The sequence below is a fragment of the Myzus persicae genome, unplaced genomic scaffold, assembly GCF_001856785.1.
Source record: "Myzus persicae strain clone G006 unplaced genomic scaffold, MPER_G0061.0, whole genome shotgun sequence".
In the NCBI taxonomy this organism is placed as follows: Eukaryota; Metazoa; Arthropoda; class Insecta; order Hemiptera; family Aphididae; genus Myzus; species Myzus persicae.
The window spans coordinates 382562-526740 of NW_019101147.1; the positions used below are offsets into that span (position 1 = coordinate 382562).

The window sequence follows — 144179 nt, forward strand, 5'->3', positions numbered from 1 at the left end:
TGTAAGCTAGTTCGCCGATCTTTTGCAAAATGTATTGTTGGTGTGTTTTAATATATTGAACGCGTGCGATTTTCCGACAATAGTTTCGTGCGAGGTGTTTGGAAGTCCGATTATTGTTCTAGTTTTTCTTTTCTATAGAGGGTGGCGAACTGTGTTTTCACGTTATCTCACTTAACTTTAATACAAGAAAAAAGGAAAATAAAGTAGGCTAACCTGTTAGATACCAGTCCATATCCCATATTACAATTTTTAATAATAATGTTATACTTATTTTTTTCTTTTTACAATTTTTTTTTTTAAATATATTACTAAATTAGTTCATATAAATCTAATTTTTTTTTAACAATTTATTATTTTGTTGTTCATTTTTGCTTGTTCTAGTATATTGTTTTCTCTTCCGGAGTTTTCATATTATATTATACTTAGCTTTATTATATAATTCGATAAGTGTGTAAATATCGAATTTACTCTCCTAAAAAATGATGTGTTTTACTATAGGTACATGAATATTTTAACTTTTAAGTACTTACTTATTATTTATAGGTACTTACATTATATTTTATATTACGTTACATATTGAATTTTTTACCTTCTATGTTTATCTAAGTATTTCATTAGGTATACAATGTTATAAACAGAAAACCTCGTTTCGTGTTCTGAAAGATTTAATATACATACATTGCATGGTAACTGAACAAATATTATATTATTAATAGCTCAAATAGAATAACAACTATTCAATCACTGCACTATAAATCTACTAAATTATATCATACTATTTAATACTTAGAAAATAAAGCAAATTTAAAGTTCAATAGCTTAAGACCGTCTGTGCATTAGAATAACTAACATCAAATGTTGAAAATACTATTCAACTACAATACACAACATTTAAATTATCAGTCAACATTCAGAAAAATATAAAACTTACAATACTATGGTACTGACAAAGATGATTTTTTTTAATTATGCTTAATGCTGCAGTGTTGTGAACCCGACCTACTTTAAATTATATTCGTTGTGATTTTTTTTAGCAGTGAAAAGAATCTTTATTTTTTTTATTATTATTTTGAAAAGAATCAACATATTATACTTACAATATACCTATTACCTACTGATATTTTTCAAGCATTTTTACATAATTGTTTATTGCACTCAACTGTCGGGACTCAACTATGCCTACTACAACCCATATTAAAGTTTTCCATTTAAATGTTTACATTTTATGGTGTTATTGGTTCGTCAATCAAATCGACGTTTACGTATATAAAACGTTAACGGAACCGAGATGAGCGTTTAAAAGGAAAATTAAAAAAAAAAAAAATTATAAATTATTGATTTTTGAAAAACCGTCTGAATTCATAAAAAAAAATGTGCCTTAGCACCAAATACCCAAACGCAGTTTTTATGTTTTTGTTTTATATTTTTGCCGACTCCAGGGCTGCTCGGTGGACACGAACGCCGTGACCAGGACGGCGGCGACGGGTGGTGCCAAGAGCGGAGCGGCCATCGTACTGGCCAGCAGCGTGCTGTCCGACAACGGGTCGTCCAAGCAGACCAACAACACGAACCCGCTGCTGAACCTTGGTTACGCACTGATCGCCGCTGCAGCCATGCTCGTAGTAGCGGTCACGTAAATCTCGAGAAGCGGCGGTGTGCTCGGCCCTCGGTCTCGGTGACTTCTCACTCGTAATACTTATATGCATATATATATATATGTATATTATATATGTATATTATATACGTATACAATAATACTATATTATATCGTTATTATTTTTTTATTATTTTCATCATAAAAAATGGCATGAACGATGACGTCGTCATATTCGGTGACGTGTGTATAAATAATCGATGGTTTTGTATTATTTTTTTTTCTGTTATCGGAGACACTAGTGATTGTGTGTGTGTGTATGTATATGTGTGTGTGTGTTTGTGTTTGTGTGTTTGTGGGTGGGTGGTGGTAGAGGGGTGAGTAAACGCAGGCCGAAGGGCGGGGAATGGGAACGACAGGAGCAGCGTAGGCACCTAAATAATAATATATAAATCGCTGTTTTGAGATAACATCCTGCATACGCGGTATGCGCTAAGACACACACGTGCTTGCGTGGTATTTAAATTACATACCTCCGGTACACGCGCTGAGAGTATAATAATGTACGTTTTATAAAGTAATGTGTGTACGTAATAATATTTTCTTTCAATCGGTTTTTTTTTCATGCGTAGGCACCACCACCGGTGCGATTAAAATGTAAATCTCATAATGACAAAGGGTTCTGAATATTTGAAATAATAAATAAATGTAATATTTGTACATTACACATTATATATAATAGGTATATACATAGAAAGTTATACCACGCAAGGAAAAGTGTTTAATTTTCGAAAAAGGTGTTCCAACTCTCACGATAGATATTTATGTGCATATTGTACACTTAGATAATATTATGTTTGTAATCAAGTTACCACATGACAAGTCATAGATACGCGTACATAGGAAAACAATATTATATTATAAAAACCCCGACGAAGAGCAATTCCAACAAATTTTATCCTCAAAAATTGTACCATATGGCACCTGCTGACTTCGGTGCCAACTACACATAACGAACGCACAAAATAAGAACAACGTTTTTCGATTCATGAACAGGGGTCAAACGTTTAAATTCACTGCGAAGTGATGAACCCCGGCAACGCAATTAACCGACATTACCAGACAAATTCGAAAACAAATGGCAACATTTTAATGCCTTATTTCACTAGCCTCCTTACAGCTTACAAAATGATACCTAACTAACACTTGTATAAATCTTGATTTTGATTTTAGTCGATTGTTTAATGCGGATCACAATCGGTTTATTTTATCAAAAAACACACAAGAATCATCGAATCACAACGTTTCTAAAAATGTCAAGATCGAGACTCAATTTTATCATGATTTGTAGTTTTCTGACTTTGCGCCATGGAACAAAAAAAAAGTTATTACTTCTCTTATTCTTGAAATCGTATTGATAAAATATGAATTCCCGCACAACGGGCATTTTATATTCGATGCTTTGTTGACGACAATAATTCACGTAATTCATTAAGAACAGCAGATGTTTTGATTCGTCATTTTTTGCACTTTTTGCATTTTTATTGGTATTTTTTATCATAAAATAAAATATCGAATCTCCAATAAATCTGTTTTTGAATTGTTAACAAATTTTAATCGATTGCAAATAATTTTCTGTATAAGCTATTTGAATGTACATGGTGCTCAAATATTTATGCTAAAAATTATGTTACACTTGAAATATCAAACAGAAATTCAACAAACAATCTAGCCTATTATATTATTTAAAACCTAAAATGAATTGAAAACTAGTAATTTGACATTTTTCATCATTGTCAACTGTTACCTAAATTTATTTTTTAGTTACGACATATACAAATTAAGTGTATTTAGGTATGGCTTTTTATGTGTAATCCGATTGGTTAAAAACAAATTATTTAGTAAAAAAAAAACGTTAAATAATCAGTTCCATAGAAGACGAACTAAATTTAATGTATAAATTATAAATAGTCTTAATCTTAAACGTGTTTAACAGAAGCTTAATGATATACGAAATTGCCCACACTTGGATAAGCCCCGAAGGAATTAAAGTTGACGCCCCTCCCCCACTTTTAATCGACGTGAATTACTAGTCATATCCGTTCGTACATAATATTATACAACCCATTAATCCAAATTATCGTTAAATAGTAAAAAAGGACCATTGAATTGCATTAATTTAATATAATATGCCTAAAGTCTTCAAGTAAGTATCAAAATTATTACAATCCAAATATTTCACTGGGGAGGCGTACATTTCTTATGACCATAGCTGTTTGAATAAAATCATATTTGAGATGCTCGGCTGGGTTATAACTTATAACTCAAATAGTTTTGTAAAATTAATTGAGTATGAATTTAATTCTATCACAAGACAAGAACAGAGCATAATATAAATAAATAAAAAAATTTTCTGAAATTTACTTGACATTCAACAGATACATTAACTTTTTTTAGATATCAAAGTCATAAGATCACTTTAAAACCAAATACGAGAGTGTTTAATAAACGTAGGTACATCATATAATATGACATGAGAATCCAGAACTACGATTTTCAAGGTCACGTCACAGCTGATCTATAACAGATTTTGGTTCTCGACTAACGCGTCCCAGGTCCACTTCCGCCAGCCGAAAACTGTTTCATCCTACGGCATGTTTCAAAACACTTCAAGAAATAGAGATCACTGTATGGAAAAGCACAAAAATAATACCCCGTCTAAAAAAAAAACTTATTACAAATTTGAAAATGGGATTTTAGAACTCAACTTTACTTTCAAATTATATTCTCTAGTAATTATACTGTATGTTAGTGAAATGAAATTGGCTAGTCTGGAAAAATCTTAGCGTTGGTACATAAAGTTTTTAACACAATTTATGTAGTAAAACATTTCTCCGTGATTTTACAGTGGAATTGTTTTTATGTAATTTCGAACTCGATTAGTTTTAAATTTACTATTGTTTTAAAAATAAAATGTAATTAATAAAGTTAAGGAAAGAAATCGATTTTTATTTCTTTTAAATCGAATACTAAATCTTTTTACACCAATGTTTAAACAAAACTCTCTAGACCACCTTTTTCGTATTTCCTTGTTTTTGTGTCCTGATTCCAAAATGTACATGGTTATATATCTGAACCCACACTATATATTTCTTGTTTAAAGAATTAAGATAAAAATGTACTTATGCATAGTCTACAATAAAATAATTTGGTTTGTATTGCAGTAATTACTAAACAATACGGGTTTAAACGTGTTTTAATTTTTTTTTAATTACATCAGTTTTATCAAAATTATAAAAAAAATATTAAACATTCGACTTCTCCAAAATATAACTAACGGTTGTTTTTAATTATTTTGAAATTTGACATACCAGAAAATATTTTCTGGAAATGTATCACATTTTCAATATGTTTTAATATTATGTTTGAATGTTTTTTATATATTGATATGCTATGTGGAAATGATCAAATAATATTAATTTAATTTTTAATTGAAAATGTTGTCCAATGTAAATAAACTAAAATATGTACTTATGAATTGCAGCTTCATATTATATTGGAAATATACTACTTGTTAATTTGTTTATTAATTATTTGTTTGTTTGTTTGTTACTAAAACAATCCTCACGTGGTTTTTATAATTTTACAGTAATTTAGTCTTGACATCAACAAATGAATTCCTTAATATGTTGATTACAATAGTTCTTTGTTGCAATAATATAACATTTATGTTTATTTTATTTAATTGCCATTTCAACAATGTTATCACTAAAAACTAATTTTGTCATTTGACATTTTATTTAAGAATATAACAACAACTAAAATATTAAATTACAAAATACTTTTTTTTAACAGTAAATATTTTCTTTTGTTATCTATTACCAGGTTATTATTATTTTAAGTTAGGTTCGCAATCATGGGCGGGTTGGTATGTCCTGCGTGTGTGCAGGTAGATAGTTTAAGAATAAATCCGTTATTGTTCAAAAACCGCTTTGCACCCCCGTTCTAATATATCATATTCTATATTTCACTATTGGCTACCACGCAGGTATTGTGGCATATTTAAATCCATACATACATTGCCAGAAAAAGTCATCAAGTCCTGTGCACTTCCAATGCAAGAGCTCAAATCGATAAATCGATTTAATTGATATGCAATAACAAAATATTAATGGATTCCGCTTCATTTTAAATTATCAAGACCATCTTACGAAATTCGTGTTACTTAGAGCTTTATCGAGTAAACGTTTGGAAGAGATCGCACATAATTTGTTGGATATTTACATTTTTTATTGGTATTAATGTATTTATATTTGTATTATGTACCCAAAATGATTTTCTTAAACACAAGTATACGAGATCTCAACTTGTGCCATGCAAAGAAATTTGGCTTGATCTCAAAACCCTGCTTGAACTATCTAAAGTAAAAGAGATAACACTTCAAGAAGCAGCAGGATGTAGTAGTCTTATAAGTACATAAGACTATCAAAGATGTCACGGTGAGATGAAGTGTAAAACAAATAAATTCACCTATCGAGTAGTTAGGAAATTATGCAATTCGAAATGTCATAGTTTGCATTATCATCGGAAAATAAATAATAATATAACAATATTTAAATACAAATAACATGATTAACTAATATTATTTGAAATTAACGTAAATCCTTAGTAATTAACATTATAAACCTTGTAAAATATTCATTATTATCTATTAGCGTTAATTGCTAGTTAATAACGTTAATATAAATTTAACATATTTTACTGTAACGTTGATATACCTATCAGTTATATAACTGGTATAGCACGCTATTCGTGGGTAAAATAAATAAAGTATTCATACTCATACAAATATTACTATATGAGTTCTAGTATTAACAACAAGTTACAACAACCCGTTGTTTATTGTACACCAACATAAATATTACCCAACTACAATTAACTATTTTGATAAGTAGCCGAAATGTTGTTCAGAGTAATTATTGTTTTGATATTATATTATTATAAGCGAATTTGGAAGTTTGGAACAATATGTTAATTTTAGCATTCGCATTCGTTTGTGTGAAAAATAATTTAAAAACCTACTAACACATTTTGATCACAGATATAGAAGAAACCACTACATCGATTTGCCAAATAAGTGAGTACCTAAACATACTTAGTATAATACATTTTTTTTCTATCCATCACTTTGAGTAAGTAACATTATATTTTACATTAGGTAAATCAAACAATTCTATTAACCGATTATTTATAATATAGGCCTATGTAATTATATGTGTTATTGAACTATGATTTGTAAAGGATGCGTGCGCATTATAAGACTTACGTAATAGAATGTATTCATATGTATATTATGGTCTTCTAAAGTGGTTTTTTGTTGAGTGGTATATGAGTGATACAACTATATAGGTTTGAAGTTGTTTCGGTCTAAAAAATATAGTATTTAATTTCGGCAATAAATTATGATTATCAATTTATCATAATCAACTAATATTTTTGTTAATAACCCGTTCGACCGTTATAGTTTTCAACTTAACATTTTGTATGGTATAGTACAATTAATACTAAATTTACATATAAAAGCAAGAGATAGTAAAATACATTATCCTATTTTTATTAACATAGATACTAAGAATGTTTGATAAAATGTATAAAAAGATTTTTAAGTCATCATAAACTGGTTTGGTAACCCAAATTCTAGAACATAACTGGTTCTCAGTATTCTTAGTAATATCTGGTATTTCGTGTTTTCATTCAGACCCTATGTATTCATCTGTTAATTATATTTTACAATAGCAATGTTATTTATTAATTTATTATACATGAAAGCAAAAAAAACATGTAATGTTTAAAATGTCTTATACTTATACAATCACTACGATAGTCACTAGTCAATGATCACAATAAAACATAAAATTAAAAAGCAGGAAAGTGGATTTCGATATGCTGTACAGTAGATTCCAAGTGGGTCACTGTAATGAATGGTGTTAAATTTGAATTCAATGATCCCAAATGATTGTATACGAAAAACGATTCTGAGCGAAAACGGTCTGTCAGCCTATAATATTACTTAGTACCTATATTAATTAATGATGTATTATGATTAGAGTAATTTATTTTACTATTAGACATTTAAGCACTAGTACTACAGTAGGTTAAATTTATTTTTGGCGATAAAATCGCATTTTAAAAGTCATTGTGTGATGGTATAAAATATAATAATATAGCCTTGAAGTTTTAAGTATCCACGAATAATATTTTTAAATAACAACAAAATTAATTAAATCATTATTCTTGGTTATTTAATATGTGATTTCGTCCAAATTCGAACATAAAATAAATATAAAGAAACTTTGTTTGTTTATTTTTAGGTTTTTTTGTTACAGAACAACCACTAACCACTAATCCACTAACGTGGAACCTTGTTTTACATGTTCAAACCTTACCTATAAAAGTTGAACATTTTATACATTTTTAACAACCTGCAAAATAATTTGTGAATTTTCATTTTGATAAATGTTGTCAAAATGTTTACTTAAAATTCCTATAAAAAAAAAATTGTACACATGTATTTTGAATGATTTTCGACTGATGTCATAAAAATATATCAGGAACCTTGTATTAAATTTTCAATATTTTTGACTCAACAAATACATTTTATTGACATTTATAGAAAAAACTAAAATAATTGGAAACTGAAAATGTCTGTAAACAGCTCAAAACAAGTCAACAATTTTGTAACGACATTCATTTGTATCCAAAATTTCATAAGCCAATAACTAGATAATATAATAGTCAAAATATTTTTAAAATTATATTGTATACAGAAAATACTACAATTAACATTAAATGAACTTTTCATGTATATGTATATATTTTTACGGTCATTTAGTTTAGAGTTACACCAAAAATCAAAATCGATTTTGTCGAAAACCGGTTTCGCGCAAAAATTCCCGCTTTTCCTAATTTGGAAAACAACTGGGAATTTTAAATTTTGATCTCCCCTATGCACCAACTAGATTCACTTTCCCGCCAAACAAAATACTGAAGTTGAAAATCGAAACATTATTTCGACTACTTACACAGACACAAAAAATAGAAATAATAAAACACACATCATTGTAAAATCAATACATTCATCGCTTCGCTCAGAATCTAAAATCACTCTTCATCGTTATGACGTTATGTTATTAAATTAATACAAAAAATATTATATTTTAGAAATATTACTTACTCGTAAAACCATCATTTATTAAAACATCTGTTGCAAATTGAATAAAATCATACAAATATCGTTGACAAAAATGAATAATGGTGATATTATAGTGAAAAATGATATGAACTTTGAAAATATGATTATACACTGAGTCAATGTTTTTAATACTTTTAAATTTAACTACAAATCTACAGTATAATTCTTAAATAAATTATTTTATTATTATTATTCACTTAATTAGGCCTTAACAACTAAAATCATTAGCCTAAAAGTTTAACAAATATAATCACATTATTTTACAATCCTTACAATAATTTTAATTCTATGGAGAGTACATTATGTTGAACATTATTAAGGAATTGATAATAACAATTGTGTGAAATTAATTTTGATGATAGACCGATGTCGGTGAAAAACTAAAGTTAGTTCCTGGGTTATCCTTCTCTAGTGCTTGTTTCATAGTGAATAGGTTCCCATGAATTTGTCTGGAGCTGTTGAACTTAGGAAATCTAATATGATATGTTTCATAGGTTTCATTGTCACAGAGTTTGCAGATAGTCATCTTTTGTTGTGAGGATCAAGCGTATTAAACAGGAGTGTCCAATCCTAGTCCTTGTGATAACTACTTTTTCATGTCTAGATGAGGGAGAGGAGGATTTCCAAGTGGCGATTGATGTTTTGATTTCTTTAGGTTTATTTATGTTTTGAGTCTCCTCCCACACGTCTTGCTAGTGTAATGACTTTTAGTTAAAGTCTTTTAGACTGTTGATTTTTATGAGTACCTACATCCTGAAATTTTATTTTGTTTGTTCTTACCAAGCTAGGTGGTACTACTGCTTCCTTTTGCTGCCTTACCAGCTAGTTCGTTACCAATGTGCCAGAGTGCGAGGAAGACCCATAAAAATTCAATTTTTTTTCTCGAGTGTGATAATATTTCTTGAATGGCTTGGTTTTTAAGAGCAAAGAGTGCACTGAGAGTCACTAATGATGAGTATTTCTTCGGACACTAAAGTATATTATTATGTAGGTACAATAAAGTTATAACACAATATGTTCGACGCCACGTATCATGGCATACTACTAAAGGTAATATAAAAATTTTGTTTTTTAATTGTATCCCCTAGATGAAAACTGCTATAAATAAAAAATAATGTTCTTAAAAAAGAGCAATAAAAACTCTGAAATAAAAAAATATCATTGTTGTACTCTGAAATAAGTAAAAAAAAACACTGTTGAAACAACATTTGTAACTTTTTACGAAAAGAATGATTTTGCCAAGTGGATATGCTACGTTATATTAGGTATTATGTATTTTACATTTCCGACTAAAATCATTCTCTACATTTAACTTTTGACTATTTTTTGCTTTCAATGATAGTATCTCAAAAATAAAATCAATGATCGTTTCTTTTGTCTAGTTGAAAGCTACATCATTATGCGATTAAGTATAATATTTACGTACACAATGTACATTGAATCATAGGTATGCTAATTAAACAACGAAATAGATCAGGAAATGTATAAAATATATACGTAGTAATAAAACATGTTTAACGTAATATTTTTTAAATACAAATTATAATATAATAACTATACTCGATAGCAGAGGTGGTTCTACGATTATTTTATAGTGGGTACTATTTTGACAATAATGCTCTTTAATTACTTATCACGAACAACTTCGAAGTAAAAAACTAATGTAATCTATTCTTTGGTATTATACGGTCTACAATGAATACGTTTAGTTCTAAGTGATAAGTAATGATAACTGATCTCTAAGTATAAGTTCTATATGTGGAATGGTGTGGGCTTCAGTTCCAAAGCAACCCTACCCCCCTCCATAGGCTCACCACTGCTCAACAGTTATAAATTGGTACTCGGCTTTTATTGCCTCAAGCTTTTTTGAATACTTAATTAATTTAATTTAATCTTGTGACCGTTTCTATATTGTTTAGAAAATATGATTATCGAATTAAAACTGTTTTGATAAAAATAGTTTGATACAAAATGTATACATTTTGAAAATAAAGTTATGTATAAAAAAAATGTAAAGAAAATATAGTTTATTCTATTAAACATTTTTTTTGCTTTTAAATCTGTGGAGGATTTAATAAATTATAAATATTACGTAATAATGTATATTGCTTATACAAAAAAACTGCTGTATATAAATCTAAAATATTAATAATATACAATCAATTTTAATACAGTTATATTATTCTTAGCACATGTCATGAATACCCATCCGGTAAATTTAATGTTATAAGTCATGTTTCGAATAACAGTTATTCATGGTACATACGGACATAATATTATATTATACGTTCGAGTAGACGCGTTTCGGCGATTCGATAATACTAATAACAGCGCTGTCTGTAGTAGCCCGAAGGGTATTATATTATTATCACATGTGTAAAAGACTACAACTATCGGGGAAGCCGTGTTATTAAAAATCAAACGACCTCCACCAAAAGAATTAACGGGCATCTAATATTAATATTGACCTATTAAAAAAAAAAGAAATTAATTAAATCCCGAAAACATTATGCCATGCTTGCTATAATGTTCTCTGTGAGCGCGTTTATAGCTGCTGATCAATAACTTTCCGATCTATAAATCGATACTCTAAAAAGGTGCCTACTAGATATCATCGGCATTATAGGATGCCATTCAGCTTGTTGCACAATTAAAACACCGAACGATACAGAAACCCGACGGTTTATGATTATACAACGTTACCGATAGTGTTTTCGTCATGAAATCGATAACGGGTCAATTAACTCTGATATTGACCCAGAGTGGCTCCAACAAGTGTTGGTGTTGCGGAAGCACGCGTCACGTTTGTACGCTGCAGACAGAGAGATAATAATATAACGCCGTGTGACGCTCGAGGACGTCACATCGATTTGTCATAATAATAATAGTAATAATAGTATTATATATTATAGTCGTCTGTCTGTCGTGAGCACGAAACATCGAAGCAAATTAACTTTTCTTGAGATTAGCCGCACCATGCTGCGGGCTCTCCGTAGGTCGACGTTAGCCGAGTTAATTGACGTATTTTAAAATTTGACAACCGGGTCATTGTCCGTGATTTGGAGACGAGTTTCATTATTATTTTTTTTTTTAATCTGACAGCGATGGGTACTTACAGTTATGTGATAGATGTATCAAAAAAACTGATAACTTAGAGCCATATAAGTTTATTATAGGCATCGAAAAATATGTTAATCAACGCCAAAATAAAACATTCCTTATTGTTAATACCTATATAATAATTATATTATTATTATCATCATTATTATACAATATATACCTACACAATATACTTTAATTTTAACATTTTGGTTAGTCATTTATACAATCATTTATAATGAAATAATAATTATATCGACTAAAACATGAATCATAATGAGACAATCCAACGGGATCTTAAATATTGTTATCACCTTTCATCTAATCTAATTAAAAAACATCTGTAAACATTAAAACATATACGGCCTAAAAATATAAAAATAATATAGTAACAACTCTGGAAGGCCAATAATGCCTCCTTGTTTGTCTGTTTAGTTTACATAACATAGATGAGGGTTTACGTGTATATTTAGTGTTTATGCAACTTGCGATAACAATGTGTAGTGTTTTCATTTGATAGACGTTTTTTTTCGGAATGCTGGTTTAGATTCTTTGGCCCGTGTTTATTTTGACAACGCAAGCTACAATGATAAATAAAAATAATAAAACGTGCATAAGAAAATAATTATCATTTAATATGACATTAATTGACAAAGAATAAAAAGTATTAATTTGAGAACAATATTCAAACATATGAAATGTGTATATTAATTTCGTTATTAAAATATTCAACTTTTATTTTAATACCTACCATAATAAGTCAAATCTGGGTTGCTGCGTTTTATAGCAGACATTATTTTGTAAATTGCTTATAACTTAAACCACAACACGCAGAACTCAAATTATAAAGTGCACAATAGTATCTATATTGGATTATAGTTATACTGGAATGATTCTAATAATTATAATTAGAAATTTATTTCAAAATTAGATTTAAGTATTAATGAAAATATTTCGTGGGTGCTGAAATCTTATTTTTTCAATTAGTCATATTAGTTATTATAGTCGTTACACAATAAGTAGCATCGCTTCCCCTCACCCTCATCTCCAATGCCATCATTCAATTAACACATGTTAATTTATATGTAAATATAAATATTTATTTATAAACATAAAATTAGATGTAATTATTTATCATAAATAGCTTAAATTACAAAGGTACTGATTTCTAAATTAGTGAAACTAACTGTTCTAAGTGAACTCAAGCAATCTCTACAAAAAAAAAATACGAAATATCATAATTCAAGTAAAATTATTGATTAGTAATAAATGACAAATTATTTTGAAGAGTTGTAAAATAATATTATTTTTTTTTGATAGGTGTACTGATATGTGTACCTCTGTATAAAAGTAAGCGTATACCTACTACCTAATTGGCAATTATTTTATAAACACAGTTATCTTCAAAACTGTACCTAACATTTATTTTATTTTATTATCAGTCAGAACCAAGAAATATAATGAGTAATGACCTAGCATTGACGCATTACTCTCGCAGTAAGTTGTTGAAGTATAAAGAGAAAGAAAACAATTTCGAGTGAAAGAGCACTACATTATCCAACAGTCAAAAAGTTAGGTATAAAACTATGAAAAATATTTCTTTGAATTTTTTTTTAAATTTCTTTCTATCATCACTAGGCAGACAATTGTAATAACATTAATGATAACACTATTACATTAAAACATAACTTAGTTGTATCTCATCTATTAATTCTGTAATAATGATACGATAATAATATTTATATTAACTATTGAGGTGTTATATTTTGTGATAAAATGTAAAAAAATACACCAGAGATGGTACAGGTAAATATTCCTATTATCAATATTCATATTGATTTGAACATTTTTAAATAGGTGTCAGATAAAAATACCCATGACTGATAGTGATCAGTAAGGTTTTCAACATAATGTTTATTACCTAATATTGCAAGCGTATACGAGTATACAAGTAAGTTTTATAGGTACCTATATTTTCACTTAACTTGATACTAATTACTAATTATAATGTAATATGTTATAAATCAGTTATTATTTGTTAAGTCTTAAAATTTTCTATTTTTTAGGTATAATACATTAATACCTACCTATATTATTTTGTGCATGACGCCATGGTATGTTTACTGGTATGAAGTAAAATTAAATAAAAATGTGTATGTGTTGTTCATAGGTACATTATTAAGAAATGAACAAAACAAATTCTTAAGTAATTAATACATCAATATAGTGGTTGAATTGCTTTTAAATTATAAGTAGGTACCTATAAATGTATTAACTAATATAATGCTAATTTCAAATTTATGTTAATGGACAATTATCAAAGATAAATGTAAATAAAAAGTAATCTATGTTTAGATTTATATTTGTACCACTTAAGTAAAATATTATACAAAAAAAAAAATGAAGCTTATAAAAATAATAATTTGTGAGGTAATATTAAATTAATTTTAGGTTCCAAATTATAATTGTGAACCAAGGGTCGACCAAATTTAGCCACATAGGAATAATCACGGAAGTCTACCTGTAATACTGTAATAGTTTACCGTACAGTTCTATACCTATTGACTATTAAGCTATATACCCACAGCGTTTGTTATATTGTGGTAAGTCTCGTTAATTTGTTTATGGCAGAGGTATTTTAGCAATTGCATATTTGTTTTACGCAATCGTAATAAAGGCCAACTAGATACAAATTTGTTTCATGTTACGACAAATCAAAATCTGTAATTTTATGTTGCATGTATGGGTGTTTTTGTTTTTTGAGGATTCTTTCTTTATTTTTATTTTTTGATAATGTTTATCATCAAAACGACAGTCCATTACCTATTATATAATTTTAAAGGCACCCACACACTTCCACGTGTGCACAAGTAACACCACGTATATACAGAAAAAGAAATGACAAATTAATTAACAAATCAATCAAGTTTATCAATCAATCATTGTAATTGACTATTTCCTTATCAATAAAAATAAAAGTTACTTTCATTTAGACAAAAAAAAAGTTTTTATTTGTTAAGCAATAGTATGGACTATATTATTTAAATTAAGTAATTGTATTTTCTTATTAATTTAAATGCTATTTATTTTATTAATATTTATTAATTAAACATTAAAAAAAATATATATATATACTTATAAGCAGTGATGGTAAAGCGGATGTATGGGAGAGGAGCCATCCCCATGACCTTTTTTCAATATTTATAATAACTTAGATGTAGATGTAAAACGGCAACCAAAAATTAAATTGTTTAATGATCATGTACCTATGTTAAAAATTAACCATATTCTTTCTCTTTCTCCTCCTCCTCCTCCTCCTTCTCCTTCTCCCAATTACAATATAATTTGATCACCACTGAATTTAGGTGCATATTTTAGGGTTTATGAGCAGTGCACACATGCGCTATTGCATATCTAGTGTTATTTTTTGTCCCTTTCCCTGCATATAGAACATAATAATAAACATCATTTCGATGATGAATGCATAATAATATTAATATAATAGTTACCTGCCTATCATAATTAGTGCATATGCGAGTTTGCCTGCGGAATGCAGACCGGATAGTTGTAACCGAAACCGTTCCAAAAACAAAACCGTTCTCGTCGTGCACAGAACGCGAACCGCGATGGCGTGTACACGAAATAATATTATGTTTATACTAAATGTACCTGAACGCGAGTTGTGTTTACACGTCGCATGACCTCAACGTCCTTAACAATGATCCGCCGCGACCGTCCAGGGAAAAATAAGTAGGTCTCTGTCGGCGGCCATCGCAGACGGAACCGCTTTTCTCGTTAAGTGGGGCATCGCACACAATAACTCGACCGTCGACCGGTCGGCGGTCACCGTCGTATAATATTATTAAATTATTATTGTTGCCGAGCCTCTCGTCGCGTACGAGTGTGACGTTAATATTATGTATTGATGATACATCCGACTACCCGAAACGCCGCCGCGCGAACGCCCACCCGAATGCAAGATATTATATTCTTCAATATTATATATATAACCGGTAATCGGTACGATACGGTACCGCGGTATACAATCGAAAAAGTAACACGGTCGTTATACCGTCTCCGGGCTGCGTTTTCCTCAGCTCCGAATAATTATAACAGTCTATCGACTCGAGAGATCGTAATTCTTTCCCGTCGTCCAATTCCTCGTTTATGTTACTCGTATTATACACACCTTAAACGGCCAGTACACGATCAATCAAAACCCGTCAGCAAAATGTATCAAAATGGTTTTGATATTTCCAATATAACAAATACACGGTCAATATTTATTTAGCGATTGTGTATGTTTATCTTTATAGGTAATATTACACACCGTATTTCCCCGCAGGCTCCTCAAACCGACCGCGTGTCTGCGTTAGCATGCATATAGGTTGGGTACTTGGGTGGGTTCTGTATACAGGGTGGGATTGCAACAGGCGGTTTGATCAAGTTCGTTGTTTTCTATCGTTCATAAAATATCACAAGTTCAAATAACGGCGGTTATAATTGTCACGCTGGTTTCGTAGTTTTTAATGGCTGCTGTGCATGCGGTCATCGTCGATATCTGAACTGAAAGAATCCGCGAGTTCCGGGACGTATATAATATTATAACAACATCTCAGTTGAACATCGTTAATTTTTTCGCCCCCAGAGTGCGTCTGATCTGGTTGACAATTATTAACAACAATAATAATAATATTATGCGTTCGTAGTTTTTTGTGTGTGGGAAAAAAAAATTCCAGACCGATTACATTACTCATTACTTCTGCAGAGCGCTTGTACGTCGAAACTATACTGTTCCCGACAATTAGATTTTATTCCGGACCGCAGTATTATAATAATAGTATATTTCTATTATTATTATTATTATTATTATTATTATTATCATTACAATCGTATTCGTCGTGCATATACACCGCGGTCGCTTGGGGAGAGGGGTCGGATATTGTGTGTCAGTACGACAGTACGTACATAACGGTCCGTACCATTTCCAACGACCAAGTTCAAGTGTGAGCACCGAACACCGCCAGAGGCTGATAACGTGTAAAAAAAAGCATACACCTCTTCCGACCAACTCACCCATCGTTGCCGTCCGGTTAGCACTATATCGATCAATTTGACTACCAGCGCGGTAGTCTCTCACCTGCAGCGACGAGGGCTGTGTCCGGCGGTTTTGTTGGTTTTCCCCGAGTGATGATTAATCTTAACACGCGTATTTAAGTTCGATTTATTTTTTGGAACACCGTCAAGCATCGACACTCGTGGACAATTTCGGCACACAGTAAGAGTGATTTTATTATAATAATTATTCTGGCTATAACATTAATTGATACAGTGTTGTTGAAACCATTGTTTCGGGTGTTTTATTAGTACTTTAAAGACAGTTAAACAAATCCATTTCGCGATTTAATACGTATAAGTCAAAGGTCAATATTCAATTTTTTCGCTTCTTAAGATTCTTGATATGTTTTAATTTAACACAAGTTATTCAAGAACTTAAATATTTAATTTTATATTCTTAAATTAATATAGTTAATATTTGGCATTCATTTTTATGAAATAATTTAGTATTGTCTTATTTTTGTCACTGTGATATTATAAAAGAAATTGTAAGCACAATAAATAATAATGTAAAAATATAATATTTTAAAATTATTCTCCTTTAATGAATTTAAACAAAAAGTTATTACTTTAGTACTACAAATGTATTTTACAATAATTAAAACAAATTGTATCAATTAAATGTTATTTAGATATTAATTATCTATTTAAAGTCTTTTTAAATTTATGTTTTAGTATTATCAAATAGCATATACTTATTAGGTAGTGAAAAGGGGCATTGGATAAATATTTATTTAAATATATTTAATATGATAAAATAGAATTATAAAAAAGTGTAACAGTAATTTAAATCAAGGTTCATAACCTCGTTCCACCTCTAAGGACAAGGTTTTTATCGAAAATTAATTGGTTTTCTATTAGACGATCATGCGTGTAAGCAGATAGTTTTGATATTATAAATAAAGTGACTGTAAACCACGTATGTGTTATGTTTTTATTCCGGATGCATTACTATTCTAGGCCTAGTGGGTTCTTTGAACTTCAATCCATTCGGATCAAATGATATGACTCATTGAGGACAAGAGAAAATATTTGAAACGGTAAAATCGTTAGTACGAAGTGCACCGATATAACTTTCTCGAGGGGAAAATGTAAAAATCTAGTACTTAGCTTAACTCCAAGAAAAAATGACACACAACTGTTAAACTCAGTTATTTTTCGTTATGTTATTGATGACACACAATAATTGCATTTAGCTGCAGACGAGAATTACGATAGGCATTACACACGAATCGCTTTAAGAGAGAGAGAGAGAGAGAGAGATAGTTTGATAAGTATCCAAAAGTAATCCGTTGCCATTAGTCGCAACCGACCTACAATTAATCGATTAAACCTGTGGGATAGAGTTTCTTAGCCTCTATCTGGTTTAGCCCTTTGTTGTAAAAGATATAGTAGCAAATAACTTTTGCGTTTAATGTCAGTCCATTCGTTTCGGGTAAAACGCACTTTTTACAGCTCCGCCTTCCGCCCGGAGAGATTTGCACGCTCTTCACATATAAAGACATAGAGTTATCGAGTTATTTATATCCAGATGGGTGGGTATAACTACATATAGGTGCACAGGACGATTATTTAAGTGCACAGGTACCTATCATTAAAACACTTACGTGCATGCTTTCTACGTTTGTATATTTATTTCATTTATTATTATTTTTATTCGACGCGTGCCTGCTTTTTATTGTGAGAATAGTTCGGATTTTTTTTAATATGACCGGGGTATAATAACAATACTATTGTTGAACCGTATATTTCCTACCACTATGATATTATGTGTAGGTATGTAAGTTATACAAGACGTGTTATGAGCAAAGTTTGTCAATTCCGTTGAAATATGAACACACAACACCGCCACTGCCATTTGAAGTTTTATTATTAATAAGCAGCAACGCTCATAATATTGTTGTGTCGACATGTGAGAACGTAGCCATATTAAAACACAGACATGCTTAGGTACCAACAACATATACGATTTACTAGAGTCTAGAATACAATATTATTTTGAAATTGATTTCTTTTTAGTATAAGTACATAACTTTTCGGTATACTTGTCCAGTAGTCCATATATCAAAAAAAACATATTGTACTCGGCAAAAATCGAATCGAAAGTTTTAAAAACGATTTCTATAATGTGTGCAGCACAATTTTATTTTTAGCTATAAAGTAAATACCAAATCCATAGTTTATGCAACACACTTAAAACCAAACAGAAATTAATAAAAAGTATCTTCACATGAATTTACATCCATCTAATAAAGGTTATAATAAATACATTGTAATAATTACATTACATGTAGGTATTGAGAATAACTATAAAATTATTATCGGCTATAAGAGCCTGCATGAGTATAATATAATAGAATATTTAAACTTATAAACTATGACATTGTGTAAACAAAACTCTGAATATGTACAAAGCATCATATTGTAAAGTAAGTAATACATTTTTAAACTCAGTGATTATTCTCTTTATTTATTCACTCTTGAACAATTGAAAGGTTCCTTATTTCTAAGATGTCTACATATAATCTAATAGAAATCATCTCTACTTATATATTCTAGAAAACTTTTCTCGGTAATAATGCTTACTTCGTGTTGACTCTCATTATACCTAAACTAATTTTTAAAGTTGAACTTATTCTAAACCCAAAGAGAACTTTTATTGAATTTTAAAATTAACATATTCATAAATGTAACTAGGTATATTATTCTAGCAAAGCCCTTAAAAATACTAAATATTTTTTAACTATTTTTTTTAAGTTTTATCATCTGTAGATTGCATGTTATTTCATTTAAATAATATTTTTACTAATATAATATAATTTTATATGAATCATTATAAATTGTATAATGATTTAATATTGTATTGTTTTAATAAAACGATATACATTACTAAAATAAACTAAACTTTCAAAAATGTTTTTCATTTTAATACATAAAATTAATTTTAAAAAGTTGGTGAATGAATTCTTGAATAATATGCCTGCACCGTAAACAATTAAGTTGTATTATATTCTCATGTTTATACTTTATATATTATTTATTTTACCTATTTTTATAGCAAGACTAAACACAGGTTAGGTTAGATCTCTATTATTGAACGTCCTTTATTATAAACTTAAAAATATTCTTACTCATTGTTAAATCATTTGTTTCAATATCTCCTGAGTTACTTTTGTATGAATTAAAACTATTATATTAAGTTATAAGTTATAAATAATAATTTAAACACATTTTGGTATTTATTAAACCCGTATTTTCTAATGTATCCAACATTGGTAGTGATCAATTATTAATAATAATATCGGTAAGTGATTCGCGTATAGTTAAATATAGCCTACAGGGACAGTATTTTTTTATTTTATTTTTCATTTGAATAAACGTTCTTAGGACTTAAGTAGAGCAGAGTAATATAATATTATCTTAAAATTAATACAATACAATTCAATAGATTATTAAAGTAGAAAAAATAACGGTTAAATTAAATACTAGCAAATTAAGTTAAGTCAATTAATAAAATAATGACAGACCTAGACACATATTGCATTCTCATTAAACATTAAAATATATTGAGTATTAGTTGACTAAGAAACAAAGTTTAGAAGGATAGAATTGTTTCAAATTAAACAAATCAAAATTAATCATTGCAATACGCAATTCTCTGACTATTCGATCAATGGGGTTACTGAAACCATAGGATGTAAGATGAAATGGGTCTTCAAATGTGGGACAAAATCGTGATTTATATAGAGAAACATGAAAATCAGGTACTAACGCAGATGGATTAAGTAATATATTATCATTTTTAATTTATATAAATGATTTATTGCATTTGGATAATATAGATTATAGTAATATATATTATCATTTGCAGATGATGCTGTATGACGTTTTTATAATTAAACTAATGTGGACATTTGTTATAACTTAGGGCTATCGTCACTCAAAAATTTACCATAAATAGTGTAGTTAATGATAATAAAAAGTACAAATCGGTATTTATTCCATTTGCCCTATCAAATTCAAACACATCACCAGATAAAATTATAATTTAACAAACATTTAAAATAGGCAACTCACATTAAAATGGTAATAATGAAGATAAAGAGAAGCTTTTATATTTTTAAAGAGTTATGTGATATTTCTAGTCTAAGAATTATTTAGTTTGCATATAATTTCAATCTATGATAATTTTACGGATCTCATAAAAATATAACACCTATAATTTATATCTCCTAACAACGCAATTGCACAAACGTCAACAATACTTTGGCCAAACACAATATTAGGACTAGTTTATTTAAAATTGTTTTCTATAGGGCTTGAATACATTTATATTTTGTTTATTTACTTTTTTTAGTAACGATTATATTTTCCCAAAAATGGCTGAAATACAATCAAACATCCAAGAGTTTTTTAAAAACAAATCCGTCTTCGTCACCGGAGGTACAGGGTTTCTTGGTAAGCTGATCGTCAACAAATTGATTAGATCATGCCCTCAGATCAACCACATCTATCTGCTAGTAAGGGACAAAAAAGGAAAAAATGCGCACGAAAGGCTAGAGGACATGTTCAATATGCCGGTACGTTTTATACTTGTATATGATTATATGTAATATTTTTATTTCATAAATAGTTTTAAACAAATTCAACGCGATATCGATTTACAAAACTTTAGATATTTAAAGACATGGATGTATCAACATTGAAGAAAATCAGTGCACTCAGAGGTGACTGTAGCCAAGCAGATTTGGGACTATCTGCCGAAGACCTAAATACGTTAATCAAAGAAGTAAATGTCATATTTCACAGTGCAGCTACCGTTCGATTTGACGAACGCCTTGACATTGCCATCGGAATAAACGTAATCGGTGCCAGAGAAATCATAAAACTAGCTCACAAAGTCGAAAATCTAGAGGTAATGATTAAATATTTTTAAAAGTGTATTATTTATGTAGTCACTTTTTCTTCGACTATCTATTTACGAATTGCAAAAACAAATAGTCTTATTTTTTTTAGTCGTATTTGCATGTCTCGACGGCCTTCTCCAACTGTCATAATAAACGTATAGAAGAAAAGTTTTATAATCTGCCATATAACTATGAAAAACTCATACATCTTTATAAGACAAAAAGTTCAAATATACTCGAAAAAATGAAACCTTTGTAAGTATTAAAATTCTACCTATACTCTCCACTATTTTGTGTACCTGCTCGATTTTTTTTTTTGTACACACAAATTAAGCATAATTAAATTTGTAGTAGATGAATTATACATTTATTTAATCTTGTTGAATTGTCTAAATTCGTTTAACGTTCATCTACATGTTTCCAAATCAGTTATCAGTATAATAACAACATAATCGTCGTCGGTCAAAAATATGACAATGTTGTAATATCATTAAAGTTTTTTTTTTCACTATAAGAATATTGTCATACAATAATGTTTCTGTTTCTGAACATAATTTAAACCTGTCGAGCACAAAGATACCCTAATACAATATTATTGCCTTCATAAATCTAGCCTGTTGGGACCCATGCCAAATACTTACGTCATGACGAAAGCGGCTGCCGAACAACTGATCAAACGTGAAGCCAAGGGTCTGCCCGTCACGATAGTCCGTCCGGCAATCGGTAGGCACCTACCTATACTTATTTAAAAATGACGAGAAAAAGCGTCATTTTCTTAATATAATATATAATGTTATGTATACGCAATAGGCGATTGTTGTAATTGTTTGTTTTTTTATTTTTCACAACCACAGTGATAGCGACCGCCAACGAACCTCTGCCGGGTTGGATCGACAATTTGTACGGGCCGACGGGCATCGTGACTGGCGTGATGACGGGCATAATAAAATCGCTGCCATGCGACGTAAACGTTGTCACGGATCTGGTGCCTGCCGATTTGACTGTGAACGCGCTAATAGCCGCGTCCTGGGACACACACGTCAGGTACGACACATGAGAGCGGTCCTTTGCGACGACGCTATTACATTACCTATTAAATTCGTATGATAATATAGTCCCTAACCTATGTCTCTCGCCGACGTGTGCGGCTTAAACTAATGGTGGAAAGGCCGAGTGATGTGACACCCTCAATTTGATCGAAATCGAGGTTTTAACAAGGGTGTAGCTAGAAATATTATCGGAGGGGGGGGACCAAGTGTATTTTTAAATTTTTACCACAATTTAAAATTTTGTTAAACATTTATATATTAATTGTTGGCTACGGGCGGGGGAGACAATAACCATCACCCCCCCCCCCTCCAACCTCTTATATACGCAAATGCGTCTTAACTTACAACGATAAAACAAAATATGTAAACACATGTTTTTTCAAATTAACGTAACTTTCTAAACATTTTTTTTTCAATCCAAATTTCATGTTTATTTCATTAAAGAACTACACTATAACCACATGGAGTAGCTACATTATGGTCAAGTGCGATGTAACTATGTAAACCACAATGTAGGTATCCCACAATAACTGTAAACGGTTCCAGTCAACTAATGTAACCATCACTGTAACCCTAAATTGTTTTGTAATGTACAATACCACAGTTAACGTAATTCTAAGAACCTCATAAAGTCATAACTATTAATGCCGAATTATTTAAAATATAAATCCCGATAAAATAACCTTTAACTTTCTTCACGCTTTGAAACATTACCATTAAAAAAAATAATTTCTCACTTTTAATTGCATAATTATTTAATAAAACACTTGTTTAACGATTTACCAATCAAATTTTACCTTCCTTGCATATTTTTTAACAAAACTATTAATATGTCAGTCTCTCCTGTAAAATTTCATTTTTGTGTAAACATCTCTTGCTTCCCGCCATTGAATTATATTACTATATATTTAAGTATAATAAACGAATACAACTATTTTCACGAATAAACAATATTATTATTTCGTTGTGGTTATGTTTTCTACCCATTATTAATTATATTCGTGCTTTTCTCGTAGACACTGCAGTGCCAGGCCGATCGAATCGATGGGCAATCACTACACGGACGACCCTCGCATCTACAATTTCGTGTCGTCGCCCGAAAACCCATTGACTTGGGGAATATTTTCGACAACCCTGATGTACTACATCTTGCATCGGCCCACGGCTAAAGCAATGTGGTATCCGACGTTGATAATGAACTCGTCGACGTTTTTACACAAGCTCACCGTACTGGTATTGCATTATTTGCCAGCGTTCCTGTTGGATTTAGTGTTCATTTGCACGGGAAATAAACTCAGGTTTGTGGGCTTTGGTTTTTCCTTCCTTGAAAGCGGTTAGTAGGGCATGCGCACCTACCTGAAGCAATATAATATCCGAGTTAATCCTAACCGGAAATATAATATAATAAATTATGTATACTATTTTAGATTGGTCGAACAATACAAGAAAATAGGAAAATTCACTGACATATTGGAATACTTTTCCACGAGGGAATGGATATTCTGTAATAAAAACGTACAAGGCTTATGGAACAGCTTAAACAATGACGACAAAACACTGTTTCCGTTCGATATCAAAAAAATGCATTGGGAAGAGTACTTGGATACGTACCACAAAGGGATAATGACATTCTTGCTCAAAGAAGGACCGGACAAGTTACCGGAGGCCAGGAAACGTCTTCATGGGTATAACTTTTCTAATAATCTATAATATAAACTTAGTATGGCTACAATAGAGCATCAGACTGTACTACCCACAGCCTACATTATACAGTCGTACTTATGTAAAAATAAATTGACACCATCTCCAAACTTTTATTCTTTCCGGTATCTAAAGTAGAAAGTGAACTTTGTCGTGTTTTTTTCACGATCGAACTAACACGATTGAACTCTGTAGGAGCTTAATCAATTTAATACATGGTAACCTTTAACTTTTTCTTGCAACGCGAATAGAGAATACAATTCTACGTAAGATAAAATTGATAATATTGACCCTATATCGATAATCGATATCCATCACAATACCTCACTGTGTCCTAACTCGTAGTCTATAATTGTTTTGTAAATAACAATTGACGATTCCAATTAAAATCATTGTTTCATGTTTGTTTTTTAGTTTATATATCTGCCATATGATCTTCAAAGGCGCTGTCTACATTGGACTTATGATGCTGTTATGGGTGATTTTAAAAAGAATTTTTTTGGCTTAGTTGTGACTTACTTGCGTGTATATACTACATGGCTCCATGGAAGCTTAGATTCAATTTTAATCACATTAAACATATAGCTACCATGAAGTACAAGATTCCGTAAATATGTTTTACTATAGTTGTTATCCTTTTTTGACAAATCAAACAAACCATTACCTATTTTATTTTGTGTACCTTAATTAGTTGTATGTTATATTTTTTTTATAGAATTTATTTATAATTTTTTTTTTACTGTAAATTTCATACCTTTCTAAATCGAATTATATTCATAATTTAAGGAGTTCCTGATAATTAATCAAGTGTTTACATTAGATAGTAAATGTACAATATTATGTGTTAAGTAGGTAGTAATGTAAACATTTTATTACATTTAATTTATACATACATATATTTATATTTGATAGCTAAAAATGTATTATTATTTAAGATTATTTCATAGTGAATAATAATTTAATAAGCAAAAATGTAATAGCATACAATATGCTGAAACATTTTCATTTTAATAAATGAAAAAAATTATTTATTGTTTTAAATTATTTTTAAATTAAAAATTGCTTAAAAAGAACAATTATTTTAAGTTTATATGTGTAATATGTATATTAGTATTTTATTAATTAATACCTATATTTAAAAATCGCAAGCAATTTAGTTAAAACAAAAGTAGGTACCTATAGAATTCAAAATAATTAAATGAATGCTAGTTGGCATTATTATTATTTATTGTAATACACATCTGAGTTTAATTTATTACATATAAATGTCTACAATAACTTTCAATATCTCATAATAGATTGTTGTTACTTTTTAGTTCTAAAAATTCATAATTAAATATAGTAGTTATAACATATAGTTTATAAGTTTCTACTAAACACACTTGTATTATTTTTAAAAAAATTAAAAAAATTAAAATAAAATTGAACAATAATCATACAACTATAAAATTATACAAAACAATAAACATCGTATAATATTAGTGTATAATACGGTTTTAAAAATGGTTGTAAAATATTTTTTATATTTTCAATTATATCGTGAATCCCCTAATTTAAGTTTACGCCACCCTGAAGAGAAAAACTTACGTAACCTATAGAAGGTATTATATTTATTTATTCTGTTTCTTGTGGGTAGAGCACTAGAAAGTATTATGTAATATATAAAGTTCCTATGGAAAAAAAAATTATTTATTAACTGTATAACAAACTATAGAGTATGAACAAATGATTATTTTTTGAACACAATAGGCCGCCCAGAGGCTAGACACCTTCACATAAATTAATTTTTTTTGTATACCTACAATATTAATATATTTGTTGAATATGATATATTTTTATTTAACTTAAGCCAAATCTCAAGACTCCCCGAAAGTTGGAAGCAGTTAGTAAATTTATATTTATTGTACAAGTATTTTCTGTCTTTTCTTCTCAAATCAGTAATAACCAAAATTTCATTAACACAACTTTAATAAAAGGCAAGACAAAAGTAAATTAAACGAATCGTTAAATATTGTGCGTTTCATCTATTCTCTTGTATTAAGAAAAACAATTTCAAGAAAACATTTCTTGTTGATTAGATGAAGACAAAAATAGAATAATATTTTTTACAACGGTTCAGAATCGTTTGTGTGAAGCGACATTTTAACCCCAAGATACTAAGTACAAGTGACAAGTCTTGCCCTAATTAATTTTATCAAATGTATACACAATCCGTGGATTTATTGAGAGAAGAGAATAACAAAATATCTATTTTCCTTTAGTATTTAAGTTTTTAGTTTACTAATTTCTATTTTTCTTTTTAACATATTATGAAAATGAATTATTTTAAAAACATAGTGTGCCAGAGATCCAGAGATCCAGATTATAGTGGGTTTTCAATGAATAGATTTTAATAGGTTTTAATAGGTTTTTATTTTAATAGGTTTTCAAGACGATTTCCAATAGTTATTAATATTTACTATAAGAGTGCTTTATTTAAGCAAAAACTATAAAAGTGCACACAATTCGTGTCTCAAAGACTAATTATGGTAAAGTAGTGCTCACAATGCGTGACTAAGTACCCTCTGTGATTTTCCGGGGGTTTTTCGCCTCAATTATATATTACTCACAATCCATATTATATTAGTTACAAATTTATTTCAAATTCCAAATTCAATTTTTGATAATATTCTTAAAGCGAATTTTGAAAATAATTTAATGATTCACTATGTGAACTCTGTAGTTCAATAGGGATTTAAAACGTTATTTATAACGGAAAAAAAATTCAAAAATAAAAATTTAGATGTGTTTTATTTATAAATTTGTTTACTAAAGGGCCGATGATAATAACAAATAATCACACAGCAGTACCTGCAATTATTAGAGTCTGCGTACGCCTATGACCACTATGATATAAATCATTTTGCTGCATTCCGGGCTTCCTTATAAGTGGTTCCTGATCCGTTGTATTGGACCGGCTCGTATGTTTTGCAGGTATCATTTGGGTGTAGACGTCAAAGCAAATTATGACTGCGCGTAACATCCGTAAATGGCAACTTAATTTATGACCATCGAGTACCTTTACTGGGTAAAAATAATACTGAGTATTAATTTGCCACTCTACTATACGCTAGTCGCTGATTAAAAATGTGTTTTCATCATTAAAAACTGAAGGTTTGCTTCTATATTAAAATTAAAAATTGAAAATATATTTTGTAATTCTTAAAAACTTATTTAAATAACGTTTTTTCAATTTTAATTTTTATCTTTATTCATACTGCATAAACCAATTTATAATTTTTACGGGCTAGTTGGAATATTTCCGAGGGTTGGCACGTCTATACTATACTAATACTGTGTACCTAGTACGTATGTGTCAATGGATATAATGAACTGTTTTGTCACCCATTTGTCGAGTTTATTTTTTATTTTTTTTTTATCTTAATATTAAAAAAAAACCGGTCTCCTTAGAAAATACTATTGACCGGAAAAATCAGAGACTTCATACAAATAACAACACATGTGCTGAACAGTTAATTCAAATGTTTTAATATTTTATTGTTGGAATAAACCTAACTTTATAAATTATATGTATACCTACAAGTAGATAATATAAATATTTTTGCTCCAAGAAGTAGTACTTATATATTTTGCTCCTACTTATATATAAATAGAAAGATTAATAAATCACAAATGGGGAGTGTCAAGCAGTTTCTCCAGTCATCAAATTTTAGTAGTATTTATTCTTAGAAAACATTTACCAAAGACAAGATATAAAACAAATGTTTTAATTCTCTTTCGAAAGTGAGGTTTTCGACGAAATATATTGCCTCGCGGTGGCGTTTTAAATCCACCCCAGCGTATGTACACGGCTGTCGGCTACACACATAAACCACGCGGATTACAAATTACCGCTACATAAATGTGTGGATAAATAAAAAACTTCGATCAATGAACTCGCGTGACACATTGGATTTTTAACCTCGTCTTGAACAAGTACGGAACATAATCATATTATCTTAAATTAAAAATAAACATTTACAATAATTGAATACATGTCTATAAAAAATTGTTTATTATAATGATATTATTCTAGTCCCACAATAATCTTATTACAAACACTTGTGAGTCTCAGATTGAATAATGTCCTAATCCAGCCTAGTAACACACTCTATACTCTATAGTACAGTGTCTATACCTAGTCTCTGTGAATTAATCTTCAGAAAATAACACTCATTTACATATTAACCACACACATACACAACAAATATTATGGATGCAAGATTTAAGAACAAATTAAAATCAAACGTTTTTAACCGCTGGGTGTTTGACCCATTGACTATAGTGCCATGTTGTCCATACAGCTTTCATTGATTTATTAATTAATATTGTACTAGTTGTATTAACTCAAAGGATGCGTTCTTTATAGAAAGATATTTATACTGATTTATCCATGTTTGTCAGATATTTACATATCTAACTATATAAGGTGTCAAAAACACGTTGTTGAATTTGAAAAATTCAATACTATGGAAAAAAAAAATTATAACGTGATCTAAAGGGAACAAAAGTTTAGGGCATCTGCAGTCTGCACTAAACAATATTATTCTTTTGCAACCTAACAATCTCAAAGCATTTGAGAGTCTACGTTTTGCATTTCTTTGGAACGTTGTTCGAAACTTTGAACTCTTGGTAGTACCGGTGTAACAGGGGGGGGGGGGAATTACGAATAATAATATTTCATATACCTACAAAACTGAAATTAGGTTCAATAAATAAAATTGTTTTCCTTGCCGCTTGCCACCACGTGAAAGTACTCTAAAGATAATTAAATTTCAGACCTGCTGAGTGTAGTTAATTGTCATACTCATAATTAATATTTCCACTGAAAACTTACATAGGTACTTATACCATATATCTTATACTTATACATGGAAGTATGATGTCAAAAGACTGTCGACAGCGATTAGTTTACCATCTTGTATTACTTTTTATAGCATTTTCGGAAAAGAAATTTCGATCACATTTGTCAAAATGTGCATACACATTACACACTACACTTATGTTTAATAGTAATATGAAGGTAGGTGGAAAATTATCAGCTGAAAATAAAGGACTAATAAGGGATTGAGCTCAGATCGCGCCTCACCATGACACATATTATTATTATTATTATTTATTTATTTATTTATTTATTTATTTATTTATTAATTTACGGAATAAAAATTCCTTATTTAGTACAGCACACAACAATAATTCAGTAATATAAGATAATTAACCTATACAAATAGCGATGGCCTAAAAATACAGCAGAATTACAGGTACAATAAATATAAATTAAAATAATTAATTATTATTTTATTATTATTCAAAATTCAGCATAATAATGTCAGCTTACAATGTCTTGTATTTTCTATTCAAGTATTATAATTACATTAAATTGTATTTTATATATATTCAATACTGTTAAGTGTAATAATTAATAATGAAAAAAATATTGTTAGTAAAATATGAGTCTTGCAATAGTATTTCAGCAGATATTAATTTTTTTTTAGGTATCTATCAGTATACTAATAAATAATACTGTAGCTTATCATGATAAACAGTATAAAATATTGTTAGTTAATATATAATATATAATTGTAGTTTATAAAAAACATTTCATATCAGTTTAAGAAGGTGTAGGTAATTTAGTCTTTTTTTTCTCTATCCCGAAAATGTATTTGCATAATCATTTAGATAAATAATTGTATGGACATGACCGCATTTATTAATTTTTCTACCCCACCATATCTTTTCAATGATACTATCTTATCTAATAATACTTAAAAGGATTTATTTTGTTTCTTCAGAAAAATCAATAATTCTCCACCTGGGGTAATTATCCCTTTTGGACGACTCCCCTAAATTTGGCTTTAATATATTTAATAATTACATTTATACCTGTATTTAATTATCTCCCAACTTTATGAATATTTCAAATTAGATAAATACAAGTACCTATACCGAATTCTATTCCCGAATAAATTATCCCTGAATATCCCTGCCTACTATAATATATGCAGTGACGAAAATTTTTGAATCCCTACAAATAATATTTTTTGAATTACAATAGAATTACTAAAATCTTTATTTTTAATTTGATATCTCGTTTTGTCTAAATTTAAACTTGAAATGTTTATAAAAAAAATTGTAAGAGATTTTTAGGTTCCTAGAAGAAAAACTTACGATAAATCTTGCAGCAGGTATTCAAAACTATAGTTATTCATAATTCAAAATTGTATATTGCACCTTTAACAAGAAAATAATTTGAACGTGATTTTTACAAATGTTGTCAACATATTATTTTGAAGTACAAATACTTGTATAAGAAATTGCAACTAAGTCTTATTAATATGTTTACATTTATCTGTAAGCATATCGTATGTGGGATGTTGAATTAAAAGTTCAAGTTTTTGACAGAGACTTAACATTTTTAAACACTCTAAAAAAATAATAAAATGCAAGTCTATTCAATCATTCATTCTAACTCAAATCATTGTTTTTCATTATGACAACAACAAAAATCGTTTTCGCCAAAATCTGGGTTTGCATAAATATTTCAGTTTTTATTTTTTATTTTTCTCGATCATTTTGACCGAGATATTTTTTTATTGAATTCAGTACACCAAGTGAACGTGTGCCATTTTTTATTGCGTTTATCTGGGCCTAAGAATGAAAAAATGCAACTTAATGTATTATTTATATTATGTTTGTACTGTCTAAACACCGAATACTTGGTTTTGACCGATCTTCGATCTTTGGTCCATCGATCTTTGTCGATTCTCCGTCCATCGATACTAGGCCAGTGTCACAAGTAAGCCTTACGTGTCAAATTATTCTAGGACATGTGGAGAATAATGACATTTTTCTACGGCCTACCGGTGTGGTAAAGACTATACTGTCAAGTGTCAGTTAAAAAGTGCTTGTACACGACTACAAGAGAAAGATTAAAAGATTATATTTAACGAGTACTATATTAAGTTCGATTTCGGCAGTTTTAGGTGTCGGAAAAAGAACATGATTGCCGAAGTGGTGGTCTGGGAGTAGCGGTGATTCACGTTGTGATTTTGTACGTTACACTGTTGCGGAAGCGTTAAATAATAAAATCATGATTACACGGCGCTATGCATAGACAATTTTGCTACATCTCTGGTCATGCGTTCAGTTTATCTATTTCTCACTCGCATGTTTCAATTTATTCATTATGCATTATGTTTCCAGTCAGTCAACCAAGTATGCATATTATAATATTATATAATATTATGTTATAATATTTTATGAATGCAACTAAAATTCGTATTAACTTATCTGAGGAAAAATTCAGTTGAAGTCAACCAATTTAAGGAAACTCGTGTATAATAGTTTATTCGGGCCAACGTGTAATTATTTTCAAAACGTTATAAAAATGTTTACCAAATAATAAATATAAAATAAAATAATATAATGTAAGTACTTGAGTATTTGAATACTTAATAGCTAATTTCAAGATTCAAGAAATATATTATGTAACACAATATTTAGATTTTTAAAAGTGAAAAAAACTAGAACATTATATTCGTTGGTACCAAGTAAAAAAAAAGACGATGTGACTTACAAAAGCATAAAAAAATAAAATACTAGTAATTACTTGAAAGCACAATTGCAAGTAAATTCTAATAATTGCACATCACAACGATTTACTGCTTAAATATGTGCAGTTATTTTTAATGGATAAATATTATACTTTTTATACCTAAATAAATACAACCAAATAATTTATTTTTCAATTACCTACTCATATTTAAATTCTGCTACAGTTTATTATATTTTATTTGTAATTAAAATTTGATAAAATATTTTTAAAACTTTTCCACAACTTTTTCACTTCTAAATTTCAACTATTTTCGAACATTTTTAAAACTTAGCTTCCTCGTGAAATTTGATGGAATAATCTACTGAAAAACTTTGCATTAAAATATCAGTTATATAATGTAAAAAATATGTTACTGTTCAAGTTAAAAAATTATTTTTAGGTAATTTAATGTAGTTGGAGTTTTGTTTTATGATTACTAAGTTTTTTTCTTGTTATTATGTGTAGTAAAATATATGGATATATCTTAACCTTGACTAAATGTCCAGGTCAAGAAAATAAAAATTAAACAATAAAACTTGAACATTTTAAAATATAAAAGTGAATATAACAAAAAGCAAAAACAATTTCTTATCTGCACGTAAGTTCTGTACCGATTAAACTGGTTAATGATATTATTTGAAATATAATAAAAAATAGCTATAATAGATTTTTTTGAAGATATTGATTATTTAATTTGTTTAACGTAACCTACATTTCTTATTAAGCTATAAATCGCGATGATCTAGGAAACCAAGTTCCATTAGACATATTTTGGAGGTGTAGTCTTCAACTGGGGCAATAGTAGAGTTTTTGGTAGTGCTTACCACATACTGGTAACGAATATCAGCCAGGGCATAAACATTAATTATAGCCAACTGCTAACATATTTTTATAATTCAATTGATTTAGTGAGTCGAAAACTTAATAAGCTCATAATCATTATTATGAAAACCTGAACATTACTTACGACATATCTAAGATTAGGTTAGACTCTTAGGCATAGACTCAAATAGGGGGAGGCTTTAGAGTCCAAGCTCCCTCCAAATATGTCGTACATTTTTTTAAGCTTTTCAATATTATTATTGTAAACCATATATTTGCGCTTATGTGAAGAACTCTGACAAATAATTTATCCCTTAATAATCTTAGTCATATTATATACTTATAATATGATCTTATAACAGTGATAGTATAATTTATCACTTATAATATTAATTACTATAGCTGAATTACACGATACAGCATATGTAATCAACAGAAATATTTTTTAAAAAGTTTATTCAGCACTACCCAACAAACTGGATTTCAACAACTCTTTAAGCTTCTCTGGAATCTCAAAAAAAAATATCTGAAATTTTCGTAAACGTCAATTGAGAAGTTCTTGGGTCTATAAGCCACAACCACACACACATCGTCTTTTATATTTATATGTGTGTGCTTATGGCTTAAACAATATTACCAATACTAGCTGAACAATTTGATGCATAAAAATCCAGTTTCAAACAACAAGTAGTTAATTACCCATAAACTATATACATCGCATAAGTATTAAAAGTTTAAATAGAAGTCAAATGGAGTAGCTCTATAATAATTAATATACCAGTTAATATACTAACATACTATATACCTTTAAAATAGACTTCTTATACATTATTAATGTATAGTTTAATTGTAATAAGTTCCCAATGTTTCCTCTAAACCTTAAACCCTGGAGGGTATGATGGCGACCTGTGACGCCCCCCATTTCCAACTTGGAAAACTGTATTGACCCCGTCCCACCATCGTGAAATGCCTGAGAACGCCCTTGTATACGTACGAATAATATTGTTATTCCATTTTATTCTGGTATTGCGTATTACATAACAGTTATCATAATATTGTACAGACATTTTAAACTATTATTGCAGTCGTGGTCCATTTAAATCCGATAATAATAAAAATGAATTCACGTCGAGATCTTTATTTTTATCTACGCGTTTTGTTATCAACGATTTTGATAACAATCTTCTTATCTGAGCCCGTCTGTTATCACAGTTTAGTCGTCCTCGTCGTCGTCTGGTACTCTGGTGTACTCCCTCCCCGCCGACCGATGTAAAAACACACCTTTCCCCCCGCCCGCGACCGATCGACGATCCGCGCAGTAGTTGCAATCGTACGACAGTGAGTCATGTTTTCTTTTCGCGAATCCGCACCGTACGGGGAAAACGTCGTGTACTTCCGGTAGCCCCTGTTGTACCACTCGACGGTAATCGTCGTCATTTCCCGTTAATTTTTTTTCTTCTTGTTTCATCAGTACCTATCTATATAGTACATTTTCTCCGGTTTTCCGGAATATCGTCAAACGATTCAAGCGCAATAATTCTGCTCGTTAACGTTCGTTCGGATTATTTCGCGCATAGTCCTTCTCATCCGTAAACGTGTGTACGCGCCAAAAATGTAAACAGATTTTCTGAAGATTTTTTCGTAAACCGAATTCGTGTCAAATATACCCCCGATTGGGGCGCCGCGTACGATCGCTGCCTACCGTCAAGCTGTGCGTGCTTAAAAATAATATGCTGGGTCGACCGTCGTCGGTGGGCAGATGACTTGTGCGGCTGCCTCTGTGTCGTACGTCACAACGTTTCAACGACAGCAGCAGTTGTCCGTCCGTACGGCGTGGCTGAACACTAGAGAAATGGCCAAGGCCCTGAACACGAGCCAGAGCTAAAAATGGAACACGCCGCCGTCCTGTTGCTGTGGCTGTGTTTGGTTTCGACCTGGATTGATTCGTCAGTGTCGTATCCGATTGGAGGTGATGGCAATGTTTATATTTATTGTATTAATTTCCATATAAATCACTTCCCCTATACATGATAGGTTATTCATTTTTAACGTCTTACAAGCCTTTGTGAAGCGTCTGACTTGGAGCATGACAGTAGAAGTTAACTCCAGTCAATAGAACCCACAATGTTAAGGCGTAACACTTTGTGACACATATAACTACTAATTATGTGTAATACAATTACGCAATTATCTTTCAGTCTATGACTAGTATTATTGCAAAGAATTTTACAATACTGAGATCCTTATCTTTTTCAATCTATTTAATTGTTTTCCACATACCTATTATAATACTATGGTATAATTTTATCTGAGGATCCCTTGGAGTGTCCACTACCTAGGAAGGTAATTTTTCACAAGTTGTCTTCAACACTTTATTCAAAACAGTACTTACTTACTGTGTGATACATAGGCACACATACCTACATTTTGTTTCAATAGTTAAAGCAGTGTTAATACATTTAGTCGGTATAACTAAATCATTTATTTTACAATCTAATTCAAAACAATAGGTATTGATCAATAATTGATTTAGAACTTGTGTAATCTTAGTCTTTTCGCTCTATCTGTAAGCTAGTTTTATTCTAGGGTAATACCTATGTAAGTGTGTTTTAATTAGTTGAATTGAATATTATGAGGATTTATTAGGTAAGTATTTGAAGTAATAACTATATGCTAAAGAAATTTTAATTATCTAAATATCCACTTACCTAATTACTTCTATTACAAGTAGGTACCTATGTTATTGCATTTTAGATATTGGATTAGGTACCTACTTAATTTTAAATGCTTAATTCATTTTTAAATGTAATCTACTGAATTGAACAAATTGTATGACAGTCATAAGTGTTTATACATTTTTAAATAAATATTTCTTATATCATCATAGGTAATTATGATTCTCATATTACTCTAAATATTTCCTGTAGAAAAAAATAGTTTTTAGATAAAATTCTTCATTTAAGATGTCTTGTTGAATTTTTTTTATCTCTGTATGCTATGTTGTGTACATATATTTACTATTCATGAGTAAATGATATGATAAATTTAATTTAAGAATATTAAAAGTTTATAAGTTCCAAAATAAAAAGATAACTAGATGAGGTAGGTACTTCTTCATTACTCACATAAGTAATATGTCTTACATTACTTTTTTTATTCAAACATATTTTAAGTTACTTTTGTAAATAATTTTATATAGCTTCAATGACGTTGGTACTTACTTTTAAGATATTTAAATTTTATATAAAAAAAACTACCTAATTATAATTTACCCATGCTTTTAATTAACATTTTAATATACATTTTGTATCAAAATTTTTTTCCCAAATACCTAGCATTATCACTAACCATAATCTTTTTTGTAGTTTCAAATACCCCTTTTACCCCGCTTTTTACACTATATAGTCTTACAACTGAAGCATTTTAGGGATTTATGTCCTAATCTACTGTTTAATATGAAAAATAGGTAACTTCCAAATTTAATGCCAAAATAAGATTTGATTTTGTTTATAAAAATAGCATTATGTACCTATTTTTGTGAACAAAAGTTTGACTTTAATATTGCTTAAATTTTAACATCTCATATGAGTATGAAATTTATCTTATTCAAAACTCATTTAAATGACTCATTAACTCATGTTAAATGTCAAACATATATAACTGGCTTTGTTCCACAAAAGTTTAAATCTTCTACATGTTTTTTATGACTAATGAAATAAATTGAAATTGATAGTATTTGATGATTTATAAAAACATAACTTAAAACCTTATCAAAAAAATATGTTTAAATTTTAAACAGGTTTTTTTTATTTTTTAACATTTAAATAAAACCATCACAAAAAAAAAGATGATTTACTTAACTAAAATAAAATTTATTTTTTCTATACAAAAATAAAGTGTTTTCTTGTTTTCTAGTTAGTAGTTCTATTGTCACGTACAGAGTTATTCGTTAGGGTGATTTAAAACCAATATTTTGATAGTTTGTACTGAATACTAACTAAAATTATCCTTCTCAACATTTCCCACTTTAAAATAATTGCAGATACTAATGTAACAAAGTACTTAAAATAAGACTCATTTCAGTAATCCCTAGTTGATTTGCAACTGGATAATACTATTACACTATATGACTAAGTACAATATTATTATCCATTTCAAATTAATTATTGAATTGTTATTCAAACTGTATCCAGACTTATATTTATATAATGACTAATGGCCAACACATAGTAATTACTGTCCATTTTTACCTAGTATTTGCTAATATCTCAGCTGAACAAATAAACAGTCAACTCCACTACTCGTGTGTTCTATGAACTAACCTCCTAAATAGATACTCAACTCTTTATTGCTTCATATTTTATACACATACTGTTATGTAAAATAAAAATACCTTCATGGCTACCTATGTCATTATATTTAAACAATTTATTTGTGAATTTATAGTGGTTTTTTAATGAGTTATTGATACTAAGAGTGCATAATTCTCTAGATATTTGAAAAGGAGAAGAATATGGTTAAAAAATTAGGAACCTTTTAAACTCGCCGAAGAATACCTAATTAAATTCTCTAGTTATAATTAGGAACCTACAATAATATTTTTAATTTATATCTAACTATTTATTTAAATTACATTGGTAACATTTTCCTATTAGGTGTATACCTAGACATGCACACTATTAGACAGTGCTTAGAAAAAGAAACCAGCATATGAGACAACCAAGAAAAGAAAAAAACAATACATTTGGACGTTACTATGTTTTTTCACTCACTATCCCATACCTGTGAACTGTAGACTTGGTAGGCTGTCCATTAGTTTATAGGTACATGGGTTTTATGAGTGTTGGGAACCTTTCAAAATATATTTATTTTAAATTGATACCAAAATTGTGTTTTTTAATTTTACACGCCCAATGTATGATACATACCTTATTCTATGTAGTTTCAAGGTCGACAATAGAGTATATTATCTTATCTTCCATATTATGATATGGTTTGGAGATAAGTACATTAACTACCCGATCAACTATTATTATTTATCTATTGTTTTCTTTAATTTGTTATGTTTTTAATAAAAAATAGTTGTATAAGTACTTATTATCTTGCGTAATATTATATTAAACATTTATTCGTTATACTTACCTATCATATTCAATATTCATGTATAAAAAAAAAGTTATTTGTTACATGATCACATAGCATATTTTATAATACTTTTTTTATTTGAATTTAATACCTGATAAAAACCAAAAAATAAAATAATATAACATGATTACTAATTCAAACTGTATTTTTATCCTGTTTTCAGATGTAAATTCTAGTACAGCGTGGAGCAGTTATAATGTTTGGCTAGAAGCATCAATAGTTGCAATCATTTTTACTATATGTGTTGTTGTCTTTCTTGTTGGCTGCTTGGATTGTTGTCGAAATAGTAGATTCAGTTTTAAGGTAAATTGTATTAATTTTAACAATAACAGTAGGTATTGAAAAAAAAATGTAATTGTTTTTGATATCCCTATTTTGTAAGTATAGATTGTGTTATTAGAAAAAGAGATACACATACTACACACATTTTCACATTGACAATAGGAAATTGAAGTAATAGATAACTCATCTAAAGTAGAATGAAATTTAACAAAGGTACTTTTTTGGGATTTGGTAGGTTAGTTGTATAGTTTGAGGACCCTAATTTTTTGTATTATTATTTTGGCTTAAAACAAAATTATTTATATATTGACATGTTATTATTTTGTTGTACATTTTCAAAAGTTGGATTTTATCCTAAAAAAGAACTAAAGTGAAAATAATTAATCTGCCTAAACTGTTATGTATGTGTTACTTCATACTAAATACTTCCATAATTTATAAAATAAATAAATTTGCATCATTTAACAGTCTTAAAATATTTCACTTAATAATTAACATTTGTTTATTTTAGTTTTTAAAGGCTCAAAATAATTGTCTAACTTGTTTTGTTTCATTCATACCTGTAATACTAATAATATTGTACAACCTGTTTAAAAAATACTGATCCAATAAATTACTTATTTGTAGATTTTTTATAAGCAAAAGGATTCAGCTGTTGTTGTTCATAAATAGATAGATTACAATTGTTAAAATAAAATTTTAGTTAGGTTTATTATGATTTATATCTTAACTACTATTGATAGAAATCTCTTATACCTATAGTAAAATGTTCAACTAATTTGTATAGATGAGTTAAAATTAACTAATGTTTATTATATTATCTAAATAACTCAATACACCTAAAAATTAATCTAGTAGATATTGTGTTTTAGTACCTAGACCATTTTGTTGTTGTATCAGAATTACTTTTAAAGTGAATGTAGCTCATGTTATTGAATATCATTGGAAATTGCAATAGAAAAAAAATGTAGTCTAATAGCCATTACAGTTATGTTCACCTCATTTGTATTGGATCAAATGCAAAATCAGATGTGTAAATGTAACATACAGTACCTCCTATTTCATTCACATTAATTATTTTGAATATTTATGTTAGTTTAAAACTATCTTCGGATTGGAAAAATAAATATTTACTATTCCATTTAATTAATTTTGTATATTTTTAAATTTTGTATAGACAAAATTTTTTTTAAATATTAATTGTTTTAACTAAAAAGCTTCACATATTAAAACTTTTTTAAATATAATATTTTGATGATTCTTAAGGTTCAGTTATAATTAATTTATAGTTTTAACTTTTGTAAACAATTTCACAAATTAAACACTTCCACTTACTTACTGTAAGACTTACAGTATAGAGACCTCAATATTCTATTGCAAAACATGTTTGACTATTGAAGTACTACTTTTACCCTTACTTTTACTGTTTGTGTTATAATGTACAACCATAATATGATAGATATTAGACTATTAAAAGAGCCAATAGATAATTTTATAAATTACCGTGTTTTACAATATATTTGATCTTAGGTGTTAGTATTTCAATAAAAAATGTAGGTTTATGGGTGGTTCCCAAAATTATTTATGTTTATACAGTCTTTCAATAGACATCAACTAGTTAAATTGGACATATTAATGTCTAAAATAAATTGTAATAGGAATTGGTTCAGTGTAAGATACGTGTATACATTTAACCTAAATGGCATAGGTATAATGCTTGGTGCACTCATTGTTTGTGGTTAATGCAGTATACATAAATAAAAAAGTTTCTAATACAAATGTATACATCTATATTATTTGTTTTTCATGATACGTGATTAATTTGTCTTCAGTAAAAAAAATTGAAATGAATTATTAAAAAATATATATATATGAGTCATTGAGTTGGTCAATATTGTTATATTATTGTTATATTATTTTTATCTTTTCCTCATTTTTATTTACAATAATTTGTTATTATATTATTAAAAATATATAAACAGTTATCTGTTTTACCAGCACACTCCATCAGAAAAGTGTAAATCCAAAGAGTAAAACTAATTATAAAGCAATACTATATAAGTATTATATTATAATATGAGCAGTAATTTTGTTTATTTCATCTTGCTGAAAAATTTATTTTTATGATTTTAAATTCTGAGCGATGTGATTTTTTAGTATAATATATAGAATTGATTAGTTAAAAAAGAAAATTCTGAAATAATATCGCATATTGTTAACTTCTTTCTAGTTTTCTAAAAAAATGTTCTACAGCTAGGTTCGTAGCAAAATCAATAAAAGTTATTTTATTACAATTTAGTAAATAATAATCCTCATGGAGATTTTCAAATGTCCACGTGTCATATTGGTAGGTACGTGTCAAAAACGGTTAGATAAACATAATTTTTTTCAGAATGGTTTCCGTAGTACAGTTTTAAATGTATACCATTAATGTTATAATTAGCGAATAAAGTAATGTTACCGAGTATGCCGTGTGCATACTGCATAGTTGCAGCTAAAGGGGTGCATCACATTTCAATTTTTGTAAATCTACTATCACATTGATTTTTATTAAAATGGTACTAATATCAGTGTCGTAATTTCTTTTCAACATTTTGAGCAGACCATTTTTTACGAATCCGAGCCAAGTAGTTATCCCGCGCAAGCCGAAATACTATATTATACAACATTTCAATTACGCAAATGCATCGTACCTCGTGAGATCATAATAAGTCCAAAACTGTTTTTAGCTATTAAACATATCACATTTTTACTACCCGAAAAAAGGCTCTCTTTATTTTAATGTGGTCACATTATTTTAGCATCTCATACTACGAACTATTATTATAAATTAATTATATAATCATAAGATTGTATGTTTATGACTGAAACCTTATTTTGATAACTAAATTATTAAATAACATTTATCTATTATAGTGTCTTAAGGATATGATAAATTTTGTACTAGATTATGGTCCGTGGCATAGTTTTGTAGTAAAATACTAAAGTCCATTGTATTATTTGTATTAATACTCAATTCTGAACATGCTAAAATATTGAAAGTTCGTGACATTTTCTAATTAAACACTGATGGAACCATCATATTGGTTATTATTATTATTCTCCGCACCAAATATATTAGTCAATATACATTGTTCATGTTTATTCTAATCAAATTTCTATGCTTTTATTGGGATTCAATACTATTAAGATTTTTTAGTTCATTTTTCGTTGTTGAAAAATTAGTTTACATTATATATGTACCTAATACTAAGTTTTTTCTATGCTATATCTATCTCTTATTTCAATAATAATCGTATTTATAAAATTAATATTTTATATTCATCGTCATTTGTTATTAATGGGTAATGGCGTATCCATTAAATTACGTCATAATTTTTTTTATTTGATCTGATAAAAATTATTTCAGTTCAAATAGTGTAGGTACTAACTAAATATCTTAATTCCGAGTTGCACCTACAAAACAATAACTAAACATTTAATGAATCAATAGTGAACTAATGGTCCTTTAAACATGATTGGTCCATACACTTTTAATAAATCATGAAATAAATCAATTTATTATGCAACGCGTTTTAGTAAGTTTACTAAAATAACACGTTTTATCTGCGAACAAATTTCAGCCACTAAATTGTTAATTCAGTGATATGTTTCAATAATATATATGTTGTAGTCACTATATTTAACACCGTTTAGCCCTTAAACCTCTATTAAAATCTATTTTTATTTACAAAAGTTAATTATAGTTCTATTTAATTATTATTTATTATGAGTTTTAAGTTTATGACTTATGACTATATAATGTCAAGCTTTGGGGCCCCTAATAGTTAAATAGTGAACAAAAACAAATATTCAACTGTCCTATAACTTCTTACCTATCTCAATTGTTTTTTAAAACCACTAACACTGTTTTATTTTTGTTGTCTCTGTGTGGACCCAGCTTTACAGGAGCCTATGTTATGTTTTCCCTCCTTTAAGATGTATTTTTTATTATTATTGTACATTATCGATAACAATTGGATACAATAATTCTAGGAATTAACCTTTGTTTAATAGTTAATGAATCACCATTTTTAATTAATAGGCTCCTACTAAGTGTGTAACCGGTGCACAGATACATTATACAAGTGCCGCAAAATATACTATACGGTATACATGTTTTAACAAGTGTTTTGATTACTGTTCAATGCCTCGTAAGCTCCGTAAAATTTAAATTTGAAGAAGTTAAAATTAAAAATCTCTTCAATGTATACTTTTCAATCTCGTAATATGAAAGGTATTGCTTTGTGACGTGTATCAATATTGAAATATTTTTCCTCATTACTGCTTAAAATCAATTGTTGATTAATTAAAATAAATTAATTCAGAAAATTGCAATTACGGACAGAGTTTGATTTCCCCGCTAATGCGTATTTCCGATTTCAATTAATTATTATATACCTACACCGTGTAATTAAAATGTAATAAGATTTCGCCGAGACGGTTTTGGCATCAGATCCAACGATATTTTCATTGTTTGCGCCTTATGTTGTATGTGTCTCGTATTATATTCTCTGTATAGCCTGAACCATGACCAATGGTACCTAAATGTACAGAGTTTCATTGTCAAACAGAGAACATCGACCTCATATATTATAGTTCTCGGTTGCAGCGCCATAGGATACGATATTTTCATAATAATATGAAAATCTTTACAGCGTGGCGCTACTTTTAAATATAAGATGGTCAATAATAAATAACCAATGGGTAAAATGGGTACATATATTATATAACTAATATTTTCGAAAATTTTCTTTTTTTAATGATTTAAAAAATGATTGTATGTAATAATTATTTACTTATAAACAAACTAGGTAATTATATGTTTATAAATTAAATCATTTTTGTTTTTTTTTGTTTAAATTTGCTATTACGTTAAAGGATTCTACAGTAACACAGGTTTGAAAAATCTAATATTTAAACACCCCACTTTGAAGTTCTAACCTTAAACTTTTTACTGACCATATTTTAAAAATATTTTTTGAAGGAGTTTCAAAATGAAGTACTCTCCACAAGGGATTACAATTCTCCAGGATTGGCATTTGTCAACCCTATTAGCAATCTTCATAGTAACGAATCAAGATCAGATTCTACTGTCATCAACATTGAACAGCTTTCACCATCAATTAAATATCAGTCATTATTTAAAGAATGGATAAGTAAGTAAAATAAAAATATTTAAAAAATGAATGCTGTTTTAAATTATTTTCATAACTTGACTTGACTTTTTATTGTTTTAGATGATTCATTATCCAATTTTCCGAGGTCCCGGTTGCAATTTCAACATGAACTTGGATCTGGATGGTTTGGAAGGGTAATACCAATAATTTATTTCTCTATTGTTTATAAATAAATAAATAAATAAATAAATAAATGTTGCAACACTTTTTAGGTGGTAAGTGGTGAAGTGGTTGGCTTGAACCAAGGTGAAAATAATAAAGTAGTAGTCCGCATCTTAAGAGATGATGCTACTGATTCTGAACGACTAAAATTCTTACAAGAAGCTGCTCCTCATAAAATTAAAGTGAAAAATGGAAATCACTTAGTTTTAGGACTTGTGGCTGCTTGTATCAAGATGGACCCATTATTGTTAATATTTGAGTCTAGTCCATGTGTAAGCAAAACTATTGCAATAATTGTTTGTTCTCAGTATGTTAATAGTATACTTTTGTAGGGTGATTTAAAAATGTGGCTTCGCCAAAATGCAGACACAAATGAATATGAAACCCAATTAGAACGTAAACTCAAAATGTCTGTTCAAGTAGTCAATGGGCTTTTGCAATATTTAAAAAGTGGAGCTGTCCATACGTAAGTAATAAGCATATATATCATATTTATACCTATTAATATACCCGCTAATAATTGTTAATAGTAATACATATTTAATATTTTAATTTATTTTACATAAGTAATAAATTAGTTTAAAAAATATAAATTTTGTATATATTGCATCACTCTCACCCAAACAATGTGAACATAGGTGTGAGATGGGGCAGACACTTTGTAGGGCTTAATATAACAACATTTTATCAACAGCATTACCTACCCTGAACTTAAGTCAAGTCCATGCTATGATTGAGAAATGTCAGTCAAGGTGAATACCCATCCACTTATTATTTTATTATTTCTTAAAACTTTTTCATGGCCTAACACTAAGAACACTATTTTATACAATTTTATAAAAAGACTATGGAGGGATCTTACTTCCCACATCACCCCTTGCATATGTCCCTGGATACATTATATATATATATTTAAATTTTTAAACTAAGTATGGATATTCAATTAACATAAAATAACTAAAATATTTTCATTTTTCTGACTTTTAACCATGACAATTTTAGGGATGTAGCAGCAAGAAACTTTTTAGTATTTCCTGACAATGTAGTAAAAATTGGTGATTATGGTATTAGCACCCAGACTTATAAGGAAGATTATTATTTTACTGAAGAAGGAGTGGCCATTCCTATTAGATGGAGCTCTCCTGAAACCTTAAATGTATCTGAATCTGTCATTGAGACTAAAAAGGTAAATATTAGACATATATCATATTATACTTAATATGTTTATACATTATTTTTAAAATTACAACAAATTTGAATAAGTAGTTAACTTGAAAATATTATGCAATATTTATATTTTATTTTTAGGTTACCGTAGAAGGAAATGTTTGGAGTGCTGCAGTTGTAATATGGGAAATAATGGAAAATGGTGCTCAACCCTATGGTTCTCTTAGCGATTTAGCCGTTCTATCTGCAGTGTTTATTGAACGTACACCACTTTTACTTCCTCCTTCATCTAAACATCACAAACTCTCTCAGCAAATGTAAACTACACTTGTTATTTTTATTAATACATGTATTAACAATATTGTTATAACTATTTGTATTTAGATATCAAGTAATGTTGCGGTGTTGGAATAGTGACCAATCAAAGAGACCAACATTTCCAGAAATTATATCATCCCTGGAAGAAACCTATAGCATGTTGAAAGCTAATTTTGATCCTATTTCCTCAAATTCAAGTCCTATGTTTTCTAGAGATTTCGTCAAAAGTGATAGTGACTCGGGAATAATGAGCTCTGTTAATAGACAAAAATCATGTGAAGTTCAAATATACGCAGATGACATAAGTGATATCAGTTCTCAACCATCTGCGTCTAGTGGTGTTGATGTATTTAATCAATCCAAAAAATCCCCGTCCTTGGAAATATTGCATGGGTCATTTGAGGATCTAACTACGTCAAATGACCCTTGGATAAGAACAGATGATAGTATTCAATTTATGGAAGGCATAAATAATGCTATTAGAGAGTTGGATGAAGCTTTAGCTGGTGAACCTACGTCGTCTGATGCTGAATGCTCACCACCAATCGTTAACTTTAGACTTGGTCCAATAGCTGGTAATAAAATAAGCCGTCCACTGTTTGAAAACTCTTATAATGATAACTCGTATCTAGAAAGACGTTCTGGTAATGAGTCATCTGAGACAGATACAGAAGATGAACATTGGAGATTAAGAATTGAACGAGGTGAATTTTCCGAAAAAGTCAAACAGAAATCCAAAAGTGTTGCAGATTTGATGGTACTGACTCATATTGACGCTAGCGAAAGTAGTGAAGGGGATACTCCATTAAATTCATTATCAAGGCAAAACAGTTTTAAATACAATCGGTTGGCTGTACCGCTCTTAAATAGTCTTACATTTACTAGTGATAGCGACTTAAGAAACGCACAAGATGATCATGATTTTCAAGATACTTTGAAAAAATTCCAAACAGCCTTAAAAAATAGAGATGATGATTCGCTTTCATATTTGTCTTTACAAATTGATAATAGTATGAAAGTAAAAAAGGATATTAAAACAATCAATAATACTAATCCTTTTTTAGAGATTGAAGCCTCGGAAAAAAAAATTAAAAACAACCCATTTATTTTGCCAAACACAGCTCAGTGTTCAACAGCTGCTAATAATTCTTCTGTCCTTCTGGGTCCATGTGAAAATTTCACAATAGATTATTATAAGGGTATTACTTCCTCTCTAACAGAGAAACCAATCAATGAAAAATTAGATAATTCAATATTTGAAAATGTCAGTTTTACATTTAACCCTTACGAGTCAATGAAGTGGGACTCTAATATATTTGACTTTAGTAAACCTATTTTAGAAGAATCTGAAGACCCAAAAGTAGAGTGCAAATTAAAACACCTAGTCTTAGATGAAACAGTCAAAGAATCCACTTATAGCACTTTGGAATCAGACTCTGGCCATACATCAGACTATACAAATTGTGAAGATATTTCAACTAAAGATACTCTGGAAACTAAAAGTTTGAGTACTCCAAATTATACATTTAATGAGTCAAGTGAAGCTTATAACTACTACAACAATATCACTGTGCTAAAGAATGGCTCTGATGACTCAGGTTGTGAAATCGAACAGATAACGAGTGAAGATGGTAGCACAGAATTTCTGAATGATAAATCAGAAGACGAAGACGACAATGAAATTACTGTCATCAAAGTACATGATTTGTATGAAGATAAAATAGACAATGATCCGCCTAAGTTTGAAGGAATATCTGATGATGATAATAAACAATGTGAGGGCAAAGGTCAATATGAAATAGACGATATCATCGAAGGTCTTTCAGAATCTTGGTATTTACATCCTCCGTATCAAAACACGTCTGGTTGGCTACCAGATACTTTAAATCATGATGATGAAACTGATGATAAAGAATTATCATTAGATGAAGAGTATGCAGAAGCTATAAGACAAGAACTTAGAGGTAAAGTTAGTCAAAACGATAATGATTCTAGGAATTTAAACATATCATTGGAAGAAAATGAAAATGTTGTAGAAAACACTGATCATACAGATATGGTCATCCATTACAATGTTTATCCTCCTCCTTTGTCCACAATATTTGAAGAAGACGAAGATGAAGAACCCGAAGTAGTTGATAATTTTTCAGAAAATCCCAGTCCTTCGTGTATTTTAACAGATACTTCTACCGACCATCTAGTCATAAGTAGAGAAAAACTTGTCGATTCTTCATCAGAACTAGACGATAATGCTCAAGATGATGTTTTGATTATTGACACTATAACTAATGAAGCTATTATATTAGACACAGATGTGTCAGAGAAACAAGAAATTAATGTCTTAAACAACACATACACAATTGAAGAAGTTAACTCTGATACAGATGATATATTAGAAAATTTAGAATCTGACAGTGTGGCATCATATTCCCCTGATTCTTTATCACCAGGATCAACTAGTAAAACTGCTGCAGCAGTATCTTATTCGTCGTCCGAGTCAGCAGGAATTTCCGATCAATTTGTTTCTCCAACACTCAGTAATAATGATTTACCTCTGGACAAACAAACCAATGCAATTAAAAGCATTGAAGAATTATTAAGTTCTCCACATCATACCAATTCAAATGAACACTTGGACGATTTCAACAACATGCAGAACGTAAACTGGTTAAAAATGTTTTTGAACTCTGAAACTTTTTGTGAAAATGATCTTGCTCATCACTGTACATCATTACCAAATTCAATAAATTTCGATAGTTACAATTGGCCGACAGTTAATGAATTGACTGCCATAAGCAGCTCAGAGCCAAATTTAACTAAAATTGATGTTGATAAAACTTTAAAAACTCAAGCTGTTTATGAAGCAGATTGTTGGAAAAGCTTAGATTCTAATTCGACAATTACTGAAGAAAAAACTCATAGAGAGTTCAGAGTATCAGTAGTAAACGAAACACCTGAAAAACAAGAATCCGGTAAAGTATTGCCAATTCCATCACCAGATGACAATGTTGTAAATAATTGGAAAACTGTGTTTGGTTCATCGGATGATAAAGGCGATACTACCGATGGTAATGAATCTGCCAAATCGGAAGATGTTAGTGATGATGATGAAGTGGAATTTGTTCCTTCCACGTGGAACTGTAATGCAATACCCAGCAAGACCTCACTACGCAATTCAAGTTGTCAATCTACAGTTAGTATAGAAAAAATTATTTTAGATAACTTTTTTCTTAATATCATGAATTTATGTATAAATTGTTTTTTGTTTAGGGTGCCAAAAAATCTGTATCATTTAAACAACAAAACTATCATTGTGTCTACGAGTATCCACGTGACGATAGTGAAACGTTTGATTCAGATATTGGACCGATTTGGGATCGCACGCCTAATTATTTTGATTTATCATCCTTAAGTGGTATGTGTTTATGTTTAAATATTCTGTTTATTTATAACAGAAGCAATAACTAATAATAAATGTGTTTATTTAAGATTGGGGAGCGGGTCCATCAAAAACTGATTTACTCAGTCCATCGTTTATTGATGATGAATCGTGTAATCCAATTCAAACATTTCCACAAGAAACCAACTTCAATTTTCCCTCAAGTAAGTTCTTAGTTTGAATACACCATATGTATGTCTTAAATATCTTCAATAATTCAAGTATAAAAATATATATTTTCTATTTTGCAGCCACTTTTGATGATGATTTTTATATAAGTAGTTCAAATCAACCATTTGAAATAAACCAAAGTCAATTTTTCCCCGGTCAAAAGTCAAACAATCCTACTGATGACATTTTTGAACCAAATGCGGCTGATTTAACTCCGCTTAAACCCAAGAATATAAGTATGGACTGATGATAAATTCTGCATTTTCTTTTAAGTATCTAATCATTGGTTTCCTAATCGTATGCGTAGTTGCCAAATCAAATGAAGATGTACCAGAACCGGTTTCAATAGTCGGTGCTGTTACTCTGGATGAAGAACTAGCTAAAGCTGAGATGGATAATATGGACATAAAAACATTGGGTAAAATACTATCATTCAAAATGGATGATGTTGTCAACATCAGTGATATTAAAAGGCCCAAAGAGCCACTTTCACCCACTTTGGGAGAACTGTGTCATACCAAACAGCATTTGACTTTGAACTTATGCAAATCTACGTCCATACCACCTTCTAGCACCGAAAAGTTTAACACTTAGATAATTAAGACCATTGGTTGTTTAAAAAAGACCAAATTTAATAAACCTTGGTACCAGAACGTACTTAATGTTATGGACAAGTGCCAAACATTATTTATTATTTACATAATTATCTATTAAAGATATTAGTTTTTATAAGTTTTATACATAGAATCGTGAGTTTTTATGAATTAATACAGAGTTGTGCACCTTGTCGAGATGAATTTTGGGTATGGGTATATGTAATGAGGGCTTTGTTGTATTAACAAAATTAGCTTGTTGATCTGATATGTTCTGTTTGACGTTCCTTGATATCTAAATTAAAAATTATTGATTGGTAAGATGTAATCATAATAAATGATTCTAACCAAAAAATAATTTGTTTTAGTAACTAACATTTGTTTGTTTTTTTTTATATAGTTTTAAAAATTATTTTATTCCAAATGTAAATACTTCATTACGTTTTTATTTAACAATACAAAAATATGGAGAAGGAGTTTTTTTATTCGCCGTCCAAATGATATGATATTTATATCATTACTATTATTATTATTTTTTTTATTATTAACAACAAAATGTTTTCTTCTCTATCATTAATACAATAAGTTTTTCAATTATGGCGTAATGTAACAAGGGTAAAACAAACACATTACACATTGTTATCGTTCAATGTTATAAGTGTAATATTCCTAGATATTTAAAGAGCTCACATAAGTTAATATACAAAAAAATAGTTAAACTAATTTGATCTGTAAATAAACATCCAATATTAGATATTAAGTGATCGCAAACATTTTTTTTTTTATTATTTAATTTGTTTTACCCTCTGTAATTAGTTGCCCGAATACGAATTATGTTCTCATTTGACGCCAATCATGTCACACGCTATTATACCCCTAATTCTAGTGTTATTTTTTTTTTTCATCTTGTCTTTAAGCGTTATATAATATATTAATATATAGCTTAATACCAAGAGGAGCTATACACAATTATAAATCCATAACTGAGTGCTATTGTCAGACTATCAGTATTAAACCTTTTTTTTCTCTCCCTATTGTTATTTCTTATTTATATTTATATATAACCTAATTATTAATTAAGAAAATATAATTTTAAAAATATGTTCATCGTTTTTATTGTATATCGGTAACTCTACGGTAACTACTATATATGTACACAGAAATGTATACTTAACTCATATCTTATACTAGTAGATGGAGTATAACCACAGAATGAATTTATTTTCAATTCAATCTATTCTGTGGTTTAACCTTAGTCAACATTTATATTATGCTGGAGTTAGAAATTATCTATCATAAATATTTAGTTTTATTTTAGTATGGTGTGGCGTATTGACCGAGGTCTAGTTTGACCAGCATTTTAATTTAGAACCCATCAGTTTCGGTCATGCCAGGTTAAGGTTTGGTGTGATGATGGCTTCTTTCCCAATATAGTTTCCGTCCCATAGAAATATACCGCCTATGGTAGGATTCAAATCGGCATCACTCCGTAGCTCCAATCCGCCACAGATTTAGATAGTAATATAGTATGACCTAACATTATATATTTTTCAATGTTTCTCAATGTACTTTCAAAATTATTAAAATGAAAAGAGTAAAATGTTTACTTCTACTGTTGTTAGTTATTGTAGTATAAAAATGTTTATCTTTTACTTAATTATAGAAATAAAAAAGATATGTTGTTTACAACAATATAAACAACTATTTATAGCATATTATATAAAAAAAAATTGTTTTAAATAAAGGTGAAACATAAAATATTAATTTGTGTTTATTTTTTCAAATATATTTTAGTGAAACACTACCAGCGAGAATATATAATATTTGTAAATTTGTTTGAAGGGGCGCCTTTGATTAGGAGAAAAAAAATAAGCTTTAAAGAACTAAATTAAAAATTGTGTGTATGAAAACATTTAGAAAAAAAATATAATTTTAATTTTAAAAACTTAGAAAAAATGATTATTTGTTTAAAAGTTATTGTGACCAATACCATAAATCAATATTCTGTTAAAGATACTACAAAATTACTACTTACAAGTCAGAATCTGAATTAACTGTACCCATAAACCAATTACAATTTATTATAAAATAAATTATATTTTTTAAATATAATACAAAAGAACCACAATTTTTTTATTTGCCGAACGATGAACGAAAGAAAAAACTACCAAATACAAAAGGCAATGTACAACTAATTAATTGAAGAACATGCTAAAATATTAACCAATTGTAATTTATTCTTAAAATAAATAGGCTCATGTTATACAAATTACCCTTATAACAATAAAAATAAAAGGTAATTATTATGATTACAGTTACAATATACAAAACAGACCTATGACTTATATTTTTGTAATCATTGTATATGGTGTTTTTTTTTCAAAATATTACAAATTATGATACTTAAATTTGACAGTTAATCATAATAGTTACATACCATAAAGTTGGACAGTAAGTAAAGGTTTATAGGCTCATTAATTAATGCATAAGAATTGTTATGATATTGTGAAAAAAATGAACTATAAATAATAAAGTGTTACAATATAATGATAAAAATAAAATATTTTAAACCCACATTATGCTTTTAAATAATTATAAAATCATTTTATTCACAAAATAACTTTATTCCCTAAAAATATATGATATAGGAATTGGGAAATCATTATGGGATGTGTAATTAAGTAGCTTAAGTATGTTATTGACTAAATATGTTAACCATTGGAGTGAATAGGAACAAAATTTAAAAAAAAAACTCATTGTAGAGTTTCAAGGTAAAAAAACAAATTAATTTTGGAATAAAACCAAAATGATTGTTCATTGTAAAAAAAAATAATGATGCAGTGGGTGACAAACTTGCTATTACAAGTAAATTTAAAATATCATGTTAAACCTAATTCTTTGACTTATTAATTTAAAGCAATGTTTGAAGAAAAAAGGAAAATAATAAACATGAATTGCAGTTATTTACATTCGTTAATAACATGACTGTTTAATAAATTATTGGAATTATTTGTTTGTTTAAAAACATACTATATAAAATCTGTTTTTTGACTACAAATAAACCATTCAGACATACAAATATTGCTAAAAATATCTTGCATAAATTATGTTTGAAATGACTATTTTAATATTATACATATTATTATTCTAAAAAATATATATTTAATACTTATTTACATGATATAAAATTCATATTTTGTTGTGGCTTTATTAGAAAATACAATCATAAAGTTCTACTACAAAATAAAAATATATTTCAATTCTTACCAAGTAAATGTTAACAGCAGAAATATTATCAACATTTTAACCATTCGTGTTGCAAACACTGAGCAGCTGTAGCTCTAGCATTTTGATCAAACTCCAACATTGGTAGTAGAAAACCAGTGAATGCCTTAGCATCACATTCAGGCCATTTGTACTTTTCTCTTAGTACATCATACAAAAACCATGGTTTCAAACTACTTATGTTGCGCAACTCTCCGCGTTTATTAAAAAACTGAGGTGACTGCTTTCCTCCATCAATAACTTTTTTTGGAATCTTACCCAACAACTCTATAATATGAGCAATATGATCTTCATCTCTAGAATAAGCCTCGCCCGAATGTGGTTCAAACAAATAATCACCAGTTGCCAATTCGAATGCCATACATGCAACACTCCATATATCTGATGAAACACCATATCCGGCTCCAATTAATACTTCTAAAGAGCGATACTGTCTAGTTTGAATATCTTCTGTAAAATGACGATCTACCCAACATGCATTACCAAGGTCGGCTACTTTTACATTAATATCACATATATTAAATGCTGGATCTTCTGAGGGATCATCGCGAGATTTACTTCTATAAGCCCGTTTTTTAGATAGAGGTTTATTGTTTTTACTAGATTCGCCAGTTCCATTTTCATGTATTGTACTAGTTTCATCTGAATTATGATCATTTTCTGTATTAGATTCATAAGGTGGAGAGTTTGCCACATTTGGATTAGTACTGTCACTGCTATAACCATTAGATAGAGATTCACTAGCATTTGGATCTAATGTTATTAATTCATCTGTGGTTTTGACATCATCTGAAAGCATACAATATAAAATTGATAGCAACAACAATACATACACATAAAAAACAATTTTTAAATAATAAGTACCCCCCAAATAAAACATTAAATTTAATTTATAAAAAAAAAAATTAAAATTGTTCTTAAGAGAAGTTATTCAAATATAAACACAAAATATGAGTACAATTAACTATAAAATTAATTTTCAATTATTACATCATATAATAGGTACATTTAATTTTTAAATCCTTTATAAAATAATTTAAGCCCTTCTTAATTTTGTAAGATAAAGCAAACAAATAATAATCAAAAATAAAAAGCACACTTATTAAGAATAAATACATGCCTTTATTATTTTCACCACTACATTCTTCATTTTGTTTGGACTCTAGTTCTTCTAATTGTTGCATATGTACTTTGAGAAGTTCTGATTGTCGTTTAACTTTTTTCTTCATTTTTTTCTTCTGATTTTTTGTCAAATTAGGTTTGTTGAGATTGCTTTTGGGGGCAGTGCTGCTAAATGAAACAGGTAATTTTTGACCAGTTTGATGAATCTCGGCTGCCTCTTTAGCCAAATTTTTTATATATTTTTCATCAACACATATTAATACATTCTCTGGTTTAATGTCAGTGTGTATTATGTTACATTTTGTATGCAAGTAATCTAAGCCCTCAAGTACTTGTTGTATAATACTCTTAACATTTTGTATTGGTATACCTGAGTAATCACTTTTAATAATCAACTTTAACAAATTATGACCAAGTACTTCAAATACCATGCATATGTGATTACCATTAACACCGCTAATTTTAAAATCATTCAATAACATGACTACTCGTTCCCGTTTTTTATCACTAGTGTCAGAATCACGAACACTTTTTAAAAGTTTTATTTCATCTAAAGCAGTTTCAGTAAAATGAGATGCACTTTTTACTACTTTAAGAGCAACATAACGCTTATCTGTAAAATCCCAACATAGCCAAACAGTTGAAAAATGGCCCCATCCAAGTTTTCTTAACACATGATATCTGTAAAAAAAAAGTAAGTAAAAATTATGGTAAATGTTGTTAAAAAGGTAACTTGTAAGAATTAAAAATAATTTTTTTCAATTAATTTTTTTTATAGGTTAGTAGCTAATTTGTATGACGAATTATAAGTATTATTATTATCATCATTGCCTTATTTTATACTAATATTGATAGAATATTCTAGTACAATAATAAGATTTACAAGTGTACTAATAATTAATTACTTTCCAAAATACTAGTTGAAATGAAATGTGAAGATATTTATAATGCTAAATATTATACTAATATTAGGCTAATTATTCATGGTTATCTGCTCTAAATAATGAAAGTGTATTACATACAATTTTTTAAAACATAATTTATATGATTAAATTCTATCACTTTTTATTAGCCAGCATTTACCAGACATTTACCTTGAGGCAGCCTTTAAATTAACAAATATTTGTATAAATTATGATTTTAACCGTTCAAAAAATGCTTATTGCAAGCACAACCAAAATTTGGGTACTGGCATAACTATAGCCCACATATAATAGTAGGTATACACCCCTTATGAGGTCAAAAATATTAGGAGGGGAGAACAAATGATTACTAGGATTTTTTTGTAGGTATAAAATATGCAGTTTTTAAAAACATTGCTCACAATTATTTCTTACTACAGCTATAGCCTCCTCCCCCCCCCACACTTAACACACACAAGAATTAAGACTATAGTGGTGCCATTGGACTTGGGTGCCAAATGTTTAACTCACCTGTTTTGAAATACATCTCCTATTTGGACAGGGTGATAGCCACCTTTGCAATAGTCGCTAGACTCTTCTTGTTCTTCCTCATCAGATGCGTACATCTCGTCCGTGCCCTCGTCAGACTCATTGGAAGAAGAATCGCTGTCCCTCTGATTCGCATGGGATTTGGACTTGTCTGAGCCCTTGTGGCTGGGCGCGGAGGGCAGAGTGGTCTTGCGGTCTTCGTGCGGCTTCTTGGGCAATTTGCGCCGTTTCTTTTTCGCCTGAATCGCCAATATCCGCCTGTTCGTGTCCTTGTTCATCGCCTGCTCTTCCCTGTAACAGACCGTCCAAACGACCGTTTCAAAAGCGCCGTCGAGCAGGGGGAGGGAGCGCCGCCGTCAAGCTAAACACTTACCGTGTGGTCGTCCGAGGGCTACTGGCGACGCGTCGCGCGGACTCGACACAGCGACAGATGCAAAATGATCGTAAAAGCTGCGGGCTACGGCAGCGATCGAGATCAACGAAGAGCGTACAAACGGGCGACGAAAGGTGTACGGGTAAACAAAAAGAGTCAGTAACTCGCAGATTTGGAAAACATTAAAACATAAATAAGTACAAAAAAAAAAGAAAAAACTAAAAAGTGTATATTATATTAGATTGCGCACAGGGGTCCAGGCTGCCGAGCGCGCACGCAAGTATCGTACTATCGTATGTGATAATGAATGACGACAATGACTGTGAAAATAAAATATTATACGAGCCGAGTGAAGTCGGACGGGACAGCGTCAGTGCACGCACTGCAAACGCTATTGATAACGATGACGACGACCATGGCTAAATAACACCGCCACGCTTATCAGTTATCTGCGTTTTTCGCGGACATTAATAATTTATGTTTTTTTTTTTAATAATAATAATAATAATAATAATAATAATACTGTACGTATAAATCGTATAATATAGACGTCTGACGAAAAAATTTCCGAAATTTTCCTCCACGTTTGCACGCACGTTAACGCGCCTTTACGGTATTATGTTTTCTACTCCTCCGGGCGGTTCGGTCGACGTTTACACTGAGTCTGAGACTGGCCCAATTCGACTGCCGCTCACAGTTTTCGCTTCGGGTGCGTTATTCTGACCATCTATCGTGAAATCGCCTTTGCACGGATACACCGACAGCCATCGACGTAACAATAATAATATTATATCGTCTGTTATCTATATAAAAATTTATTTTTCGACGACTGCCTCGTTTTGCATCTGGCAATGACGTCCGCGTGAGAAGACATCAGAGGCGGACGATCATCGAAGGGTCGGTGGCGGCGTTATCAGCATCAGAGTACGTTCTTTCTCGTAATAAACGCGACCACCCCGTGTGGCTACTATACCTATATAATATTTAATATTATATTTGTATAGATAATACTTGTAAATGAATGTGCCCAAGTCATAAAACGTTTGTGACACGTAATGAATCGGCCAAACTTGAAAGATCTGCATATTATTGTTTATTGCCTCTTGGCTGAAAGCGATTTAATATTTTGTTTAAGCAACTTGGCCATGAATACCGCCTACGGAAATAATGTCATCATAAGTAAATCCTCATTACTGTTGGGAGGTGCGATAGTGATGACTTATGTGGCTGATCCTAGATTACGATACGACCTAGCTAAAACAAACATACAATTTCGAATTTTTTTTTGTATATGATAACCGTCCACCCCCTTCCACGATTACCAATTTTTACATATTTTTATGAATACTTCTATATTTTACTAAGTACCACAGAATAAAGTATTATTAGTATGCGTATTCATCACACCTAACGTTTTTTTTTACCACTTGAAAAAATGTATAGGTACCCTATATCGTGAATTAACGTGTACCTACTTATATGACGTAGATACCTATATATCTATCTTAACTCATGCCCAGAATCCAGAAAAAAAACAAAACGTCTCTGTAGATCTGGAGATGTTTATCATTATACTCTATATAACAGTTACGCACTGCAGTGATTCGATAAATATCTATTATTAACTATAAATAAAAATTACAATAAACGGTTGTACAACGATGCGTAGAATATTATTTTAAGATCGTATTATATTTTTACGAGTATTTTTATCTCCGTTTGAGTCGAGAGTGATCCTTCCGTAGTCACAGCTGTAAAGAAAAAAATTAATTGAAATCTCAGGGAAGGCTCTAATAGTTTTAATTAAACATGCGTGTAAGACGTAGCACGGTCATCTATAATTTACAAACCTAATATAATTTAAATTGTTTTAAACAAAATATGTTTATACAGTTAATTAAAGATGTATTTATTTAGGAATCTACATGTATTATATTTTTTATTATAGTAGGTCTCTATAATAAAATATGAAAACAATTGTCGTAAGATTATTGCTCTATTCTTTTCAACAAATGGTCCAATAATGTTGTCATTAACAATACTTTTTGACAACTCTTTCAATTTAATTATATTATGGATTGTTGAAACGATTATGAACCGTTGATGTTCTCAGTCATGTTTTGATACGTCTTGACTGTATATAGTCTTATATTACCAGTTATAAAGCTATTACCCATAATACTGTAAATAATAATAATAGTATTATTAAAATACTCAATAAACCCTATAGGAAAAAAGAACTATTACATAAACAACGAAAATCATTTTGAGGCTAATATAGTATTTGGAATGCTTATCCCCGCCGGGCGTCCTCCCCGTTTTCTCCAGTGGTCACTAGTCACTACTAACTGATTTATTAGAGTAATATTACCTAATAATAAAAATAAATAAGATTGAATTACTTATAAAGTTTTTATATAAATATGTGTGTTATAAAATAATAACTTCATCGACGGATAAGATAAGTAAACCCGATTTATTTCATTTATAATATAATAAGCACCACGAAATTGTGTTTATTTAGTAAGATAAAAGTTAATAAGTCACTATATATACTTATATCTTAATTCGTGATATAGATAGTAATTTTGTATTTTTGTATACTTAAATATTATATTCATAATAATATTTTAATAACTTGGTATTATCTGTGATTGGTAGCTATCATAGGAAAAACTTTTACCAATTGGTTGTGACTATTCTCGAGTTCAATTAAGTCGTTGGGACCGTTTTCAATTAAAGTTATATCATTCGTTAGTGAATAGATTCATTAAAACTCGATGAGGGTTCATACATAAATTTTATTTCGGCTCACGAAAATGGAATATTTATTTGTTTATATATAAGATTGCCATTGGTTACAAACGTACAAACAATAGCAAATTGAAATAGCAACGCAACAGCTGTTTTATATCCCCGAAAAAACCTGAAAATTCTCAAAGACCCAAAGAGTCCGGTATGGACGCTGTGTTCCACCCCCCCCCCCCACCCACACACACACACACAAATCTAAAATACTGTTTGCACCTATGTTACAGTTTTAGGTACAAACAATACACAGTTATTATGATTGGATATAAATATATAATAGTCTGTGTTGTATTATATTTGACATTTAGGCTAATATGCCTATTCGTTATAAATGTAAAATTAAGTTATAAATTGTTTTTATATATTAGGCACCGTGTAAATATGGTTGAGGTTTATACATTAAAGACATGTTCAGCCAATTTTAACCAAAAGCAATCGATATAATATCAACTGAGCAAAACGGAAAAGATAGATATACACAACCACATACTTTTTACAATAGATAGTCGGCTAGCTAATACAGATATTATAAATCAGGTCATTGAGTCAAATCCAAATGACATAAATAAATCCACAGCTTTTAACCAATTGGCACCAAATTTTTCAGACTTCGGTAGTATTCGAAATACCTACTTTTTGAACGTCCAATCACATTTTCTAAATGATCACCCTATTTTCCTGTATAAATCACATTTAGGTAGACTCAAATATTTTATTTTATTCGAATATTATATTATTATGTTGTTTTCTACTATTTGTATACGCTAGTACGCTACACAAATACAATAAGGCATTAATGTTATTTCCAATTTTGTAACGACGACGATAAGATAATATATTAATATGTGAAATAAATTAATAAAATGTATAGGTAATTTAATTATCTAGGTTTATCAAATTAAAAAAAAAAAAAAAAAATATTCAAAAAACAATTAGAACACTTTCTGTGAAGTAGGAGGGTGCTAAATTAGTTTTTGAGAAACTAAACAGGGGGAACTTGTGCTTTTGCTTGGCACTTTGCGAGTACATTTGAAATATTAGAATGTATCTACGTACTTATTCTTCCTATACATAGGACTCGAAAGTCGAAAGTTTTTGGGATTGTATTGATTGCCAAAGACGTATTATTATTTAGTCATAAGATTAATTTTAACTACCTACTACATATACAACTATATCTAAGCATAGTAAAGCAGTGTTTACATTTTGAATTAAAACGGCAAACAGAAAAATACACTAGTATTTAGTATAATCACAAGCAGAATAAATTAAGTTTATTGTGTGGTATAATATAATATGGATTCCGAATTTCGATGTTTTATGAATATAAGTAGCCAGTAGCTAAACAATTATCTTTCACCTCGAGAGAGGATACACCCACCAACATTTTATTGTTCATGTTTCCGAATGATACATAATAAAAATGTATAATGATTTTATTATATAATATGGGTATGACAATATTATTATTGTAAATGTACAATAAGGTACTTCGAATTAATATACGAACGTGCATGCTTTTATGCTTACCTCTCGTTACGGTAAATAAAATATTCAAAGGAAAAACATTTTATTTTATTAAATTATGATAATGCATTCATTTGTAAATTCTATACGAATTTTAATTCCAAAAGTATTAGGTCTATAAAAAGTACGATAAGTGTTCTTTTTCATTTTGATTGTAGGTCAATCGGATCTCATAATAGACTGAAGCCTATATACTATATACCTAAATACTGTTTGGATTTCGAAATTCCGTGTCGGAGACAAGACACCAACAATTGGCATTCATCATTTTCTTAATTCTGCTGTTGTAAGCGTTCTATGATCCTATAGTCCGTAGATTCTTAAGCTTTTCTGAGCCATGGACCCCTTTGAAGTATAAAATATAACCATGGACCCCCCCCCCTCACAAAAAAATATTAATTTAATGATAATACTAAGACTTAATACAATATTAAATTGTTGTGATTAATCACTTTTTATAATATAGTTGAAAACAAGTTTTAATGTGACATTTGCTGTTTTTTGATTGCAATATTGCCTTGACATTTGGGACCGTATTAGACGGAGCAATTCGCATATCGTTCTTATGTCTAATCGATTTCTTGCTTTAGTTTTAAATGTGTCCATTGTAGAAAATCCAGACTCACAGAATTATGTAGTAGCGTCAGTAGCGAATATAATCAGAGCTCGCGGATAAGCCTTCGTCAACAAACACCAAAATTCGATTACCTTTTTTGTTTAAAAACCGGGGTGTGCTATTTCTGTTGATCTCAAATCAATTAATTCATATTTAACAAAGTCTGAATCATTAACATTGCATTTAAGTCTACTAGAAAAGAACTGTGCGTAACCATATTTCTGCTTTCGAGTGTGTACAATCCAAATAATTGCCAAATACATTTTCAAACATTAAGATTTTCACAAATTTGCGTTTTTATAGAACTGGATAAAGCAATATTATTTTTTGAAAGCTTGTATTGGAAAATCCGCTAAATTTTCCAATTTAAGCTTCTTTTCCAAAGGGAAATTTTATTCACAAATGCGTTTATTTTTTCGGACGCTATGGACGCGTGTCACTGCTCGTCCATGAATTGATATATTTACTTATCTTTACTATTACTGTATGTATTATAAATGTACAGTTTCTACTTTAAAGGTTCATCAAATATTATGAATTAATTTCAAACAAATTTATTTTTGGGTTATTTAAAAAAAAACTCACAACCGACTCGTGGACCCCTGAGTAACCATCTACGGGATCCCTGTTAAGAACCTATGCTATAGTCCCAGGACTTTTTACAATTTATTTTTCGAAACGAAAATTCAAACAAATATTGCAGAAGTGTATAGCATTTCAAACATTTTCATGTAGTAAAATGATACAAGTGGTAAATTGTATTCACTGGTCGCCCAAAATAAAAATAAATCACACCAGTACACCAATATATTTTATAAAATGTATAAAAAAAATGGAAACTTTTTAGTTATTTTAAGTAAAAGTTCATTACTCCGGTATAGGAGAATTCATCATTCTGAGAAACATACCTTTTTTTCTCTATTATTCGTCACGTAATTTAGTTATTGTTCTGATGCATGAGAAGCATATTGAGTAATCACAACTTTTAAATTTAAGAAGAAAAAATAATATGCATGTTATACTATGTTAGACAACATGTCTTAGTCGCTCTTTAAGATTCTCGGCTGGAACGACCAAAAGTTAGGGAGTATATTTCTAAGTTTATAAAACAAATACGTATTTATTGAAATTTTTAAACTTTAAAGACGCCTCGATTGCTTGAAATAATTTACTAATACAATTAATAATAAATATATATTTTTGAAACTAAATGATTATAGACACGAAACATTATTCCATTAATTCGATAATTCCTAGTAATAGTGTATAATATCCTATACTAGGACCTATAGTATTATCTGGTAGGTATTATTAATGTGTCTGTTCGATCATAATTTATTAATATACAAAAATAACGCACATAGCCAAAACATAAAATTGCGGATAAATGATTTTTGTACTTGTAGAAGATGCTGCAGTCACAAATGAATGATCACTAATTGAATCGGCTTTTCAAACAATCGTAATCCTATGCAAATAATTAATACGTTGCCAGAATAATGATTATCAACTTGCTGTCAGTGATCGTAATTTGTAGAGTTAAAATATTATACAATTTTATATTTTTAATTTTATATTCTGGTATAATTATAATAATTACCTTGCATAAAGATTTGCGAGATTTATCGTTCGGTGCGAATAATATATTATTATAATATTTAGGTAGTAATGCGTCACAACAATATAATGATTGATGATGCAATCGAAAAGTACGAAATAATAATTTATTTGTAAATCAATTTAGATATTGTTACTTTGCCCTATTTAAGATAATATTAATTTTTATTGAATAATAAATAATTCTAAATGTTGAAATTATATAAGGAATATAATACATACATGCTATATAACTTGTCGAAACAATATAACAATTATTTTTGCCGAGTACAGAATAACACTATATCTGTATGTAGTATTATTTAGATTAATATAAATTAATTTAATTTTAATTAAGTACAATCATATTCATATAAGTATGTTAATGTTCAAAAAATAGATCTTTGAATTTTTGTCTTAAATTTATACTTTTATATATTATTTGAAATAGGGACCTAGGTACAATAAAATATTATTTCCCTAGCCATTTAAATTAAAAATGCAAGTTCACTTATCTTATATTCACTTTTCTATTCAAGTAAGCCAAGTCACATTGCTATAGTAAAATCTAATAAGTACTACAATAGTACCATTCATTATAAATATTTATTTTATGATGTATATTTATGTTTATAGTCAAAGGTACTTCCTATACACTTTATATTGATTTAGTTTTTTATTTATTTTATTGCAATATGAATAAATTACAATATTTAGTTGTACATAATGTAAAACAGAAAAATATTAAATTATTAATTGTTCAATAAATGTTTTTTGTAATATATTTAAAAATAATATTCAAGTATTATTTATTTATTTTTTGTCATAGGTTGGTGTAAACAGCAATTGCAGTTAAAGTGATCAAAATCATGGATTATATTGCTGCTATTGACGTAGGCACAACTAATTTGAAATGCCAAATATTTTCACCAGATTTTCGTGTTGTGGGTTCTTGTATTCAAAAGGTATTTATTTTTATATTTATATTTGTATTTGTTTATTATGACTTATGATAAAACATTTTGAATTTGTATTTCGCTGATTTCTAGACTTAATATATTTTATTTTTGTACTTTTAAGTAGAAATTTAAAATGTATAAATGTTAACAGGGTGATTGTGCATGCTCACCACTCTCTATTTTTTTTCAATAATGCAGTTATTCAAAATCCACCCCCAAGTTTTTTCTGTCATATGTCCTACTTAAAATGTGAATATTCAATTTTTAATTTTTTGTACAGGTTAATATATTAAAACCTTTTCAAGGCTGGGAAGAAATTAATCCAAATGAAATACAAAGTGGTGTAAAACAAGTTTTACAAAATGCATTAAAAGGTTATTACTTATAACTAATAAATACTCGTAATATTGTTATTTTTAGTAATACTAATTTGCTATTTAATACTTGACTTAAGTATATTTTTACTCATCCACCATTGGATTATACATATTATACTAAATTTATTATTTATTACCAATAAAATATTGTAGTAACTTCTAGTATAATTTATCTAGTATATTTATCAGTATAATTGAAAATGTATCAGTAAATGTATGGTTTATTACCAATCAAATATTTTTGTACCTTCTATTATAATTGTATTGGTTGATAATAAATAATAGAAAATTTCCAAAAAAATATATATTCAAACTAAAATACGATAATATGTTTTTTTTTAATTCAAATCCTTAATTTGAAACTTTTTTCTTTTGTTTATTATTAACCAATACAATTATAATAGAAGGTACAAAAATATTTGATTGGTAATAAACCATACATTTAGTTTATTACATGTGCATACTATTATGTATCATATGATACATGTGTAAAAAATATTAAATACGGATGTTTAGTTTAATCTATTTATTTTTTAATAGATGCTGATCTCAAGTGCAACAATATAAAAAGCATAGGTTTGTCTACACAGCGGAACACATTCATAACTTGGAATAAGAAAACTGGTGAACATTATCATAATTTTATTACATGGGGAGATTTACGTTCAAATATAATAGTTAAAGAGTTAAACAAATCAATAACCTTCAAAGTAAGTATTATATTATAAATATTAATTTAAGTTTTTAAAAAAAAATTTAACCATACTATTATTATTAACTCAACTAATATTTTCACAATTTTTAGATAATCAAATATATTTCAAAAATATTATATTTAATATTTGCAACAAAACAACTCAAAGTTATAAAATCATTTACATTTTCAAACATACAAGTATTATTAATTTAATATGTTATTTTATTTATAATGTTTATCATATATTGAATTATCTATGATTATTGGTTACAGATTTTGCCTAAACTTTTATGGTTATTACAAAATAATCGGAAATTCAGACAAGACATAAAAAATAACGAAGTACAATTTGGCACATTAGACACTTGGTTATTATATCAAGCCAGCAATGGTAAACTACATGTGACTGACGTATCGTGTGCTAGTGCTACTGGATTGTTCGACTTGTTCACCATGTCTTGGATGCCTAATCTTATGTTTCAATATTTTGGAATCACGAATACTATACTTCCAAGTATTTGTGATTCAAATGTATTAAAGTACCTAGCTGACAACAATATAACTTGCAAAATCTCCAATATTACAATTGCGTGTTCAGTGAGTTAACTTCTCTGTATAGCTAATCATTAAACCGTTCAATTATAAATTAATATCTCTTAATTATTAATAAGATTCATTATATTATAATAATATAGCTTGCTGACCAATCAGCATCACTGTATGGAACCGGTTCTTTCTCAAAATATACAGCCAAAGTTACAATGGGAACCGGAATGTTTCTAGATATTAATTGTGGTTCATTACCGGAAGTATGTTTAGGTCAGATAGAATATTATATATTTTTCATTATTATTACCATTAGTTTTTATTGTTATTGTAAATATATTTTATGTCGACTTAAAATAAATTATCTGGAAATGTGTAACAATCAATTACTAAGCACTTATTTTGAGTTATCTATTTTAGTAATCTTTAATATGTAACTAATGTCAGAACACATTTTTAACAGGATATTATCCATTGGTGGGTTGGACATTTAACGATGATATTTGCTTTTCATTGGAGGCAGTTGATTACAACAGTGGATCATTAATTCAGCTTGCAAAATCTATTGGTAAAATGTGTATTGGGAGAATTTAAATATAATATGTGAAAATATAATTCTATTTTTTTTCTTTGACATAGGTGGTTTCAATAATCTAAAAGAATTAAATATGTTGAAGCAAGGAAATGAATTTTCAACTAACAATTTATTATTTGTATTACCTGAATCTGAGGTGGTTAAGTGATTCTATGATTTAGTACATAAGTACTGTAATTATATAACAAAAATTATTTTTCAGCCATCTAAGTCAATAAGAAAAGATTACAGTTTTATTGGTGTTACAACGTGTTCTACAAAATCAGATATGGCAGTATCTATTTTGGAGTCTTTTGCATTTAGAATTAAAAAAATACTAGATAATTATCACAATGAAATGCCACAAATGGTGTTAAATACTTTATGGTAATATTTTTTTAACTAATAGCAAAATATTTAATAACCTTGTATTACTCAAAAGCTTTGTTTTTATATAATATGCAATATATATACTGCCATAATACCATTAGTTATTAACTCATTTAAAATTGTACCTATTGTTGTTTAGGGTTGATGGTGGTGTGTCTCGGAATGATTACATTTGTCAAACAATTGCTAATGTGACATCAACTACAGTTGTTAGAATGAAAAACAGTAACAGAACTGAAGTATCTTGTTTAGGTGCAGCTTTTATGGCTGGACTGTCTTCAGGTATGTGCTTAAATGGACTTATTTTTGCTAATCCAAATGTTCACCTAATTTTTTTTATATTAGGTGTATGGACAAATAAAAGAGAATTGATGAACTTCAGAAACAGAACTGATCAAAAATTTGTTCCAGATAATAATGATTATTTTGCAAATGAATATAAATATATAAGATGGTTGTATAACCAAAAGTGTTTGTATTGAAAATACTAACTTTTTTATTTTTTGTATGAAAACTAAACAAAACATGATGTACAATCACAGAAAAAACAAAACCGTTTAATACATAAAAACATTATGACAAAAGCTTACATAACAACCTAGCGAAAACTGTAATACCAACTATAACCTGGATTTTGAGTCTTGAAATAAAGTTTTATTTTCAAATAGTTTGTTGATTTCTATTTGTGTGTATCCAATACTTTCAAGTATTTCTCTTGTATTCTGTCCACAAACTGCAGTTGGTTTATTAGAACTTGAAACACCAGGAGTAACGCTTAATTTTGGAGCTGGAACAGGTACCACAATTTTATCTTTCCTCAAGTATGACTTTCTACTTGCGTTATGTGGATGCTGGTCAACCTCGTCCAGCTCTAACACAGGAGTCACACAAGCATCTTTTGAATCAAAAATCTAAGACCCATAAAATTAATTTTTTTGGTTACTTTATAGTAAAATATCTAAAAATATTATTTTACTTACATTACACCATTCTTCTCGTGTTTTTTCTTTGAATTTGTTTGCAATAATTTCTTTATTTTTCTCAAAATTATCCATCTGTTCAATGTCATTGATGTCCAATCCTAGTCCATTGATGAACTCTTGATAAAATTGTGGTTCTAATGCGCCGACAGCCATCCATTTACCATCTTTGGTTTCGTACGTATCATAGAAGTGCATTCCTCCATCCAGTCTAATTAAAAGTAATGAATACAATAATGATTATAATCATACAATCATTTATTTAATTTCAAAAAGTTTACAAACAAATTCTGTCCTTTTGGTTTTCCCCAAATCATTGAGTCTTGTGAACACATCAACCAACTTCCAACATAAGAAATTCCTTCAGTTATGTTGGCGTCAACCACCTGACCTTTTCCACTTTTGTATCTTTCTATGACTGCCATTAAAATTCCCATTACACATATCATACTACCGCCCGCGAATTCAGAAAAATTTACAGGAGGAATGGGTTTTGAATTCTTTGTACCATACAATGACAACAATCCTTTTAAGTTATAAAATAAGCATGTGGATAACTCAATGTAAAGCATTTGTCATTTTTAAAAAGTAAAACTTAAACCAACCTGACATGGCTAAATAATTTATGTCATGCCCAGCTCTCTGTGCATTTTGTCCATATGAACCATAGCCATTCAATCGTGCATATATTAAACGAGGATTTTTGGCCATCACTACATCGGGGCCTAATCCCAGTTTTTCCATTATACCTTATACATTTAATAATTAATTGTAATGTTTTAATACCAATTGTTTGGCATTATTTCATCCTTTAAGATGAGTAGCTAAGAATAATTACCGGGTCTATAAGGTTCAAGTACAATATCAGCATTAGTGATTAATTTCTGTGTAATTTCAATACCTTCTGGATGTTTTAAATTGATACTTATAGACTTTTTGCCACCATTTAAAAAGCCTGTAAGTTCCATAGCAACACTTTTCTAGAAAACAAATAAAAATATTAAAGTAGGTCCCCAATATCAGCAACTCTTTTTTGGAGATAGTGAAATTACAATAAAATAATACTGCTATAGGTAGTGTACTCACTTTTTGTATAACAGTTACATTTGCTCCAAAATCAGATAATATAGTACCAACAAAAGGCACCGGGGCAAGACCAGAAAATTCTATAACGTTTAATCCTTTTAACGGCATTTTGGTTTGAAAATACAATAATTGGAAAAAATGATCAAATGAATCTCTTTAATTTTTCTACAGATTTAAAAATAAAGTAGGTACAGTACTGTTTTTGATATATCCACTTTCCCAGTAGTCTGCCTATATATAAACAATATAACATGAATTAATTATTTGTTTACTTCCCCAGGTCAAGGGAGACTAACAGAATAATATTCTTATGATTTATTTCATGGTACTTAGTATGGTAATTCTAGTTTCTATGAATTAAAATATAAAAAATATATCATGTTATAATATATTCACTCCTAACAATATTATAATTATTAATTAATTATGTATTATATAATCTATTGCAGTATCGTCAAATAGCAGTTAATAAATGTTTAAATATACCTATAGTGATTGAACTCGATGGTCGAAAGAGTGAAAGCTAATAATTGTAAATTGTAATAAACCTTAGATCACAGATATAGTTGTGCGTATTGTGTATAACGTAATGTGTATTCATGTAAATGCATAGGTTTATAAATATGATGTATTATTAATTATTCATGATCTAACACTTAAGTTAGGCGACCTAACTATCTAAATATTTTAGGAAACGATTCGTATATTAATATTAAGCTAATTGACTAATAAATAATAAGTTAAAAAACGTATACCTACTAACACAGTGATAACAAATGTGAACGTTTCTGATTATAGTCAATTAAGTTGAATACACGATTAAAGATAATAATGTGTGGTTTAATATTATCACTCAACAGGTCTATGACCCGTTTTCAAAATTAAATCCATTGACAAAGTAGGTACTTAAATCATGAAAATATATTTTTATTATGGCAATCATCTATGTCTTTGAATGTAAACTCAATAAATTGATATTACACTTATGAGTTAGGTCCTAATCGATTGCTTGAGGTGCGATAGAATGGCATGGACATGGTCAGAAATAAAAATAAAAATCGCATGCATTCCCTACGTCGTCCAGATTAAATTGGGACATAGCACTATATAAATATAAAGCGTATTACAGATTCAAAAATCTAAATTGTAAACAGCTTCAAGCCACTTAATAATGAGCTGTAGGTTAGGTTAAAGACAACAAAAAATGACAATTCGTAAACCTGCAAACCGAATAAACGCATAATTTTATTATATTCGGATCATGAAGAATGAATTGACTACTATAAACTTATTAGTTAAGCTTAAACCCGCGGCAATAATGGCCATTGGGTGATATTTATAAGGTTTAAAATTACATAATATGTTTAATTGATAGGTGACGATATTCAAATGATAATAAAATATACATAAGTATCAGTGACGGCTCGTGAGGTTCATTGAAAGTGGGACACAAATATTTCCCTCATATTCCACTGTCACATCTTTGAACTTACCACCGATTCCTCGAGATTTTTAAGTAAAATATAATTCATTTTTTTTTATATAAAAACCTTTTAATATACTTCGTCTTGCACAACAAATAATTATGAAAAGAAAATTATGGTTTAAAAATAAATAATAAATGTAATTTTACGGTAGACGATAAGACTGACAAAATCTCGGAAAATCGTAATACAAATAGAATCCAGGTACAATCGGATTGTACCCGGCAACATCGTATTAATTCGTATCGAAAAAATGTATGCCCGCCACCCAATGCCCGTACTATGTCGTATGAATGTATGATATTATAATAGGTATATATGTATTGTAAGCAAGTATTTGATAACATTTTTTTTCCGATAATATTTTTAAGTAATAGGTATACCAAAAATAATGTTATGGAATAAACACCTACCCAATTTTAATTTAATATTTACAATTTTCTTCTGTCTTTCAATTTTGTAGATGAGGCACGTGCCCGTGTGCCCGATAGCACTAGCCGCCACTGATAGGTTTGTTACAGACACGGTCTCACACGATATTCGTAAATATAATGTTAGAATAAACCTTTATCAAATATGCATTTTTCAATAAGAAGAGTACAATTTAGAAAATAAATAATTATAATAAATTATATACCGTAACTACAATGATACTTGACATAATTAAAACAATAAAAAAATCAGTGAATACAATTGTGGGAAAAAAATTAATTTATAGACAATGACACTTGGTGACCCCTGTCCTCTACGCAACCACGACTAAAAATGCCAGAAAAAAAGGTGTTGGAATTTATATACCTGCACAATAATAGAACAGGTTAATAGAAAATAGATTCAAAAAAATATATTGCCTTTAAAATTTAAATGTTTGCATGAAATCAACCAATTTAAAAATAAACATTTATAATACGTAAATATAAGTGGGTGTAAGAATATTTTTTTCCAACTTTTTTAGTTTTTGAATGATATTGATGTTAAAACTCGAAATGTATAATATTATATTATAATAACTTTTTGGTAGAAACTGTGATATCCTTAGATGAGGATTAAATAACATATCAAAATTGCTTCATAATTACTTAAGAGTTTAAAACTAAAAATCAAAAACTAATTTAATACTATAGTACGTATGTTATATTTTCAAAATGTCACCTACAAATGAATCATTATAGTTGTCATTTTAGAAATACTTCCAATATTGCATGATTTGTAATTAAAGTTAGACATTGATCAGTGTCCAGTGACCTACTTGGAAGTGTTAGGTCTATATAGATATAATGCTAATTGCTTTATCAGTTATTGAATAGATGAAATCCCTTAAATTCGAATTTTAATTTATAATTTAATATTTATTCAACTGGGATGAAATTAAATATAAAAAAAAAATGTATGTAAGGTCATACCTAATATTTGTACATACTATTTGTTGATAAGCCAACTCCATCTAATATTAAAAAATTATTAAATAATATGGTGAATTATTCTAATTTAAAATGTGTTGTTATGCGTAATGAGTCAATAAAATAGCAAAAACATTTGTGGGTATAATTCTTACTAACAAACTAATAAAATTAAAATGTTAACACATATCTAGACATCCTAAGTCCTAGCATATAATAACAGAAATTAGTGTTGAACCCAATTGATACTTTTAACAATTATTATTTGATAAGTATTAACTAATTTAAGAAATCATTTTTATAGAACTATTCAAATATAACCTATTAAACAAGTTAATAATATATTAATGAAATACATTACCTAGTTTTTTCCCACATTAACCCATTAATCATGTATTCATGTGTATGACTTCTGAGTAGAACTCAGAAGTTATAGAAGCTAAAAAAGGAGAAGTATGAGAGGAGATGTAATAATCATAAAATATCAGCTACTTCAAAATTCCAAAGAAAATATTTTATGTTGTGATTCATTTACACTAAAAAATAATGTACAACATGTAAAATTAATTTATAATTGATTACTGTTTTGAAATTTTATTGAATTGAAAAAAATATATTTGAAATGAGAATACATTGGAATATTACAGCGATAGAGATTACCATTGTCTTTAAATTAATAGTAGACTGCGACAATACAAATAAGTACCTATATTAAATAATATTGAGTTTTATACTTTTTTTTTTTTTTAAATATTTATTAGAAATAAATAATCTATACAAGTAATGTACAATAAGTTTATGTGTTAAGAGAAAACAGGGACGTTAAAAGTCGAATAAGAAGCCACTGGCAACACTAAGTATGAATTACTTACACATATTTTTTTTTTTTTTAATTGTCGATGGTTGGAATCGTATATAAATATTACATATATATATATATATATTGTATATTTTAAATTGGAAGCTGTAGGAGGTCACGACACTATTTCCTTTTTAGTCTGCGCCTTGGATTTCCTGAGTTAGAGAGGAACAATGAGGTCCTTTCCACAGAGGACGTTTTTAATAAGAGGATTTTGGTGGGATAGAAGACGCATGCGGAAGAGCAAGTAGAAGAAGAGTTTTATATTTTATATTATTATTACAACTTGAGAAAGAAAAAGATTAATTTGTTTTTAGAAAATATTTAATATGCATAAAACGTGTGTAAAAAAAAAAACATACTTTTTCCCTAAAATTAACAAAATACTTATGCAAAATAAGCATTTAAAATGTTTGATTATTAAGCTCACCACTGTAAAGCTCAGATTTCTAGCTTAGTCTATGAATCGAGATTATAGAATATTGTGTAACTCCTATCACTTTCAAACCTTACTTAAGAACGACCTATAAGTTATGGAGTAACTATAGTTGAATGTGGAAACTAGACATTATATACAAACAATAATATCTGAAATGTAATTTGTAATTCTAATACCAAATTACTTTACTTTTTGTCATTAGTTCACATGCAAAGAATGTTGATAAATATTGTATACATTTTTAGAACTCAAAATGGCACAAGTAACAGAAAATAAATTAAGAGAATTTAACCTCCGTTGAACTCTGGCCAAAACTCAAAGGCTTAAGCAGTAAAGAATAAATCATATAAACAGAACCTCATGCAACAAAAACATTACGATGTAACATATAATCATGCACTGTACAATATTCACAGAAGCTAGAGAAGAATGTCAAATCTTAGATAACCTGAATGAAACAGTGGGACTCCATTCTGATACAAAAAAAAATAGTTTCTTTAAAAATCACTCCATACATCTAAATAATCTAAATCCAAGCTAATAACTTGGTAGTTGATGCTAAAATAGAAAAAAATTATCATATTATAATTCAAATTTCAAGTAGGATAAATAAAGTCAACAAATAAATTACTTGATTAATTGTCTTCATATTTGCTGCATAAAATATCATCAATGTCCATTAGAAAATATGCTTTAAATGGTTTCATTATAAATAATGTAGACAACAACTTTTGATCTCCCCAAAATTGTATGTTATCTATATCGGACCATTGATAATCTAAATAAAACATAACCATTTCAATATTCTACAAAGAAAAAACTAAAACTATAAAATACAGTCTAGAATTAGGGGCAGTATAAACTTAATCAATTTTGTATCAGAGTATCTTAATGTTTTATTTTTATTTTTATTTACCACAAAGGCACAAATCATCTGAAATTGTTGTTCATTTTCCCCAAACCCTTGAAAAAGAAAAAAATGTATCCATATAATTTTGATTTTTTCCCCTTTAAAAATATAAAACATAACTAATCACAAGAGTTAAAAATGATCTAAATATTATTATTAACCACCTACCACAACATTTCTTATACTGTCACTAATTAAAAGACCACCCAAGTAATTAATTTAAGACTCTACCATTTGATGGTGAAAAGTTTGATAGTTTTGAAACATCAATAACAAACATGTGAATTTCTTTAATAGATGGCATGTCAATGAGTTCAACATTAACAACAGCTACTTTTTGTACCTCCTCAGTAGTTATTTCATAATTACTTTTTAAGTATCTGAAACAATACAAATTTTGATGTTTCATCAATGTTCACCTATTACTCAAAGTCTCAAACTAACCTTAAGGCCGCATTTTCCAAAGACTCTCCTTTAATAACTTTTTCATGCCGTTTAAAGTCTTTAGATCCTTCAAGATTATTACAAATAAGCATTTGGTTATCTTTTTTAACAATTACATCAACCCAAATTTCCTTGGTCTTTTCGAGAATGTTTAATAATTGTATGGTACTATCCAACATGGTATCATCATTTAAATACTTGAAATGTGCTTTAAATGGTATTTCTTTCAATACCATCGGAAACCACAATTTATGATCAACCCACATGTTATTACACGGTAAGTTTTCAATTTTGAACCACTTTATTGGCGCCATTTCTAACATAAAATAATTAATTTGCTAATTTGTTTAGTAATAGAGGTTTATAATAAATATAAAAAATATTTTTACCATCAGATTCAACTATGACACCTTTAAATGTTTTACATAAATATACATGGCCTTCCAAAATTTCTTTTGATCCAACATACTCAAAATCTATAGTAGCAATTTTTTTCATGGATATGTCATCCACATCTAAGCCACATTCTTCTTTTACTTCACTGAAAATAAGAATTGTTTATTATTGCCATTATAGTGTTGTATAATTATATTACTAAGATATTCAAAAAATATTTTTATAACTATAACTTTTAAAAATATTGTTTACCGTTTAGCAGCATCAATAACTGTTTCATTGGGTTCTTTTTTGCCACCAAATCCATTCCATTTACCTTTTCCCATACCACGATTTTTCATACCCAATAAGACCTCATCATTTTTAAATATAAAAGTTAATGTCATCACCTTACGTGGATAAAATTCAAAATATGTAGGATATGACAACATATTATTTTGTTTCAAGTATTAATTTTCTAGACAAAAAAACATAGTTAACAAAGTGGATAGTACACTCAAAAAATACAAATGTAGTTAACTAAAATAATTAGGTAAGTATTTGAATGATTCAAATTTAGAAATAGCTGATCAATTTAAGTACACTTCTTGACTAAATAAGCAAGCATTATTAAAGAGCACAACCATAAATTCACTATTATTTTTTAAAATACAGATATAGATAACTAAAATTATCAAAAAAAGTCTAATAAATATCATCATAGGGTTATAAGATTGTAAATAAAAAATAATATTAGTGTCTAATACTTTTCAAAAATGTTAATATGCACATTACACAAAAATTCAATAGTGTCCATCAGCAGTGCTATAAAGTAGTAAGTTAAAATGGAAAACATTCCTCGAAGTTAATAAATAATGACCAACTAATCACTGTTAAAAATTAGATCTGAAACCTAACCAGAAAAATTGATTGTCAGACATGTGTCATACAAAAAATCAAAAAATCATTAAAATATTGGTTTTTTTTTTTATAGCTTGGAGTTACAACTAATATAGCTCAGCCACTATAGATACAAGAATACAAAATAGATAAATATAAGTCTTTACCGCGACTACTTAGTACTTGTGGGTAATAGAAGTCATAGAGTTTGTGAAAATCACTGGAATGTCTGGACTCCCTATTTAGTTCAGCGGTAAAAAGTCAACAAGCGTACCTCGGTGATTACGGCAAAAAAAGACAACAAATTTATAGGAACTATTATTTGCGTGACTTATGAACATTTAACAAACTATAACGCGAATGTATTAAATAAAGAACAGAAATCGAGAGTCAAATTTACCATAAAAATGAAATGTACAATACCGCCGATGGTAGTCAACAAGGGTGACTTGTGCAGTTGCGCTTGGTAGTAGATTTTATGAAGTTTGGAGTTTTAAGTCAAGTATTAAGACTAAAACAAAAAATTTGAATTAAATAAATTAGAATTTTTAGTAAGAATTAAGAGCCACCGCTCACAACCTGACACAACGCTACGTTCAACGTTGCTACTTGCTACAACAGGTCGAACACTGACCGGCCTACTGCAGTTAACTGATAACGCATTAACGCGGAATCATAGAGTGATAAGTGATAAGAGTTCGAAATACGGCGAGAATGTAGGTCGGCGGAGAGAAGGGGCGCGGTAGTTTTGCGTTGCCCGGACGTGCCAGACTGTTCGTGGAACGGATTGGAGTGATTGAACGTGCGCCCACCACCGCCGGCGCGCCATACTGCATAGCTATGGTGGGCAAGACGTGTAGCGAGCGGTATCGTAAAACGTAGTGGTAGTAGTAGTAAATAGTATAGTAGTATTAGTGGTCGGTACTCACTACTCAGTGCTCGCTAAGTGGCAACTCGGCGATTCCTCTCTGTGGCGCACTCTCTTCCCGCCGCCTTTCATTCATAATAATAACAAAATATCGTACACTGAAAAAGAGGAGGACGACGTCCGTGCGAGGAGGTGTGTTGTGTGCAGCAGACAGCAGTACACGGCGATCGCGCAAAACGCTCACACACAAACACACTCACGAATACGCGATTCATATATATATATATGTATAATAGCCGTACTTACGACACAATAATAATACTATAATAGACTCGGCGGACACACAATAGTACAATACACGATTTGCAATCTGTCGTTGTGCGGCGGACGTCGATCCGTATTATTCGCTATTGTGCATTGGTGCATCGTCCGCGGTTCGCGCAACAATCGCAAATCTTCGGTGCTCTCTTTCGTCGGCGAGTGATAATAATTTCGTTTTCGAGACGTTCTCTTGCAATACTGCACGCTCAACGGCGTGTGCGTACACCAATATATTATTGTTATTATGCCCGTCGTCGTCTGACCGGAAAACACGATCCAATCTCGAGAACGCATCCGGGTATCAACAGTTGTCATCGAGGTGAGTAATTTGTGTGTCATCCTCCTACGCAGAAATTTTATATCAATGTTCGTCCCGGATTTCCCGAGATTCGAGTCTAGTCCGATCCTATCTTGCTGACACTGACAGAAGTGACTAATCGCGTATTCGTATCCATTAAACTTGTATTAATTCGTACATTTAACTTGTAACTTATATAAGCACCGGTAGTCTTGCTGATCAGTGATCAGACAAGGTCTGAATGTTTGTCCTTTACTGCTGACAATAATCTGAATCTTTGTGTTTCGCACAGCAGATCTGGACATGGGATGTCTTATGTTATTGCATCAATCTGATTTGAAATTTGAATTTCCCAACATTTAATGCATATTATGCTTCAGTTGAATGTAAAACACACAATTTATAAGTTATAACATACCTATAATCTAAAATTAATAAAAACCGAAATGCTTGTATAGTATGCTAATTTCTTAAATAATAAAAATGTTGATTACCTTCAGAATTCATATTAAAACTTATTAATTTTTTATATATAGGTAATGCATATTGTATTCAGTTATATTCATATTATTCCCTGGCTTTAGAGTTAGGTTTAACCTAATCAGCATTTGCTACAATTGTTACTTATCTAATGTACCTAATGCTTTCAATAAACAATTTTTTTAACCTCATATTGTACTTGTAATCAAAACAAATACTGCTTTTGATTATAATACTAATACATGTTGGTCTAATCCTATTTAATCTGAAAAGAGTTAAGCATTACATTGATACAGCAAATACATTAAAAATTATAGTTATAATAGTCTACCTGATGTATTAACCATTATTATTAATTCTCTATACAATTAAATTTGTTAGAAATAATGAGTAAAGCATAAGTGTTGGTTGTTAATGATTGGTTGCTTATATATTTTAATAATCATACCTTATTTATGCCATAAGTAGGCACTTTAAAGATAAACTTGTATTCTCGGTCAAAATTCCTTTAAGAATTAAAGTGTCCTTGATGAATTTTGTATTCTGTTTGCTTATCTTGTATATTACAGTAATGTTTTCAGTACAATGGTATTTGTCTGCATGTCTAATATATATTGTTGATGTGATTATAAATCTAAAGAACTATGCTATTAAGTCATATAGATATATCTTAATTTTAAAACTGATGTTTAAAACATTTAACGTTATTCTCCATTCCAATATTGTTCATCCCTACCATATTCAGTGTTAGGTATTTTACAATTGTTATTTATTTGTACTTATCTAAGTATAATACGCTAATTGTAAACAATAATAATAACTCAACTAGATAGCTTCATCAATTATCAAGGCCATGATTTAAAGTCAAAAATGGAAGTTTTAAAAACATTTAAATGATTTTCTATTCCTTTAAACTCTATAACAAACTTGCTACCTTAGTAATAACTTATAATAATATAAAACCGAGTGTAAAACAAATTCAAGGGGAGTGGGTTAACTGCTATATCCTCCCTCGGTTATGTGGTCAAGGCGACCACCATTTGTTCATAATTATTAATCATATTAGTGTAAAATGTATCCTTCTATTTTCCTCCATTTATTTGATTATTACATTTTAATCAAATTAGATAGGTATCTATTGCATTGTATTATGATTAAAATATATCATTTTAAGTATACCTAGATACTTATTAATACTAAACAGTTCACTTCAGTATATTAGTTTTTCAATAACAGTTAATTGTATAATTATCTCTTTATTTTTATAATATTTAATAGAATAGTATCATTACTTTCACTTATAAAATAAGTGATTGTAGTCATGTACATACATTTAAGGATGTGCCTCAACATAAAATTCCTATTTTGTATTTCCTACTATCCTTTAAAATTTCTCTATGAAATCAATTAAGCATAGTAATTTTATATTATAGGAAATAGGTTTTTAAAAATCACATAAATTTAAGTATAACTTTATAATAAATTTTTTATAAGTACTATAATTAAGATAATTAGATTAATCAGTATTAAAAATGTAAAGAAACAAACCATATATTTTTCAAAATGACTATTTCTAGTATATAACAATGACATTTTAATGCTTAATCTTAAAAAATATATTAGTACATCAAAAAAACAGTTATCTAATAAAAAAAAGAACCTTACCTATACCTATCTAAGTATCTGTTATAACATGTATATGGTTAATTAATATTTTAGCTTTCTAAATTGATTTATTAACCATTATAGTTCTAATACAGAATTAATTTTTGGTTTTTGTGTTAAATATTCAAATAGGTGCATCATATTGTAGTTATAAGCCATTAGGTATTAATAATCTTAACTCCAGAACAATGAACATTTTAAGTACTGCATTAGTTATAGGTAATACTAACAGTATGTATATAAATTTACATTTCTTTAACTAATTTAAGGTTTCAATAATCAATAAATTTTCATATTGTAGGTTAGGTTTTGTATTTAAATATAAAATGAAAAGCTCTTCAGCAAAAATAAATACTAACCAATACTTAAAATTATAGATAGTTGACATAATATAAAATAATTAATTGAACAGTAGAATGATGACATTTAAATAAGATCAATAACTTAAATAAGTATATTAAATATTTCAACATTTTTATATTACTAATAATTGGTAGACATTTCTAAGAAATTAATGAATAAAAACATTGTTTAGCATATAACAATTAATTAACTATGATTTAACTGAGTTTAAAACCATTTAAAGATACTTACTAACGTTGGCATGTATAATTGGCATGTACCTATCTAAGTCATTTGATATTTACTGTTAGATGCCTGATTAATAATTTATAATTGTGATTCTTGACATATTTATAATTGGTTTTTTTTTTTTTAATTAAAGAACATATAATTCATACAAACATTTAATATTCCTAATTTTTTAGTTTAAAATTAATTTGAAAATAAACAAAACAATCAATTTCTGTTAATTTTTTTCATTATATAAATATTTTAAATAAGACTCATTTTGCAATTAAATTTTACGCAGTTTAATCTACATTCTTTTTTTATACCCTTAATATGTATTTTAAATTTTAGATGAAGAAGCGTGAAGAAATGCAAGTTAATGTTGCTGGACTAAGGAGAAATATTAAAAACATAGCACATAATTACTCTGATGCTCAGGTTGGTATAGTTTTTAATTCAATTTTTGATGATAAATTTATATCCTTACTGTTAAATTAACTTAACATATATATATATATATATATATACATTTACCTATATATTTAACATTCCTACTAATAAATTATCATTAATATTTTGACCTAGATTATTGTATGCTTTAATCTTATTAGTCACGCTTCAAAAATAAAAACTAAAATAATTATATTTTGCTTTACAAGAAAATAAGCTTAGCTTGGTACAAATTCATAAAAAATTATTTGCATACATTGTATTTTAGGTAAAAGTGCGAGAGGCAACTAGCAATGACCAGTGGGGTCCAAGCAGTACACTAATGGCTGAGATTGCCGACTTAACTTATAATGTAGTTGCATTTTCTGAAATTATGGCTATTCTTTGGAAACGACTGAATGATCATGGACGAAACTGGCGACATGTTCATAAAGCACTTATTCTTCTAGAATATTTAATAAAGACTGGCAGTGAAAAAGTATGAACTATCCATATTTTTTATATAATCTTATTGATGATTGATGTTTTTTTAAGGTTGCCCAACAGTGCAAGGAAAATCGTTTTGCTATTAAAACATTAGAAACATTTCAACATATAGAGGATAATAAAGATAAAGGACAAAGAGTAAGAGATACAGCTACACAACTAGTAGCTTTATTAGATGATGATGAACGATTAAAGACAGAAAGAGCACGTGCAATTAAAGCAAAAGAACGATCTGCACAAAAAATTTCTAGTTTTGGCAGTGATGGAAATGTAAAGATTTTTTGTTTATATTATATTTAAGTAATTTAATAATGGTGGTGGTTATTATGTATTTTCTTTATTTTTGTTTTTACGCTATACATTTGGTTAGACAACTCCACAAAGTCCTAAGTATCCATTGGTAAGTTCATTACGTAAGATTTTATGGTTTACAACAAAAATGCATGTACTATCTACTAATGTCTAATTGTGCAATAATAATAATAGTAGTATAATCTTTTAATGATACTTCTGAGACTGGTAATTAAAATATTAACAATTTAGTGATTGTATTTGTTTAAAACAATAAATTATTTTTAAACCATAGTATAGTATAGTAATGTTATGATTATTGAAATTATTCATTTTAAAATAGTTCAATTCTTTTAATTTAAAAGATAGATATCTACAAGTATTCTTTTTTTTTGGGATCTACTTTACCCTGATTTTACTCTCTACTCTAAATTATTAAACACAAACTATAACTATTCAACTAGTTTTGATAAAAAAAAATTTATAGTGTATTTTAATCATTGTAATATTTTATGTTAAAAATAAATTCTATAAGTATAAATGCATAATTTTGTAAATCATAAAATAATAGTTTATTTATTTTTTGTAGTTCCGAGATTCCTATGGTTTATATGATACACGACCTCCTGTAAAAGGTTTGTTGATTGTTATTGTATTTGTTTAAAGGTCAGAATAGTAGAATTTCTTGTTTATATTTATGTTTAACTTAGTGTAACAACATTTTCCCCCAAAATTATGAAATTTTAGATAATATAACACTTTATTAGCAACTTAATATGAAATCATTCAGAATAATATTTTTTTTAGTTATTAATTCATTTGATAGTTTAGTATTTCTAGGTACTAAAAAACACTAATTAACCATAATGGATTTGAAATTGTATCCAATTTATTCTTTAGCAAGGTTCACAAGATTAAAGAAATGTAACCCAGTATCATTTTAACTGAACTTTACTTATAAAAATGTTATCAAATACACTATACTTTCAAATATTTAATGTTTACAATACTATCTAGGCTCAAGGTGAGCATAGCAAAATGAGTGCTCAACACGTTATTTACTATTTCCTGTTCAGCTATTTTATTATTTTAATTTGTGAAGTGGTTTTTAACAATATAAAAAATACCACAGTGTTCTTTCTTGTGATTGTACAATCGATGTGTTTGATTCAATATTTACCTCATAATTTTGGGTAGTATAAAAATGTGCTACACTTTGTTTCAAATAGAAAAACATAAAATTCTATTATTACAATTTATGCTTTTATAATTATAGTGAAGACAATAAATATCAAGTATCAATATAATGTTGTTATACGTACATTCATTTTCATTTGTAAAATTATTTAATCTTTAAACACATATTATATCTATTTCAGCGGAACTAGAAAGTGCACGTCCACAGACTGTTGGTGAAGAAGAATTACAATTACAACTAGCTTTGGCTATGTCTAGAGAAGAAGCTGAACAAGAAGAACAAAAAAGGCGTAGTGATGATGTGCGGTTAAAACTGGCACTGTCTCAAAGTGAAAATGAATTCAAGTAAATTCAAATTCTTTATAATTTATATAAAAAAAGTAACCATGTTTATTTGGGTTAAATAACAACCAATATTTAAGTAGTGGATCAGAATCTGGAGCCAATAGTAGTAGTGGTAAGAGCAGTAATATGTTGGACCTATTGGGAATTGATCTAGACAATGATGCAGATCAAAATGGTGCAACAGGAACAACTGCAGATCCATGGGGTATGCCAATAAAAACTCAACCACAGGTAATATAAACTAAAAATAGAATTTATTATAAAGAACAAAATAATAATTTATAGTTGGTTCTTGAGCCGTTATTACTATATAAATTAAACAAAAGTTCTTCAAATAAAATTAATTAAAAATTGTTAAATATTTAAAATTTCTATACCATTCAACCAATATGAATACAATATAACCATCAATATATGGATAATAAAAAACAATTTTACCGTCTATCAGTTATCTTAAACTAAAGATTAAAAAACTCAATCCATAACCAAGACAATTTAATTTCAGCCTTTAAATTGGTCTAATGGAGATTTAAATAATGGAACGCCAGGCCGAGCTGTTGACCCTTGGTCACCTGTTACACAAAAACAAAATGCAGCTTCCTCTACTAATGTATTGCCAAGTACAAACAATGGTTTGTAAAAAATAATCACACTTATAATACATATAAATATATAATCATTTAATTATATTAAATTATTTTAAGGTGTGCATCCTTGGTTATCCCAAAACACATCAACTGTAGCAATGGCTCCACCAGACCCTTGGGCTCCTGCAACAATCGCTCAACCTTTAAGCAAACCAAATCAAGAATTTGACGAATTTGCTCTTTTAGGAAATCGATCATTACAAGCAAGTATGTATAGAATCAGATTTTTTAAATATTAGCTTATTGTTTAAATGTTCTGTTATGTTTATTTATTTAGAGCCTACCCCGGATCCATTTGACCTATCCCATTTAAATAACGAACTACTAGGAACTTCACAAAGTTCAACGTCTGGTAAAAAGACACCACATAGTTTCTTAGGAGAAAATTCTGCTTTAGTGAATTTGGATAACCTAGTGACAGCTCCTATTAATCCAGCACCAGTTGCACAAATACGACCACCTGGTATGTACATTTTTCTTTACATAATTTGACACTAATGTTATGTCACTTCAGCATGATCGGATAATTGTTAATAACTTTTATTCGTCTACAATATTGGTCAAATTAATAAAGTTATTAACATCTCTCATATTGTTATTAATGATCAAAAATTATTAATAACGTAATTGAACTAATAATAGTTGCTTAAATTTAGAAGTGGTCTTAATGCAATATTAATTGTATAGTCTTATATAGTTATATGGTTATAATATCTACTACATAGTTCTTAAGTTTTTTTTAAAAATGATTTTAGGCATGGCAAATCCATTTGGCTTAACACCACAACCTCCGTTTGCAAATCCACCAACAGCTCCATCTGCATTCAGTGGTCCAACTACTTCGACTTTGCCACCACCACTTGTGCCGTCACCAAATCCGTTTCTGTCGTAGCAAAATTAAAGGACTCTTCTAATCAATTACCAAACGATTATCAATAACAAAGTTATATTTTTTTACAATTGTTTCCAATTCCCAGTGTTTTCTTCTTATTTAAAATGTAAATAAATTAAGAAAAAAAGAGCTTGGAAAAATTAATTTGGGCTTTAACAATAATTATAAAAAATTATTACTAGAGTGTATAGAAATGCAAGGAAAAATATAAATTTTTCAACAATAGTTAAAATGTTTTTATTTTTGCAGCCCGTTTAAAATATCTTAGTACTTTTGATAGATACCTAAAAAGTAGCTACTTCATAATACGTATCATTAGCAGTTATTGTTAGTAATAATAATTTATTACCAATGATTTTCAAAGTATGGAATTGATATGTAAGGTATACTATTTAATTCGCAATATTGAGCTCAACGTGTTTAAAATAAAAATAAAAAATTACTTTATTATTGTTAAACGCACTGAATATATACCTTTTTTATACATAAATATATCTTAGATTTTATTTATAGACGTTCCGATTTTGAAATGCCCGCTATTTATGTCACGCGTATTTTTCTATGTAAATAAGAATAGTGGGTGTGAAAACGAGTGAGAGATGTATTGTATTTTTTTAAACAATTTTAAATCCGTGTAGTTTTTATTTAATTAATATTGTGACATTGCCTGTGGTAAATTATATTGTAAAACTAAAAGCTGTGTTGATAATTATTATAATATTATCATCAATTGGTTTTTATAACAATAATTGTTTTATTATTCAATCATTTATTATTGCCCGGTGTATTTATAATACCTAAATATATATTATTTTATTTTGTTACAGTAATTTTCAATGGTGTTTATATTTTATTTAGTATAGACATATAGACATATAGTAGTAGTACTCTGCTAGAATATTCTATTTGAAAGATAAAAAACTATAAAACAATAGTTTGTTCTTTCGACTAGTGAGGGGGTCTGGCCCTATTCTCTTATTTAAAAACTCATATCAAGGAATATATTTAAACAAATACCGAATATTATATACCTATGTACTGTGTAGTAATGAATAAGTACAAAACAAAAATTAATAATACTATGGTACATCAATACTTGGAGTATAAAAAGTTCCCGATATTTTTCAAAAGCATTTTTGTCAAAAAATTTTGTTTTTGGCTGTAACCAAAAAAGTAACCGTAGAGACAATTATTTTGATGTTGTACATTCACCATACACTCATCAAACAACTGTCTTACTTTGTTGTAGTTCAAAAACGAATAACCATAGATAATTGAAAATTTCATCAAATAATTTTATATACATGATTTTCAATTTGTTTTAGTTTATTTCTTTAAATGTTGGTAAAAAATTTTTCATTGTGTTAGAAAGCTTGAAAATGTAATGCAAAGTTCCTTGACGTATAGTTACTATTATAGCAGCTCAAAAATATCAAAGATATATGGCACGATTTTTATTAAGGCATTGCTAAAATTCATCAATCACTCAAAAATTAGAAAGTTATTTTTTTATCGACAAATTTTTAAATGTTAATAACCAATTTTATATGAAATTTAATTACTAATATTACTATTATTACGAATATTTTGGTTTTTGAAAAAATTGGTTCAACGGCGTTATATTACTAATAGAAAAGTAAATGACGCATAATAAATTATATAATCAAATATTCTTAGAAATATAGGCTTATAGACCGTCTTTGCTCAGAATCGTTTTTCCTAGTGCCTATAATATTATATACAATGATTTATCATTAAATTCCAATTTAACGCATTAATTACAGTGACCTATACTAATTTATAACTCAATGACATGGTATACTCGAGACCTACCTGCAAAGCAGAAAACTTCACCGATTTTTGTTGAAATATTTCAAATATTAATTGTAATATTAAACCATCGATGTTGTCACATTCAATTATAATAATTTAACCGTAAAAAAATATATAAAAATTATAACTATTAAATATGCTTGAACTTCCGCTTGAATAAAATTACATATATTATGTATATTGTTTACGCTTAGTACACATGTATATATTACTACTATGCGCTACGGTAAATGCAATTGTATGTACCTATAACTAATATGGCTCAGTTTCTCAACTAGAAAATTAAACGAAAATTAACAGACTGTATTAATTGTATACATTTTCGTTTCAGGGTCAAGCTTACAACCAGATGGTCTAGATTTTAACGGATAGGTACCTAAATTGCAATAAATATACCTACCTATACCAATATCGGTAATATAATCTGTCTAGACATTTATTCATATACTCATATAGCCGAATATATAATGGTTCGATGAACTGTTTATTAAGTTATTCAATATTAACGATCGTTACTTCGTTGTATGATTTATACGAACGAATGTTTGATTTATATTTTATATAAAGATGAAACAGACCAGTTTCCATTCGATACAGACTTCCTTAAAAAGAATAGTAACGATTTTAAACCCACTGAAGTAGTTAATAATTTTTAACACTGTTTTCCGTGCCTTTAATATAAAATATCACACTATCACAGAATAAATAAATAATTTCGATCAGTATAAATCCATCATGTATACGTAGATATAGATATTGTATACAATATGCTCGTGAGGCCGTGGTATAGCTATAGGTGCCTATGTCGATAAATATACCGTATACTTGTGACATAATATATTATAGCTACCAGTTACCACAGCTATCTAACATCGTATACACAGCAAACCACTTAAAATTATTAAGTTTAGGTTGTTATCGGGTATAAAAAAATTATCTTTATCTCGTAAGTACGTGATATATATACTCAAATACACAATGGACTCGTATATATTAATAACACATAGGTAATATATATACTATAATGCGCAGTGTTTATAATATTTTATCCAAAAAGTCTGTAAAGACCAAGTATTTTATGAATTTGTTGTAAAAATAACAATATCATTATTTAGTTTAAAAAAAAAAACACCGTTAGCAAAACATATAAGATAGTACAGGTACCTACCGATTACTGATTAATCATAAAAATAATTATATTGCTCATTTAATGAGTACCTAATAAGTAACTAATAACTGTATAATGTGCATAAAGTATGTACTATAAAGGTCTGATATGTGGCGCATGGTGTGGAGGGTAGTAGGCTTTATTCACAAAAATGTGTTCTGAAGTCAAGCATCAGCCGGTGGTCGGTACCACTAATTTACGAAAGGATGATCACCCGGGTTCTAGTCACTAAGCCTCGCCACATATACACACTTGTTCTACCCTCTCCCACAGTCAAAACACTCAAAACCTACTAAAAATAACGATAACCACCCTGCAATAGCCTATATGTTGTAGCTGGTTAAAAAAAAAACTATCACATTTCAATATATCACTATAATCATCTTCGTAGCTAATCAATATCTGTACCTACGGCTGTACGTCATCTAAATACATTTTATTCAAGAAAATCCATGAGGAATTTATGACATTAAATTCAAATTGTTCTAGATTTTGATCGAAAACCCCACATTTAAATATAGTAGATGTGTCACAGTCTTTTCAAAATTGTAAATATGGTTGTCAGGTATATTTTAAAATGTTAAAAATCAGATTTTGAATAACAGTATTATTGAGAAAAAGAAGGGCGAACATGCATATTGAATCTCCTTTCTGTTTATATTTTTGAAGATGTATAAATTTAAGGGCTTAAGGCGCATAATATATTTAGTATACATTAATACATAATACATATATATATATACAATATACATGAAATTTTATATCCTTATAAACAATTTTTATGAAAATGTGCTCAAATAACTAATGGTGAATAATATATTATTTATATTTTTTTTGGTTTAGCTAAAAATTGAATCGGACTTAAAGGAACACGTTCAATTTTGGTCGAAATATGCCCGTTGGCTCTCGTCTACGGATTATGGGCCATTTATAAGACGAAAATGTAAACAAATCGTATAACGTCGACACGTCGTGTGTAAAACATTTACATAACTTAATACATTATGCATGTAAATATCATAATAATATATTTTATATTATACCAATCTCATTTTTACAGGCACACCGCACACGTGCAGACACGCTGCTTGTTTGTTTTGTACATTAGACCATATTTTTTTTTATTGATAAAAGTAGGTATGTACTTTTTAATTAACGGCTTTCGGCTGAACCTATCTATGTGTACTATGTGTCTGTAGGTAATAGGTGTTTATACAATAAAATATAATATTTATAAACAAATTAACAATAGATATTTTATATTATTTGTTTACGTTCTGTTAGTTTATACATTTATTAGCCATTAGACTTTAGATCGACCTCTTTAAATAACCTAATCTATCCAATCCAAAAATTGACTAAATAATGTTATTATGTTGAATAAAACTGTTAAAAATCTTTCAATGTCAAAAACAAAAAAATAGAATTATGCGCAGTAAATTGCGAATCACTCAACCACCTATACGGCTATACTCACTACCATTATTTCCTTGAATAGGTAATAAATTTAAACAAGTTAAGAATTTTGGAATTTTTAAGCATAGGTATGTAGAACGATAGTCGTGTCATATTGTATGCTTAGTATATTCAAAGGAGAACATTGAGAAAAACATTCAACTGTTAAGTATAGACTTTTTTTTTTAAATTGTTATGTTTGCGGTATTTGGTTATTTAAACCAGCATTTTAATTTTAAACAATTACCTATACCTAGTTTCTGAATTAATAAAATTTATAAATACTAAGAAATAAGGAGTAATGATAAGTGATAACAGTAGTCATTAAAAATAGTATAACAAAAATATAAGATAGATGTAAAATTGGATGCAATATTTATTATACTCTAAGGAAAATATTTACAAATTATAAAATGTTGAAAGATATTAATTATATTAATTACTACAATAATAATATTTTTAAATCATTTTATTATACTCCACATCATCCAAGCCTATAATATTATCATGGGCATTGGGGCACAAAGTTATAAATGACTCAAAACCTTCTCTTTTGAAATCCGATGAAAATGTTCAGTTATCTTATAAATATTTTAATGGAAAAATACGATACTCATCTGGATAAGAAAGTTGGCATAAGTAACTTAGTATTTAAAAATATTGTCCTCGAGTGTTCTTAAGAATTCCAAGAATCAGAATTTGAATAATTGCATTATTATTAAAGAAAATGTAGGTGAATATTGTAGCAAATCTTGAGTCATTTGTACCAATTTTACCTATATAAAGATAATAATTATCAAGAAGGTGAGTAGCCTTTAAAAAAAATAACGATTTAATGACTAATTAACTGTGGAATACTAGAATGCTAGTATGCAATGGGTTAAATACCTAGGCGTAATATTTATAGTTCATAATTTTTATTTATCTATTTGGCGTTATCTTAAAATAGTTATAATAGATAGGTTGTTTATTCTGCCTTGTCCGCGGGGAATTTTTCCTAAGCAATTTATACGTAGTATAGAGTGTAAGGTATAGCGAATTATGTGTTACATCTTACACATGCTTCTATGGTAGTCCGGTTATGGTGACAATCTCTCACCGAAGAAAAAGAACATTTCACAGCTCCGAAGACTGACTCGGCTCATTTATCAAACCTTACCATCCACACGAGTACACGACCACCACGCCACCATCACCAGACAGTAGACACAAGACACAAAAAAAAAACAATCGAAACTTCCGAATGAGTGAATGACTGAAAGATAGTGTAAGTACGTAGGAACTAGGAGCTACTCACTAGCCACTACCTATAGTACTACTAGACACTAGTGTCTAGTACAATGGAAGCATGACGGAGAATTTTCGGAACAAATGTCACAGACAAAAAGTTGGTGGGTGGGCAACAGGGTAATGCATTAGTGGGCAATAAGTAGTTGGTGTACTGAATGACTTTATGGTGTAACTGCATTCCAGTATCAGTATTTCAGGGGTAGGTGAGTTGAAAAATGTTTACTATTATCCTAGGGAGGAAAATTATTCGAATCACCAGTGCACTAACAGTACAAGTATTGAAGTATAGATACTATATTAAAGTGCGAGACAAACAGTTATTCGTTATTATTACAACGCATATTGCGTGTCGAGGGAGCGTTTACACGACGTTTGAGGAGAAGGGGGAAGGAGGGCGTCCCGCAACATTGCGAATTGCGAAAGTACAATATTATTATGACTTTACTAAAAAGTAATAATATACCGTCCTTGGGGTGCCACGGCGTTTCGTGCACCGCATAGAGTAATATTATTACTCTATGGTGCACCGCGACGACGAGTGACAACGAGCACGCGCACGCGGCACGCCGTCGGCGATAATCAAATAATCAATACCCGCAATGGTCCCGCATTCGGTCTCGCGGCGGCATGATTATGTGTACACGTCATCCGGACGAGGGCCGCCCGCCGCCGTCACCGCCCAAGGGAAGCGCACCGCCCGCCCGCTCGTCCGCATCGCCAACAGCCGGCCGTAGATCAAGTCCGTGCGCGTGCGCGTGTACGTCGTCCTTGAAGCGCGCAGCCCGATCGAACAGCTGACGCGACTCGGCCGCCCGCCCGCCCGCCCGTCCGTCCGCTGGACAAGTTGTATTTATTATTACGGCGCAGTTGTTGGTTTTTTTTTTATATCGTTTTCCTTTTTCCCGTACCACTTTGGCTCGTCGCGCACCAGTCGAACGTAACACTATTACATCCAATTTTTTTTTTTCATTCCTTTGCTATTTGTTTTTCTTTTTTTCCGTGTTTGCCTTTGCTGCCGTGTACGAGTGTCGCGTTCGCACAATACTGCGGCGGTCGTAAAGTTTCCATACCGAGTAGACGACATTTTTCTGACACACAACCGTTGGGTCTGTTCAAACGCAATTCGTCGCGTCCACGTCGTAATCCGGAAAACAGTCAGGGAAAGCGGACTATGTCCGACGGTGAAAGTTCGGCGCAGACGGCCGCAGTGGAGACGGGCGGCCAGTCGGACAACATGAACGTGGATGGCCAGCATCAGCAGCAGCAGCAGAACGTGTCCATCACCAAAGACGACGGCGAACCGAACCCAAAAAAGGCCAAGCTTTCTGGCGGTTCCGAAGTGTTCGGCCGGGGTGGCGGTGGCGGCGAAAAGCTACACGCCGCTTCGGACAAGCTGGAGCACAGGCTGGGAGGCATACTGTGCTGCGCCGTGTGCTTGGACTTGCCCAGATCGTCCATCTATCAGGTGAGAATTGGCGATTCCGTACGCTATTTCGACTCCCGACGGCCGCATGTTCTTTTTTTTAAAAGACAGTGTCGTCGTCCACGACTCGTCTCGTCGTTGTTGTTGTTATTATTATTATAACTATTATTATTATTATTATTATTATTATTATTATTGTTGTTGTTGTCGTCGTCGTACCAGCTGACCGACGTGCCGCCGCCGCCGCGGCTGTAGTCCCTGGGTCAACGACACTAAATTATGCGCGCGCGAATCTCGTTTGTTGCCTTTCTCCGCCCGTTGTTGCAATAAAATATTATTAAAATATTGTTTCGACATTTTGTCTGTTCGTTTCCGTATTATTGCGCGTCGCGATGACGACACTACTGTTATATTATCGTACCAGAGGTACGGCCTTTTTTGGCATTTCCCAATCCAAACGAGACGCCCTTTCCGCTGCAGCGGCGTGTTCGTCAATGATTTCACACGAATTCCCGAGATTAATCGCGGTCCAACGTCCGCGGTTCAAAGTCCGGCGGCATGCGATTGATACAAATCGTGTGCAATTTATTATTATGTTATAAAAATACATTTTTGGGCCGACGTTGAACGTCGTTAGCCGGCTGTTTCTTTCCGTTATCTGTTTCATGTCGAGCGTGGACATTGGACCCGATTGCGCGATTGTTCGAAATTATTGACAATTAATTAAATATAATTATACTAACCATCCGAACTAAATACTGTCATTATATTATTATATTTGTATGGAATATGGATTAAGTGGTACAGCCGCACAACAGACGAAAAACGCCAAAAACGATTTGGTGACATGTTGTTTCCCCTCGTTAGTGACGAGACCGTGAAAAAGCGACTAAAAAACGAACTTAATTACTCATTTTTTTTATTGTAACGCTGACTGCTAAAAAAAATTCGCAACTTAACACCAATTAGCGTATAAGGTTCAGAATAAACGAAGAGCTATTATTAGATTTGTTCATTATCATTTATCATTAATTATCATCATAATATTTATGTCAAAATATTAGTGAGATTACTATTATTTATTTTATTTTTTTACCGTATCATTGTATAAATATTAGTTATTACAATAGTCAATAGGTACACTAAATTAATTAATAATATTAACTTGTTTAGTGACTTTTTCCGGCATTCCAATGTGACAGACGTCGCTCTCTAATCCGTTTTTAATTTTTATTGGCACCATTCAACCATTTTCACAATGTCACCTATTATATTATACCATTTACCAATTATTTATTTATCGAATCAGAATATAGGTACATCAGTTTACCATGACATTATTTTTAATGGATATTTTCCGAAAACACTTTCGCTATAATAATAATTATTGTGCCCGTGGACTAGGATTTCTAATAACGCTTCCAACGGCTTGCTCTGCGTTACTATCATGCTTATAGCGATATAGTGTTATGAATAATAATAGTGTTCCTCAGTCACGCATCCGAGGGGGGGAGGTCTAGGCTGTTATTACACTCCCTCGTCAGAATAATCCAAAAATATAATACTAGATGTGTCACCCCCACAAGTTGTATTTAAATAATAAGTTAAAACACTCCCCTTAAAAAATCCTGACTGCACGCCTGATGTTAAATCTACTAAATTATATTGGTAGAATTAATGAGGCGTCGTGAATGTAAAACTTATATAATAATATAATTATTCAATGAATACTAGCATAGGCGCAACTAGGGGTTTTTTTTGTCGGAGGGGGTGCTAAAATGTTTTATAGTCTATACCTATAGTATATTATATGTCTCTAATATATTAGGTACTTCGTCATTGGGATAATTTTATCCTACCGGCGATCTGTTCTTTTGCCTTTCGTAACACTTATTTGGGGCAATAAAATGGGAGAGCTAAAATTATAAAACGCTCATATGGGCAACTAGCCGCCACTCGCAAGCCCCCCCCCCCTCAAGGGTTATCAAAAATTGATTAGAAATTTGAAACTATACTCGATCTCAGGGGTTATGAGTTGTGAGCTTCCCCCTTGATTTGCTACTCAATATTGGGGTAATGGGGTACCTACCTTTAAAAATTGACGTTGGAAAATCATGCTTGCATAGTGTTTTGTACTTTCGTAGTAGCCAGTAGGTATAAGCAACAGACGTTAGTAATTACTAATTACTAATTAGTAAACATTTTAACCCTCTCATCGCTTCACATTACTCGCACTTGTAAAAGACATTTTATAGATACTCAAAATATAATCTTCCAGTACTATAAAATGTGGTTTATGCGCAGTTGTCTATCATTCGAGTAGACTAAAAATTAAAATTCTTGTTTGTGGTTTTAAACTTTTTTTAAGGGTATATAATAATGTGCGACGTGTGTTTATCTTTGTTTACAGTGTACAAATGGACATTTAATGTGCGCTGGATGCTTTGCTCATTTGTTGGCTGATGCACGATTACGAGATGAAATGGCCACATGTCCCAATTGTCGCGTGGACATTGCGAAAAACACGGCCACACGTAATTTGGCTGTTGAGAAAGCAGTCAGTGAACTGCCATCAGAGTGTCAGTTTTGCGCCAAAGAATTCCCACGTAACACATTACAACATCACGAACAACAACTTTGTGCAGAACGGTAAACAGTTATTTTTATATTTTATTGTCATATATCATATGTTTTCATGAAAAATAAATTATGCTTATGCTAAACGTTTATATTTTGTAGACCAGTAAAATGTGGATACAGTAAAATAGGCTGCCCATGGCGTGGACCCAGTCATGAAGCATCTGAACACGAAAAAGTTTGCCCTCACCCATCAACTACGGGAAAAGATGTTATGTCTGCACTTGATGCTATGGACCAAAAGTTTCAGGAAGAGAAACTTTTATATGACACCATATTTGACTTGATGAGTTTTGAAAAGATAACATTTAATGGTAAATCATAAAATATACAGTATAGTATACTTATGCTGTAGTAATTAACTAAACTAGGCTAAGAAACCCAACTGAGGATTAAATTAAATCAATACCTAATGGCTAATTTGATTAAACACATTGTTTAGATTTGCAGTTAAAACCATACCGAACAGAAGAGTTTGTACACAAGTTGTACTATGAGACTGCCCGATTTTCAGCGTTCAATTTCCAGTGGGTTGTCAAAACCCGCATCAATAACATGCAAAGAGACCCAGCGTTGAGTGTTGATCGTCACATGTCATACCAGGTAATTTAGTGCAACATTTGTAGGAAAAAAATGTATTAATTTTTAAATTTTTTGTATTGTACTCACTATACTATTTTTAAAATAATATAATTTGAAAAACATTGTTTCATAGAAAAAACAGGTAAGTTCTATTTAATATAAGAAAAAAACAATAATTAACCCATAATATACACAAATGCGTAAAACACAACCACAAGTATCCATGTACGTGTTGTCAGTCCTTTCAGTGTTAGGTTACACCAATAATTGGATGTCATTAGTCATCACTGTAATGTTAAAGGACGACGTGTTTTCAACTATAATCAATGTGACATGGATAATCCATTTATAATTGTGAAACAGGAGACAAGATATGTTTTGTTATATTAATAAACGTTCACAGTTTTCAAGATCACACTACTACTACTTCTAGTACTAGTACTAGTACTACTACAACTGCATCATCTTCATGGTATGGACTCTCAAATCAATCTATCGCTGAATCGGCACATGCACGACAAAATTCATATTGCCATCTATAAAATGTGTTTCTTTTTTTGTTTTTGCCCGTTTCTCTACGTCCGCCACGTCTTGACACATTTTACCTAAACACCATCGAAGAGATAACAACGGCTGAAACATCAATTAAAGACGCCCAATATGGATCAGATCGCAGGATTTTTTTGTATAAACAGTTTTTGTTTTTTACGACATTCTCAAAGTAAAACTTTACGGATTCTTGTTAATTATTCTTGATAGGTTAATATAAACATATTTATTAAAAACTTGTAATTGTATTTTTTTCTTAAATTCATTTTTTAACTGTATAAAGGGTAAGCTTTGGTAAGTCATTAGTCAGAAATATACTAAATTGCTTTTATTTTTTTTTCTTGTCCTGGTAAGTTATGCTAACATTTGGAAGCACTGTGTATAATAATTTGGGTTGAGTTTTGTTTTTCAGGTGCATTCGGACTAATATACTTTTAAAAGAATTTACTTAATAATCATGTTTTACTACTAATATTTCAGGATTATTTTTGCAGGTTATTCGTTGTACTATCTGAAAATACTAATTGATTTTTTTTTTTTTTTTTATTCATTCCTCTGTTTCCTTTACGCCTTCAATTATGTCGTCGTCACGCTGGTCATCTGTAAATAGCTGATTCTGAAAACCAAAATCCCCACACCTATGTCTGTCCATTATCTAGTAGTTAAAGGACCATTTGGTGATATGAAGGTGAATCCGAAAATATATAAGTTTGAATTCAACGAGAATGAAACAGAAACACAATTTGTAACATTGCCATTACCAGACTCAGCCGAATGTAATCGGCTGTTAGCTGCCAAAACAATCAACTTAAGGTATGCAACAAGAAAAATTAAACTGTTGATAAGAATTATGAAAAAAGAGATTGTTTTAAATCACTGAGAAAATTTAACCTTGAGTATAAATATATAATGTATATTTTTAATATTTTCAATTTTATTTTACAACATAAGATTTGATCAAACAATTTTAATAAACTGTGTATTAAATGTATAATTTCAGTAAATTAGTCTATGAAAATAAATGTGAAAAACATATTTAAACTTGATGTTTCTTATCATATATTAATATACAGGTTGAATTTTTAAACATCTACATCCAACTTAATGTTTAAATTATGCTTATAAAAATTCTTAGATTTTTCACAATATTTAAGGAGTATCACTTAGTATTGTACTAACATTTTTTAATTGAAATTTAAGTCATTAACTTTCAATACTAAATATGATAGTCTATTAAAAGGATATTATTTAGTATTAACTTTTGTTTTGGTAAAAATAATTAGATGCAATATTAGCTTTTTGTAATATTATAAAATATAGTTGACTGAGTAGAAACGCACACTTATTGAAATTATAATTACTGACCCATAATTTACGAATTTTCATTCATTTACAAACATAAAAATGGAGCGACTATGCTTCAAAAATCACCCTGTATATTTATATTACATAAAAATAAGTTGGTATGTGCGTCTATTAAAATAATCTTAAATTTTGTTAAAAATAATTATTATGTAGTAATTTATTTTTTTTTTCAGGTTGATCATGTTTTTGGTGTCAAAATAATCACAAAATCAATATATATATATAAATATATAAATAAAGTAATATTTAATCATCAAAAAGCTGTTTCCACTCATATTATTGAAATGATTATTTTTTTTTTTCATTATTATTTACCTAGGCGTATATAGATATAATAGTTTTTTTTAATTAACAAAGCATATTAAGCTAATTTTTAAAAGTTTTATAGTTTATTTTTATCTTATTATTTTATTTTATGTTATTGTTGACGTCATTCCCCATGGTTTCACCTTGCCCTACAGCACGTTTATCTTTCCTTATTGTATTGTATTTTAATATTTTATTGGACATAAATAAAGTAACACATCAAAGTTATTATATGATTTGAGTTTTCATCTTACTGTATATATTCTCCTTTATTTAATATATAATATATTAAAAATGTTTTATATTTAACACAAAATAGTAACTGTATAAAACCACATACATTTAAGTTTAAGGAAATATTTTAAGGATTAATTATTTGACCGGTTTTATAATTAAATACTACACAAACAATGGTGATAAATGAGATTAATAACCATTAATAAATAATACATTCATTTATTATAAATATCACTCGGTAAAAAAGAAAGAAATTTAAACAATAATAATTAACAAATTACATATAAAATATTATTAAACATGTAGATAAATAAATAAATAAAAGATATAAAAAATGTTCAACAATACTTTATCTTAAAATAATGATCCAAGACAAAATCCCTACCCTTAACACCATACCATAAACCTTATATTAAATTAAATTCCTCGAATTCCCAAAACAATAAATTACCTTTACAATTTGGACTCAGTATTTAATGCTTTTAATTTTTGTGCTAACATGATGTTTCCTTTGATTTTCAATTTACCTTTCATAAATGCCATTTGAGGATTTAGCTTTCCAAGAGCCTAGATAAAAGTTTTTTTCATAATATTTGTTATGAATGTATAATACAACATAATATTATATAAGATACTTACCAAATCAATCATATCTGTATCATCAATAGTCAATGTCGTATCTGCTTTAACGCCTTTTTCAGGTTCTCCTCGATAGATTTTACCAGTCTTCAAATCTGCGGCTATTTATTAATTTAATATACTTTAATATTGGAACAAACATCTTAGTTATCAGTGTATTTCTAATAAAATAAGACTTACTCCATGTACTAGTGACTTTACCACTTTTTGTGATATGATAAACAAAGACCCCATTAATAGATTTTAATAAGCTTGGATTAGATTCTATACGTTCTTTCATACCCTCGAATACTGCATCGCTAGGCAGTTCTTCAACTTTACCAGAGCACAAGACCACATGTGGCTTGGCTGGCAATCTAACTTCGTGTAATTCCATGTAAGCGCCTAAAATATATCAGTAATGATTTAAAATAAATATTTTCAAACTATCATTTAATTATTTCATCAATTTCAAATGTTGGCCTTGAAAAAATATGCTGTTTTTATACATAAGTAGATTAAATCTGAAACATGAAACTCACCTAGTGAAAACAAAATCTACGAATAATATAATCCCAAACACTGTGAAAAATAATAAAAATATAACAATAGAAAATATAAGATAAGCTTGATGAAACATAATTTTGAGTTCTAAACTTTTTATTTAAACAATTTGATGATCATTATTAAAAACTAACTATAGACATTTTATTTATAACTGTATGGAAATATTAATTGTATAGGTCAATATGTCAAGTAATTGCATAGATCAATATGCTAATTAATAGAATTGGTAGCATTATTAAAAAGGTATACTAGTATAAAGTATATTTGTTTCAAATTATTAAATGTAACTTTCAAGGCCAAATAATAAATATAATCTAGATGGCTAGACATAAATATGTTTAATGTTTATGTATAAAATAAACATTAATAAACATGATAAATATGTGATCAAATAATTACAATACCTTAAATAAAAATTACCTGATAGAACTGTGTCGTTTGTCTCTGATACTGTAGTTTTGAAGTGAATGCGGTTCCCTTCTCTCCACATTGATGTGCACAATGTTTGGCCTGGTACAACTGGTTTACTGAATCTCACCTAGAGGTCAAAGTAGTTTGTACATTAATGAGGTGTTTGTTCCATGCCTCCTGCACACGAGTTTCATTTTTTCCTCACATTAATTTTATAGCATTTATATTACACAGTACAGTTCAACAATATTCGGCATATACTTTATATTCTTAAAATTATTTGGAATTTTATGTAAAATGCTGACATTGTTATTTTTTATAGCATATTTATTAGCATGCAGCAAAATTTTTCATTATGACCTAATTAATTAAAATTTAAAATTAAAATCATATCTTCTGTAAAAAGAATAAATGTACGTGTTTTATCAAGTAAAAATGTAACAAAAGATAAAGTCATAAATATATTATTAGTAAGTTCACCATGTATAGCCATTGTAGTTCATGTAAATGAAATTTAATGAAATCAACAATTTTTTTTTAAAATTATTATGCAAATACCTTAAGTGATTTGAATAATTTTGAATCATTATCAGCAAATTGTTTGAGTATGTGTCTTACTGAAATACCAAGAGTTGCTAAACCATGAAGTATTGGCACTTGATAACCAGCAGCAAGTGCAAATGATGGATCTATGTGTAAAGGATTTAGATCACCGGATAATCTGTAAACGGCTGCCTAATAACAATTCATTGAATAAGAAATAATTAAAAATAATTTTAGTATAAATTTGTACTAAAAATAATAAGAAATTAATAAGCAAAACATACCTAATGCATAAATAAAAATCATTACTTGATTTACAGAAGTTTTCTCAGTAACGGTAGAATCTGGAGACCGTTTAGGTTCATCAAGTATTGGAATCATAACACTTGAAACTCGTTTCCCTCCAAATCCTCCAGCTGACACAACAAAAGTACATATTTGTGATGTGACAATCAAATCACCAAATTCATCATATGTTTTACCTAAAATAATTTAATGAGAACATTATCAAGAACTTAGTATCTAGCATATTATAGATTAAATAATTTGTAAAATACAATGTTTTTATTAATTGTTCATAACAATTTTTCTAGAATTATTTAAATTATGAAATAAAACTCATACCATCAACAACAATAATAGCATTTTTTCCTTTATCCAAAACATCAGAAATACAAATTTTAGTTGTAAGTTTAGCTTCAGTTGGAAAGGGCTTGTGTAGTTCTAAATATTGTTCACCATGCAAAACCTATCAAATATAAACATCAATTTTGAATAATACAGAACAGTGTTGGAATATAAATCATAGTAAAAATGTACTAAGAAAATATTTTATAAATACTAATTAGTAATGTAATATTATAACTAAAACATGACATTTGATAACTTTGTTCGCTAAATCATTATTATAAAGTAAATGGTTATATTTTATTACAAAATTTAACTATGAAAATGAATATCCCAACATTTGGAAAACCTAATCTAAACTGCAAGAAAAAACTGAGTTATAGTTAGCTAAATTTTTACCAGAAAAAAGGGATAATTTTAACTATGCAATGACATTTTTTACTTGTTTTATAATACCATTTATACAAAAAAGTTATTATTTGTATGTATTATAAGCTTAAATAATTTTGTTTCCTTTATGTTATAAAAAAAATAATAAAACAATGTTGTATGATTAATGTTCTCTTCTTATTATGGTGAAAATAGGGTATCTTGCAATTTCTATACTTTTTATAAATTTAATATAATATAATATTCTGTAAAATAGTTTATTATAATAAAACATTATTGGCTACATAGGTTTAATTCTCTCTATCCCTAGATATTAAATGATCCACATATATGTAATATGTTGTATTATATGCCAAAAAAATTAGCATACATATAACTTATACCTGAGATAAATCAAACTCTCTACCAGGTATCGCCTCAGTTATTACACTACTACCCATAGTAGCCATCAAACTAGGTAAAACTGCATAAGTAGGTATTGTAGAGAAATTTTCATGAGATTCATATAAGTATTGTAAATCACTTTCTTCTTTTACATTTGCTCCAACTATGAAAAAAATATTATGATTTTTAATTATACAGTTAGAAATAATTAATATTTAAAATTTACCTCCAATAGCATAAAGAATGGAATCTCGGTAATTGTAACTGAACACACCACTAGCTTCATTTGAGGTTTCTACTGGACCAGATTTTATTTCATCTAAAACTCCTAATAAAGTTGAAGATGCTTCCTACAATCAACAGTTCGTATTGTTAATTGAATAAATAATAAGAAAAAATTGGTACTTATATGTTATCTTTGACTATCACGTCACTTATCTGGTATCTCAACTACCAGCTGAAGTTTCAAACACTATAGTTTCTGTCATCTAAACTGTGAAATACTCATCACTCATCAGTCAATTTTCATAGGACAAAATTTAATACTTGGTTAACCGACATTCAAAATTTTTTTTATTATTTAGTATTTACTATTAAATTAAAAATATGAATCGAAATAATTTACCATTAAAAAGACACTCTTGAATTATTTCAAGAAAAATGTTTGAATTTAAGACACTATGAATGCAAGTGATCATACAAAAAACCTACAAGGCTCCTAAAAATGAAATCTTGTGGAAATGTAAAGTAAAGATAATATGATTACTGGTAATTAGTTAGTAAAAATAACAGAATTGGTAGTTACATCACATAATATACCTTATCCTACAAAACAAGCAATGAGTGTATGAAAAGTGTAACAACAAAGAGTTTGCTTTTTGATAACTCGATTACTCATACACAAGGTAGTGTGAGGTAGTAGGGTAAATTTAGGTACATATATGAATAGAATATTGTATTTTGTAGCCAAAACAGGCTACATCACTACGAAATGTTGTTATGCCGCTCGCTAGTAATGCTGTTGTTATACACAGTTCTTGTCTTGTAGTACAAGTAGTATACTGTCTATTTTACGACATCAGGTAGTTGAGATGATAGAATTGAGACAGTCTGTAGTCAAGATGGCGGATAAGTAACAAAATATTAATTTAATTACTTCAATAGAATCCAGTCTAGTTGCCTGGGACATATCAGTCAACTGATTCCAAACATCACGGACATTTTCTGGAGCCACTGTGTCTGTAATCTTGTGTCTAAGTATAGCACCAGTTCCTCTCACCAAATGACCTATAATTATAATTCCCTTGGTAAGTTAGCCATGTTTTAATTATTTAACATGGGATAAGGGATTTAGCAATAACATTTTTTAAAGTCTTACATTTTGTAGCCCATCCAGCAGCTGATTCAATAATAGAACCGTTTTCATCACAGTCCTCATGACAAAGCCAGACAACAACAGGAGCAATTAGTTCAGGTTTTAATTCGGCAAAGAAATCTAAAGAATATTATTATGAAAATATTAGAATATATTTATGTAAACGTAACTTGAAATTGAGATTTTTTAATATTTACCCGGTGGTAAAATATCTTCAGTTAGTCGAGATGCTGCTGTTGGTACGATAACATTACAGTTGATATTGTTTTTCCTACCTTCAATTGCCATAGTGTTACAAAGACCCACTAGACCCAATTTGGCAGCCCTTGGAAAAAAAAAATATTATCATTTTGTTAAAATAAATACTATTTAAATTTATTACGAGTAGTTTGCTTGTCCAAAATTTCCATATAAACCAGAATTAGAACTTGTGACAATAACTCTACCATAATTTTGTTTACGAAAATGAGGCCATGCAGCTTGTGTTACTTTAAAAGCACCTTTTAAATGAACATCATGTACCAAATCTATAGTGGAAAACAATTTTTAATAACATTTAGATAAAATTAATTGGATTAATTACTAACTCCAGTCAGATTCGCTTATTCGTGCAAACGATTTATCTCTTAGTATTCCAGCATTATTCACTACTATGTCAATACGACCAAAGTTCTCAAGTGCAGTCTGTACTAATTTATCACCATCAACTACAGAGTCATAATTGGGTACAGCTTTTCCACCTAATAATAATTTAAAATAATTTATAATGTTTTGTGGAAACAAATTATTACAGAAATTGACTTACCTTTAGAGCGGATTTCTGCTACAACAGAATCTGCAGCTTTGCTACTGCTACCATCTCCAGATCGACTTCCTCCAAGATCGTTGACAACGACGGAAGCTCCACGCTCAGCAAATAATAACGCATAAGCTTTACCCAAACCTTAAAATAAAAACACAATTTTCAAAAAAAATTTTTTAGATAGTGAGTAACAACAAACATTTTAAATATATTTTGTTGATGTAACTGTAAAAAATGTTAAAACTTAATGAATGTGTTATCTTAATACAAAAATAAAACAAATTAAATGTATTAATTAACAATATAAAATATAAAAATAATCATCAGTAACACAAAATATAGATAAACTAATACCTAATCAGTAAAGTTTGAAAAAATAAGACTTAATTATGGTATGGGTACATTAATTATCTTCCACAAACCTGCACCAGCTCCAGTGACAATTGCCACTCGTCCATCAAAGCGTAATTTGTCCATGTTGTATTTTAACAATTCTAGACTAAAAAATATCACATAATATATTTTGTATGTATAATATATATTATAAATGGTTTATTATGTAGGTATGCACAATTAACTAACAAGGGTTGATATGAGTTTTAAGAAAATATTAAAATTAAAATTCAATGAATTAAGTGTTTCAAAACCAAACTTCATATTACACATCAGTAACTGTAAGGTAAACTTTGACCTGTATGACTTATACATTCATATGTACCTATTGGATATTGACGTAAAAAGTGGTATTTACAATGAATAATTGCTTTGGAGATAGGTACGATCTTCAAACCTGGAAATCGAGAGCTCCAAACGTTTGGTCACCTACAGAATTTGTGAGGTGAATTATCGACGTGAATCATGTAATTATGATTCAAGAGCAATTTGCATGAACTGCATAATATTTAATAAAAATTATTCAAAAACTCCGTGCGCACCAGACTACGAGTGGGGAATCGTATTCCGTTGGAGACAGTAATTTTCAAGGACGCAACTAAAGATAACAAACAATAACAATAGGTAGTAAATACCTATTAACGAGTAGATATCTCTTTTCTATGCGAACATTCACAGACTACTGAAGAAGGTAGTGAAGAACTGACAAGTGGGCAGTGACCCCTGAACTACAGGAGTGTTGAGTATAATGACTATAGATATACCAGTATACTTGTCTATTGTGACTACTAGTTAGCAGTTATTACAGACATGTACATTAATATACCGGGGAGTTTTAACTACAATTATCAGTACCTATTCAGTTCCGTATTCGAATCACTCTAATCACTAATTGACTGTCTTCGTCAGTCGTCACGAATTTGCAACCAGACACTGGCCAATTGGCAAGACTTTTTCAGAATTTCAGATCTCCACGTTTCACCATTCACCAAAACTCAGTTTTTTTTTTTTAATATTTTTATAGCAGTGATTTTTAAGCGGTGTCAGCAGTTTGATAGCACTTATCACGAATCGACATGTAGCATGGATAAATGATAAGGTAATGTTCATCGCCGCGACCTTAGAATATATCATTCACCATGTTAATTAATTGGAAAGTCGGTAATTCTTATTCAAAATAAAATGCAGTAATTACCGTGCACTGTGCAGTTTAACCTCCCTTTTGTCATGATCTCAATAAAAAAATTTAAAAAATCCTTTATAAATCCTTTTCTGATTTTTTTTTAAAAAATATGGTAGCCCTTTTGAAGTTATTTACTTAAATATGGAGAAAAAATAATTTTTAGATCTGGTGAATTATGAATGAATGAAAGCAACCTATATTTTCAAAAACACAGCATAATATTGTAAAATTGCAAGGCTTTCACACTTAGTTCCCTAACGCTAATCCAATTGTTAATAAAGAACTCACTACTTGTTAACAAGTTTATAGCTCTTATTGCGTTACGGGACTATAAAATTGACTAGTGCATACCTAGTAGTTCATGGGGAATATTGGATATTAAATAATGTCATTTAAGAAAACTGAACAAATTCCTTCTGGACAAAAAATAAAAGCATAAATATTAAACAATAATAATAATATACAATTCAAATAAATTTGATCGATATAATTCCAAATTCCAATACAAATTATAAAAACTTAAATAAATATGAAATAATTAAATAGGTAGTACAAATCAAAAATAACGTAAGTAACTTATATTTTTTATTCTGGTAATATAGCTCACGGAAATTAAAAAATTAAAAATATCATCATTTGAAAAACTTTTACATAACTTTTTTAACCTGTCGTCTTCACCTAAATTATTACGAAAACCACCTATAATAATACCATCTTATTATATTTACAATGTACCTACTACCTATCATACCATTCATACCTATAGGCTATAAAGCCATAAACGTATATCTTAAATCGTGGACCAAACATCAAATTAACCAGTATAATATTGTGTTTAATCCGAATAATATTTAAATATTAACATTTAAGATCTAAGATCTACAAACTATAAAAAATCCATAGTGAACTTCCACACAGAATACGTTGCATATGATCGACTTTGACACAATTTGAGGTCCACTGATTAGTGATAACGTTTTGATACCACCATCATTATAATATATATATAGATAACCCAATGGCTAACTTAACTCAGGTCTCGGGTTCGTGAACTTATTCAAGTCCTTATTAGTTATTGGTACAATAGATCATATTATAATAGTACATAATTAACTAAATAAATTCTATTGTATAACTATTTATAAATATAAAATATAAGGTTTATGGATTATACGTATCTGTCCGTGACCGTGTTCGATCAATAAAAAATAAAAAGAGGCATCCACGTTTTAAAAACATCCTTATCAATGGAAATGCATTGGAAATTTGAGTAATCTGTGGTAGGTAATATAAACTTTAGGAAAATTGGCAGATACGTGTCAAGACAGTCGACCAATCAGAAGCGGCCAAATCGGCGATTTTGTTGGTTTTTTTTTGTACACAAGTAAAAGGTAAAACTAATATGTGTTGAGTTACGTTAATGTTACATCTTATATTTAATTTAACTTAGAATACGTAATCTTTAGCCTTGTGCCTGACTTTTACGTTAGTGGTTAGGGTATTCAACCTAATTGTCCGTAATAAATTTAATTGATCTTTACTGTACTTATATTACTTGGATTTCCAACATAATTGTGAAAATTCTACATTGATAATATTATCAATATCAGACATGATACTTTCCACTTTACCCGGTGGATTATTCCTATTTTCGTTGTAAATCAAATACGATTATTCCTAAAATATAGTGTTAGGGCAAATAGTATACTTATTACTTTTTAGCTACGTAAGTAAACTTGGTATTTTTATATTTTGAAATTTTTTATTTAATTTAGACAAATAATTGTTTCCCCTACATCAATTTTATTTAGGTCTTTACTCTTGACAATCTTCAAAATGAATATCCCCCCATACTGGAAATGTGTCACAGCGCTGACCACGTTATTGGTTTTGAGCTTACATATTGCAAATGTACACGGTTTAGCTGTAATGAGTGTCGATATCGGTTCAGAATGGATGAAAGTAGCAATAGTTTCAGTAAGTATTACATAATAAATTAATCATGTATAAATATACTTTAATGTGCTTAAATTATGTATAGCCTGGTGTACCAATGGAAATAGCTCTTAATAAAGAATCTAAAAGGAAAACTCCGACTGCTATAGCATTCCGCAATGGCGAACGTACATTTGGCGAAGATGCACTTACAGTTGGCGTTCGATTCCCATCCAACTGTTATATTTATTTTCTTGACTTACTAGGAAAGAAAATAGACAATCCAATTGTAGATCTCTATAAGAAACGTTTTCCCTATTACAACATTATTCCTGATCCAAAAAGAAATACAATACTCTTCAAGCACGGTGAATCGTATGTATAAATTATATAGGCAACTAACTATAGTATATATACCCAATATTATTTTATTAACTTATATAATTGTAGAGATGATTATTTTTCACCCGAAGAACTTGTGGCAATGATGTTGGAAAAAGCAAGAGAATTCGCACAAGATAGTGCTGGGCAAGCTATAAATGAAGCAGTGATTTCTATTCCTGGTTATTTTGGTCAAGCTGAACGAACCGCAATGTTGAAAGCAGCAGAAATTGCTGGAATTAAAGTATTACAACTTATTAACAGTTACACAGCAGGTAAAGTATTATAGACATATTACCAAATTATGTTCTGTTCTCAAAAATCAAAATAATACTTATTATTTATAAAGTAAAATTAATATAAAATACAAAAGTTTTTGAATACTTAATGCTATGTAGAAATATAGCTGGATAAAATTGAAATTGATATTAACAAAAATAACATAAAACACTATCGATTTTTAATATCTGCATAACATACAAAATCTTAGTCTATACTTAAAGTATAACCCAAGTTCTGTTTTCATTGGAAAATTCAAATGTTTTTCCATACTATGTATTCTGAAATACCTTACCAACAATATCTTACTTATAGTTACGAAATAGGTTATACCTGTGATGAGAGAAAAGTTGTTAAGCAAATGAGGTTTAAATTGAATAATGGGTTTGTGTTTGTAAGTAAATTTTTGATAATTTTCGATTACACATAAGTCGTGTATGTAATCAGCAAATAAATATATCCTCTTATCTGAAGTTAATCTTGCAGTCATTATTTGTATTAACTGAATGTTATGTATTTATGTACATTTATACTGTTTATTTTTTTTTTTTTCATACTTTTAGTTAGCTTAGAAACTCTTGCTTACACATTAGTTTGTGTAAAGAAATTAATAAACTCTTTCATTCAATCTATAATTAAAAATGTTTTCAAAATGTTATACTTAGGATATTGTTAATATTATGATGAATAATTCATATCTAGGGCTGGAGTTATAAACCCTAAAAATCCCTTATAAAGAATAATTTTGGTATAAATGATTATATAAACTGCGCATAAAAATGCATAAAAGCTTTATTTAAATATATTATAAAACTTAGAAATTGAAAATTGTAAAATAAAAATAAATTGGTTTTTATGTTATTTTTTTTTAGCTGCATTGAATTATGGTATATTCCGTACAAAAAGTTTTAATGAAACATCTCCGATGTACATGATGTTTTACGATATGGGAGCATATGGTACTCAAGTATCAGTTGTTTCCTATCAGTTGATAAAATCTAAGGATAGAATAGCTCCTGAACTTCAACCTCATCTTGCTGTACTAGGAGTAGGGTTTGTATCTCAATTTAAATTTTTGTTGCTATGAATTTTGAATGATTTATTTTCTAAAAATGTGATGTAATAAATTTCAATATTTTATCTATTAGCTATGAGCGTAATTTGGGTGGCTTGGAAATACAATTACGACTAAGAGATTACTTAGCAGCCAAATTTAATAATCTTAAATTAACACCCAATGATGTTACTAAAAATGCTCGATCAATGGCAAAATTATTCAAAGAAGCTGGACGATTAAAGAATGTATTAAGTGCCAACACTGAACATTTCGCCCAAGTAATTTAATATTATTTTAATTAGGTTATATTGTAAGTTGAATTGATTTTTCCTCAAAACTTGTTAATTTTATGCGGAATAGTATTAAGGACTCCACCCCGCATGTGTTATCTTTGTCTTACAAACTTACAACATAGCTAAGACTGTTTTGTGTGAAATAGCACCACTCAAGTTGTAGCCCAGGCTAAGCAACTAAAATTTCACACTTTAAACAAGAGAACATTTACCGTGCAACGTCATTTTTGTTTTGATGTCACTAATATATAAAAACGTTATTGTTTAAAAATTCATTATTTCAAAAATGAATAACTTTTTATCAAAATTTGAGACAATTATAAAAAAATTGCAATTTGTATAAGATATCTACTGTAAGGACAACTTATAAGAAACCCTGTATTTTATTTTTAAGTTTTTGATCGAGAAACACATTTTATCAACATTAATCAGGGAAAAATCAAAAAGAGAATTTTTTTAAATATCTAAAAAAAATTCAACTAAACATTTGGTAAAAAATGTCAAGACCACAATTGTTTCTCTCTGAAAAAATAAGAAAATCAGTTGTTTCAAAACCTAATATTGCATGAATATTCATTTGTGTTTTTGTTGGTTTTCCTAATTATTCAATTAAGTACCAACATAATTAAATTTTCTATCAAAAAATCTCACAATGATAACATTGTTATGATCAAAAATATGATGATAGCTGTAATACACGTATAATGCTTTCTTACTAATCACTAAAGTAAATATTTAATTTCAGATAGAAGGTTTAATTGATGAAAAAGATATGCGTATCAAAGTTACGAGGGAAGAATTAGAAGAATTGTGCAAAGATTTATTTGATAAAGTGGTTCTTCCAGCTCAAAGAGCTTTAGAAGCATCTGGACTAACTATCGAACTGATTGAACAAGTATATTTTTATTTTATTTTCAATGAAATAATAATTCTATTACATTTTTAAATAATATTTTAGGTTATGTTATCTGGTGCTGGTACTAGAGTTCCTCGAGTTCAAGACCGTTTAGTCAAAGACTTAAAGAGTAATCAACCTCTTGGTCGATCCTTGAATACTGATGAAGCTTCTGCTTTAGGAGCTGCATATAAAGCAGCAGATCTTAGTAATGGATTTAAAGTAAAGGCATTTATTACTAAGGATGCTACATTATTCCCCATACAGGTTAGTTATTTTATTGTTTTGAACAAACTCAGTACTTTATAAACTAAATTATTTTTAGGTAACATTTGACAAAGAGGTAATAGATGAAAATAAACCAGCAAAACAAGTCAAGCGCATTTTGTTTGGTCACATGAATCCGTATCCACAACGCAAAATAATAACATTTAATAAACATCAACAAGATTTTGATTTTACTGTGGGTTATGCAGAACTTAGCCATTTAGATGAAAATGAAATTAAATGTTTAGGTTCTTTGTCACTAAGTAATATTAAATTGAATGGTGTACGAGATGCCTATTCCAAATATCAAGGTCAAGAAGGTGCAGATACCAAAGGAATAAAAGCACACTTTGCAATGGATGATAGTGGATTATTAATTTTACAAAATGTGGAGTTGTTGATTGAAAAAACTGTTACTGCTGATACAGAAGAAGAATCTACTTTATCAAAGATTGGAAGTACCATTAGCAATTTGTTTAAAAGTAATAAATAGTTACAATTAACCTAAAACTTAAAATAGTAAATTAACGTTTTAATAATAATTAATCATATTTAAAAGGTCCTGAAGAAGTATTAAAAGAAGATAAACCAGTACATGAAGCTCCAGAAGAAGATCCTATTCCCCAAGCTTCTAATAGTACAACAAATAACACGGATACTTTTGATCAAACAAACAGTACTGAACAAGTGAAATTAAATGATACAATTCCAATTTCTGATTCTAAGAAGAATTTAAAAGTTGTTACAATTAAAGAAACTATTGATGTTAACCATGAATACTTGTTTGTACTTCCTGCTCAAGATGATGATTTGCAAAGTTCAATTAATAAGTATGATACTTATAGATATATGAACAATTATTTCTTTATTTGAGCTATTATTAATTTTTAGGATAACAGAACTTAAAGAAATAGATTTAGCAAAATCACGCAAAGAAACCTCTTTAAACAATTTAGAAACAGCTATTATTGAAACACGTGAAAAATTAGATCAATCTGATTATTCTAGTTCTGCTACTGATATTGAAGTTCGATCAATTTTGGATAAATGTTCTGAGGTAATAATTATTACAATTAATTTAAATGTTGAATAATAAATATTCAATATTGTAACACTTAAATAAGTTATAATTTTAAATATTAATTTAATTTAAAATGTATTTGTTAAGATATCAAATTGGTTGGAAGATGATGGTTTTGGTGCTGAAGCTGAAATTTTGGACTCTAAATTTGATGATTTGAAAAAAATAGTATTACCTGTTTGGGAAAGAACTTTTGAGCATGCAGAAAGACCATCAAGATTGGAAGCACTAAATAATGCATTGAACAGTAGTAATTCATTTTTGGAAAAAATAAAAAATACCACGTTGGATGATACTCCATTTACACAAGTAGAAATAGATACACTTGACAAATTGATTTCTGAAATTACAGTAAGAATATTGAAATTTAAAAATTAGAATAACAAGAATAACAGTTAAATACAATCAAAAAAATGTTTTATTTTATTTGTAGAGTTGGAAAGATAAGCAAGTAGAAGAACAGGAAAAACTTCCAAGATCTGTTGATCCTGTGTTGACGATTCAAACAATTGCAATGAAACATTCATCGATAGAACGCGAGGTGCTTAATAATATTAAAAATATATACTTGTAAATATAAATTCTCTTAACAATTTATATAAATATTTTTTTTTTAGATGAGATATTTAATGACAAAATTCACTTCATGGAAACCAAAAAAGAAAGAGGAACCTAAAGTTAAAGGTAAGTGTTACCTCTCAATCCATTTATTTTTTATTTAACAGACATGATTGAATTAGAGTGAGATTTTTATGTTGTTTGACTTATCCGACTAATATAACTTAAATCAATAATTGTTGTTCGTGAAGCACCAACATCACAGACTGACAGTGAAAAAGCTAAAACACCAGAAGAACAAGATAATGATTCTACAGTTGAGACTAACACACAAGATGATGTAGAAAAGTCTACTGCACATGAACCCAGTAGTACTGTAGAAGATAATGCCAAATCTGAAAGTCCATTAAAAACAGATAAAACCAATCCAACTGATCTACCAATAGTTGAACCTACCAAAACTGGTGAGAATTTCAAGATGTTTATCAACGGTGATGGAGCACGGCAGTTTTTAATTTATTTACTATAGTTGCTTATTGCACAATGCTTGCTCAGTTCTGCCATGTATATTTTTACAGAAAAAAATTCCAAATTGCCACATGATTTAAAGGCGGATATTTCATCGTGGATTTCATCAGCATTGGTTATTTGTATTATACAAATTGCATTTCGCTTATTTTAGTAATTGAATCACTCATTTTAAAGAGTACATTTTTAAGCATGTATGTCTTGTAACTTTCTGGGATATCTTCTATAATTTTGCTCTACCTAATGAAAAATACTAACATAATATACTTATTTGAAGACTTACTTATCTTTCACGAATACCAACACATTTTTAGAGGTCTATTATGTTTTCCTTAAAACTATTTATTACAGTTATTCATTTTTAAACATAAATTGTGGTAAATAATTTGTGAGGAAATATGGCGAAATGTACTTAAACATAGCGTGTGATTATTGGTCACTATTAATTTGAATATTGTCTTGTATTCTTGTATACACTTTAAAGGGGGAAATGTTATAAGTTAACAACAGTAATATACTTTGTCCCACTAGAGAACATGCTGTGTGTTAACAAGAATAGGTCCAGCTCATCACATCCTCCATCAAATTTTCGATAAGTAGCATGCGATTGTAGGGATACCCCTCACCGTTGATGGCAACCAACTGCACTTGTCTTGTATATTATGGTTGGCCATCGTCGCATATAATTGGCTGCATGGAGGGGATGCGGCAGTCTAGTCGGTCGACAGACCTCATTCTAAATGTGCAGATCTGCCATGTTCTCTTGTGAAACAGTAAATAATTAGTTTTTAGCAATCTTAAATAGAAAAAAAAAGGATATTTGTGCTGATACAAACATTTTTTAGCCTAAATACTACCACTAGCTCCTTGCTTATTTAGCCTATAGTAGTAAGCATCATTAAAATTTTAATAACTAATGTTATGCACTAAATGATTTGTTTCTTCTTAGTTTAATTTGATTATATTTTTCAATGATATTATTTATTTTATTTCTAATAATAAAACCAAACTGTAACTGTTGGTCCTTAACTAGGTTAATAACATTCAAATGTTAATTTACTTACTGAAATATAAGTCATATTAAAAATAGGTTACAGTAAAAGTATTCATACCCAGATTTTGGTAAATGTCCAAAATCCTGGTTTTTAATGATTGATATTAGTGAATTCTAAGAAATACAAAATAATTTATTATTTTCAAAAACTGGTAAGTGTTAGTGAAATATATTTTAGTTGAGAATTAAATACTAATTAGTAATTAGATATATTTCAATGTATGAATGCACAACATTGAATTTGATAATCACCGTCTTTTAAATTAAATAACACTGATTTACTAATACAAATTACAATGTTCATTTTCCTATATGTTTATTAATATTGCATATCCTATTCAGAATAAGAAAGGTACAAGGCAAACTTGTGTGCATGGGTGTGGCTTTGTTCCAACTCTATGCTGGAGCTCCAGCGTTGGTGGGTGAAGCATTTGACCACAACCCATGAAAACTGGTCGCCGCCCGGTACCTTTCTTATTCTGGATAGATTATATACTGAATACTGATATACAAATAATAATTCTTTTTTAAGGTTTAGAATTTGCTACATTTTATATATTATTCAAATCTATGTACATTTGGTAACTAAATATCTTTCGTATCACTTAATTAAGATTATTTTTTGTTATAGGGGAAAAAGAAGATGAAGCACACACGGAGTTATAATAAAAGAAACTAGGTGGCTAAATTGTGCAAGTGAACACAGGCTATCGTGCATTCCAGGATCCAGTTATTGAAGACTAATGTTTATTCTGTACATTTTTTTAATTTATTTACTCTGGATAACTGCATTTTGTTGTATTTTATAATTACATCGTTGGAAATAAAATAGGACACATAAAAAAAAATATGTGTTGTTAAAATCGGATGAAATAAGTAAAATTATTTTTTTTTTTAACTGGTTTTAAATGGTTTCTAAGCGCACATTAATATAATCAAAGAATAAAACAATGAAAAATTGAGATAATGATAAACAAGAAATTGTATACATTTAAATACTTAATATTTATAATAATATTAAATATTATTTAAAGTAAAAAACAAACTGTACATACATTTTGAAAATTGTTTTCTTTAAAATTAAGAAGACATCAAGATGTAAATTACACATTTATACTTTGACAAATTGTTGATAGTTGTAATTCTCTTAAGTATTAAAAAAACATTTTTATATGAAACTATATTGCATTAATTATAAAATCCATTAGCTAATCCAAAACTGTATTGCAATTAATATTTAAAAAACAATAGTTACCTTAATGAATAATACATAATAGTATATTTTGGATCAGTCGTATTCACAATTTTCATTGTTTTATATTGGTGTATATTATTTACATACTATTATTATTCTATTTCATAGTAACAGGGTATAATAATACACATGACATGATTAAATCCTTTCTATAATTTAATCAATCAGTTAAAATAAAGTGTTTTTTTAAAAACTTAAGTACATGCATAAAAATGTAAAATACAGATTTAATATATTACCATAATATTAATTTAATTGTATTATATTTTTATGTCACTGAATGATCACAAATCACAATAATTAACTTTAGACCACCAAAATATAGTCCACTGATAATGTTTTAATATGTAAAATATAAAGAATAATAAAATTGTATTGCTAGTAAAAAAATAATTGTATATTACTGCTTTAAAAATTAAATAAATAAATGATGTACAATGATTAAAACTATTTTTAAATTGTATAATAAATACATTGTAAGTCTTTACAAAGAAAACGAACTAGCCATCTTATCATTTTTTTTTCTTTTTCTAGAAATATTCAAAATTATTTTGATGTCTTTGTGTTAAGAAAATTTAAATTTATATTATAAACCCTATTTTTACCTTTAAAAACGAATAACAATTTAAATATCGAACAGTGAGAATATAAAAATATATATTGAATTTCTTTCATCTAATTAGTAATTAATAAACTTTTATCAATAACATTAATTATAAAAAGAAAAATTATTTCCAAGAAATAGGCACTAACGCGTTAATTCAAGTAAAAAGCACAACCGCAAATTCATGAACAATAATATTGAAATAAAAAAAAATAAATATTAACTAATTATTAATAAAAAAATAATAAATAATTGATTTACCTATTAGAATGTTTAAAAGTCTTATAGAAGATGGTAACACCCGAAAAAAAAATTGTTAGTTTTTTTTATAAAAAAAAGAAAATTTAACAATAATAATTACCTATTTATAAACCCTGACTATAAAAATAAAACATTATTCATTGGCATATTTAAGTCAAACCTTAGCCACAACATGTATGTAATGCCGTATAACAATACTATAATTTAAATTAAGTTATCTTATAAATACAAACAAAAATATATGTATCTAAATTAATAACTTTAAGGACCAAATTAGAAAAGTGCAAAATATGACATGGTGTTTACTGTTTAGTAATGAAATTAAATACTCAAAAAACGTTAGGTTTTAGTTTTAGGGCCTAATTAGAATAATAAATAAAGCAAAAGGCACTTATTATTATAACATTAAAATTGTTACTCCTAAAACAAATTGATTGGGCAGTCAGTTGGTAGTAAATAACAATGTTGCCACTAATTTTATTTTAAGTCATATTTAAACAACATACAAATTTCCTTAATAAGTGCCTAAACGCCATAAGGAATTTCACATTTATGTATGACTACAAAAATTAACAGGTACATAATTTGTTTTTTCTAGTTTAGTCATAACGTGTTTTTGTTTTTAACCAATTTCACTTGGCTGCCAGTACCAACTGATGATGCATCTTCTAATGAATCCAGGTCCAAAGCTGACTCGATCATTGTCGTGTCCTGAAGTAGTTGTAGCCGACTAGCACTAAGTGGTGGAGCACCAGATATAGTTTTTGACCCATCATCTAAATCTAGATCTGGATCTAATCGACCCGGTTCAATAGTCTCGTAAATGCCAGTATCATTGAATGTGTTAGTCAAGGAAGTTATACTTTTGTTGAATTTCACACCTATATAGTAGATACAAACAATGTTATATAAAAATAAATAAATGAATATATTTATTTATTTAAGCTCAACCTTGATCTTTAGTTCACTTACCAACAAATATTAATCCTAATCAACTTACATGGTAGTGAAAGGCATTTAAAAAGAAACAAAACATATAATATTAACAATTAAATTATTTTCATTACAGTTCCCAAAAAGATGAGCATTAACTTAACTAGTGTTATTCATAATACTATTTGATAAGTGCATTCTAGTTGATGAAGTGCCCCCACCATGCTCACGACAGTGACTATAGTAAAGTTTTTGATTGTTCCTACAACGATAACTAGGAACACGGGAAACAGCTGAATAATACATTGCTGCGCGGTCCCTACGCAACGGTAGACTAGCATAAAAATAATTTGGGTTGGTGGGGACTAAAAAATAGTCAGTTGGGTAATGATTATGTGATGTGATTAAGATTGAAGAATGGGAGGTTGGTGGCTTTTGATACAAACCATTTATAATATGACTTTGATGCACATGATTGTTTTGCGAATGATGAATACTTGGCATCGATGTTGTAAACGTATGTTGATTGCGGTCCAAGCTATCTGGTTGTAACATACTAGATGAACCATATTGATGCAATTGTATCTCATCAGTATTTGTTTTGCCATTCTATAAGTTATAATTAGAGTAAGTACATAAAATATTAAAACAATTATTACACATTACTTGGTTAACAGGTGCATCAGAAACTTCAAACCCTTTATTGGATATCACTGTATCTCTACTCTGACTTTTGTTCATTGATTTAGATTCGGAAAGCGATAAAACCACACCACGTCTATCTGAAATATATTAAGTGAATTAAGATTATTTAGAACAACAAACTAATATTTATGAATACCTAAAAGACTTGGAGGACGAGGAGAACACAATACATAACAATAATTGGCACAGATGTTACCTCGACTATATGGATTGGAATTTGGCCGTCCTGTTCGACTGGCAAAAGATCCTTTAATCTAATTACAATATATTAGTTTTATTTAACAGTAAACATTTTATTTGCAAGGATGGAAGCAGTGAACTAGATGAATGACAAACATAAACTTAATTACTGACTAATTTTAACCCATTTCATTTCAAAAGAAAATTTACTATAAGAAAAATTAATAAAATAAACATTCAGTGGTCACTGTTCATACAGGATATCAATACATTTTAAAATTTAACTTATAAAATCTTAATCATGAAAATAATGATATATTAAAAAACTATTCGTATATTTAATCTAATTAAATGAAAGAGACTATCTTCCTTCCCTGCAATTGTTTAGTATTTATATTTATTATAGCTTATAATATATACATCATACAATACACACAAAAATAAAAATGTACTAACATCTTCATTAGTCGTTTGATTGGATGCAGCAAGAAATGTATGAAATCCAGCCAATCCAATTACGCTCCAACAACTGAAGAATGTAATAATTACTACTATCACACTAGTAGGTGATTCAGAAATAGCATCTACCATTAGCCTGTTTTCGGATACTAAATAAAACAAAATACACAAAAGTATGAAGTAAATATTTATACATTTATAAAAATTAATTTGTTCAGAATTGCAATCACTTACAATAAAATAAATGTAGTACTGCTCCAATGAACACGATGATGATAAGTAAAGATAAACAAACAATAAACATATAGAAAAACCTGTAGTTCCGACGACCAACACAATTTCCTACCCATGGACAGTGATGATCAAAGTTTTCTAGATTTTAAAAATAAATTATATTTTAAGATGTAAGTGAAACATTTATCAAAGTTCTATACATATATAATATAAAAAATGTTGGTACAAAAAAATCAATTAAGGGTGTTGACGCCTGCTAAATTTAAACAGGCATACATTTCTTCATATATTGCATGGTAACCATACAAAAAGAATAAAATCAAACCTTTTCAATCATTCAAAACCCACTACACAGAAAAATCAATCAATTCTAGTAGAATAGTTGGATTTTAATGGTTTTTATTTTATTTGCAATGTAAAAATATTATTCAGGTCACATAGGACTCCAAGTTTTAGTATAACTTTAAATAACACAAGAAAAATACTCAATAGTTTGAGTTATTTAGAAATTTTTTTGCAGCTTCCGAAAATTTAAGAAAATAGGTGTTTCACTCCCTGTAAAGTCTTTATCTTATAAAAAGTAAAATTATCAAAATTCGATAATTACACAAAAAATGAGTTTTTCCTGTGAGGCAAGTTTTAGTACTTAAACAAAAGGCTCTGACACCCTTAACCAACAATTAATATTGTATTATACAATTTAAATACTAAAAATCTTCATATAACTTACCAACACAATTGTTGCATAAACTACAATGGGAAGCTCTTGGCGGTCTAAAAATCTTGCATGTTACACAATACTTTAACTTGATTGAATTGCCTTTAATGACTACCTCTTTGGTCCTAGGAGGCGGTCGTATAGTAGGAGTTCCTCCATTGTTTGGTATACTAATGTCTAAAATTTGAATCCGTTAAATATATTATATTTTATTTGATAAATAGACAAAAAAAAAAAATAATTTTAGAGATATTTAATTGATCAAACAATAACTTGACTATTAACTGAACACATTTGTAAATATAGGTTAATTTGAAAAGAAAAAAATAATTGTTATACGAAAAATTATTATTTGGTGATCATTATTTACTGAAAACTTATGTTTTTTTTTCAAATTTTACAAATTTTTTTGTATGGAAAGCTGTTTTCAGTTTTAATTTTAATTCAATATTTTACTATTGTCAATCAAATCATCAGCTTAGTTTTAAAAATAGGACTATATAACTTAGATTGAAGTTATGGAAAAAGTAATTGTATTAAAGTGCTAAATACAGCTTTTCATGCACATAAACTAAAATTGAACAGTGTTCAATACATTAAAAAAATATTTTAGTTCAAAATATCTAAATAACAAAAACAGTACTATTTATTTTTGACAAAATTATTTCTTTCATAATAAACACAATAATCTACTGTATGAATAATTGTAAAAAATTAATACACATTTCTATGAAAACAATAAACTATACAAGACATTCATGTATATGTATAGAAAAAAATAATATTAATGATATCAATATTTTTATACTTTGTAACAATATAATATTTATACAACAAGTGCTAAAGGGGAATATCTATCCCCCAAACATTCCCCCTTGTATATACCACTACCATTATAACATAATGAATCGTAACTTTTAAACAAAACAATACGAAAATGCATTACAACAAAATGTTATATATAGTTGCTAAGCAACTACCTACTTTGAGAACGAAAATATTAAAAATAAGACTGTACCAAATAATATGGGTCCAAGAGCCTTTACACAGCTAAATCCAGCTATGTTAGACTTTCACTAATATTAAAATAAATTTTATCAAACTTACAAACTTGTTTCTCAATGTAAGCGGCTTCATCGTCAGTCGCCCTGGGAATAATACCCGGGTCCGTGAAACTAGTCTTGAACAATGAGCCAATGACAAAGAGAAACAACACTCCCGAAATAACTGGAATGACAGGAGTCACACGACGGCTAAGGTATGGGCAGCTAGAACGAAAAACGTAAATAGTTTGTAACATCACAGGCATTGGTTTAGCAGAATTTAATATGGTGCCGACTCAACTCACTCGAATACAAAGAAGAGGACGCTCGTGCCAATGATGAGGATCACATTGATGTAGAACACTGCCGCATGCGGTGCCATCATGAGCCGGCCGTCACAGCAGAATCGGTTTCGACCAGGGAACATTTCCCATTTCCTGGTGACTTTGGCCATACCCAATGGGTCATTTGAATCTGAATGGTATTCCGCATAAATGTCATAAAATGTTCGGAGCACAGCAATGCATTACTAATTTTGGTTGAAACTGTTGCTACGGATAGAGGGACAAATGCAAACGAAAAACAATACAATTTTACCGAATTTTTAATTTTTGTTATACCTAAAACATTACAGGTATCATTTATTGTGTCGTCGATTAAGAATTTTATCAACAATTTATAGGTAAACAAAAAACACCAAATTACCCATAACCTGCAATCTATATTGATTATAGATTACGCATAATTTTGAGAACCATTGCGGTCAGTGGATGAGCGGGAACATTCAACCATATTATCGACAAAAAAAGAAATTATTTTGTTTGCTTCGGTGTTAACCACGATTTAGGATAATAAAATAGTAAAGTAATGTTAGGACGGTTAGGTACTGCCATTCAATCGCAAGAGGCTTTTACACTGAAAAACTGTCATAGTCTGAATCTGCTGATGTGATCGTGGTTTCACGTATAACAAAATAAATAAAATCATTTTTTTCGTGGTTGCATGTATAAAAAACAGTGTATTTTTGATTTTTTTTTTTAATAAGTTCAAATCACTTCACATAGATAGTGCCATTACAGCAGGTAACGAGAAAATTCCTGACTGCGGGACACTAATGGAATTGTTCAATTGCGATCTTTTAAGTACATTATTATATTAACTCAACACCTGCAGTAGCCACTGCTCACTAACCCAATTTTAGATACCTATTGGCTATTGGATGTATATATTTTTGTATTGATTGTAAGTACTAGCAGTTCACAATTTATAACAAACGACATTAGGGCGGCGATCTAACCCATATATGACCCAGTGACAGCCTTTGCCAGTGGTCTCTCAAAGTCCTTTGACCCACATGTCAAATAGCCGTTGTGCACGACGCATTATGTTGTTATAGGATTATTTTGCTTATAGTGCAAGCTTGCACCATAGCTAGGGGTGTGGGCGGATCGGTTCTTTTTTTTTATGTATTAGATTTCGATATTTAAATGAAAGGAAAAAAAATGAATTAATAGATAACAAAGAAAAGGAGAAGCATATTACGAATCAAGTAGGTATGCAAAAAAAGATGACCAAAGTGCAAGTTACTTTACAATCAAATTAAGAATACATCATTTTCGAAAAACTTTAATACATTAATAATAATGGGTCTCGGGCACCTCCCATGGATTGACAGAATTTATAATGTATAAGGTGTAAACACTGATTGTATAATATTTTAACATGTTACAAAATTTGGACCCTCCCCCCCCACCTCTGAAAATTCCCAAGTACTCCCCTGAAAAGGTAATTAAAATAATTTGCAAATCAACCGAAATGATATTATTATAATATCATTTCGGTTAAGTTAGGTCTAACGAGTAAACGAAATAGGGAAACCCATCAATCATAAGGTACCAGTGCAAATATTATATCGATTACGTATATGTTTACTTATTTTTACTTACTGATAATAAGCGACTTACAAATACGCATAATTATTACGAAGTATTGTAGTCATGCAATTTCAAACTTTTGAGCTTAAAGTAGTAAAGTAGCTTTTAGAACCTTTGACAAATTACAAATTATTACAGATTCACTTTTCTTAACAAAACATTTTTTTCTAGCATATGTTAACGTCTTTTGAATAATTAATTGTTTTTAGGTACATAAGATAAAATAACTATTATTAGTGAGGGGATCGAATAAAAAGCAACACATACTAATTTATAAAACGCATTGTTGTTGTTCTACTCTTAGGGCTCGTGCATTATGCATGTTTAAATCTATAGGTGTACCAGTTGGGAAGGAACACGTTCCTTTTATAGAAACGAAGCTCGGAACGCGTTCTATTTAAAATATAGGAACGAGGAACGGGAAAGAGTTCCTATTTTTAAGGAACTTGAAAGAAAATTTCCGCTTCTCAAATAATGAAAAAAAATAGTTATTTTTAACACGTCGAGTGCCATAGTATTTATGAAGCGTATACTATAGTGTGTTTCCGCGCCAAAACTGAGCCGCGACGCCGTCGGCTGACTACGTGTAGACGCCAGTTTCACGCGCCATGGGTTAGGTTAGTGCAATTCTGAGTGAAGGAGTGCATTTTTAGTCAATATAATAAACTTTTTACTGGGAAAAGTTTCAAGTCTACGATATACAACTTTTGAATTATAACATATAAACCTAAGACAAATCATTTTTGTTAAAAATCGGTGCTCCTTAGGAAGAAGTGAGTTGACCGATTTGAGTGGTAGTGTTTTTTGGGAAAAATTTTTAAGTCAGACTTAAAAACTGTACGCAAAAAACAATATTGACCACCACTTAAATCGTAAGAAATGTGTTAAGGAACGGAAATGCGTTTTTTTTTCATGACAGGAACGAGGAACGGGAACTAGTTCCTTTTTAAAAGGAACTTTCCCAACACCGAGGTGTACACAAACGAAAATAAGTTGATAGGGATATCACAATTCCACAGACAAGTAGCCACCACCTATGCACACTAGTAAGTTACTCATATTGTAATCCGCTTTGCATAAAAAATGCCATTACTCTTAAACTATAAATTATACATGAGTAACAAATTGAAAATTCATGAACTAGTTCAACATTCATTACAAGCTATTGATGATTACTTAAAGAGGACACATGTATTTGTGAGGTTTGTTTCATCCACCAACAAACTTTTAAACTACGACTAATTTTAATTTTAGGATGTGCTAAGTATATAATTTTAAAATAATGACAACAGAACACAAAAACATTACTCGGAGATGAGAGGAAGTAACAAATATGGAGGTGTACTTTGGAGTATCTAGGTTAGAAACTGGGAAGATTCTATTTTATTAATTTCTATTTAAAAATCACTAACAGTTAATTAATGGTACCATTTATATTTTATCAAAAAAATATATTTTTCAACATACATTAAATTTTTTCAAATGAGGTAATTAATAATAATTAAAATTATATCTTAATTAAAAAATGAATACATAACTTTTTTAATTACAGTCACTTAAAATTAATTATATACAAATCTTACTTCTAAACTTAAAATACACGAATCTAGTTTTATTAATAAAAGATATTGAGAAATGCAATTACAAACTCTTGTTTATATTAAGTTAAAAAATGAAATTGTAATAATGATAGGAATTGTTTCAAAAACAATAATAATGTTGAAAAAATAAAAAGTTACGGTTGAAAACGATTATATTAATCGTCAAATTTAATGGAATTAACACCTACATCAATTTGTCCACCTCGATAAGAGCCACGTTTTTTTTTTGTTTTTTCATGTCTAAATGATTTTCCTTTAGTGTATTGTAAGTCTAGAGCAGCTTTCTTACCCCAATTTTCATATTGACCTTTCTGCAAATACAAAATTATTAGTTTACCATGTAAACATTGTTTGGCAAACATAACTGGACAACTGGTATAAAGTGAATTTTCAAGGAACAAATTATACTCTGAAGTATAATAATTATCAAAACTTACTCAATCATCAAATTTAATTTTTTTGTTTTGAGGTGTTGAATTATTTGAGTCAAAACTTTTATTGAAATATCTGTCTCCACCTCCACCACGTCCACCTCGGTCACAACCTCCACGACCGCCCCTGCCACGGTCTCCACCACCACGACCGCCGAAGCCTCTTCCACCACCGCCACGTCCACCAAATCCTCCTCTACCTCTATCTCCACCACCACGACCTCCAAATCCTCCTCGTTCACCACCACTGAACCTATTACCACCAAATCCTCTTTTGTCTCCAAAACTACGGCGTTCTCCACCATTTTCATCACCACTTCCAAAGCTCTTTCTGAAACCACCGCCTTCACCTTCTCCATCACCGGAGTCATCAAATTTACGCTTAAAACCACCTCCACGGCCCCCGCCACCACCACGACCAAAACCACCTCTTCCTCCTCCATTTTGATCATCATCATCACGGTTGAAACCCCCACGGCCACCACGACCACCTCGGAATCCAAATCCTCCTCGAGTGCCTCTATTGCCTCTACCACCTCTGAAACCTCCCTGTCGGTCTTCACCCCATTTGTTGCCGGAACCATTTTCATCCTATATGGGAGTAATATTAATTAGTGAACCAATCCAAACTGAGCATGAAAAATATCAATTACAAAAAACAGCATATTTTACTATTTTGGAAGAATTTTAATCAAAAACCACTATTCATTAAAGTTATTTAATATATATAAATTTTATTTTCATGCGCCAGTTTGGTTAGCCACAAAAATCAAGGCTAACCTTACCTTTGCTTTTAGTGAATTATCCAAAAGACGTCCATCAACACTGACATTATCATCACGGACACGTCTATAAGGATCTGATCGTCTATTTTGCTGTTTTTTCTTATTATCAGAACCAAAAGAGTTGTTACCAGTAGTATCAAAAGATTTGTTACTAGTATCAAATTGTTCCATGTTTCCCATTAATAATTTATTCTAAAATCATTGTTTAATTTTCAAATAAAATACATTGCAACCAATATTTTATTGAGCGTGGTATGTAGTAGTATCAAGTTGTATCTAGCCCAACCCTATCTCTTATCTTTTAGAGTTCTTCCAAAATAGTTAATATATAGAAAAAATTAAGATTTACTTACATCTCCATTTGCTGCTTTAACAAACGGCTGATTTTTGATCTAAATAAAACACAAAGCACAATTTTTAAGTAAAAAAGAAAGTATATGCATTGTCCTAGTGAATTGTAACCAGATCATGGGTTTTTACCTGACTATTTGGAGTCTTAGTAACTTCTTCTTCTTCGTCATCATCATCATCATCATCATCAGATTCTTCTTCACTTTCTTCTTTAGCAACAACCGGTTTAGTTACAGCTGAAATACAACAAATAATAAGTTAATAATCGCATCCAAGAATGGAAAATTTTTGCAAAATTTACTTTTTTTCAATGGTTTGGTTGTAGCTGGGGTTTCTTCTTCTGAACTTTCATCTTCGGAACTCGATTCTTTTTTGGCTTTCTTTGCAGAAACAGGGGCTAAAAAGAAAAACCAAATAAGAAATAGCTATAAAATGGAATACTTTAAAAACAAACCTTTTGCAGGAGTTTTAACTACAGTTTCCTCTTCATCTGAACTTTCTTCTTCAGAACTAGATTCTTGAGGTTTTTGCACAATTGGTTTTTTAACTGCAGGTGCATCTTCTTCGTCAGAACTTTCTTCTTCAGAACTAGACTCTTTCTTTCCATTCTTAGCAGCTACTACTGAAAAATTATCAAAATCATATTGTTGTACCCTTAAAAAACTTAATATGTAATAAATAAAATGTGTTTAATGTTTTTCTTTAATATAAATTCTCTGGACATTAAGTTGGGAAGAATGTAGTTAGTTTAGAAAATTTGGTTTAAATAAATTTTTCAAATAGGTTGTAATACAAGGAACTTCAGTAAATAATTAGATTAAAAATGTTCTACCTTTAGCTGGAGCTTTAACTACAGTTTCCTCCTCATCAGAACTTTCTTCTTCTGAACTTTCTTCTTTGGCTTTTTTGACAGGTACCTGAGGGACTTTCTTGACGGAAGGCTTTTCTTCTTCGGAACTTTCTTCTTCAGAGCTATCTTCTGATGATTCTTCTGCAGCAGTTTTCTTTGCTACAGCTGGCATTACAACTGGTTTAGTAACAGGTTTTTTGGGAGCAGGAGTCTCTTCTTCTGAGCTCTCTTCTTCCGAACTAGATTCTTTCTTAGCAGCCGGCTTCTTAGCAGGAGCAATACATGCTATAAAACAATTATTTATTTATAGACAACCATTGTTAATTTGTTATATTTACATACAAAATATTATTTAAGATATATAGGTGGACTTAAGTCTGTATGAATTACATTTAAACATTTATTCAAATGACAACATAAAGGAAATTAAAATAGGGTAGATCAGTATTCACAAACTATTCTATTTACATTAAATATCTATTCAAGGTCTAAGATACTTTAGATAAATGATGTATATTATAGATACCTTTCTTTACTGGTGGTTCATCATCGTCATCTGAACTATCTTCTTCGGAACTTTCTTCTTTTTTTTCTACTACTTTGCCTTTCTTTTCATTAATTTTTGGTTTAGGTGCAACAACTTCTTCATCAGAACTATCTTCTTCAGATTCTTCATCGGCGACGGCAGCTGCTTTACCATTACTCAATTTAATTATTTGATCAACAGCTAAATAAATAAATTAAAAAATTAAAATTTGAGTCAACTTAATGATCATCAGATTTAATAATTCACTAACCAAGACATGCATATACTTTAAATTATTTGTTACAATAAAACTATACTTCAATAATTATGGTCAAAATTGTTACCAAGATAGGTCAACATACCAAAAGCTGGTTGTTCTATCAGTTTTAATTAGAGATGGTTGAATAACCCTCATGTATTTTGTTTTTTTATAATATATCATATCATTTCATATAAAATCTGCCATTAACATTTAAAGGAGCACAATACACAAATTTTAATTTGAAAAAAGTTCTATTCTACGAACAATATTCTTTGAGTTATGATTAACTGAAATAAGATGTGTGGCGTCATTGGACTGGGACACTTGGGATGATTGCCTACCTTTTAAGAGTAAATGTTACTCGTCTCACACAATAATTAAGTTTTTTTCCTAATTTTTGTTGTACATGTGTTGTTTATAAAAACTTTATTGGAACCAGAATTTTACTTGAGTTTAATTTTTGGAAATATTTCAAATGTGGATTATAACAGTTTGATAAACTACAACATATATACGTAACAAAAAAATCTCTTTAAGAAACTTTAAAAAACTCATTATTTTGAAATTATAATTCTTCTACCATATTTAGCACAAAAATATTACACATATTTCTACATACATCAAAAATAAAATGTTCAGATTAGTAATTCATTGTGTAAAGCGAGCAACTTTTACAAGCTCAAGAAAGGTGATTATGCCAAGCTCGCCCCAGCGACATCACACAGATATTTTAATTTCCATATATATTGTTTTATGGATTGGACTTGGACAAAATTGTTTTCAGTAGTTAGAACTACAATAAATTAGCATTTAATAATAAGAAAACTTTTTTTTCTGTTGTATGCGCCTCCTTTAATAAAGCTAAAAACTTATAAATATGCCAATAAAACGTTTATTCAAGGTCTCCATTATGAGCACCTATCCTAACCATAACACATCCATTACAGTGCCCACCACAATAATAAGGTACTCGTAAACTAGACTACTACTGTAAAGCAGAGCTGTTATGTCCTTTCTTAATTTTTCTTTATAAATTAAAAACTATAAATGAATCTTTATGCAAAAAGTTGGTACTCATTGTAACAAATTTAAATGCAATGAATTATATTTTCACGAATTTTAAGTCAACAATCAATCAAATAAAGAATATTTATTTACTCGCTTATTTATATTTATATTTATTTATTTATATTTATATATATATTTTACGCCGATCGGCAGTTAACAATAGTACATATTATGTAGGTAATAACAATTAAATTAAAAATTAAAAATTAACATTGATAAAGTGTAAGAACTCTATAGCAACAACTAGAGCGTACAAAATAACAAAAGCAGCCTTAGAACGCAGTAAAAACAACTAGGGCACATTTAGGTTAGCGACTCTGAGCATTCTATGAAGTGGATGATTGTAACCATAGGCAGTAGAGTGGTGGGGAATATAAAACTGGTCTAGGTTTCGTGTTCCACGGGTAGGAACTTTGAATGGAATTACAGCAAGTAAATTAGGTGCGTCGAGGGTACCATTTAGAAGGGAAGTTAAAAAGTGTACATCTATATCGGTGCAGCGAGAAGAGAGAGAAGGGATATTAAACATATTACGTAATTGAACATAGTCATGAGGGGACACATCAGTTTTAGTCACAAATGCTAAGTAGCTTAGGAATCGATTTTGTACTTGCTCTAGCTTATGCTGGTGTTGTGCAAGGTATGGGTGCCATACCACAACTCCATACTCGAGAATTGATCGCACTAATGTACAGTAGAGGGAACGAAGACAGTTTACTGATGTGAAATGTTTTGTGTTGCGTTTAATAAATCCGAGAACCTTAAGAGCACGTGCTACTATGGAATCAATATGTTGGTTAAATGAAAGAGAAGACGTATAGAGGATACCGAGGTCTTTAATTTGGAGTACTTGTTTAAGTGGAAAGCCATTGATGGAGTATGTTCTATTGGTAGATGAACGTGATTTAGTGAAGGTAATTGAATGACATTTGTCAAGATTGAGTACCAGTCCAAGACGATCTACCCAGGTAGAAAACAAATTAAGCTCACTCTGTAGAACAGCCTGGTCAGCCGCAGAGTCAATTTTTAAAAATAGTTTGATGTCATCAGCAAAGAGAAGACACTTGGCCCTGTTAAGGTGTTGGGACAGAGAATTTATAAAAAGAGAGAACAGCAGAGGACTTAAGTGCCCCCCTTGAGGAACACCTGATGGAATGTCGATTACGCAGGATGATACCCCAGCCACTTTCACGAATTGTTTTCTACCTGTAATGTAAGATTTGAACCATCCAAGCAACGGATATCCAAGGCCTAGACGTTCTAATTCGTAAATAAGCAGCTCGTGGTTGACCGTATCGAATGCCTTTTTAAAATCAGTGATTATAACGTCTATTTGAGAACCAGATTCAATATTATCAATAATGTACGATAGGAAGGAGACAGCATTTGTGCAGGTAGATTTACCTGGCCTGAAACCATGCTGCTCATCAATCAATACATGATTAAGGCTACGCTTAATGCAATGATAAACGACAGATTCAAATACCTTGGCAATATGTGAGATTATTGATATTGGTCTGTAATTAGTGACGTCTGAAGCATCACCAGATTTCAAAACAGGGGTTATAGAACAGATTTTCAAGATTTCAGGGAAAGTGCATTCATCTAGAAACTTTCTAAACAAAAGGAACAACGGAATATAGATAGTCAAACGACAGTTGAAAAGAAAAGGGGCCGGGATTGCATCCAGACCTGTGGAGGTTTTATTGCACAATGTAGATAGTATTGAAAGAATATCCTCTGGTGAGAAGTTGATATCTGAAGGGAGATCAAATGGCAGCCTACTAGAGCTGTGTAATTGGGATTGGTTTGGGGTAGAAGAACAGAAGACTGATTTAAAATAGTCTGAGAAAAGGTTAGCAGATTCAGAAGGATTGTTTGATGAATTATCGCCAAAGTGTACTGAAATTGGAATTTCAGGATGCTGTTTAAAATCACGTACATATTTCCAGAAACTACGTGGAGAGCTGAACAATGCTCTTTCTGTTTTTCCAATATACGCGCGGTAATTCGACTTTGAAAGATATTTACATTTTAAATGTAGTAATATTTAAATGTAGTTATAATAGTACATCAGTTTAGGGTGTAAAACAAAACTAATATTGGTTTTAATGAGTTTTCTAATCAAAACTATAAATCTAAAAAATTATACTTTCATTAATTGTATCTGTTGTTTTCCGCATTGCATAGTTGTGCAATGTGTCTCTCATAAGTAACCCTCATAATATCCGACTGATATCACAGTTAACCTCATTTTAACTGGTGGAAAATGGATCCTTAGGATCTATAGATAATTACTCAGTGGTCTAAGGAGAATACTTTATTATATTATTATTGATGTTAAGGTGTATTCAATAAGTGAATAAGACCAATTAATTATCATCACATACTTGTTGTAATACTTTTTTTAACATATAATAATACTAAAAAATGATGTTTTTGTTTGGAGGGAGTTTGTGGCCATGTTGTTAAAGTGCCCAAATGCAGAAAAGGCTAAAAACCAGTGCATTAACAAATTATTACCTACTCGACATAACTCCAAAAGATTTATTTTTGGAAGTATGATGTATTAGTTGTGTAAACCAACAATTTTTCTGAACAAGAATTGTTTATGCCACTCCCAGTATGTCAAAATTCAGATGAGATAAATGGGATATCGATTAAATATTGCAAAGGGCAAAGGAACAGATCAATATTGGTATAAACGGGTGAATAATTATTTTAGGATTTAATTCTGATTGATAAAAATACACTTTGAAACAATGTTTGGAATTTTGTTTTACTAAGGATTTTGATTAATTAATAAGTTGACATTTTTTATATTGCAATGAAAAAACAAATTACAGGGCACTGCAAGTAATAGCAGTAAAATGCAGCAGGACACAATTCATATCAATTGATGGGGGGGAGGCACATTTTATAAGTACTTTATTATATTTATAAGAGCCTATTATGGTTATATACTATAGTCGGGTGAATGAAAAGTGGCCGCTGATGCCCACGCGCCCAGTGGTGAATTTTTATCATTGTACCGCAAAATTATGGGAAAAAGCGGGCGCATTTTGAATTATTAATCATAAAGCAATTACATATCTTTACGTGATCCACTTTGAGAACCTACGGCTTATCGAAAAAAAAGAGGTTCCTATCATATTGCCAGCGGCCACTTTTCATTCACTCGACTATAGATTTTGTAGTCACCAATGACTATGCTCGTGCCACTGAGAGGGCGCTACTCGTTTGCGCATCCAAATAACCAAACTTAGAGTTGTCGTACACAAATTTTTCCCACTCTACCACTTTAACCGGCAGGTTTGGTGATGGGAATGCACGAGATCGGAAAAGTTTTGATAAGTTAATATTAAGTATAAATACAATTTTTTAACTTACAAGGTCCTTTTTTCTGTAATTTAATTGTCTTTTTAGAAGTCCTGAAAATATTTTTAAAATTTTAATTAACTATATTAACAGATTATTTTAACAACTTAAGATAAGATTGATAATACATACTTCAAATGGTCATCAATTAGCTGGGTTAATTTAGTTTGTCCCCTCTGCAGTTTTGACTAAAATTTTATATAAAAACAAAACAATTAGAACTTATTTCCATTTTATAGTACTAACTACTAAGTACCTACTAATAATACAACCAAAAATTAAAACCAAGAAAATTGTGAGAAATATATTAAAACATTTCGGCTGAAATACACTTAACCATTCTATGCAAATTTATCAATTTTTATAAGTTGGAACATTTTTATATTAACTATTTAAGAACAATGGTGTAATCAGAATTTAACCGTCGGGACTTAGTTTTCGGAGTCGGCAATTTTGTGTTTTACATGCGTGAGAGCTACGCTACATTGAAATACATCTATCAGAAATTTGTGACCAGAGTTGGTAGGCAATTACTGGCGGAGGGAGCAACTATTTACTAGTGTTATTTTAATTGAAGTCAAGTTTATTCTCTTGAAGGCAGTTATATATAGGGATATAAATTAATTGTAATTTGGAAAATTTACAACCAAGTTTAATTATACTGAAACATTGATAAATATTTTAAAAAATAATTATATTCTCGGGAATATGCACACCACTAGACTGTCCGGCTAACAAATTCTGATTGCACCATTTTTCTTCAATAGGTAGTTAATATAAGTTCCAACATTTGAAACATACATCACGGTAAAAACACAACAATGTAATTGCTTATTAGTTACTACTACTACACAAAATATATATCTGACAACCATGGGTGAATGATCCAATAACTATGTGAATTAGTAAGAAGTTCAAGGTTAACGCCGGTTCAAAACATAATACAGGTGTATTCACAAATAATATTATAAAATATTCAGGATCTAACTATGAAATAATATCATCAGCTCGATAATTTTGGATACCACGTGTAAAAAATAAAAATTAAAAAAAAAAACATTCAATATAAAAAATACTCTATTAAAATCATTTTAATTTTATCCAGCCCAAATACCTACGCAACAGAACGAAAAGGATGGCTTTAACTCGGATGCCGGGTGTTAACATGAGGTAAGACATCATGGGTAGTCGGCTAGTTGGCGAAAAAAGGGTACTAGTTAGCACACACGTGGTTTCCATAATAAACGTAATATACTCACGGCTTTGGTCTTGGTCTGGAACATGGTTGCAAGGTTCTGATCCAATGAGTTCAAATAGTCGAACACCAACGCGTTAACGGTTTCAGCACTCATTTCGATATCGTGTGCTATAATTCGAATTTTAAAAAAATGTACCAGCAGGCAGCGTGTCTCGCGACGGAATCCCTCACTAAATGGCCGGCACGCAAATGAACTCGTGGTTCTATGTGTTGCGGTCCGTGGTGGCGGTGCGTAAAAGAATTCGTATTTGTTTATTTCATAGGAAGCGGCCTGCCATCCACGAGGGAGACGATTCGTAGTGGGTGGGTGGGAACGCGTGCGGTGTAGCCAACGGTTATGAGCATGATAAAATGTGACGTACGCTGATGTCTCGATGGACCGGACATTTCCACGTGTTGAACAAACCTCGAGGACGTTCACGACCACAACTCGACCTGCCTGCCGATTATCATCATACAACAAAAATATTATTTTAACATTTTAATACCTAATTATTAAACTTAGGAAAACTATTGAACAAACTATAGATAATAGCACAGAATAATGGGTATGCAACTCCGCCTTAAGCGCCTTTTTGCAATTCATTTATCATTGTGAATATAAAATTGACCGCGTTGATTTTATCATTGTTGATATTGATAAATGAGTCGCAAAAAGGTGGCATATAGCATAACCACTATATAATAATTATTACAGAGCCATAGAAAAACATGAATTTCCACCGTTTACCGATTAAATTTAGTCGGGATTGTAATTAATAAAACATTTATTAATCATGGCCGAGACATCAGCCACGAGACATTTTAATTTATTCCAAAAAAGTTTACTCAAAAACATGGATAAATCACATATTGTATATACATATTATTATTATTGTATAATATAATATCTGTGGCCTAAATAAACTGGTAAAAAACTAAAAATGACTTGGATTAAATTTTTTGTGGATTTAGTGATTACTGAAAATAATAAAAATATTTTTGTATGGGAATAATGGAATTGAAATACCGGGGGAACAAATAATACGTTATTCAAAAAATATCTTTATCAGTATATCACAAATGTGTTTTGGTTTAAAAAATAATAATTATGCTGTGGAACAAATTTGATTAAATATTAATTTTTGGTAAACTTTTATTTTTTGTTAAAAACAGAAAAACTTATGAAGAATTCAAAAATGTTCAAACCTTATATTGTAATAAAATTTTTATGAATTTTTAACTTAAATTAGTTTATACACTTTGGGGATTTAGACGAATTTTATAATTATTTCAACTTCAGACTCTCCTAAAAAAATATTGTGAAGTTACACTCAACCTTACAACAACTTACCTACTTTAACTTTTTGTTTTTTTAAGTATTTTGACTGATCAAAATATTATTATGTTGAGCGACAATAGTTAAAGCTATAAGCTAATCGAAATCAAAATTGTCTTATACGTCTTTTATCAATAAACAATAAGGTGTATCCACAGATATATAAACATACAACATATGTGTTTATATATCTGTGGGTGTATCCAGCGGGCAGGCCTGGTGCAGTGATGCCCAAGTAGACCGCCGTCGGGGCCTAATTTGATTTTGAACCCTTATATTTATAGTATATCCAAAATATGGATTTTTAAATAAAAAAACAAGGAATTACTTATTTTTTCTATTAACACACTGAACATTGAAATCTAAATGTGAAATGTGAATACATCAGCGAATTGGTGTTGCCTCTACTGCGTAGGTACGTAGTACGTACCCCTCATATATATATATATATATTGGGCCGTGTGTTAATGATCCATCTATAATATTTTGTTATACTTTACTTGTGTTTATCATAAGATTGTTAATCTTTAATACTTTATTATTAAAAATGTCCTTAATAAAATGTGTTAATTGTACAAATTTTTCTATTAGCAGGGCCTGCCTTGAATTTTTATCCTGGACACGCTTCAGCTTATACTCTTATAGATAGCTCAGAGAGTCAAAATATGTTATTTGAAAATTTAAAAAAAAAATGAATGGATGATATTGTCATACAAATATTTGATGAATATTTTAAGTATCTACGGTTATTAGTTTTTGAGTTTCACCAAACAAACTAAATCGAGTTTTTCAAAAACTAGTTTTGAATAAAAATTTGGGGAAAGTTTTTCCTAACGCTTTTTAAAATTACCGGAAATTTTAAATTTTGACATCTCGAATACACAAATTAGATTCACTTTTCCACCGGAAAGTTACTGAAATACTGAAGTTGAAAATTGAAGCTATTTACGATGTACACTGAAAACAAAAAAAAAAACAAAAATAAAATTACACACATCATTATAAAATCAGTACATTCATAGCTCCGTTTACAATCTAATATCTATACCTATTTATTTTCGATATTTATTTTTTACATTCGTGTGCGTGCATAACATACCAAATTGTATGTTCCCAAACTTCCGAATAATCCATTTACCTCTATAATTATTGGAGTAAATTGAACTAGGTATTACCGAATTTAGAAGTCAGAATGTTATCATCCAGAAAATCTCATAAGTATTTTTTTTTAAATTTAAATTAAAAATATAAAAAATACCTATAGAGATTAACTAGATAATATTCTTACTTAAAAATTTGGTAACAATAGGTTAATCATAATAGCTAATATAATTAGAATCTAACTTGAACATTCAACATTGCAGTTAAATTGATTATTAAGAACGTTGCTAGATATTATGCATTTGTGCCTTTGTAAGACGGAGACAAAGCCATATGGGTAGCAGCCTATTTCAAAAAAATTAGAATACCCCCTAATAAAGTCCCAATAACCTACAGGCGATGACTGGATATTTTGGAGGGAGCTGCTCAGCCTCGAAGTAAATTTATGGGTAAAACAGCGGATTTTCTTGCTGGACTACAGTCTAGAAGCATAATTACTATATTATTATTGTTCTGTGCTACAAGCTGAGAAGCTATTCATCAAGACGTTTCTGGGTCAACATTTTTGATATTGCATTATGGCCCAGACTGGCAAATCTATGCACTTTCGGCTATTACCGAGAGAGGTCCGCCACACAATTATCCGTACAAATAATATCATGACAAAATAAATCTATTTTGCCATGGATAATATTGTTTTTGTTACTATATTATTTTTGGTTATCGATAAATTATAATATTGGCGAGAATGTAATTGAAAAAATTTGGTGCAAATGTACACCCTGCACCCACTCCCCCCAAAATGACGTCCTTGTTACAGAAATATGAAATTTTAACGTCTTGTTTCTATAACCAATCTGAAAGGGTTTCGTTTTGATTTGAGGCAAACTAATTCGGGTTAAATAATCTCAGTAATATTATTCCAAATTATTTTTATACCCTTAAAATAATTGATTGTTCTAACTAATATTTATTCCAAATAATAGTTGCTCCAATAAACATAAATGTATTAAAACATTAATTTAGTCTCCATTAATTGTTGGAAAATATACTGCGTCATATAACCCATTGGTACAATTGCAATTTTAAACAAGTCAACATGGCCATATGGGGATACAATATAAATATGTAGTTATAGCCTTAGAACGAAAAAATAATGGAAATATATTAATTATTAGGTTATTCAATACAGACCTCAGAATACATTAAATTTAATCTATTCTGTATTTCTATTTTCTGTTCCGTGTACAGATTACAGATAAGTGACTATCATGATTATAATATAAAGATATACCGGCATCTCTTGAGCGTTGCATGGGCTTTTTTTTGCTGTTGCATCCTCTTGACTGTGGTGACTAGGTAGGTACAGTACTATAAAACATTTTATAGTTCACTCTGTCCTCTACTAGTTACTACACAATAGTGTTTATGGTACAGTTGTAGTACACTAGTACTACAGTAATGCCGGGTTGTTTGAAAAATGTATTAATTTAACAGTTCAATAAAATGTAATGGACTATTCATGCGCCACTAAATCATGTTTAAGGGATCATCAGCTCACTATTGATTGGTTAAAATATGTAAAGTGATGGTTCGTGTAAAACGGCATGAGCGGCACCAAATTGTAGAGGGGGTTTCTCGGCGGTGGCTGCTGTTTCACGCCAAATTTAAAACATTTTGTAGTAGTAATATAATATTTAAGAAATAACGCTTATGTATTTAATGCCTAATGTTATTATATTAAAAAATAAATACAATTTTATGAACATAATAAAATATCAATTCGTGGTATAAGCATCGACGGGGACGACGCAGCAGTTTAGACATTAAAATAATAATTTTAATTACTAAGCCAGCAGCGAAGAAACAAAATATAATATAGGCTAATAGAAAAATCGCCACGCAGTGAGCTATAGCACAGACTATATGAAAATTCAAAATAAACTTTGTCATAGCTATATTATAATGACTTTTCAACTTTCATCATGAACTTAGATATTCAGATATCAGTAATCTTAGTTCATGCTTTTCATATTATAGCTCAGATTAAATAAAACTATTTTATTTAATCTGTGATTATAGTCAGCGACCCGAGTCTATCGTTTGGCGTTATACAACAATGTACTTGTGGCATAAATATCACAATTATATATTTATATCACTATTGTTATATTCTGTGATTGTAGTCATAATTCTTATCACAGTGGTGATAGCCAAAATATCTTTATCGTGCTATCAACTTACTAGGAAAATACCAAAACATAATTAAATAGACAATAGTAAAAAATACTAAATAATAAATAGGCGCTGTGACAATTAATATACAATATTTTGGTGTCAGTATATATTTTATTTAGTCTAATTTTTCAATATTGCAATCAATTTTATTTACCTTATCGTTGTAGGGTATATAATGTTAAATAATAAATAATAATAAATAGTACTATAGTATTTAGTATGCAGTATGTTTGTAATTTATGAAGTACTTCTAATATTCCGTTTTAAACAACATTGAGTCGTCGGCAGAGTTATATTTAAAAAATGGAGATTTCAATGGCTTCAACCGACAGTGTTAAAGTATTGGTTGTTGGAGATTCGGGTAATTGTTTTAATTGCTATATAATATTATATCAATAGTACAAACAATGTTTACGTTCCCAAAGTTGTAATTAATATATTTTTCAATTAATTGATATGAAATAATGATTTATCTCTATTGAAATACAAATTAAATAATTTAAAACTGATTAGATTCTCTGTATTGGTTTACTTACAAATTTAAAAGACACATACCTATGTAGTTATTTATTCACAAAAATGAATAAATGAGAATTACTTTTCTCTTAACTTTTGATCAATTTAACCTATGACAATAATTTATAATATGTTGAAATGTATTGAAAAAAATTATTTAGGTGTTGGCAAAACATGTTTGGTGAATCTTATGAGTAATAATAAAGTCGTAAAAAATCCAAAATGGACAGTTGGAGTAACAGTTGAAATAAAACTGTACAAATATATGGAAGGAACGCCTAGACAACGCAATTGTTTTATAGAAATGTGGGACATTGGAGGAAGTTCAAACCATAAAAATACTAGAGATATATTTTATAATGCTATCCATGGTAAGATATGATAGACTGGTAGTTTTTTAATATTATTATCAGTGTTTGGAAAGAATGTCATTCATATGAAGTGAATGATATGCAAACATCACTATTTTTGAAATTGAACATGAACAATGTTTTAATGAATTTGAACTATTTTTATGAGGCTCAATTTATTTACCATTTAATAAATATACGTTTAAAATATATTGATTATATTATGTCATAATATTTTCATATTATTATTCCTTTTATAAGAAAATTAAAAAAATTAAATAAATGACGCAGTGAAAGTATTCGTTTTTTCAATGAACGTTAATGTGACTATTTGAAAAAACATAATATGAACATATTCTTTTTTAAAGGAATGAACGAATTCATTTATATAGTGGACGTTCCAAACACTGATTATTTTAATTGATACTCAAATAATAATTTTTTTTTTTCAACAGGCATAATTTTAGTGTATGATTTAACTAACCTTAAATCTAGTGAAAATTTACATAAGTGGTTGGCAGAAATTTTGAATAAGGATAATAACTCAAAATATAAATGTACAGATGGATTTGATATGGAACAACTGGTTGGGTCAAACAGAGTAATAAATACAATTTAAATTAATTGCAATCATTTGTCTGACAGCTCATAATTTAAAATATTAACATTTAGCTAACTTAATTAAAAACCAAATGTTTACAGTAAATGTAAAAAAAAACATTAAATTAGATAAGGATTATTTTTGAATATGTAAATAATTAGTCAATAGAGTTGAAATCTTAAACTTAAAATCATTTATATTCAAACATGATTTTATTGATTTTGTATGAAAATAAATAGGTATAGATGGTTAATTATTTATTAATATACTTTTTTAGTCTAGTAAAAAACATTAAATGAAATATAACTTAATATTCTTAATAATTTAAATAATATTTATTAGGTACCTATTTTAGTCTGTGGTACCAAGTTGGATATGGCTCCAGAACGTGGTAAGAAGTCGCCTTCTACTGTTGCTGCAGAATGTGGTGCTGATGAAATATTAATTGTAAATATTGCAATGTTTTATATTCTCATATAAAATATTAAATATGTATTACTGTATGTTGTTTAGAATTGTCATGATTCAAAATCATTGGAACCAAGTACAGTTGCATCATCAAAGTTTAATAACTTTTTAGATAGAGTAATACAAACAAAATATCCAATCAGTAACTCTAGTCCATTTAGTCAAGGCCTTTACTCAAGACAACATCAATACCAATTGTCCAAAACACCACAGTACCCAGTTACTAGACAAATAATTTATGATGGTTCACCTACAATTAGTAAAAATACATTTTTCAATTCTAAAACAATACATAAAGACTGAAACATTTATATTATACTTTTAATTCAATAAATTATATGCAACACTTTATAGTTTGAATTACATGGAAAATTATAATATTCTTATTACATAAAAGGTATAATATGGTAAAGATCAGATGGCAAATTTGGTAGAATAGATTCCTGGTACATAGATCACTCAATTCAATTAAAACTGAAAACAATTAATTTATCATACAACACTAACAATTTAATAAACAATTATATCTATAATTGAGTTAAAATGGTAATGAGTTTTTTAATTCAAATAGAAACCCCTTTTTTAAATCATTCTAATATGCATTTGGTTACGTAAAGAAGAATAAAAATTGTTGTCAATAACTCAACATAAACAGGGATACCAAGCATATACAGTGTCCCGTGAGGATTTACCCATTGGGTTAAGTCGTGAAATAATGGAGATATCATAATTCAAGTTTTTTAAGAAAAAAAAATATTTTTTTCAAGTTTTGAGAAAAATTGCAGGCCACACTTCGCCAGCGGTATGAACACGCACCGCATGTTTGATACTACTATGGTATTAAATAATTTGCAATTTTTCTCGTAACCAGAAAAAATATTAAAAAATTCAGGAGATAAATGAAAATAAAATTTTCAAACATGAACTCAACAAAATGTTGAACTCATATTTTTTTGAAAATAATCAAATAAAAATATATATTTTTTAATGTTTTTACCAAAACATCAAAATATTTGTAATTCTTGTTCCTGTGACTTTTTTTTATTATTTTAGGAAATATCGCAATGGGTAAATCCTTACGGGACACACTATATTATATAGAATGATTTGATTTCTTCAAGTTTAAGGTAAGGAACAACATAATATGAAAAGGGTTGACTGGTTTAATCAGTACATAAAAGTGAAATGTTGGTATAATTCCCTACTTACGATACAAACAAAGAAACTCTCTGAAATACCTTTTTGCTTTAATTATATGGTTTATATCGTTGTTCAGCATTTTCTTTTCGTTTTGACGATGATAGCAACTTTTTAATTGTGGTCCAATCTTCAAGTATTTCATGTTCTTTGAGGTTGTAGACTATACACGGTCCAGATACAATAACTGGTTTCCGCTTGGGTTGTACATGACCATAGGGCCGTCTTCCACGTCCACGTCCACTGCGTGTTAAACTACGACCTAACCAAAGAGAAGCATCTATATCTACTTCATTACGTGCCTCTTCTAATCGCTGAATTTTTTCTTCTAAATCAGCTTTTATAGTATCATATAAAATTTCCTTATTATTCTGAAATAAAAAAATTAGCATAAACCTGGTTTCTTTTTTTTTAAATAATTAGGTTATTTTTTGATTTTATGTGAAGAGAATGATAATATGATTATATTTAATTAGGATTTAATAATAAAAAAAAAAGTAAGTTATTATATTACCTCAAAGTTTTGTCTTATAGCTTGTTCTTCCGCTTCATATTTATGTTTTAGATTTGTTAATTTGAACTGTCTCAATACGGTAGCTACTTCAAGTCGAGATTTCATTTGATCTTGTAATTCTTGTAAAGGTATACGATATTCCTTAGCTGTACCTAATCTCACTTCGACTAACTTCTCATCAACTTCTTTAATTCTTTCGTTAAACAACCTACACATTGAATGTAGTATAAAGTATAAGAACATATAATTTTTCTGTTATACATAAATGATAAAAGTCAATTTTTAAAATGAGTTCAAGAAGTTATTGTGTATTTGAAAGATTAGAAGTAGTATACTTACATAGTTGGAGTGTTGTTAAAAATATTTAGTTTTGAAATTTTACTTTTTTTTTTCATTATAAAATAGAATTAGTTATGTAACTTCAATTATGACAATTTAAGATGATTATAAATAATTTTCTCAAAATTTTGTACGTGGTGGATACAAAGTGTTTATAGTTGATCTCAAATGTAATAATAATTGTTTTTCCGAAATCAAATACTGTTAATAATCGATACGGTTTAAACTGGTTCTATACTTCTATTCGAATCTCAAACAAAACCCTTGGCGTTCGGTCCGATCTTTGTATCAAAAAAAAATCGAACCGGACCATCAATAGCTGATAAAGTTAAAAAAATCAAGCGTCTTTTCATCATCATCTAAAAATCGCTACTATCAAGTTAACAGCTGCCACAAGAGCACTCGCCTCCACTTCAAAATGGCCGAACATCCAATAGCCACATCGCTCAACTTCACTCCAACCTCCAACCGTCTTCCAGGAAACCCAGACGACGCCTCAAACGCAAATTTGCTCAAACTCAGAAGCTTCAAATGTGAAGCTCCTTCAACTCTTTCACTGTCCTTATCACTGTGGCTAAAAATTATACTTATTGTGCACCCAAATAATTCATTATAATAAGTGAACTTTTAAAAAAAAATCGAACTTGAAAACATTTGTAAAACCAGACTTTCGGATAGCAAAAGACCAAATATCAGTACAAATTCCTAGGTTGACATTTTTGTGTTATTAATAATGACTATTGAGTAATAATTCGATTATTAGAATTCAAGGAACAATTCTAATTGCTATTTTCGTCATAAATACTGTAACCGGAAAAAATCTATTATGGGTACATAGCACACAGGAATATTTCTCTGCCGAGATTGTTGTTGATAAGAATATGTTGACATTCTATACTTTTACCATTGATTTTAAAATCAATGCTTTTACATTATTTTATAACATGAAGAATAACACTAAAATTAAAAATATAATTGCAAATTGTAATTATAGTTTATTTAGTAATTTAACATGATTCAATTAGTACATGATAAAAAATGTCGAAATCGAGTACGACTTGAAATTTATCTAGGTTCAGTTTGGTTCGAAATAACATTTTTAAAGTTCGATTCCATAAATCAAGGTTAGACCCTTACTAGATATTATCAAAAAGAGGGGTATTTTTCATAAAGGCAATACGGGCGGGATGATGGGGTTTTGAATTGTGATCCCTTGTGTCCATCACTGATTACTGAATGTAATCAAATACAAAATTTAAAACTACATACAAAATATAAATCAGATAGAAATGTATATTTATCACAATATCTTAGTTCTTTAGATGCACTAAGCTATAATGTTAATAAACAATATTTATTACATTATTTTGTAATCGTAATTACCTACCTTAATTAATTATTAACAAAATTGTGTAATTTTAGTTTCTGAGTTGAATGTATCGATAAATGTGTTTTATTTTTATTTTTTGTCTGTCATCACTCATCAGTCATCACCTTTGGGGTAGTAAAAATGCTTCCATTTTTCACTTCATTTTTGCATCTTTTTTGGTAGGAAAGTGATTCTAGTTGGTACTTTAAGTTGTACTATAAAAAAAATTAAGAGGACGCCACCCATGCATTTATTGTACCCGTCTTACACACTTACGACGGCAAATTTTCGTTCACTAATTCCAAATGATCCAATATTGTGCTGTTCATTTTGATATTATAGACTGAATTGACCAACTATCAAACTTTTAGGTAAGAATATTATCTGCGGTTATGAGTCGGCTTTTATTCAATATTTTAACTTTAAATCGAGATACAAGAATTTTTAATATGCGATATATCACATACCCATATCTTGCTTGAAAATTAAAATATCGAAAAATGTTTTGATGCTTAATCATATGTGTTATGTTCTTACCTAAGAGTTTGATGATAGATCAATTCACTCTAACATCAAAACTAACATATAGCAGTACAGCACACTATTCAAACTAGTGAAAGAAAATTAGGTATGTCATACATTTGTAAGACAGAGACAACAACGCATGGATAGTATCCTTTTAAGGAAAACAGGGATTTTTACTCATAACCAGATTTAACAAAATTGATATTTTTGGTGTAATTCAAAAAACTAATAACAGTATATACTTAACTGAGAAAACTTTGATTTCTATTAGTTTTTATTTAAGACGATCAAAATTCTTGAAAATGTAATGTATGGTAAGGAATATAAGATGATTTTTAGTGGAAAAAAAAACTGAACCAAAACTATTACTTGATAAAATAATTCAAACTACTTTATTACTAATGTCGAATGGCAAAATAAATTACTTAAATAGCAATAATACTACAAATATACTTATTAGGTAGTTTTATGGTGAAGTAATAAGAGGATGTGATAAACGCATGTGTTGTCTCCGTATTACAAGTGCGTAATATAGCAAAATTTTATCTTTAAATTTTATAAGGGGTCAATTCACTCTAATTTTTAAACTAACGGAGCTAACTGTGATCTTTAAAATTTGCTATATTACACAATTGTAAGACGGAGACAATAAATGGGGGTATCACATCCTCTTAATTAGAAACTAATGATTGGATTTTTAATTATTATAAGTATCTAATCAATAATCATAAGTATCTAATCAATAATCATAATTATATCTTAATGGTTTTTTCTATTTTTTCTATACTACATTATTAGTGTCTATTTTTCTAAATACTAAGGTAATATTTTGAAGTTACTAACATTTCTTTTAATGTATAAAAGTCTGTTTCAACAAAGTGTTTATGTTCTAGAAACTTCTTCTCAGCTCTAGTGTTCTCTTCTTCGTCCAAGTCTAGAGTAATAAAATGATAAAATCGTTTTTAATAAATTTCAATAAGATATTTTTTTTAAAATCATTTTTACCTGAACTATTATCAGTATCAGAATCTGAACTATTTGAATCTGAAGAACTACTGGACGATGAGATGGATATTACAGAAAGTTTTTTCTTTTCGTATGGATCGTCTAAAATGTTTTCAGTACACACAATTTTACGTACTATAACGTTTGATCCACTCTCTTCGTATTTATCAGCTATTTTTTGAATTCTACTAGCAATGTCTGAATTATCACTACTGAAATAAACATCATAATACAGATTTATAAATTTGTAATAGTTTGATGCTTTGAAACTTCTTTAATAATCATGAAAAGTAAATAAACTTGATAAAACTATATCAAAATAGAGAAACTAAGTGAATTTAAAATAATTGAAAACATTTAAACATCAATGAATTAGATTAAGAATATAGCTGTAAAAATTTTTTTTAATTATTTAAATTGTTCAAAAAAAATCAACAATTACATTTTCATCATTGAGAATACAAATAGAAAAAAAAATCATGACTTTTTTACTAAATTTACCTAACTTTATATTCTCAATTAACAACATTTCATTTTTTTAGGTAAGGATATAAATATTAAGGCTGGGCATTAACGAGTTAAAAAGTTAAAATTAAGTTACTCTTAACTAAGTTGCTAAAAGAGATTTTATTTTATAGACCTTTTATTTTCATATACAACTTCTAACTTAAAGAAGTTTGTTTTTTTAAAGTGACTTCTAACTTACCCAGTAAATTTATTTATTTTTCCTAATATGAATTCCATGAACTAAAAATTATATTATAAAATTATATATAAAATTATAATAATCGCCTGAAAAATCTAATACTATTTATGTTGTTACTTATTTTATTCTGTTTTCTAAATAAGTTCTAAATAAGCACTAAATTTTAAACTGTCACAAGTGTTTTGCATTATTTTTGTATACACAATTTCAATAGGTATTAAAATAATGTAATAACTAATAAGTACAGCTAAAATACCTATACAATTTATGAAATAGTTTACGAGTAAAGAACTTGTAAGTAACAAAAATGTATATAATAATATATTTATTGTGTTCAATTTGTTAATTGATTGATGCATGTAAGAAGCTTCTGTAAGTAATACAATAACATACATTTAAAAAAATATTAAGACCTATATTATGTTATTTGTTAAGCTTTAATGAAAAAGTATGATAGTTAATTAATTTTACATGTTAAGATTTTTACAGTTATTTTTCATTAAGTTAAGTTACTTTTTTTTCCAAATTAACTTTTAATGAGTTGTTTAAAAGAGAAAAGTCACTTTTAACTTTAAACTTGACTTAAATTTGTCTATATTAACTTAGCTTAAAAAATTTGTTAACTTGCTCAGCCTTGACAAATATAATATATTAAAATGGTACCTTGTAGCAGTAGACATTGTTAGAAATCCAGAATTATTACTTAATTGATGTGTAATACATTGGTGTAAAATGTCCAATCAACGCGCATAATTAAACATTTTTTTCAATAATGTACATTTGTAAATTAGAAAGTAACGTGCGTAAATTCAGTCAACTAAATCCACAGCATTAAATATATTTAAATAAATTAAATATTTAAACGAAAAAAAAAAAATTAAACCAAAATAATAAAATAAGTTTTAAATTATAAGGAAGAGCAAAAAATTAAGGTGAGTTACAACTGTTGACAAAAAGTTACGGGAGTCCAAACGAAGTCAAATCAAATACGAACAATAAATTTGTTTACTAACTATATAGTAAACTAAACAGTGTTACAACTGAAATAAAATATTTCTGATAACAAATTAAAAATATAGGTATAAGATTGTTGGGACGCATAGTTACTCCATGTTAGGACGGGTTCACGATTTTGATAACAACTGATAACAGCGAATCTGATGAGAAAAAAAAGGCTCATGCTAACTTATTAAAGTTTAAAAAAATCCTTATTCCCTCATCTCTCAGCATAGGATAGTATATTATACT

The 144179-nt window shown here is 29.2% G+C and overlaps 15 protein-coding genes across 35 annotated transcripts in view; 8 read left to right on the forward strand and 7 right to left on the reverse strand.

The window, feature by feature from the left end:
- The window catches only part of LOC111027938 (alkaline phosphatase-like), a 248615-nt gene extending 244344 nt beyond the window's left edge, over positions 1 to 4271 (forward strand). For both annotated transcript variants that reach the window (XM_022306441.1, XM_022306442.1), the window contains exon 10: positions 1440 to 4271. In XM_022306441.1, the coding sequence (XP_022162133.1) occupies positions 1440 to 1637 (198 nt within the window). In that variant the 3' untranslated portion in view covers positions 1638 to 4271. The remainder of the gene's footprint in view (positions 1 to 1439) is intronic.
- Positions 4272 to 17071: 12800 nt separating this feature from the next.
- Positions 17072 to 25764, forward strand: LOC111027940 (putative fatty acyl-CoA reductase CG5065). Of its 2 annotated transcripts, XM_022306445.1 has the most exons (9): positions 17072 to 17223; positions 21421 to 21643; positions 21739 to 21978; positions 22080 to 22225; positions 22584 to 22693; positions 22825 to 23014; positions 24036 to 24317; positions 24447 to 24704; positions 25135 to 25228. In XM_022306445.1, exons 2-9 carry the CDS (start codon positions 21443 to 21445, stop codon positions 25226 to 25228), a joined length of 1521 nt encoding a protein of 506 aa, XP_022162137.1. In that variant the 5' UTR covers positions 17072 to 17223; positions 21421 to 21442. The 2 variants fall into 2 exon arrangements, with proteins under 2 accessions (XP_022162137.1, XP_022162136.1); XM_022306444.1 differs by lacking the exon at positions 17072 to 17223 and having other exon boundaries at positions 21443 to 21643; positions 25135 to 25764.
- An 8722-nt stretch (positions 25765 to 34486) lies between these two features.
- Positions 34487 to 49955, forward strand: LOC111027928. 2 transcript variants are annotated; one of them, XM_022306426.1, is made up of 14 exons: positions 34487 to 35144; positions 38484 to 38623; positions 43523 to 43540; positions 43629 to 43800; positions 43882 to 43955; positions 44034 to 44255; positions 44316 to 44449; positions 44986 to 45169; positions 45292 to 45467; positions 45535 to 48661; positions 48739 to 48883; positions 48958 to 49071; positions 49159 to 49314; positions 49386 to 49955. In XM_022306426.1, exons 1-14 carry the CDS (start codon positions 35063 to 35065, stop codon positions 49670 to 49672), a joined length of 5031 nt encoding a protein of 1676 aa, XP_022162118.1. In that variant the 5' UTR covers positions 34487 to 35062; the 3' UTR covers positions 49673 to 49955. The 2 variants fall into 2 exon arrangements, with proteins under 2 accessions (XP_022162118.1, XP_022162119.1); XM_022306427.1 differs by lacking the exon at positions 43523 to 43540.
- Positions 49956 to 51888: 1933 nt separating this feature from the next.
- LOC111027929 (SRSF protein kinase 2) lies at positions 51889 to 56224 on the reverse strand. The gene is made up of 4 exons (XM_022306428.1): positions 55903 to 56224; positions 55512 to 55820; positions 54077 to 54759; positions 51889 to 53745 (listed from the first exon to the last, which is right to left on the reverse strand). Exons 2-4 carry the CDS (start codon positions 55805 to 55807, stop codon positions 52967 to 52969), a joined length of 1758 nt encoding a protein of 585 aa, XP_022162120.1. The 5' UTR covers positions 55808 to 55820; positions 55903 to 56224; the 3' UTR covers positions 51889 to 52966.
- Positions 54694 to 66662, forward strand: LOC111027930 (putative glycerol kinase 5). Of its 2 annotated transcripts, none has more exons than XM_022306430.1 (12): positions 54694 to 54772; positions 63282 to 63417; positions 63692 to 63785; positions 64329 to 64498; positions 64594 to 64683; positions 64759 to 65082; positions 65181 to 65304; positions 65495 to 65599; positions 65671 to 65762; positions 65829 to 65992; positions 66135 to 66277; positions 66341 to 66662. In XM_022306430.1, the coding sequence occupies exons 2-12, from the start codon at positions 63322 to 63324 to the stop codon at positions 66475 to 66477; spliced, it is 1539 nt and encodes a 512-aa protein (XP_022162122.1). In that variant the 5' UTR covers positions 54694 to 54772; positions 63282 to 63321; the 3' UTR covers positions 66478 to 66662. The 2 variants fall into 2 exon arrangements, with proteins under 2 accessions (XP_022162122.1, XP_022162121.1); XM_022306429.1 differs by lacking the exon at positions 54694 to 54772 and adding an exon at positions 56342 to 56826.
- LOC111027933 (alpha-methylacyl-CoA racemase) lies at positions 66527 to 72801 on the reverse strand. Of its 2 annotated transcripts, none has more exons than XM_022306435.1 (7): positions 72692 to 72801; positions 68062 to 68292; positions 67814 to 67955; positions 67581 to 67724; positions 67261 to 67501; positions 66976 to 67186; positions 66527 to 66906 (listed from the first exon to the last, which is right to left on the reverse strand). In XM_022306435.1, exons 2-7 carry the CDS (start codon positions 68167 to 68169, stop codon positions 66616 to 66618), a joined length of 1137 nt encoding a protein of 378 aa, XP_022162127.1. In that variant the 5' UTR covers positions 68170 to 68292; positions 72692 to 72801; the 3' UTR covers positions 66527 to 66615. The 2 variants fall into 2 exon arrangements, with proteins under 2 accessions (XP_022162127.1, XP_022162126.1); XM_022306434.1 differs by lacking the exon at positions 72692 to 72801 and adding an exon at positions 68548 to 68809.
- LOC111027934 lies at positions 71520 to 75644 on the reverse strand. The gene is made up of 8 exons (XM_022306437.1): positions 75452 to 75644; positions 75273 to 75383; positions 74246 to 74450; positions 73987 to 74138; positions 73598 to 73913; positions 73385 to 73533; positions 72875 to 73021; positions 71520 to 72801 (listed from the first exon to the last, which is right to left on the reverse strand). The coding sequence occupies exons 3-7, from the start codon at positions 74422 to 74424 to the stop codon at positions 72879 to 72881; spliced, it is 939 nt and encodes a 312-aa protein (XP_022162129.1). The 5' UTR covers positions 74425 to 74450; positions 75273 to 75383; positions 75452 to 75644; the 3' UTR covers positions 71520 to 72801; positions 72875 to 72878.
- A 101-nt stretch (positions 75645 to 75745) lies between these two features.
- Positions 75746 to 83951, forward strand: LOC111027931 (epsin-2). Of its 3 annotated transcripts, none has more exons than XM_022306431.1 (12): positions 75746 to 76380; positions 79426 to 79512; positions 79793 to 80002; positions 80059 to 80280; positions 80381 to 80410; positions 80891 to 80936; positions 81681 to 81843; positions 81921 to 82074; positions 82349 to 82475; positions 82548 to 82697; positions 82768 to 82953; positions 83246 to 83951. In XM_022306431.1, the coding sequence occupies exons 2-12, from the start codon at positions 79426 to 79428 to the stop codon at positions 83380 to 83382; spliced, it is 1512 nt and encodes a 503-aa protein (XP_022162123.1). In that variant the 5' UTR covers positions 75746 to 76380; the 3' UTR covers positions 83383 to 83951. The 3 variants fall into 3 exon arrangements, with proteins under 3 accessions (XP_022162123.1, XP_022162124.1, XP_022162125.1); XM_022306432.1 differs by having other exon boundaries at positions 81924 to 82074; XM_022306433.1 differs by lacking the exon at positions 80381 to 80410.
- Positions 83952 to 89977: 6026 nt separating this feature from the next.
- On the forward strand, positions 89978 to 95907 carry LOC111027935 (cysteine and histidine-rich protein 1 homolog). The gene is made up of 6 exons (XM_022306438.1): positions 89978 to 90593; positions 92962 to 93200; positions 93291 to 93502; positions 93631 to 93791; positions 94930 to 95132; positions 95858 to 95907. The coding sequence occupies exons 1-6, from the start codon at positions 90300 to 90302 to the stop codon at positions 95883 to 95885; spliced, it is 1137 nt and encodes a 378-aa protein (XP_022162130.1). The 5' UTR covers positions 89978 to 90299; the 3' UTR covers positions 95886 to 95907.
- Positions 95908 to 96054: 147 nt separating this feature from the next.
- On the reverse strand, positions 96055 to 103309 carry LOC111027948 (peroxisomal multifunctional enzyme type 2). 8 transcript variants are annotated; one of them, XM_022306459.1, is made up of 17 exons: positions 103193 to 103309; positions 102367 to 102443; positions 101948 to 102085; positions 101730 to 101882; positions 101525 to 101669; positions 101340 to 101467; positions 101146 to 101262; positions 100924 to 101054; positions 99994 to 100117; positions 99767 to 99930; positions 98991 to 99114; positions 98676 to 98848; positions 98382 to 98558; positions 97833 to 97950; positions 97047 to 97250; positions 96867 to 96967; positions 96055 to 96794 (listed from the first exon to the last, which is right to left on the reverse strand). In XM_022306459.1, the coding sequence occupies exons 2-17, from the start codon at positions 102419 to 102421 to the stop codon at positions 96681 to 96683; spliced, it is 2166 nt and encodes a 721-aa protein (XP_022162151.1). In that variant the 5' UTR covers positions 102422 to 102443; positions 103193 to 103309; the 3' UTR covers positions 96055 to 96680. The 8 variants fall into 8 exon arrangements, with proteins under 8 accessions (XP_022162151.1, XP_022162152.1, XP_022162153.1 ...); XM_022306460.1 differs by lacking the exon at positions 103193 to 103309 and adding an exon at positions 102973 to 103136; XM_022306461.1 differs by lacking the exon at positions 103193 to 103309 and adding an exon at positions 102735 to 102925.
- A 10-nt stretch (positions 103310 to 103319) lies between these two features.
- On the forward strand, positions 103320 to 112698 carry LOC111027947 (hypoxia up-regulated protein 1). 4 transcript variants are annotated; one of them, XM_022306452.1, is made up of 16 exons: positions 103320 to 103436; positions 105332 to 105497; positions 105562 to 105830; positions 105906 to 106111; positions 106988 to 107168; positions 107264 to 107450; positions 108211 to 108360; positions 108424 to 108627; positions 108686 to 109109; positions 109187 to 109457; positions 109519 to 109684; positions 109796 to 110059; positions 110142 to 110249; positions 110326 to 110392; positions 110518 to 110730; positions 110845 to 111662. In XM_022306452.1, the coding sequence occupies exons 1-16, from the start codon at positions 103429 to 103431 to the stop codon at positions 110946 to 110948; spliced, it is 2988 nt and encodes a 995-aa protein (XP_022162144.1). In that variant the 5' UTR covers positions 103320 to 103428; the 3' UTR covers positions 110949 to 111662. The 4 variants fall into 4 exon arrangements, with proteins under 4 accessions (XP_022162144.1, XP_022162147.1, XP_022162146.1 ...); XM_022306455.1 differs by lacking the exon at positions 110845 to 111662 and adding an exon at positions 112480 to 112698 and having other exon boundaries at positions 103323 to 103436; XM_022306454.1 differs by lacking the exon at positions 103320 to 103436 and adding an exon at positions 104603 to 104911 and having other exon boundaries at positions 110845 to 110948.
- A 1470-nt stretch (positions 112699 to 114168) lies between these two features.
- On the reverse strand, positions 114169 to 118882 carry LOC111027939 (palmitoyltransferase ZDHHC18). The gene is made up of 9 exons (XM_022306443.1): positions 118546 to 118882; positions 118305 to 118465; positions 117210 to 117374; positions 116480 to 116617; positions 116243 to 116394; positions 115743 to 115860; positions 115568 to 115683; positions 115348 to 115510; positions 114169 to 114849 (listed from the first exon to the last, which is right to left on the reverse strand). The coding sequence occupies exons 1-9, from the start codon at positions 118692 to 118694 to the stop codon at positions 114572 to 114574; spliced, it is 1440 nt and encodes a 479-aa protein (XP_022162135.1). The 5' UTR covers positions 118695 to 118882; the 3' UTR covers positions 114169 to 114571.
- Positions 118883 to 121972: 3090 nt separating this feature from the next.
- On the reverse strand, positions 121973 to 130934 carry LOC111027949 (nucleolin). Of its 2 annotated transcripts, none has more exons than XM_022306466.1 (11): positions 130686 to 130934; positions 129559 to 129614; positions 129439 to 129479; positions 124719 to 124919; positions 124175 to 124477; positions 123797 to 123961; positions 123644 to 123739; positions 123472 to 123578; positions 123345 to 123383; positions 122213 to 122797; positions 121973 to 122086 (listed from the first exon to the last, which is right to left on the reverse strand). In XM_022306466.1, the coding sequence occupies exons 1-10, from the start codon at positions 130776 to 130778 to the stop codon at positions 122213 to 122215; spliced, it is 1686 nt and encodes a 561-aa protein (XP_022162158.1). In that variant the 5' UTR covers positions 130779 to 130934; the 3' UTR covers positions 121973 to 122086. The 2 variants fall into 2 exon arrangements, with proteins under 2 accessions (XP_022162158.1, XP_022162157.1); XM_022306465.1 differs by having other exon boundaries at positions 123797 to 123964.
- A 4484-nt stretch (positions 130935 to 135418) lies between these two features.
- LOC111027952 (rab-like protein 3) lies at positions 135419 to 138065 on the forward strand. Its single transcript, XM_022306470.1, has 5 exons — positions 135419 to 135702; positions 136019 to 136228; positions 136663 to 136808; positions 137151 to 137255; positions 137322 to 138065. Exons 1-5 carry the CDS (start codon positions 135645 to 135647, stop codon positions 137577 to 137579), a joined length of 777 nt encoding a protein of 258 aa, XP_022162162.1. The 5' UTR covers positions 135419 to 135644; the 3' UTR covers positions 137580 to 138065.
- Positions 137322 to 143931, reverse strand: LOC111027951 (breast cancer metastasis-suppressor 1-like protein). 3 transcript variants are annotated; one of them, XM_022306468.1, is made up of 6 exons: positions 143595 to 143930; positions 142226 to 142437; positions 142064 to 142154; positions 138988 to 139195; positions 138515 to 138844; positions 137322 to 137526 (listed from the first exon to the last, which is right to left on the reverse strand). In XM_022306468.1, the coding sequence occupies exons 1-5, from the start codon at positions 143609 to 143611 to the stop codon at positions 138524 to 138526; spliced, it is 849 nt and encodes a 282-aa protein (XP_022162160.1). In that variant the 5' UTR covers positions 143612 to 143930; the 3' UTR covers positions 137322 to 137526; positions 138515 to 138523. The 3 variants fall into 3 exon arrangements, with proteins under 3 accessions (XP_022162160.1, XP_022162161.1, XP_022162159.1); XM_022306469.1 differs by lacking the exon at positions 137322 to 137526 and adding an exon at positions 137577 to 137750 and having other exon boundaries at positions 142226 to 142434; positions 143595 to 143931; XM_022306467.1 differs by lacking the exon at positions 137322 to 137526 and adding an exon at positions 137577 to 137750.
- Positions 143932 to 144179: the final 248 nt, after the last annotated feature.

Excerpts from the sequence above, each read along its gene's own strand:
- LOC111027940 (XM_022306445.1), top strand. The coding sequence starts at position 21,443 with ATGGCTGAAATACAATCAAACATCCAAGAGTTTTTTAAAAACAAATCC. Across the intron at positions 24,318-24,446 it reads TGCACGGGAAATAAACTCAG|ATTGGTCGAACAATACAAGA; the intron begins GTTTGTGGGCTT and ends ATACTATTTTAG. Across the intron at positions 24,705-25,134 it reads GCCAGGAAACGTCTTCATGG|TTTATATATCTGCCATATGA; the intron begins GTATAACTTTTC and ends TTTGTTTTTTAG.
- LOC111027928 (XM_022306426.1), top strand. The coding sequence starts at position 35,063 with ATGGAACACGCCGCCGTCCTGTTGCTGTGGCTGTGTTTGGTTTCGACC. Across the intron at positions 35,145-38,483 it reads AGTGTCGTATCCGATTGGAG|ATGTAAATTCTAGTACAGCG; the intron begins GTGATGGCAATG and ends TCCTGTTTTCAG. Across the intron at positions 45,170-45,291 it reads CTGTCATTGAGACTAAAAAG|GTTACCGTAGAAGGAAATGT; the intron begins GTAAATATTAGA and ends TTTTATTTTTAG.
- LOC111027929 (XM_022306428.1), bottom strand. The coding sequence starts at position 55,807 with ATGAACAAGGACACGAACAGGCGGATATTGGCGATTCAGGCGAAAAAG. Across the intron at positions 54,760-55,511 it reads GGAGATGTATTTCAAAACAG|ATATCATGTGTTAAGAAAAC; the intron begins GTGAGTTAAACA and ends TTTTTTTTACAG. Across the intron at positions 53,746-54,076 it reads TAGTGGTGAAAATAATAAAG|ATGATGTCAAAACCACAGAT; the intron begins GCATGTATTTAT and ends GTATGCTTTCAG.
- LOC111027930 (XM_022306430.1), top strand. The coding sequence starts at position 63,322 with ATGGATTATATTGCTGCTATTGACGTAGGCACAACTAATTTGAAATGC. Across the intron at positions 65,993-66,134 it reads ATGGTGTTAAATACTTTATG|GGTTGATGGTGGTGTGTCTC; the intron begins GTAATATTTTTT and ends ATTGTTGTTTAG. Across the intron at positions 66,278-66,340 it reads TATGGCTGGACTGTCTTCAG|GTGTATGGACAAATAAAAGA; the intron begins GTATGTGCTTAA and ends TTTTTATATTAG.
- LOC111027933 (XM_022306435.1), bottom strand. The coding sequence starts at position 68,169 with ATGCCGTTAAAAGGATTAAACGTTATAGAATTTTCTGGTCTTGCCCCG. Across the intron at positions 67,725-67,813 it reads ACTTGAACCTTATAGACCCG|GTATAATGGAAAAACTGGGA; the intron begins GTAATTATTCTT and ends TAAATGTATAAG. Across the intron at positions 67,187-67,260 it reads AAACCAAAAGGACAGAATTT|ACTGGATGGAGGAATGCACT; the intron begins GTTTGTAAACTT and ends ACTTTTAATTAG.
- LOC111027934 (XM_022306437.1), bottom strand. The coding sequence starts at position 74,424 with ATGTTGTCATATCCTACATATTTTGAATTTTATCCACGTAAGGTGATG. Across the intron at positions 73,914-73,986 it reads TGTCATAGTTGAATCTGATG|AAATGGCGCCAATAAAGTGG; the intron begins GTAAAAATATTT and ends ATTTTATGTTAG. Across the intron at positions 73,534-73,597 it reads TTGGAAAATGCGGCCTTAAG|ATACTTAAAAAGTAATTATG; the intron begins GTTAGTTTGAGA and ends GTATTGTTTCAG.
- LOC111027931 (XM_022306431.1), top strand. The coding sequence starts at position 79,426 with ATGAAGAAGCGTGAAGAAATGCAAGTTAATGTTGCTGGACTAAGGAGA. Across the intron at positions 80,003-80,058 it reads TAAAGACTGGCAGTGAAAAA|GTTGCCCAACAGTGCAAGGA; the intron begins GTATGAACTATC and ends TGTTTTTTTAAG. Across the intron at positions 82,698-82,767 it reads AAATCGATCATTACAAGCAA|AGCCTACCCCGGATCCATTT; the intron begins GTATGTATAGAA and ends TTATTTATTTAG.
- LOC111027935 (XM_022306438.1), top strand. The coding sequence starts at position 90,300 with ATGTCCGACGGTGAAAGTTCGGCGCAGACGGCCGCAGTGGAGACGGGC. Across the intron at positions 93,503-93,630 it reads TGAAAAGATAACATTTAATG|ATTTGCAGTTAAAACCATAC; the intron begins GTAAATCATAAA and ends CACATTGTTTAG. Across the intron at positions 95,133-95,857 it reads GCCAAAACAATCAACTTAAG|GTTGATCATGTTTTTGGTGT; the intron begins GTATGCAACAAG and ends TTTTTTTTTCAG.
- LOC111027948 (XM_022306459.1), bottom strand. The coding sequence starts at position 102,421 with ATGGACAAATTACGCTTTGATGGACGAGTGGCAATTGTCACTGGAGCT. Across the intron at positions 101,263-101,339 it reads TGAAGATATTTTACCACCGG|ATTTCTTTGCCGAATTAAAA; the intron begins GTAAATATTAAA and ends AATATTCTTTAG. Across the intron at positions 99,115-99,766 it reads GAGAGTTTGATTTATCTCAG|GTTTTGCATGGTGAACAATA; the intron begins GTATAAGTTATA and ends TATATTTGATAG.
- LOC111027947 (XM_022306452.1), top strand. Across the intron at positions 105,831-105,905 it reads CTCTTCAAGCACGGTGAATC|AGATGATTATTTTTCACCCG; the intron begins GTATGTATAAAT and ends ATATAATTGTAG. Across the intron at positions 110,393-110,517 it reads AGAGGAACCTAAAGTTAAAG|CACCAACATCACAGACTGAC; the intron begins GTAAGTGTTACC and ends TTGTTCGTGAAG.
- LOC111027939 (XM_022306443.1), bottom strand. The coding sequence starts at position 118,694 with ATGGCCAAAGTCACCAGGAAATGGGAAATGTTCCCTGGTCGAAACCGA. Across the intron at positions 118,466-118,545 it reads GTCCTCTTCTTTGTATTCGA|CTGCCCATACCTTAGCCGTC; the intron begins GTGAGTTGAGTC and ends TTTTCGTTCTAG. Across the intron at positions 115,511-115,567 it reads CTGATGCACCTGTTAACCAA|AATGGCAAAACAAATACTGA; the intron begins GTAATGTGTAAT and ends TATAACTTATAG.
- LOC111027949 (XM_022306465.1), bottom strand. The coding sequence starts at position 130,778 with ATGAGTGCTGAAACCGTTAACGCGTTGGTGTTCGACTATTTGAACTCA. Across the intron at positions 123,965-124,174 it reads AGTTAAAGCTCCAGCTAAAG|TAGTAGCTGCTAAGAATGGA; the intron begins GTAGAACATTTT and ends ATAATTTTTCAG. Across the intron at positions 123,384-123,471 it reads CTAAGACTCCAAATAGTCAG|ATCAAAAATCAGCCGTTTGT; the intron begins GTAAAAACCCAT and ends TGTTTTATTTAG.
- LOC111027952 (XM_022306470.1), top strand. The coding sequence starts at position 135,645 with ATGGAGATTTCAATGGCTTCAACCGACAGTGTTAAAGTATTGGTTGTT. Across the intron at positions 136,229-136,662 it reads ATTTTATAATGCTATCCATG|GCATAATTTTAGTGTATGAT; the intron begins GTAAGATATGAT and ends TTTTTTCAACAG. Across the intron at positions 137,256-137,321 it reads GTGCTGATGAAATATTAATT|AATTGTCATGATTCAAAATC; the intron begins GTAAATATTGCA and ends TATGTTGTTTAG.
- LOC111027951 (XM_022306468.1), bottom strand. Across the intron at positions 142,155-142,225 it reads TGATACTGATAATAGTTCAG|ACTTGGACGAAGAAGAGAAC; the intron begins GTAAAAATGATT and ends TTATTACTCTAG. Across the intron at positions 138,845-138,987 it reads CTATAAGACAAAACTTTGAG|AATAATAAGGAAATTTTATA; the intron begins GTAATATAATAA and ends TTTTTATTTCAG.